The following is a 144,179-nucleotide window of genomic DNA, read 5'->3' on the forward strand; positions in this document are numbered from 1 at the left end:
CTACGAGTACAAACTCAGTTCCAGTGTTACATAACTGCAGGGCAAACAGAGAGCTAGATATGCAGCTGGTGAGAGGCGGAGCGGGAGTTGAGGGATAGCGACCAGATAATGTAGGCAGTGACAGCGCGCACTGGCTGATAGCGCTGTTACAAGTACAAACTCAGTTCCAGTGTTACATAACTGCAGGGCAAACAGAGAGCTGGATATGCAGCTGGTGAGAGGCGGAGCGGGAGTTGAGGGATAGCGACCAGATAATGTAGGCAGTGACAGCGCGCACTGGCTGATAGCGCTGTTACAAGTACAAACTCAGTTCCAGTGTTACATAACTGCAGGGCAAACAGAGAGCTGGATATGCAGCTGGTGAGAGGCGGAGCGGGAGTTGAGGGATAGCGACCAGATAATGTAGGCAGTGACAGCGCGCACTGGCTGATAGCGCTGTTACAAGTACAAACTCAGTTCCAGTGTTACATAACTGCAGGGCAAACAGAGAGCTGGATATGCAGCTGGTGAGAGGCGGAGCGGGAGTTGAGGGATAGCGACCAGATAATGTAGGCAGTGACAGCGCGCATTGACTGATATCGCTGCTACGAGTACAAACTCAGTTCCAGTGTTACATAACTGCAGGGCAAACAGAGAGCTGGATATGCAGCTGGTGAGAGGCGGAGCGGGAGTTGAGGGATAGCGACCAAATAATGTAGGCAGTGACAGCGCGCACTGGCTGATAGCGCTGTTACAAGTACAAACTCAGTTCCAGTGTTACATAACTGCAGGGCAAACAGAGAGCTGGATATGCAGCTGGTGAGAGGCGGAGCGGGAGTTGAGGGATAGCGACCAGATAATGTAGGCAGTGACAGCGCGCATTGACTGATATCGCTGCAACGAGTACAAACTCAGTTCCAGTGTTACATAACTGCAGGGCAAACAGAGAGCTGGATATGCAGCTGGTGAGAGGCGGAGCGGGAGTTGAGGGATAGCGACCAGATAATGTAGGCAGTGACAGCGCGCACTGGCTGATAGCGCTGTTACAAGTACAAACTCAGTTCCAGTGTTACATAACTGCAGGGCAAACAGAGAGCTGGATATGCAGCTGGTGAGAGGCGGAGCGGGAGTTGAGGGATAGCGACCAGATAATGTAGGCAGTGACAGCACGCATTGACTGATATCGCTGCAACGAGTACATTTAAAACAAAGAAAACAAAACAAAGTTTTAATACTTAATAAATACAGAATTAAGTATTATTTATTATTTTATGCTCTATTGTTCAAATTTTAGTTTTTAATTGATTTAGTTGGACTATTACAAGAAATCCTAATGTTGACAAACATAAAGGAATGACAACTACGCATGTTTGTTTGTTGGATGAGAATTCTGATTGGTTATTAACTTATCAAATACATTTGTGCAAAATATATCAGTATTTACTCGTAACTTGTCGACTAGGTGACGCACCTGAATGTGTTATACTTGACAAATCCTACTGTTTGCTTATTAGCTCAAGAACATTTCCATTATTAACCTGCCACACTTCTAAATTTATGGATAAAGTTAATAATTGCTATCTAGTACGGGACTGACAGCTCATATTATTAACTACCCAATACTGAGGATTTATAATATTCACGTGTTGATTGCTTGTACGTATTGTAAATTTATGTTTGCTACCTGTTAAGCTTTAATGTATTGCAGTCATTATTCGTGTCCTGCCGGTCATGTTGTAGTATGACAGGAGTGATGTGTCGATTATTAACATTATGAGTTCCTCTTTCCATCAGTTAACAAACCACATAGTATATAGTTGTTATGGTTATTGTTTGTGTTAGTTATATGCTATGACATATGAGTTATGTTTCGATTTCTGATTTTGTGAATTCCTGGTTCCATTTTTTTAACCATTCACATACTATACTTATGGTTATTTTTTGTGTTAGTTATGTGTTATGACATGTTCTGAATTATGTCGATTACTAACACTGTGAGTCCTTGTTTCTATCAGTTAACCATCCACGTAGTGTAGTTATGGTTATTGTTTGTGTTAGTTACGTGCTAAACCATGTGAGTAATGAGTAGATTTCTGATTTTGTGAAATCCTGTTTCCAGCGATTAACCTTCTACACAGTATATTTATGAGTATTGTTTGTGTTGGTTATATATTATGGCATGTAGTGACTTAGGTGTCGTTTACTGGTATTGTTAATTCCTGTTCCGTATTGTTTAACCATATACATACTGTAATTAGTGTTATTCTGTCCTTCTGTCTTGTGTTCTATTAATACATGCATACGTCACATAACATATACGCCGTTTCTAAGTTATGATTTTCTATTAAAGTCACGAAATAGATCATAGCGTTACAGAATTTATTGGTCTATTTTCCCCTATTGAACAATATCCTAATATGCTTCACCAAATTTTATGAATACCCTGTATATGTCTGTCTACGCAGGATTACCGCATTAATTTGCTGCATTAGTAGAAAAAGCGGTTGATGTTTACAGAAGTCTTGTTTGCTGCTGTAATGATTACCTCTCTCGTGTAACATGTCAGAGTAGTATTTTATACAGCTATTGTAATAATGAAATTAATTATAGCTATTTATTTTCCTATATTTGATAAAAAAATTAGCATTCTAGTTATATCAGTAAAGATTATTTTTCTAAAAAGTCAAGATTTTAACTACTTAATTTTTATTTACTACTAGATTTGTTTTATTACATTCATGTTATTCGTATTCACTTAAAATATTTTATTTGCAATCATTAAATATTCTTTGTTCAAAATGTCATTAACGGTGATATGTGATGTTAAGAAACAACAGGTTTAAGTCAATTTGCTACAGTTTTTGAGGACTATTATCTGCCTTATTCTCTACTATTTTGCGTTCTTAAACTAATTAAAAACAATTAGAAGCCTGAAGAATGGGGGAGATATCAGTTTTTGAAACGTCGTGACGTTTTTGTATAGCAACTCTTTAAGGGCGGTAAAAGACAGATATCCTGTTTTCGCATCCAATGTTTATGTTTGCATGAATAATTATTTACATAATTTAAGGTAATTTTCATGCAAATTAATTTAGTTATTGATTTCTACACTGCAGTATTCTATAACAGAGTAATCGAAGACAAGTAGGCTAGAAGGCAGAATCTGGACAATGTACCCTAAGTAATAAACATTGTAATTTCAGTTATTTATTACTACAGTAAATTATTTTATAAAAGTGTCAATGAAAGCAAGTAGACAGCAAGACTTGAATCTTGACAGTGTTACCAAAGTAATTACCAAGTCATTTCAATTGTGTTTTATATTTTAAAGTATCAGACCTCCGTAATAAGCGTGGCTTCGAGTAGTCAATAGATATTATATACATAGGTTACTGATGTTGGTGAATATTTTCCTGTCTATTGAATCGGAAATATTTCCTTGCTACATTATTGCAATGCAGGGTGAGATGTTCATTGTTGTTTTGTAGACCTTCATAATAACTTATGTCTAAGAATTCAGAAAACAGTATCAACGTGTTTATTGATTCTGGGTGTATTTTTCTAACCGTTCTACCGATGAAGTATTTCGGCTGCGTTATTGCAACTTAGGGTAGGATGGTTATTATGGTTACGTAGTCATTCATAGTAAATTTTCTTCTAAATAGCCAGTAGACCTAGAACTTTAGCATTTGCCAAATTTGTATTTGATGACAATCGTAGTAATGAGCTATTCATATCACTTAATTTACGATAAGTACGCCAGACTGTAGCCAGCCTCCTCTCAGTGACATTGTCACTCTGGTCAACTGTTATGTCACTTTGATTAAGATACATATCGTCTCGACTCACATGAGACGGACAAGATGGAAAGTTTCAAATGTAAATTGAAGGCCCAGGATATATTATAATAATGTTGTCATACCATGTTTACGCATTGATACACTTTTTACAATTTCTTCTGTCCATGGACTACTACGAAAAGCTTTATCTCCAAACATTTCAATACCCTACCTAATAAATATGCCTACGATACATGCAGATTGTAAATACATACATGAGGGTCGTGCTTTCAATATTATAAATTAATACATAGTTTACCCTGAGTCGATTTGTTCTAACACCGGACACAAAACATGCGGTATGAGAGTATTAGGTACTGCCTTCAAATTGTCGAATTCTTTTTACATTTGTAGTCTTCTAAAAATTGGGATATTAGTTTCCGTAGGTTCGTAAAAACCGTCAGACTAAGTGAGATTACTTAAAAAATCTTTAAAACATCAATGAACCTATGAAAAGATACTTTATCTAGGGAAGTTTCTCAGCTGTCAAAATTATTGCACCGTTGTCATTTGTATTCTACATCCATGATTATGTACTTTGGTACAATAAAATGATCAATATGGGATTAAGTTTAAGGTGATTCATTCATAACCTTTAACAAGTTATTATTTTCAGTGTTTTCGATCATTATCCCCCAACCGATTAATTTTTGAATGAGATTCCAAATTGAAGTAAGTGGTGCACGTCAAGAATAGTAATGGTAACTTTACATTCCCTAGCGAACATACTATTGGAGAGATCTGTAATTATTCAACTATTCACTATAACAACTAGTCTACAGTGTTGTGCTCTTGTCTTGATCAATTATCTGTAGTTGCATGCTTATTTAGGTATCCGACTGGTTCAACTAGCTCCTATAATAACAAGTCTAAGTTGTTGAATGGAGATCTCTCGCCTGCTCCAGTATCTGTAGTTACATGCTGATGTAGGTGCCTGTCGAGTTAAAAGCAACTCCTACAATAACAAGTCCAAGTTGTTGAATGGAGATCTCTTGCCTGCTCCAGTGTATGTAATTGCATGTTGATGTTAGGTACCTGTTGTGTTAAAGACAGCTCCTACAATAACAAGTCCAAGTTGCTGAATGGAGATCTCTCGCCTGCTCCAGTATCTGTAATTGCATCCTGATGTAGGTACCTGTTGTGTTAAAGACAGTTCCTATAATAACAAGTTCAAGTTATTGAATGGAGATCTCTCGCCTGCTCCAGTATCTGTAATTACATGTTGATGTAGGCACCTGTTGTGTTAAAGACAGTTCCTATAATAACAAGTTCAAGTTATTGAATGGAGATCTCTCGCCTTCTCCAGTATCTGTAATTGCATCCTGATGTAGGTACCTGTTGTGTTAAAGACAGTTCCTATAATAACAAGTCCAAGTTGTTGAATGGAGATCTCTCGCCTGCTCCAGTATCTGTAATTGCATCCTGATGTAGGTACCTGTTGTGTTAAAGACAGTTCCTATAATAACAAGTCCAAGTTGTTGAATGGAGATCTCTCGCCTGCTCCAGTATCTGCATCTGTAATTAAAAGCAATGATGTAGGTGCATCCTGTTGTGTTAAAGACAGCTCCTACAATAACAAGTCCAAGTTGTTGAATGGAGATCTCTCGCCTGCTCCAGTATCTGTAATTGCATGTTGATGTAGGTACCTGTTGTGTTAAAGACAGCTCCTACAATAACAAGTCCAAGTTGTTGAATGGAGATCTCTCGCCTGCTCCAGTATCTGTAATTGCATGTTGATGTAGGTACCTGTTGTGTTAAAGACAGCTCCTACAATAACAAGTCCAAGTTGTTGAATGGAGATCTCTCGCCTGCTCTAGTATCTGTAATTGCATCCTAATGTAGGTACCTGTTGTGTTAAAGACAGCTCCTACAATAACAAGTCCAAGTTGTTGAATGCAGATCTCTCGCCTGCTCTAGTATCTGTAATTGCATCCTAATGTAGGTACCTGTTGTGTTAAAGACAGCTCCTACAATAACAAGTCCAAGTTGTTGAATGGAGATCTCTCGCCTGCTCCAGTATCTGTAATTGCATCCTAATGTAGGTACCTGTTGTGTTAAAGACAGCTCCTATAATAACAAGTTCAAGTTGTTGAATGCAGATCTCTCGCTTGTTTCAGTATCTGTAGTTGCATGCTGATAGAATGATCTGTCTTTTTACAGCCCTCTACTATAATAACAAGTCTAAGCTGTTGAATGAAATTCTATAGCTTTATCCATTATCAACTGGTGCACGCTGATAAAAGGATCTGACATTTTACAACCATCTGTTATATTGCCAAAGGTGTTGAATGGAATTCTCTCACTTGCCCCAGTATATTTAGTTCCATTCTGACAGAAGAATATGTCATTTTAACTAACCCAATATTACCAATTTTTATAAGTAAGGTGAAGCTATCAATAATGACGAATGAAGAGTGCGAATTTCAATTTTGTAATTACATTATAGTGCATCTTAAAAATGAACATTATTAGTTAGTAAAACATGTTGACCGATGCCTAATTGGGTCGGAACCCATATTAAATCGCAATTCTCTTAATCGGGTACTTATACACTAATGGAGTTTTAGCGGACGGGTTTTCAACATTTGGATAACATCATAGTTAGTGAAGCTTTATAAGTAAGGTGAAGCTATCAATAATGACGAATGAAGAGTGCGAATTTCAATTTTGTAATTACATTATAGTGCATCTTAAAAATGAACATTATTAGTTAGTAAAACATGTTGACCGATGCCTAATTGGGTCGGAACCCATATTAAATTTCGCAATTCTCTTAATCGGGTACTTATACACTAATGGAGTTTTAGCGGACGGGTTTTCAACATTTGGATAACATCATAGTTAGTGAAATAAATCATAAATATAATTGTGAGTTATAAGAAAGTTGAATATTGTTGTTAGTAATACTTGAAATGTTTAATATTTATAATAAATAATGATGTAGTTAACAATTTTAACACAGTGCCGTTACTTTATAGTAACATCTGTTTTTTGGATAATTTTTAACAATTTTTGAGAGAAAATTTCATATTGTCAATAAGTTGTATCAAATGACTGATCTAATATATAATAAAGAATATAATACATTCAGTAACTTACATGAACGCCAGTGATCACATGGACTAGTGTCGCGAGGCGGGACACGGACTAGGTTGTGCGAGCGCGGGAGGTAACTACACACTAGCGCTGCGGCGGACTGTGTCTGTACTGCTGTTGTGTTATCACCCCATTGTTGCGACCACCTCTGACCTCGGCCTGGCCTCTCAGCTGTTGGTATTCCGCCAGCAGCTCTCTCATGGTAAGTGATGGAATTGTATCGATCTCCCCCTGTTATTTGCACACATCAACTTGTTCTGTCTTGCAATTTGATAACTAGATTGCCGGCAAGTTGCACGACATGCACATATAAAACTTGAACCACATCCGGCGACTTGTTCCCTTGACGTTCCTCTGCGCACACCCAGTCATTCATATTTATTGTACATCACCCGTGTGCTTTCTAGATTCTATTTTACCGGACTCTCATTCATCATCTTGAGCCGATACTTTAGCGATTCAATCAACATTTCGTAAAGACAGGATGCAATTTATTTACTAAACACGAAAAATATTCATTTGCGCAAAAAATTTGACAATGAAAATTGGCTATCATTTATGGAAAACAGATTCAGGGGCATTGGTTATCGAGAGACCCGATCTTGTGCGAGAACTTTTTATATGTTTGGTCATTGAAACAGAGTACGAGAAGTAACTCTACACTACCGAATGTTTGTAATAATGAATATATTTATTTACTATAATATTTTAGTGATACGAAGTTACCTCTTAGATTCTCTCTTAAATAGTGGTTAGATTTGTTTTTATACTTTTAGTGTAATACAAACTGCGTAATCTTTGACGAACGACCTATCAAAATATTAATATAAGGAATTTAAATTGAATAGTGAAAGCTGCAATGTTGAGTCATACGTTAGTTAGCATAAAAATGTGTATACAATTAAATTGCTTAATTTCTTCTCCTTATCGTTTAGAAACAATCTTCAGTAACTAAGCGCATAAATCAACTTTCAGAAAAGATGAACAATTATAATTATAAAATCAAATTCAATCCCTAATTTCTAGAAAATGCAATTTTTACCACATTTTTATTTTATTTGCGTAAGTGCTATCTAAAGCGTAAGTACTTGTTGGATTGTTCTTTTATTATCTCTAGAAATTTCTCAGCTAACCTAAGAAACAAAACATAACAATAACTTGTTATTATTTTTGCAACTCATACAGATGAGCAAGGAATCAAACATTTTCATTTAATCTAACGAGTGCTTTCATTTGGTGTTGAGGGCTACACAGTTATATTTTCGACTTTCCCTTCAATTTCAAAGAATCCCGCAATCTCAAGAGAACCACGTGGCAAAGTAAATAGCCGCAGAAATTACAGAAAAAATAATCCTGAGATTTAATTTCGTGCGAGGTCTTAAATGGACAATGGATTTCTTCATATTCAGATCAGATTCTTTGCTACTACTATGTGTATAGTTGTAGCTGGTTTCAGAATTCGGTGCAAGTAACCAAGAAGTTCATTCTTGTGAGATCCCTCGTGTGATAAAGTACTAGCTACGGACATTTGTGGGGAGTTATTGAGTTTGTAACTCGTTATACCTCCAATGTGGATAAGAGGTAAGCCTAGAAATTTGGGAAAGAAGTCCTTAGATTCAATAATGTGAGATCTCTCGGGTGATAAAGTACTATCTACGGACATTTGTGGGGAGTTATTGAGTTTGTAACTCGTTATACCTCCAATGTGGATAAGAGGTAAGCCTAGAAATTTGGGAAAGAAGTCCTTAGATTCAATAATGTGAGATCTCTCGGGTGATAAAGTATTAGCTACGGACATTTGTGGGGAGTTATTGAGTTTGTAACTCGTTATACCTCCAATGTGGATAAGAGGTAAGCCTAGAAATTTGGGAAAGAAGTCCTTAGATTCAATAATGTGAGATCTCTCGGGTGATAAAGTACTATCTACGGACATTTGTGAAGAGTTATTGAGTTTTAAACATCGTAGTAGCTCCAGTAAAGAAAAGAGGCAAGCCAAAAATCATGGTCAAAATAGTCCTGAATTTCATTCTTTTGAGATCTCCCGTGGAATATGGTACGAGCTATGGACTCGTAGAGATTTAATGATCTTTAAACTCCCGATAACTCCAAAATGTGGATAAAAGGCTAGCTAAAGATCTTGGTGAAAATAGTCCTGAATTTCATTTTTGTGATATCTCCCTTGTAATAAAGTACTAGCTACTGACTCGTGAAAAATTATTGAGTTTTAAACTCGTGGTAGCTCCAAAATGTGGATAAGAGGCTAGCCAAAGATCTTGGTGAAAATAGTCCTAAACTTCATCGTGTATTATCTAGTATTAGCCAATTGGATTCAATATTTCCTGAGTTTCTATCTATTTAGTACTCCCATGGTTTATTCTGGCTAATCTCAGAGAATATGGTCTAAATATTCTCAATTTGTGATCTCGTTGCAACTTTTATTAGGAATTTTGTGAAAATTTCTTTTTAGTTTGTTTATAATATTGTAAAATTAAATAATTTAAACGTAAATAATTAATTATGTATGCCACCCTGTAATCACGAAACATTAGTAGTATTACTGTAACTGTAACAAGTTTAAACATAATTGTACACGCAGTTTCTTTGCTGCATCGTATTCTAAAATTGTTAATCATTTGGATTTTAAAATTAATTACTTATGTAGTTATTCAATTTATACAGTACAGTATTGTCACTGTCTACCTAATGCATATGGAATAGCTAGTTATTAACTTTAATTTCTAGGAATACTTAAGTTTTTAATGTTTGTATAACATGTTAGTAATAATAGATTTAAAGCTTAGGATTAAAATTTTAAGGTATTGATTTCAGTTTATTTTTATAAATTTCGCAGGTAACATTTTCGTTACACAGTGCCATACTGAACTATTTAAATGGTCCTATAATATAACATATAATTCAGACGCTATATATTTAGCTTCTACTTTTTGCTGTGCAGTTTAGATTCAAAGTCAGATGTAATATAACAAACTCATTGCAGTAGGTTTGGCCCAACTTCACAGAAAAGCAAAAGGAAATCAGCTACTTAGAAAGTCCAGGTTCACTTTGCAGGGGTAGAATAACTGAAATGTCCATTGCTTAATACTTTTCAATATTACTAATACTATAAGAGATGAATCAGTTTTCAATAAAAACACTATACGTCTTTCATTATACTTAGTCCAGAATTGCCGCTTAATCAGTTCGTTATACGGTTTTTGCTTGGGTTATCGCGGCCAACTTTTTATAACTATTTAATCAAAGCAAGACGTGTTGCGGACGAGTTAGACGTCATCTAGTATAATATTGATTGTTAAATGTTTCTTAAAGTATTCTTTAGCGTATATACGATTACATTCCAAGAGCACGTGATATATTCCAGCTATGCCTTGAAGTGAATTAATTCACGAAGTGTAAACTCGCGAGTGTTTGTCGTTTGTTTGTTTTCATTTCAGTTAGGCTACTATATACCTGTATTAATGATTGCTCATGAACAAACGTCTGTTATTGTTTACTTCCACAACAACTTAGTGGCCAACATTGAAAACAAATTACATGCAAATTGCGTAATATTCCAATAAGAAAATATCAATTCCGCGCTCCTGTTATAAATTCTTTGGTTCAAAGGGTTAGTGCCTCCTGTCTCGAGGTAAGAAAGAAACAGCAGAAATAAGTTATTGTAAGCTATTTATACATTGAAATATAGAACGCATTCAATTGATGTAAAACGTAGTAGATTAAAGTATTCTGATGTTATATCAAACATTTGTTCTTAATTAATTGATTTTATGGAATTAATATACGTCTTTGGTCAACATCTGGACATAAATAGTAACTAAAGAAACAAATAAAACTAAACAAAAATCTTTTTCAAATTGAATTACTGACAGTGGTGGTTAAACTAATCTGTCTTAATTATGAGAGATTAATGCATTATTTTATATCTTCTTCTAAATTTCATGTAGCGACACTCATAGGTTCCTACACAATTCATAGGAGGTTTACAGCTCATTCAGCCACGTGATGGTTGGTTCTAAGCGTACCATATATTAAAGAAAAATATTGGAAGAAATTTAATTTTTCTTAATTCACCTCATTTTACTGCTGCAGCAACCTCTAACATTGTCATTATTCGACCACGTTATTATTCAAAACGTACATTAGATTACGGAAGGATGTTGGGAGAGTTCCCACTTTTCTCAATACATCTCATTCCACTGCAGCAACAGACTTGGAGCAAGCTAAATCCAACAGTGTCATCGTTTAGCCCCGTGATTGTTCCAAGCGTATCTTAGATTAAGGAAGGAGAAATCCCACTTTTCTCAATATATCTCATTCCACTGCAGCAACAGACTTGGAGCAAGCTAAATCCAACAGTGTCATCGTTTAGCCACGAGATTGTTCCAAGCGAATCTTAGATTAAGGAAGGAGAAACCCCACTTTTCTCAATACATCTCATTCCACTGCAGCAACAGACTTGGAGCAAGCTAAATCCAACAGTGTCATCGTTTAGCCACGAGATTGTTCCAAGCGAATCTTAGATTAAGGAAGGAGAAACCCCACTTTTCTCAATACATCTCATTCCACTGCAGCAACAGACCTGGAGCAAGCTAAATACAACAGTGTCATCGTTTAGCCACGAGATTGTTCCAAGCGTATCTTAGATTAAGGAAGGAGAAATCCCACTTTTCTCAATATATCTCATTCCACTGCAGCAACAGACTTGGAGCAAGCTAAATCCAACAGTGTCATCGTTTAGCCACGAGATTGTTCCAAGCGAATCTTAGATTAAGGAAGGAGAAACCCCACTTTTCTCAATACATCTCATTCCACTGCAGCAACAGACTTGGAGCAAGCTAAATCCAACAGTGTCATCGTTTAGCCACGTGATTGTTCCAAGCGTATCTTAGATTAAGGAAGGAGAAATCCCACTTTTCTCAATATATCTCATTCCACTGCAGCAACAGACTCGAAACAAGCTAAATCCAACAGTGTCATCGTTTAGCCACGAGATTATTCCAAGCGAATCTTAGATTAAGGAAGGAGAAATCCCACTTTTCTCAATACATCTCATTCCACTGCAGCAACAGACTTGGAGCAAGCTAAATCCAACAGTGACATCGTTTAGCCACGTGATTGTTCCAAGCGTATCTTAGATTAAGGAAGGAGAAAACCCACTTTTCTCAATACATCTAATTCTACTGTTGGAACAGGCTCGGAACAATCCGATTCCAACAATCATCATTGTTCGGCCACAAGATTGTTCCAATCACACCTTAGATTACGGAAGGATGTTGGGAGAATTCCCACTTTTCTCAATACATCTCATTCCACTGCAGCATTCGGAGCAAGCTAAATCCAACAGTGTCATTGTTCGGCCACGTGACCGTTACAAGCGTACCTTAGATCACAAAATTATTTTGGGGGTAATCCCACTTTTCTCATTTAACCTTCTTCCTAATTATTGACTTATCGAAGAATAAATTGTATAATGAATTTAGATTGAGTTGGTGAAGAAAAACCAAATGAAGTTGTAAAATATATTAGACATACGACTGAAAAAAGAGATAGAATAAAATTATAATTGGAATATTCCTTTAGACGAAAAGGGATATTTCCTTTAGAACTAATGTCAAAGAAACTGATACTTTAAAGAAAACAGATTTAAAAAGCAGAGCCTGTGAATTTGAAAGCAATAAATTTGGTGTTATATAGGAATTTAGAACTACAGATGAGTAAGTTGAGAAAGGAGTTTCGATGGGTAAAAGACAAAATAGAAAAAGTGGTTGTGCCTGGAATTTTAATGTAAACAAAAATATAAGAACGTGAATAGAGAAGAAATTAAAGCGCTCATGGTGAAAACTTCAGTAAAGTATTTTAAAACAATTCCATGAAATCTGGTAATGGCACCAAACAATTTGTTATCACCATACAATAAAGTAAAGCAGACGACTGTGGTAAGTCACGACTTCCACTGTGCTTGTAGTAAAAAAACTTTACTGCGAGACCGTAGTAGATATCGATTACAGATAACTAGATAAATATATTAGGCCTACCTAAGATATCAAATTCATTGTCTTTGTAGAGAGTTCTTGTTTTCTGGTAATGGCATCAGCTCTATGTAACCCTATATTATAAAGTAGGAAACCATATATATGCAGGCGCTAGTTGAATATCACAGCTTCTAATAAGAACTATGGTGGATTTACATATTTGTCACCTAGGGCTAATAAAAATGTACAGTTTTCAACTAATTATACAGTTCAGTTCTAAATATTTTGGTATACTGTCGGTTATTTTTTAACAATCGTATTATTTAGTTGTAAGAATGGCACAGTCAGAATGGTAAATAGATAAACAATATCGAAAACTGTAAACCAGTATAATCGTGCTGGCTATTTTAACTCTATACTTGACAATATATAGTGAGTACGTCACACAACTGTGAATAGACACAGTCAGGATGATCTGTCTAAATGGATACAAGCTATGTAAAGGGTGAACCAGTTACTGTTCTTGCTAGGTATAATGTAGAGAGGACTGCTAATAGGTGAGTTTGAGTGTTTAATAATTCAACTGAATAAATGTTGTTGAAACGTTTCGTTGAGGTTTTAACAGTGGAATAATTAAATTTGGAATAGTCAATTTCCAAATATATAAAGATGAACACTACAAATGTTACACATAAAAACTGAATGAATAGTCATAAATTACGGTTACATGACTAGTATTAGGTTTTGCCGACTTTTAATATAAATTGTATGATTAATTCCGTCGATGGCTTTGCAAATAAATCTCTTACAAGAAAAAGAATACAATACAACAAAATATTATATATTTTACACTTTACCAGTTTAGTATCAAAAACTTCTGACACTCTAGGTATTGAGTTAATATATATTTACATATTATATTATGCAATACAGTTTTAAAATATAAATTATATACAAAATTCAACAAACTATAACAAACCTATTGGCTCACCATAGCGACGTCCACATATTTCCAAAATGAAATTAATTATTTAATTAATGTTTCAGAAGAGGAAAATCTAGTTTGTTGGTAGTTATGAAATTAGCCGCGTAAGTCTGAGACTTAGATAAAAACTATACGAGTCCGTAATTGATGATGAATATAAAGAACTACATAAATTGGCTTAATGTGCCAATTAACTGCAATTGTAAAGAACTCCTTCAATTCTGGTACAGATACCAGCTACATGGAGTCATACAACATAGTGCGGGAAAATCTTGCAGGCGCCTTTGATAAATCACCACTTCCACTGTAGTTGCAGAAAGAATTATAATTAATTCTTTATAATTAATAGGACATAACGATGTTTTATCAAAATTTCCGGTTGTTTTGTAGTCATAAATGTTACAAATATAAAAAAGTAAGTTGGCCTTCCCGTGTTATTATTCGACACTATTATGCATGGTTCAATATAGAATTTAATTAAACCATTTATACAACAGTTTATTATAACTAAAAAGTTTCTGCTGAAGGTTTGAACACCAAAAACTTAACAAGAATAGTACCCTATAGTTTGTTTGTATACGCTACAAATATGTATATGTTGTTGTTAAAATTTTTACTGTATAAGAAAATTCGCCTGAATCAATAAATATTTCATTAAAATTCATTAATAATACTACTTATATTTTACACTAAATATTTTATATAGATATACATTTATATTATGAATGCTTTTCCTACGTATTAAATTATTTATGCGAGTAGTAGGCCTATGCAGAGAAATTGTTATGCAGATTACAAACTTTGAAGCTCTAGTGACCTAAGGATCTACTTTTCTGACTGAAAATCTGTAACCAAAATACGGAATTGACGTGATAAATTCAGTACAAGGTAGTTTTTAGGTCTGGATAGTGTTGTGATCTGTGTTGCAGTCTCTAATCCTTAAGATATCGTGACAAGAGGATCTACTTGTGAGACTGAAAACCTGTAACCAGAATACGTTATGATGCATTAAATCCAGTAATGCATGTAAATGGTAGTTACTAGGTCTGGATCGTGCTGTGATCTGTGTTGCAGTCTCTAATCCTTAAGATATCGTGACAAGAGGATCTACTTGTGAGACTGAAACCTGTAACCAGAATACGGTATGATGCATTAAATCCAGTAATGCATGTAAATGGTAGTTTTTAGGTCTGGATAGTGCTGTGATCTGTGTTGCAGTCTCTAATCCTTAAGATATCGTGACAAGAGGATTTACTTGTGAGACTGAAAATCCTGTAACCAGAATACGGTATGATGCATTAAATCCAGTAATGCATGTAAATGGTAGTTTCTAGGTCTGGATCGTGCTGTGATCTGTGTTGCAGTCTCTAATCCTTAAGATATCGTGACAAGAGGATCTACTTGTGAGACTGAAAACCTGTAACCAGAATACGTTATGATGCATTAAATCCAGTAATGCATGTAAATGGTAGTTTCTAGGTCTGGATCGTGCTGTGAACTGTGTTGCAGTCTCTAATCCTTAAGATATCGTGACAAGAGGATTTACTTGTGAGACTGAATCCTGTAACCCGAATACGGTATGATGCATTAAATCCAGTAATGCATGTAAATGGTAGTTTCTTGGTCTGGATCGTGCTGTGATCTGTGTTGCAGTCTCTAATCCTTAAGATATCGTGACAAGAGGATCTACTTGTGAGACTGAATTCTGTAACCCGAATACGGTATGATGCATTAAATCCAGTAATGCATGTAAATGGTAGTTTCTAGGTCTGGATCCTGCTGTGAACTGTGTTGCAGTCTCTAATCCTTAAGATATCGTGACAAGAGGATTTACTTGTGAGACTGAAACCTGTAACCCGAATACGGTATGATGCATTAAATCCTGTAATGCATGTAAATGGTAGTTTCTTGGTCTGGATAGTGTTGTAATCTGTGTTGCAGTCTCTAATCCTTAAGATATCGTGACAAGAGGATCTAATTGTGAGACTGAATCCTGTAACCCGAATACGGTATGATGCATTAAATCCAGTAATGCATGTAAATGGTAGTTTCTAGGTCTGGATCGTGCTGTGAACTGTGTTGCAGTCTCTAATCCTTAAGATATCGTGACAAGAGGATCTACTTGTGAGACTGAATCCTGTAACCCGAATACGGTATGATGCATTAAATCCAGTAATGCATGTAAATGGTTGTTTCTTGGTCTGGATAGTGTTGTAATCTGTGTTGCAGTCTCTAATCCTTAAGATATCGTGACAAGAGGATTTACTTGTGAGACTGAATCCTGTAAACCGAATACGGTATGATGCATTAAATCCAGTAATGCATGTAAATGGTAGTTTCTTGGTCTGGATAGTGTTGTGATCTGTGTTGCAGTCTCTAATCCTTAAGATATCGTGACAAGAGGATTTACTTGTGAGACTGAAAACCTGTAACCCGAATACGGTATGATGCATTAAATCCAGTAATGCATGTAAATGGTAGTTTCTTGGTCTGGATAGTGCTGTGAACTGTGTTGCAGTCTCTAATCCTTAAGATATCGTGACAAGAGGATTTACTTGTGAGACTGAAAACCTGTAACCCGAATACGGTATGATGCATTAAATCCAGTAATGCATGTAAATGGTAGTTTCTTGGTCTGGATAGTGTTGTGATCTGTGTTGCAGTCTCTAATCCTTAAGATATCGTGACAAGAGGATCTAATTGTGAGACTGAATCCTGTAAACCGAATACGGTATGATGCATTAAATCCAGTAATGCATGTAAATGGTTAGTTTCTTGGTCTGGATAGTGTTGTGATCTGTGTTGCAGTCTCTAATCCTTAAGATATCGTGACAAGAGGATTTACTTGTGAGACTGAAAACCTGTAACCCGAATATGGTATGATGCATTAAATCCAGTAATGCATATAAATGGTAGTTTCTAGGTCTGAATCGTGCTGTGATACCGAGTCTATAGATTCAGTTCTCGCAATCAGTTGATATACTCATCAGTATATAATATATGATATGATAAGATAAGATATTTATTATTGACCATTAAGAAATTACCTACATTACAATGGGTCTCGTCAACAATTATAACAATACTAATCCTAAAAACAGAAGTGGTACACAGTTCATTACATCCAAAAAAGGAAGCAGACAAAATATAACAGTGAATTGGTCCCTGGCAGATCCTCATTGTTCAAGTAGTATTGTAACATGTTAAACTACAATATAAAATAACAACTAAATCTCAAATAACAATAACCAATATGACAACGACAGATATAAAGTTTTGAAAGCCATAACACAGTAACAATTTAAATTAACAGGAAGGCCTTAGATAAAACTAGTTACAGACTGGTTACAAATAACATATAGCAAATAACTAAAGTCAATAATATAAAAATAAAAAATAGGCCAATTAAGTAAAAATAAATTTCGCATTTAAGAACTTAGTCAACAGATTACATAGGATGTAGTTTAAGCCAATTAAACAGTCTGTCAGATAATATTTTATCACATGCAACTGCTACCAGGCTCATTGGTAGCTTATTACACAATTTTACAGTAAGTGTATTGTGATATGTTTATGTCCTTGTCAGTCTGTATCTTGTTATATCAATTTTATTTCTAAACCACCTCTTATTACTGTCCATTATTGTGAACATAACCATTTGACCTGGACTCATAGTTTCAATGAATATCTTTTCTCACAGTCTTAATTATTTCATAAATATACAAATTGACCACTATCAGAATTCATGTTTCCACAAACAAGGGCTTACAGTGTTCTTGTAACATGGAGTTGGTCAAGATTCTCATAGCTTTCTTTTGAAAAATTAAAACATTGCCAATTCCTATACCAATATACTCCACACAATCAAGCATTACCTCAGAGTAATCTAAAAAGCATGATACGCAATTCTGAAATAAATCAAAGGAATAATTTTACTTTAAACTACATTGTAAAAACGTAACCCTAGACAACTTCTTACTCACAAATATGGCATTTCCATGTTAATTTACAATCAATGTAGATACCCTACAAATTTAGATTCTCAGAATATTTAACAGATGGATATGCATTATTCAACGATAAAATCATATTTTTAGTTTTTTCAGCATTTAAAACAGACCATTGTCAGTAAACCTTAACAGCTTTGTCAAAACTCCTCTGAGAGATATGTTCAAGAGGATGAATGTTATTGTGAGAAGAAACCAAAGAGGTATAGTATGCATATAAAATGGAAAAACAATCAACATTGCAAGAAACATCTTTAATTAAAATTAAGAAAAGCACTGGCTAAAATGGAGCCTCCTGGGACACCTTGGTTAACATATCAGAGATAATATTATAAGAGATCTCTTACCATTTACCTCAACCAACTGTGTTCACAATAAAAAAAAATTAAGTCCACTATCTTTGAAATCATAATAATGCACTTCTCCTCCACAGCTAAGTACAATTGTGTCACAAGACTACCCATTATTGTGGGAATGACCCTCTCTGTAGCCAAATGGATTATTATTCAACAAATTAAATTCTTTAAAATAACTACACAACTGTATCTTTATAATTTTTTCTAAACTCTTAGCCATAATAGAAATAAAAGAGATAGGCCGATAATTAGACGGTAACTTAGGATCGCCTTTTTTTTTAATGTGAACAATTATAGAAAACCTTACACAATTATGGAATATCCCCTGAAGACTATACAGATTAATAAAATGAGTTAGGGGGGACTAGAATGGAATAAATAACATAAATAAATAACTTAAAGGTAAGACCATATACGTCTTTACCTTTATTCGTTTTTTTAATAGATTTTTGCTCACAATAGACCTGAGAAAAACTGCAACTAGTATCAGGTTTCTGCCGATTTTTCAATACATTTTACAGCCTCATCAACACTGCCGCTTACCGTAGCACTTATTTCTTTCACAGAAGACAAAAAGTAGTTGTTGTGGCTGTCCGGAGAAGCTTTACCCAGGTTACACTTCGAAGACTTCTCAGATGCGTCATTGATGTGGTCCAGGCCATGCTGCATTTGTTGGACGCTTACTCAATTTTTATAGCATTGAAGGAAAATTTGCTTGCTTGTAGGGCTCTCTTGTATACCTTTCTCTTATCACGCAAGAGTAAGGCGAGGAGTAGGCCTATAAAGGGAGTTTGTTACGCAGATTACAAATTCTGAAGGTCTCTTGACAAGAGCATTTATTCGTTTGACTGAAGACTTGTAACCAGAATACGGTATGATGTGCTAAATTCAGAAATTATAATTTCTATGTCTGGATCGTGCTGTGATACCGTGTCTATAGATTCTTAAGACCTCGTGACAAGAGGCTCTACTCTATTCTACTAGTCTCTATTCTGACTGATGCCTGTAACCAAAATGCAGTAGCGAAGCGCTACCGGTAAATGTTAGTTTCTAGGTCTGGACCTTGCTGTAAACCTAGTAAGACTTCTTAGATAAATATTTTATTTTGCTCATTATGTTCAGTTATCAACTCAAGATAACTCTCTCATCGAGATTTTCATAGTTAGTTTATTGTCTATATGTAAAATCCCAGGATAACGTAAGCAATACAGTGCTAAATGTTACGTGAAATGTGTTAATTATTTTAACCTATATTTGATACTGTAATTTATGGACACTCTGTATATTTATTGCAGGCTTAGACATTTTCAAAGTGAAATAACCGCCCATGTGAGAATTCTGAAAGGGAGTGTGGAAATGATATTTTAGATATAATAATCTCTGATCCCAAGATATTTCGGATCATTTCACAATCCACCGGGCCATTCCGAGATGAAGTGTATAGTGGTTAACATTTGGGATTATAAAATTGAATTAAAATTGACGTAAAATGTTCCGAAATTGTTATTTAGAATATTTCAAAAATGTGATCCGGTAATTTCCTTTTACTGGGAACACAAGTAATGATAACTAGATCTTAAGAAAATGTTGATAGTAAATCATAATATTTAGTTAAATATACTCATTCTCTACCTAACTTAATAGTTTAAAAATAGTCTAATAGCTTAAAATTTTTCTGATTGATGAGGCCAGTTGAGCTGCCCATTTATTCTTGTGAACTCACGGGAAAGTTTCTTTATATCAGGTAGAGGATTTTATGAACTTATTTAGTTGTTTCAAAAAGTTATTCAAACTTTAAAGTCCTGCAATGCATTGGGGGGGGGGGGTGTCAGTTCCTCAAACACTCGGATTCATTCATGATTCAATATATTTTTATGAAATCAAAATCAATCAGATTCCTTGGAAGATACACATAGGTATCAAAAGCACGACACAGTTCGTGTTTGAAATTAAATTTACGTGCACATGTGCAATAGCAAGAACCTTCGTCAGTGTTAGGAATTACGTTAGACGGAGAAAAATCTTTAGGAAAATAAACCTTAATATATAATTTGAGAGGAGATGTATCAAGTTTAAAATACATCACCATTAATGGAAGATACTACTCTAAAATTTAATTTCTCCCCGTTACAGCATTAGCTGTAGTCTGTATAGCCATCTACCAAAGTATGGAGCGTTAAGCATGTAAGAAAAGTAGATGTGTTTCTCTCGTTTCTCACTTAATTGATTTTTTGCGGGTTAAGTAAGAGTGATAACTTAAATAAAGCGGAGTCATATCGTTTTATTTTTTATTTCAGTAGCTCTTAAATTAAGCCTACAAGGTTATTTTTGAGGCGTAATTTAGTGTATTAAATCACTGCGTAGTAAGGTGAGATCAGCCTAACGGAAAGCTGAGTCACTTGTGACGTGCCACTACAGCTGGCTGCTTGGCTGTGGTCAACTCTCGTCTGCGCAACAAGACGGTCACGTCGAGTGAACTGCAGGCTAGACAAATTGGATTTGATTATTTCTCAAATTACTCATCTAGACTCATATAGTCATTCGTTCAAACCTGACATTGGGAGTACTAAAGTCGATGAAAAATAAATTTAAAGCAGTAATACAAATAGTAGCTTTTATTTCTAAAGTTTTGTGTGAAATTAGGAGTAATATGGATGGGACTAAAAATACATGATCAAGGGTAGAATATTGATTAAGAAAACATTGTGAACGTGTTTTTCCCATTTCGACCCACTGTTTGTACATTAGAACTGCATTTCTAAAATTATTCTAAAAACGTTTAAAAATTTCACGTGTTTTTTTTTTTTAAATAAATTTAAATAATTTAGTTAAACTGTGAAGTATGCAAAGCATATTGTAAATAAATCTCCGGTTGGTGTGGGTTGTAAAGTATTGAAAACTATATAGGTATTGATGTAAGTTTTGATACTGAAAATGCGGAGGCACTGAAGGGCCAGTTGACAGGTTTAATGGAGGGGTGCGGGCGCGGTGGCGTGTTATGAGGCTCAGAACATCTGTTTTCCACCAACAATATCGGACTCTTGATTTTGATCTGGACAGTAGAGGTTTTATAATTGATAATTATGGAATTAAAGTTGCGTTCTGGCGCGCATTGTATGTATTCAAGTGCCCGTAAGAACTGCACAGCCGTTGGAAAAGCAGTATCTTTATATCTCACAGTTATTTAAAATGACAATAAGCTTTGGTTAACAGAATCAAGTAATTGTAAACAATAATAAACAATTGAGTTGTGAACAGTGTAAGGAAATTGCTTATTGGAATTGCAATTGAAATTAATTTAAACATCCCACTCTATGAAATCCGAAATTCACATTATGAGAATAATATTTATTATTCAAATTTGAACAAAAAAAGGAATATTTTATGTTCATTACACCTAATATAAAAAGAAATAAACAAAATCAATTTAATTTTTAGATAAAAATAACTTGTGTCTAAATATGGGGTTTCAGCGGGAGTTGTCCAGTAAAGCACGTGGAAAGTAACTGCTCGAGGTAAAACAGGAAATATGATTGAGCTGGTTAGTTATTTCCGTGGCTCGTTTCCTTCGGTTTATTACGGCACCAACATTGATTGATGTCGCGCAATGTGTAGTTGCTATTCCTGGCACCTGCCTAACACAAAACACTATTGTTATGTGTGTATGAAGCACGTTAGGAGTGTTCTGCATAAAACTCATGTTGAAGGTTTTCTAGTGAATCTATGAATGTATCATAACATCTGATACAAGGGATCAATTTTTAGAGAATCTGAAGTTTCAACAACGTTCATGAATAATTATAACTATTTACAATCTAATGGAAACAATATATATGTTTAGTTTTAAAAAGGTCAGTGAAAGTGTGGTAAAACAAATAATGGACAACACCTCAACTGAAACTATTGGAATTACGATAAAATGGGAAAGGGTAGTAAATCCAGATTCCATCGGGGCACAATATTGTAACTCACCTTGTGAACTCCCTGGCACTGTTCCGTTGGCGTGGAAGCAGTGTTGTGGTGCCTATTAAAAAAAAACTCGCCTTCGGCTCGATAAAAAAAAAAACAAAACAAAATCCTGCATCTGTTTGTCAAATGAGGCTTATTTTTATATTGTCAGTGCTATTTAATATTGTATACAAAGTTGTAGCTAACCGTGTGCGTATTTACCAGTTAGAGGCTTTAGAAAGGGTTTCAACATAATTTGGACAGTAATAAACGTTACATATTAATGGTTTGTTCCATATGAATTAGTCTCAATAGTATTTTTGGTACATTTGATTTTGATCAGGCGTTCAATTCTGTGTATCATTATGGAGAAATTGAAGGTATATAAAGCTCAGTAAATAGGTATGAAGTCGTTCTCGTCTTACATAGCTGACAGAAACGACAAGGAAACCCCGTCCGTTGTGCCTCAGAGAAGTTGTTTGGGGTCAATAATATTTATTTAGTATTCATTAGTTTTCCAACGTGTTATCATATTCTTCCAGTTTGTTGTTAGGTTATCCCCTCCCCGGTTAGATGAATTAGTTGAAGAATGAACTCTAGTCTTTCCCAAGCTAAGTGCTGGTCGGAGGATCGCTAGTGTTTACTAAGCAGAACAGGTGAATAAAGGTTAGTTTGAACTAGAGGCGATTAGAATATTCTTAACTTTTATCTAGCCTATGAAAAGTATGCTATTCATAGTTGCTAAGAAAGCGATGTTCATGGCAGTTCGCAAAAGGAAAAGGTATTTTGAACGTAGAATAATATTAGCAATTACAAACAATTAGAAGCTTTGACAATCATAATATTGATTTTTTTGGCTGACGAGCTTGCCTGAGGATGGAATGGAGACTCGAGGAGGGGCACTGTCATCACGACAGAAAATGGGGATTATACTACATTAATTTGCTTGATCCAGGTAAGGCTAAACCCATTTTAACTGTATATGCACCGTTTTGTACTTATATTTATCTTAACGCTGCTCAAATGTTAGTATGTACCGCCCTCTTAACGATACAACAAATACTGTACAACTTATTTATCTTGCTCAAATATACTTATACAAATAACTACTGATAGTAAATTAACAAAAGATAGTTCTTTTCCAGGATTCCAAAGTGGAGTTGCTAATGACGCTGGTGTCCACCGCATCACTGGGACCAAAACTGTACATTATGTAATAAATAAAATAATTGACAAATCCAACAGATGGATAAAGTTTCCTTCCAGTGTAGATGAAATTAACGAAGCTGCTCTTTTATGGCAAACCCATTTACGTTTGCCTAAAGTTGTGGGAGTCCTAGGATGTACACAAATTGAAATAATTATATATTCTATGTTTGGAGACGAGTATGTCAACCGGAAGGTTTATCCTTGCATAAATGTACAATATACTTGCGATTGTTTCTGCCAAACGGTCCGGCAGCGTACAGGATGAAAGAATTTGGAAGAGGAGCCGGTAAAAGGTATTTTATCAAATTATGTCGGTAATTATTGTATATTGGGGGACTTGGGCTATGGGATTTGTCCTTGGTTGATGTCCTTATCCTCAACCGATATAAGAACGTGAAAGATATTTTAACTTAGTCCATGCAAAAGAAAGAGTCAGAGTTGAGTGGGTATTCAGGTATATGAAAAGACGATTTGCAATATTTAGAAATATACATATGTGATTCTTATATCATTAATAGAACTATTTTTGAGACCTTTAAAATAAAATGTTTTGCCTAAACCTAAAAAATTAATAACAAAATAAATTATGAAATAAATTAAAAAAATAAATATACATAGATTATTAACAATAAGTAAATTTAGCTTAAAAAAATGTTCGTTATAGTTGATTATTCACCACAAGCGAATTTAATGTTCAATCTGATGATGACTAGGAGTATAATATCGGCCCTTTTTTAATTTTATACATTAACTATATTTTTAATTTTGTCAAAAATGGTAAGGTCCTGGTATGCTGATGATTTCAAGATATTTCTAGAGGCTTCGAGTAAGTGGTTGTGGACTACTTCAAGATGGTTTGAATCACTGAATTGTTGAAGTTAGTTAAATTGATTTGAATTTAATGCAAAAAAAATTAATTGTAAGATATAGCAGAAAACTCAACATTTTGTTAACTCAAATTTTGTTTGTTAAATATTAAAGATTTGAGTTTAGTTGTTAATAATAAACTTCTCTGTAATTTTATAGCTACACATTCGAAATTTGTAAGACAGCTTATAAACATATAAATGTTTTGAAATAAAAAAGTACTTAGAAATTAAAGATTTTATACGCCTTTTTAGTTAGATTTAGATCGAAACTTGAGTTCAGGTTCATTTATTGGCACCCGTTTGATTAGTATTTAATTGAAATACTTGAACAATCCCAAATTCAGTTTTTTTTTTCAGAATTTGCCGTAGCGTGCGTCGTAGTGTAGGATTCTTAGATTTCTTAAAAAAGCTCTAGTGGGGTGGTCGCATGCAGCATCTCTACTCCGACCATCGTCCACACCTTGAGCCTTGTTTAGCCTTCACTCTAATCTGGCTACGAAGTCCCCTATTAATCTGATGATGCCTCTACACAGCGCTCATCCTCTTTTACCAAAACTATTAAGCAATACTTTGATTCCTAATTAGGCCTTCTCTTAATCTTATTGTATTGATTAGTTAGTTCTTTTTTATTAATTCATTGTTTTTATGTTACTTGAGTTGTGCATTTATTGTACAATTTGTCAAAACACCGACTTCTATCTGGATTTTGTGAAGCCCGCAACAGCATAACATAACGTAAAGTCTATTAAAAAAGTAAAAAAAGGAAAGAATGTCTTATTTTACCAGGCGAAATTAGGGCTAAGAAGCCCTCTCTAACACTTAACCTGGGGACCAACGGCTTAAAGGTGACTTCCGAACCACCACCAATGGCCGGGCAGGCGGGCCGCTTGCAAGGACAGGATCGCTCAGCAGTCACCCATCCAAGCAGCAGCCACGCTCGACGTTGCTTGATCTGGTTATCTTGCGATAACCGCCGTACCCGCTACACTACGCCATTGGCAATATTACGGTGGTGCATGGATGTGTAGTCCAAAAATTTGGAGGTAAGGCTTTAACGCTTTCTTCTCGTTAATCGCTTGAGTCTCGAAATCAACCCTTTAGTACAATGTGAAATATTTTTAGCGGTTTAGTTTATAATATTGCACCATTACTAAACGAGACGGTTTCTGATGTATGGATTCACTCTTAGATTCTATTTTCCCATTGCTTGTATCCAGAGAGTCACAAGAGCTCAATAGTCTTACTAGAGGTAAATTTGAAACTAAAGGTGAAATATTGTTTCGTTATTGTTACCTGTAACGAGATCTTACTTTCATGAGATACAACCTTGTCATTAACCTCTTCTAGTTTTACTAAGGTCAGAAATTTCTTGTAATATCTGGACGGATTGGCAAAGTTTATGGAAAGATTTCTATATTTCAATAAATTTAATGCCACGCATGTATTTCTAATGAAAGAAAACACCTCGAAATATACAGTCGTTGCATATAATATTAAGGTTAATATTACTGATACAGTTGAAAGAATAAAGTTTTCTTAGAACGTAAATATTTTTCTGTATATGTCGGCAACACTGCTTAGATAAGAACAACTGTTTATGGCGGCTTTTATCTCTGAGATATACGAGTACACTTGTATCGTTGTCATTCCTTGAGTTCTCAGAGTTCACCTTATTTTTCTTCATTATTCCGATTGTTTAATATTCTTTAGTTTCCTGCACATTTAAAGAGTGTTTTTAAGATTAAAATAACTAGTCTTAGGAACATTATATTTTTATTTTAAAGTTTATCCTTAAAGAGACCTACAAATTTCCAATGAATAAATGTATAATTTCAAAGCAGTAAGTCTTATGGAAAGATCCCATTTAAATTAAAAGTTTGTTTGTTTAAGGTTTATTCTAACCGTTTTATGCACAAAGTGTCCAAAGCAGTATTTTGTCTGCAGGGATTGTTTCCTCGACTATGTGCTGGATAGCAATTATTTCGTATTTCTTTATTAAAGGATGAAAGGGAATACCCGGCCTAATTAATAAGGTGCTACTCAGAGAACTATTTACGACTACAACACCTTCTACTTACGACCAATGGCTGATCCTCATGAAACATAAAATATTTATAACTTGGAGATAATGGATTGAAACTAAATCAGAAAGAAAGATTTAACAATATATCGCATTGAACGCTTTGAACAGAAGTTGCCGCTTAATAAACAACTTAACATATATTTATTAGACATTCTCTTTTCTTTCTTTACGATATTTATTCCATACAAAATATTAAAATTGTGGTGTTATTATTAATACTGGAACGTGCTTATTCTGTTCATACGGGAATGTCTGTAAACTAAATTATACCTGAACCCATATTTATTTAAAAGTTCAAATTTTGAAGAAGAAATTATAGAGATAAGATCAATATCTATGTTAAACCTAGGTGTAATATGTTTATAAAAATCATTTACATGCATACACATAATCATTACCCTACCAGCAAGACTATCGTGTATTCCAGTTTAAATAATGTAGAAAAATAGCCAACACAATTCAGATCCTGTATTCTTCTTGAGGCCTTGCTTGGGAGATACGATCCTGTCAAGGCACAAATATTTCTTTATCAAGAAATAAATAGTGGACTAAAATATTCTTTAAGTTTTTAAATTTGACGGGTTATGACAATTTTAATGATGGCCTGGACACCTGCCGCTAAAACGAATCTAGAAACTAAGATTCCTATATCTGTCCCAGTGTGAGTTTCCAACATTATATTCTTGTCAAAGACCACACATGAAACTACAAAGATCTTAATTGTAAACATACACTGACATCTGTACAAGTTGGTTTGATTTCTGAGATTCGACCCTGTGTGAAAGTACAACAGTAGATCCTTCTCAAAGTACTAACATCAATCTCAATAGCATAACAAATGCACTGGAAACCCTTAACAAGTTTGTTTAATACACTTTAACTGACGGACTGTCTAATAATATTGCACTCTCAAAGAACATACCTCAATTTACTAACATTTTGCTACTTACTTCATTGCGCTATCTAAAATGAACATTTCCAGTAAAACACAGTAAAGGTTTTGTGGTAGTCATAAATAAATAGTAGTAATAAATTTGCTAGTTTTATATTAAATAAAATTATCGCCTCGTTTATTAAAATATTCTAGAGGAAAAATACAAAATAAATCTCCTATCAATAAGTCTGCGTTACTGGTTTCTTCAAGACATGGGTATCTCGATAGCCTCCAGAAGACTGCAAAAATCCTTCGCACCAAGTCCTTAGATTTTGTTTTTTTACTACTGTTTACTGTTACTTCCTTTTTACGAAATGTTTACAAAAGTTACAAGGAAAAGGAAATTTCAATTCAGCACTTCCAATTTGTTGTAAATTATGATTCGTTGGAACAGATGAGACTCAAGTTATCAAATTACTTAACGATATATTAAGATAACGATATAACGATAACGATATTCAATAACGATATATTTGGAATATTGCCCATCATCCAATTTTTCCCGTTCACACTGCGTGAATAAAATTTCAAAAATTTAAATTCTGAAATATTAACTTCAGTCAGAAAAAAAAGTAAGTTCAAGAGGCGAAAATATAACGTGATTGGCTGAAACTCACTCAACTAACATCTAATGCGACCAATAGGAAAGACATTTGGTGCTCTGTTCAATGTTGAAGATGTTCTCTATTTATTGTTACTAAGACTTCTTTTATTATCCTTAGACAATAATGAGAAATGTTTGATCGTAATTTTGTTTGATCAAACTGTATTGCGTGTTTTATTCGACAACTATTTTCCGTGTCGTGTACTTAATGTATCTGTGTACTACCCATAGGCTCCAGTGATGCCGTGCCCTCATTGAATTCTAGCAGAAGTTAAAATAATATTGAAACCAGGTTGAATGCAGTTTTTGATATTCTGTCTGCTTAAAATAATCCATATTTTCTCATTCATTTCATACGTGTTAGGAAATAGAATGTTTGGACATTTTCCATCAATTTCCGTAACTGTAGACTTTATAAATCTCTGATGTAATTTTGAATAATGCGCTCTTCCCTGCATTCCGGTTATCTTTATCTGATGTGTACTCTGCAGAATTTCCCAATGTATTTAAATACATCAAACACATGCACAAATGTATGCATGGAATACATGGATAGATACTCCGAACTTGTGGCTTGGATGATGATGAGATTGGGTGTTCAGAAGAAAAACTTTGCTGTATGTTGTTTTTCATATATACCAAATGTTGTATGCTCCTGTCTGAATTCTTCGTTGTCATTACGCCTAAAAATGGTAAGCGCCTGTTAGTTTGAATTTTCATGTTAAATTTAATTTTAAGACATATGGGATACTACAGAAAATAACTTAAGATGTCTTAATCGTGAGGCTAAACTGCCGATACATCATTCACATAGCGATTCCCGTACTTCTGCTTCTTCAGCGTTCCGTCCAGTGCGATCTTCTTAAAGTTTTATATATTTATAAGTTTGCCGCTACATGTAACAGTGTTAACTCAGTTTGCTCAGCCCGTGTAGTTGTGGCTCACTTTACATTGGAGAAAATAAACGTTTATTATCTACACGAATAGAGATACGTCAGCCACACGACATGCAGGACAAAAAATCGGTCACAGCGGAACATACTTATAAAACGAATCATGCAATAAAATTATACTAATGAAACGTATTTGAAAGGATTCATTACTATTATCAAAAGATAATAAGAAAAACTATGCTGTCAGACAATAAAATAAAAATAATTAAAAATAACCTAAACCTACCGATATTTTAACATTTATTTACATATCTGAAGGTTGTTTCAATTGTATGAAGTCAAGAAAAATATGATGTGAGAAAAAAATTATCGTTTGAAATTTTTAATTCTGTCGATGTCATCTCATTTAGACTACAGCAAAAAATGGATTTCATTGATTTCCTTCTTAGAGAAACCTCAAATCACAAAGTTGTGTTTCTTCTTTATAAAATGCAAAAAGGTTATCGGTTCCAAGACTGCTAAGTTTGTTGTGATAAAGGAAAACTTTATTGTATTGACATATTTATGTAATTAATTAATGTTTTGTTACAATAGTATCAAAATAAAAGAATTGGAAGATTATTTTTCACTGAGAGCGAATACTGAAAAGCGAAAGAAAAATAATGTATAATAGCTATTTGTGATAAATTTTTTACTGACAACGTTTTGTCTTTTTATTGTCAATGTAAATTGTTATCGAATGTTTTGTAGAGCGCATTAAAACTTGGGAAATGAAATATTTCAGCGCTTGTTAGCTATATAGTCAAGTAGAGTTTTTTATATTTTCAACTTAGAATACAATATATACTTATTTTTTTAGTGAAGGGTGCACTTATATTCCATAATATATTATTTTGAGGTATATAAATAAACATTTCATGGTTAATATAAAATAATTTATTTAAATAAATCATTGAAGAAATCAAAATGAAGGAATTATCTAAAATATGAAATTTTTCTTTAAATTATATACATTTTATATTTACACATACATATATATTAAAATATATTATTAATCAGCTTTATTTGGATTTAATATACAACACCAGTCTATACAACGATTGGCATCCATGTAAATAGAATTAGCTTAATGGAAATATTCCTTGCAAGATAGGAAGTCATAACAAGTAAAAACAAGTTTAGAATTTAAATACGATAAGTGTTAAAATGTGTTAAAATCTTTCCCTGTTTTCAAAAATGTATTAACAAAAAATGGACAAAACTTTTATTTTTACAAAATATTTTACAAGAGAGTTTATAGAACATTTAAATTATGTGTGATAGAAATAAGCGAAAAAGTCTTGAGCTTGAGTTGAATAAATAATAGTACAGAGTATAATACATTGTGTGGTTTAAATTATAAATAAATTTCACTAATTGGAGAAATATATACGTGTACACATATTTCAAATATCAGAACATACACAACATATTTCTCTCTCTCTTTTCCCTTCTCTGTCTCCTTCTATCTCTACTTCCCTATCATTATTCTATTAAATAAATAAACACATGAAAAATATTGAAATTTGTAAATTTATAGTAAGATTTTTGCAACAATTTGATATTATTACGTATAGAAATGGTACAAGTACAAAATATAATACAGAGATTTGAATTTGAATTAATCAAACTAAAATTAAGAATAAAATTAGGAGTAATAATGATACTTGTTAATACAAAAAAGTTAACATAACCGTTATTTGTAGATAAAACAACATCAAAACAATAAATATCAAACAAAACATGTTCTTATAACATAATTTTGGTATCGTGACACGAAAACGAACAATTGGGTCTTATGTGATAACACAGGCATAATGCTAAGAACTCACAACTATGAAATGTAATCAATATGTAGCGATTAACTCGCTAAATGATACTTAACAATAGAAACAAGTGTACGACAAAAAATTCTATACGTAACAGAGTGATTAGGAAAACTACTAATTATATTATGTTTCAGAATTTTTGAAATATACATTGTTCTATTTAACAAACTTTGAGCGTACTAAATCGCCACATATTTATTAGATTTAATTTTTGTGTATGTTTAATCTTATGCCTTAAGGTTTATACACTTGATGGAGATGATAAATTCCAATCTTTAAAGCTGATTTATCTATTTTTGTAATATTAACAACTAAAAATGTCCAAACCTAATATTATTTCATTCCATTGCCAATAATAAAATTTAAACAAAGAAATGGATTTTGACACACTTATGTTAGTTTACAATTTTATTAAACATGGTTAATGTTTAGAAGCAAAAAGTCAAAAAATGAGGTACTAGTTCAACAATACAAGTTTGAGAACAAATATAGCAAATTCGGGTTGGATAGTGTCACTTTCATTATGCTGAAGTACAGTGTACATTAGTTACTCGTTACTGCCAGTCCTATGGCACGTTATACGCCTCTCGTGAACGCTTACTTGTCGATGGTCTCAATAACAGGGCAGAATGTGACAGTAGATCGCTTCCTCTCAGCTGCTTGCCCAGGTTGTCGAGGTTCCGGAGGAGGCTTGGGGTGACCACCGGGAACTGTAGGGTCTTCCAATTCCTCATCTTCTTTTTTATCATGGTGTTTGTAGCTCAGCAGCTTGTCAGGGTCTGGAAGCAGGTCACCTCGCACTGGTTGAGATCTCTTCCTGTAATACTAAAACGTGTGAGAATCGTATAGCATAAAACTGCCTCCTTTAACTATGACGGAAGCCTAGGATGTTCCCCGGGCACTGTAGAGTCTACTATATCTTCCTCCTACTAGTTGTCGTGGTGTTTGTAGCTCAGCAGCTTGTCAGGGTCTGGAAGCAGGTCACCTCGCACTGGTTGAGATCTCTTCCTGTAATACTAAAAAGTGTGATAATCGTGTAGCAGACAGCTGCCCCGTTTAACTATGACTAGAGCCTAGAATGTTCCCGAGCACTGTAGAGTCTACTATATCTTCCTCCTACTAGTTGTCTTGGTGTTTGCAGCTCAGCAGCTTGTCAGGGTCTGGAAGCAGCTAACCTCGCACTGGTTGAGATCTCTTCCTGTAATACTAAAAAGTGTGATAATCGTGTAGCAGACAGCTGCCCCGTTTAACTATGACTGAAGCCTAGAATGTTCCCGAGCACTGTAGAGTCTACTATATCTTCCTCCTACTAGTTGTCGTGGTGTTTGTAACTCAGCAGCTTGTCAGGGTCTGGAAGCAGCTAACCTCGCACTGGTTGAGATCTCTTCCTGTAATACTAAAAAGTGTGATAATCGTGTAGCAGACAGCTGCCCCGTTTAACTATGACTGAAGCCTAGGATGTTCCCCGGGCACTGTAGAGTCTACTATATCTTCCTCCTACTAGTTGTCTTGGTGTTTGTAGCTCAGCAGCTTGTCAGGGTCTGGAAGCAGGTCACCTCGCACTGGTTGAGATCTCTTCCTGTAATACTATAAAGTGTGATAATCGTGTAGCAGACAGCTGCCCCGTTTAACTATGACTGAAGCCTAGAATGTTCCCGAGCACTGTAGAGTCTACTATATCTTCCTTCTACTAGTTGTCGTGGTGTTTGTAGCTCAGCAGCTTGTCAGGGTCTGGAAGCAGGTCACCTCGCACTGGTTGAGATCTCTTCCTGTAATACTAAAAAGTGTGATAATCGTGTAGCAGACAGCTGCCTCGTTTAACTATGACTGAAGCCTAGAATGTATCCAATGTTCCCGGAAACTGTAGAATTCTCCTCCTACTTTCGTAGTATTTGTAGCTCCACCAGCTTGTCAGTATCTAGGACCAGTTTTTTCTGGCTAGAGATGAATATTTCTACGATAGTTTACTCCCAGCAAAATAAGGATAACTCCTCAGATCGCTGATGTGCAAAAAAAAAAAAAAGTTTAGTAACTATAAATATCAACTTCTACAAATTTCAACTGAAACAAGAGATGACTTTTAAAATTTTTAAATAATATGCACTATTCAACCGATCCTAAAGACAATGTCATTTACTTCGCTATTATCGCTTATGCGCATAAGATACGAAATGTTTCTAATAATCATCGTTTCTAAACCAAAAGTCTCCAGGCACGTAAGCACATTGATCTAGATCCACCTAATAATAAACAAGAATATTTACAATACCTAGTTTTTGATGAATGCTAAAGTCAAAGTTGTGCCTCGTATAAAAATAATGACATAGTTCAGCGCAAAAAGCGCATGGTCATACTGTTGGTTGGTTGGTCTCTTCCGGTGTCTTAAATGTGAGTCCAATCATGAAACTAGTGGTTTTACTAAGAATAACATTATTTCTCCTGAATATACACTGTGTATGGGGGGAGGGCATTCCATAATCGTTGTACTATTTATAAACATTTTAAGGTCAGAGCTTTACCATCTTTGCATATAATGAGAACTGTCCTAACAGTAATCCCCTGAGTAAGCCAACATTATCCCCCCTCCTCCCACTCATCACTACACTTTTCAATATTCATTTGCATGAATTAGGACATTACTCATCTACAATTTAATAATTTTTTTGGAACATCGGTTCATTCCTGATGGAGACTGTAATGCTAAACACCAGATGTGGGACTCAACAATGCTGAAGTCGGCATCAGCTACAAACGATTAATGCTTTTAATATTGATACCAGCCTAGCATATTTACAAACTTTAATATGAATAAAACCTACTGTACTAGTGATCCGCAATAAAGTCCAAATATTTTTTACATTTATATCATAAAAGATAGCAGTGAACAACTGATTGATAATAAAGTCTTCCCTTGATTTACACTCTGATAATTAAGCTATTATTTTAACAGGCTTTTCTGCAGTCTAGAAAGAAACGCCCTCAAACCCTCTGCAACAATTCCACCAATTGGGACATATTTCGAGACATGTTTGACCAAATAGTAAAAACTTAATATTTTTCGAAAACACTACAAATAGCGATGACACCATTGAGACATTTATTTTATTCCTTCAAGAAGCAGCTTGGAAATAAACATCCAGTGTTACGCAGAAACCAAAAACCAATATATGACCACGGTGTGCTGATCTTTAAGAAAGTGACTGCAAAACGTCATCTGCATACATTTTTGCATAATATCAGACATGAAATTGATACAACGAATCTAAAGAGACTCTTTAAACAAATCTAAGTGTTGTTAACATTAATTTATTAAAAATTATAGGCTTCAGGAATATTGTTATTTACATAGTCTTTTTCAAGGCAGTAACTACTACTTACAGGACTACTTATAAAAGCTACCTATACGAGAAAGTAGCTTAAAATATAAAACGGCCAAAACCCCATTCAGTACTAACTGTATTGAAGTACTTAAAATGGATGGCTCCCGTGCTAAAACCAATCAAGAAAAGACTGCAGTTTTAGCAGAACACAATCGTAATGATTTTTAATTCATATTTGAGATTGGAATATTACCCTTTTTAATGGAAAGTGGAGAATATAGTTATATTCCAGAACCTGGCAAGTCTGCTCATGAAATTAAATCTTACCGATGAAACAGTCTTCTTCCTATTACGTATACAGTATTTGAGAAACTTATAAAAACCCGAATAAAACACGAGTTAATTGAAAATTATCTTATCCCACATCACTCAACTTTAGAACTTATCCATAGGATAGTTGATATCATAAGTTGGGGCTGTGAATCTGTAAAATCCTATTCTGCCACTTTTCTTGATGTAAGCTGTTTTTAATCAAGTATGGAATCATGCCTTCTTTTTAAGATAGAACCTTCAGTATAACATTTGAACTGTAACCACCACATCAAATCTTATCTACAAAACAGTATTCACAGCTTTGCTCGCCTATCATGAACATCTAATCGTTGTATGTCAAATTTTTTAATCAAGCATAAATAAACTATGCGCTTGGTTGACTAAAGGGAAAATTAAATTAAATCAAACCAAGTTATTACACATTAATAACTCGCACCCTAAGAATATGGACATGCCTTCCAGCCTCATTTGATAATGTACAATTGCACCAAGTTACAGAATTAAAATATCTAGGACTGGTAGAATATTTCATTATGTTGATATGGTGTCAACTTATATTGTAAATAAGGCTTCGGTTTAATACTAAATATTGAAAATCGGTATGGTTATTGTGTGGTAAATCACATCTGTACGGAAACAAATTCTCCTTTACTATACCATTGTAAAATACGTTTGAGCTTTTCTACCACTTTTCTTGATGTAAAACTGTTGTAACATTTGAACTGTAACCACCACATCAAATCTTATCTACAAAACAGTATTCACAGCTTTGCTCGCCTGTCATGAACTTACATCGGTGTCAACTTATATTGTAAATAAGGCTTCGGTTTAATACTAAATATTGAAAATCGGTATGGTTTATTGTGTGGTAAATCACATCTGTACGGAAACAAATTCTCCTTTACTATACCATTGTAAAATACGTTTGAGCTTTTCTACCACTTTTCTTGATGTAAGCTGTTTTTAATCAAGTATGGAGTCATGCCTTCTTTTTAAGATAGAATCTTCAGTATAACATTTGAACTGTAACCACCACATCAAATCTTATCTACAAAACAGTATTCACAGCTTTGCTCGCCTGCCATGAACTTACATGGTGTCAACTTTATATTGTAAATAAGGCTTCGGTTTAATACTAAATATTGAAAATCGGTATGGTTATTGTGTGGTAAATCACATCTGTACGGAAACAAATTCTCCTTTACTATACCATTGTAAAATACGTTTGAGCTTTTCTACCACTTTTCTTGATGTAAGCTGTTTTTAATCAAGTATGGAGTCATGCCTTCTTTTTAAGATAGAATCTTCAGTATAACATTTGAACTGTAACCACCACATCAAATCTTATCTACAAAACAGTATTCACAGCTTTGCTCGCCTGCCATGAACTTACATGGTGTCAACTTATATTGTAAATAAGGCTTCGGTTTAATACTAAATATTGAAAATTGATATGGTTATTGTGTGGTAAATCACATCTATACGGAAACAAATTCTCCTTTACTATACCATTGTAAAATACGTTTGAGCTTTTCTACCACTTTTCTTGATGTAAACTGTTGTAACATTTGAACTGTAACCACCACATCAAATCTTATCTACAAAACAGTATTCACAGCTTTGCTCGCCTGTCATGAACTTACATGGTGTCAACTTATATTGTAAATAAGGCTTCTCACTCTTAGAATTCTCACTCTGGGGAAGTAGCTCAACTAGCATAAATATCATCCAAAGACTTTTGTTGAAAATCTTATAGACAACACATCACGCTCCTTTGTAATTGAATAACAATGTCATCCATCAGGACTGAAATATCCCATTTGACAAGAACGATATAACCAATTTCAATACCAGATGTATACAACAAGTTAACAACTACCCTAACCTTGCCCTGAACATACTTGACAATAGTGACAGTGTTTACAGACTAAATAGACACAGTGTACAAGATTTACCACTAAGATTTGAGTGTTTGCTGAGCACTGTTTGTGTTACTTGCGTCATAGGACCGCTGCTAACTCATGATTTTGTAAAATCTCATAATTACTTATTTTTCACTTGTAATGAATAAAATTTAAATATTACAAGGAAAAATGAAACGTTAGATGTCTTACTTATAGCTAATCTCGAGAACGGCTAGACTAAATTGGCACATAAAATATTCGTCCAAGAGAGATTTTTATGAAGAGGACATTTAAAAAGTTTCCCGGAATATTCCAAAATTTGAAAAAATTATAATATTTACGAAACATAAGCCAAATTTCTGTTATGACAGTAACCAGCTTTTGAAATTATTTAGCTAAAGTTAGCCAAAAAGGCAGAATCATTTGTTTAGATTTTAACTTCAGAAAATATGAAATAATCAGCGCTTGATCAGTTATGCGCTTTGATGGTAATGCATATTTCAAAGGTGTATATTTTTACTGCAGGTGTAGGTTTTTACTACGGATTGTATTAGTGATGAAACTAAACCATCTAATGTATTGTAAATACTATTTAACCGCTGTTATTTGTAACTTGTACGGAACAAAGCTATGAATATTTGCTCAAGGTCCTCAAAACTGATTGGCTCCCTTGACATTGTGTATGAAATTTGTGCTGTGGCCAAAGTGAAAACAGGGGATAGACAGAAATATGGCTTAACGAGCCATTCTTTCTTGGACTAAAGTTCAAAAACAGCAATACTTTTATCACGAAAAACGTATTAAACACGATTTTTATGAATGAATTGGTGAATTAATTTAGTTTCAAGGATTTTTCATTCTTCCCTTTGTACCAGAAGTAATTATTCTCTTTAATTTTACGTATCTACTGTATCTATTTTCTCGACGGAGCTGGTTATACAAAAACAATTTGCACTGTAAATAAAGTTTAACAGTCTCCGATATATATTGTTCATCGGGACAAGGCAAACTCAACTTATGTCACTGTATATCTTGTAAAGCTTAGACCCAAAATGAATGTAAATGAGCCGTATACAGTAGACACTTTTAGATAATTTGACGATAAAAAACATACAACTAAGTTTTTACATATATTTTCTACATCTGGGCAACAAGGCAAACTCAACTTTAGACAAGGGCGTGAAGTAAATGCTTTTTGATTGAAGATAAGTTACCAAGAACTGTATGTGTAAATAAATATTTTCTTTATTGGAGCATCAATACAACAAACTAAACTATGGCGTCTTAAATGTTTCAAAATAGAATTACTCACGCAAAAACTAAACATAAAAAGGGTAAGAATTGCATTTAAATTTTCAATCTATTAACGTATTTCAATCTATCTCGTATATATGGTACTTAACCAAGTGTTTTTGAAAAGCTGAGCATATGTACCATTAGGAATGGAATCTTTCTAAAGGAGCCGGCTATGAGACTTCTTGAATTTGTTTTTCTCATCCAAAAATGGCCACCTACGTCACATAACCTATAAAGCGCTTAACATTCATTTTCCGAGAATAGATCCTTGCAATTGCCATAAATAACTTTGCCGTGTTGTGGGTTAGAAACTGACTGAAATGACCTATAAAAGTAAACTACAAGGATTTATTTGAGCAGCAAACTGACACCTTAATCGTTCTACACCTTTGTTACCTGTATGTGTATAAATATAATTACGACTATGAAGTCACCCACCGCCTGTTGGGCACCAACACTAACACATCTGAGGAATGAATAATATTAGCAAGATGTACTGACAAAGAAAGCAGCCTTCACAGAAAGGAAATTGGATTTTTCCTGTATAATATAAACCGATTGGATCTGATAAAAATAATGGAGAGAAGTGAATGATACTTTATACAAGAAGTTTGCCTTTCATCCTTAATGTGAAAGGGATAAAGTAGAGATGGTAGCGAGGGGTGGAGGGGAGGGGTGGACTGCGGGCGGGAGACAGAGGATATGAGTTTGTTGGAGACGAACATTTGTCAAAAGTGTGTTGAACTTATTGCGTCCCGTCAAAACAGTGCCTCATATCAGATGAGATTGCTTTCGTTCAAAGTTATAACAGATCAGTATCAACTATAAATAAGGAACAATACTAGGTATTCTATTCTTCGCTGTTATTCATGTAACTTTCTGCATGAAAACTTGAAAATAAGATGCTTATACTGAAGTACACTGAACTAATTATATTTTCATATTCTATATAAATAAAAAAATGTAAGTAGAGTAGAATTTCCCCTTTTTATGTTTTTTAAAGCTATGAAGTAAATAAAAATAGTTCATGAGTATTTTTACAGATAACGTATTATAAGGTAAAATGCATTATTTCAAAAAGTACGTATCCCATAACTATAAGCCAGTCGAATTATCAATACGTTCAAGAGAAACTGTCCATTTGCTGATGAATGTCTTATTATGACCAGACCACTAAGAAAATCTCGAGTTATCTAAGCTAAGTTCAGACATATGCCATATGATTACAAAGTGACAGTAGAGGAACGATCTATCTGATGGAAACCTTCTGATGGAAAGTTCTGTTTACTTCTTCAGCGGTTCTTTAGTTGATCTTTTTAAATCTAGTGTATCTAGATTCTTAAAATGAATTATTAAACTTATTTAAAATTTTTGTCTTTGTTGGATATTTTGTTATGTTTATTGATCATAATAATGAACATTAAGCCATTAAGGTTTAGAACTTCACGAGGAGACTCATGAGTATGGTAGACGTAGACTTTGTAAATGAATTGTTCAACAAATAGTTTCATATAATGTATTGATTTTAGGTTGTACGTCATTTCTCCCTTCTCAACTACAAAAACAATGCAGAGATACTTAGATAAATGAAATTTAAATTCTAAAATTGTAACGTAATTTAATACAATTTCAATTATATTAAGTATATTGAAATTTGTGTACATACCCTGTATAAAACAGTATATAAAACTTACACGTATATAAAGCAGATAATGTTTAGACGTGTGGCAATAAAATCAAGGGAACGTCTTACGATAACCTCTCATTCTTATCAGGCGAATGCTGATATTTAACTTCTGCTAATTATAAACACCCATCACTTTAGTGTTATGATAACAATAATGACAACTTTTTGCAGCAGTTAATTCCAACTTCAAATTTTATCTAATAATGCCGTACATTCCACATACTCAAGTAGAGAGTATGGTAGACCTTGAAATCTTCAGATACAGTAACCATGTTTCAGTCTTAAGAAGAAAATTAATACTTACTATGCATTGAATAAAAATTAATGTTTTCGTTTTAAAATTTATATATTTTTAATAACAGTTATTTCTGTACTTGCTGATAAGAAATACCACATTGAAGTTATCACTTTACAGGTTAAACATTTATCAGTAAAGAAAAACTTATATTTGAATCATTACAATATGGTATAGTTGATTGATAACGACATTGATGTATCTTGTCATTATATTCGTACTTGTCATTAAATAGTAATTTTAATGAATAAGTAATTCTAACTAATAGATTTTACTCTTTGTAGAACGAAAAAGTAAGATTAGATCTGGAACGGTCGTGAACGAAAATACGGCCATGAATAGAAAACTTGCAGTAAAGGAACCCCAAATGACAGATGTAACACGCGAGATGAAAAAATAATATTGTTGGCTAAAGTAGTATAGGATTCAATATAATTTTACATACCACATATTTGCCAGGAATTGTTCGGCCCGTAGAAACACTTCACGTATAGCTTTATAAAACACATTGAATAGATCCATCTATCTTTCTACGCAGAAAGTCGGGAAAGTACTGGTGTCTGTTCTGTAGTCTAGAGACAGCGTGCACAGCTGTGGGCGAGCAGCGTACATGACAGTGTCGACTGTTAACGCGAGTTGTTCAATTATTGTAGTGAGAGGATGGCATAATCAACAGTCATGTGTCGCTCATTCATGGTAATTACATGCCAGCTGTCTTTAGTTTCTGTGCTATATAAACAACAGTTTGACAATCTTAAGTTGGGTAATTATTGATACCACCGTATTTCTTGTTCTAATAATAAAACTAACTGATACAATGTTATCAAAGTGTCAGGCTACACATTTATGGGGTGCTCAAATAGTACGAAAGTGGTTCTGTAAGATTTATTGCTAATATAGAATAACTACTATTAAATTTAAGTTTGGGGCTTAGATGCAATCGATCATGAGCATAACCTTACCCAACCATACAAAAACCTAATTAGGACATAGTGCTATATGTAGCTAATTAAAACTTGTATGACCAATTGATTAGTAGCCAAAATGAATGAATTAGAGAACATTAGAGAAGAAATCAATCCTTAATATGTACTGTAATAATAATAGTGTTTTTTTTACATTTCTTTATATAATACAAAATTCATTTCTGTATTTGCTGATTTTTATCACAAAAACACTTGAATGTTTTTAATTATTTTTGATTGAGCGTAGTGACGCCTTATGGCATGCAGAGAACGTATTCAACGCACGTCAGCCTATCTATAAACACTTTGTCTGATAACGGTCGAACATTATGTTCGATTGGTACGTTTCCTCTTTAGTTCGAATCCAAAATTGTATATAAATTGTTATTTATTACATTTCGATTCAAGGGAGCATAGGGCATTCATAAAAAACATACTCGGCAATTGTACTTTTACTTATACATATTCTGTTGTGATACGCAAGCGACCTTAACGGAATTTTACACAGTGACTAAAAACTTTACGAGTCTTGACAATTCATAAATTTTTCAAGACTCCATTTCAATCAAAGGCAAAGTCCTTGGATGGAAACAGTGAAGCGGTACATGCGACAAATGGAACCAAGGTGAAACTAATAATTATAAACAACAATACTCTGGAATCTTTGTTACTGAAGAACCCTGTTTCAAAAAATCGACATGCTGATAATCTTGGCCTGATACTAAATTCAAAGCTCGATTTCAATAAAATACCGCCTAATAGAGACAAGGCCTAGGATGGAAGGGGTGAGTTAAGCGGTGACTAGATGTCTTATTTTTGAACGTATCTTGAACATGTTTATAGCATGAATATTTTAACGCTTATTTCTTTGTCCAGGAGTTAAAATTAATTACGTTTAGAACTAAGGGGACTAGCGCCCAGAGAAAAATGTTTTTAACAACACTTTTTACTGATTTTAATTATTGAAGTATGTTACACAAAAATGTACTATTTCATGAATGGATCCCAAGATCAAGGCCCGATGTCATTCAGCTACGACTAGAGGGGAAGTAGCTCTTATAGTGAAAACAACTATATACAGTTGGATATTGAACGTTTGTACGTAAATAAACCCTAAGCGGTGAATAAAGTGTCTGGTTTGGGGCCTAACCGTTCAAACAAACATCATTCGAAGCAAAAACGAAGATTTTCTCTAATCCACAGTTTTGTATAAACAAGAGGAAACTTTATTCCCTAGTCAGACCTAATACTTGGAGAGCTTCCTTTGATATTTGTTATAGCATATTGGAACTGGAGCAGTACTTACATCAATACTACTTTATTCTTTAGTCAGGCTTCATATTCAGAGAGCTTTCTCAGATATTTTCAACTCATGAATTGTTTGATCACAGAATAATAGAACTGGAATAGAACCTCAATCAATACTACTCTATTCTTTAGTCAGGTATTATATTCAGAGAGCTTTGTCAGATATTTTCAACTCAAGAATTGTTTGATCACAGAATAATAGAACTGGAATAGAACCTCAATCAATACTACTTTATTCTTTAGTCAGGTATTATATTCAGAGAGCTTTCTCAGATATTTTCAACTCAAGAATTGTTTGATCACAGAATAATAGAACTGGAATAGAACCTCAATCAATACTACTTTATTCTTTAGTCAGGTATTATATTCAGAGAGCTTTCTCAGATATTTTCAACTCAAGAATTGTTTGATCACAGAATAATAGAACTGGAATAGAACCTCAATCAATACTACTTTATTCTTTAGTCAGGTATTATATTCAGAGAGCTTTCTCAGATATTTTCAACTCAAGAATTGTTTGATCATATAATAATAGAACTGGAACAGAACCTCAATCAATACTACTTTATTCTTTAGTCAGGCATTATATTCAGAGAGCTTTCTCAGATATTTTCAACTCAAGAATTGTTTGATCACAGAATAATAGAACTGGAATAGAACCTCAATTAATACTACTTTATTCTTTAGTCAGGCTTCATATTCTGAGAGTTACTTCATATGCGTTTTATTCCCAGAATCGTTTAGTTATGGAATAGTGCATTAATATTACTGTATTTCTTAGTTATGTCTCATGTTCAGAAAGCTTCCTTAGATGCTTGCTCATAAAACATTAAAACTGTAACAGTACCGGTACTACTTCATTCACTATTCAGGCATAATATTCTGAGAGCTTCATCGGTCGTTTACGTCTCATCTGTCCTAATTATAGAACAGGAGCGCCAAATTAAACGTATTTCATTTCATTGTGACACATTATGTCGTTAAATGGTTTTGATTGTAAGTTGTAGTTACTTTTTGGAAACCATATCGATTCTCTAGTTTACAAAAGTTTTTATGTTAATCAAAATAATCTATATATGGATTAAATATTGTCTCTACTTTTAACAAAAAGAAGAACAATGCTTTCACGAAATGTGTGATAACTACTCAGATTTCACTCTCAAATGCATAAATTCAGCACGTTGAATTCACCAAAGCCAAATCTCACCACAGAATAATAACGGTTAGAAGCAAAATCCATACGCACTACAGAACATAGGCGGGCTACACAACATAGGCTCACTACACAAGACAGGTTCCACTCCCACAGACCTAGTAAAAACCTCATGAAAAGGCTGGAATTGTAGTTTGCGAAATATAGTGTAGCACAAAACTGAGGCGAACTCCTATTAGCATATTAAATAGCCAATAATGAATGAATGAGCTAAACACTAGACATCTATTCCTCCTCATGTTTGGGAATGAAATATAAGTTTTTATTTTTTATATTTAGAAATCATTAGTATTTTCTTTAATTACAGAGTATTTAATCCGTATATCTTAATTCATATAGAACTGTTGGAATGAACCTATTCGATGTCCCACCTTTAATTTATTTTTTTGTTAAACAAGTGTAACAAAGTTTTTCTTTAAAGCAAAATTCAATTAGATGCTGCGACAGCTACACAACTTTGTGCAGTGTTCGCCTTGTATCGGTTTAATGAGTGCTAATGACAGAGATTACATTAACACTCTGAACACGACTGCGATTTCATTAAACACGCAGCGTTGTTGACTCATATTACCTCAACACTGAACTCAGTCGATCTAATCCTCTGTACAATGTTCGCCTCGTGTCGGTTAAATGAAAACTAATGACAGGAATCACATTAACACTCAGAACACGATTGTGATATCATTAACACGCAGCGTTGAGTTGACTTATATTACCTCAACACTGAACTCAGTCGATCTAATCCTTTGTACAATGTTCGCCTCGTGTCGGTTAAATGAAAACTAATGACAGGAATCACATTAACACTCAGAACACGATTGTGATATCATTAACACGCAGCGTTGAGTTGACTTATATTACCTCAACACTGAACTCAGTCGATCTAATCCTTTGTACAATGTTCGCCTCGTGTCGGTTAAATGAAAACTAATGACAGGAATCACATTAACACTCAGAACACAATTGTGATATCATTAACACGCAGCGTTGTTGACTTATATTACTTCTACACTGAACTCAGTCGATCTAATCCTTTGTACAATGTTCGCCTCGTGTCGGTTAAATGAAAACTAATGACAGGAATCACATTAACACTCAGAACACGATTGTGATATCATTAACACGCAGCGTTGAGTTGACTTATATTACCTCAACACTGAACTCAGTCGATCTAATCCTTTGTACAATGTTCGCCTCGTGTCGGTTAAATGAAAAACTAATGACAGGAATCACATTAACACTCAGAACACGATTGTGATATCATTAACACGCAGCGTTGAGTTGACTTATATTACCTAAACACTGAACTCAGTCGATCTAATCCTTTGTACAATGTTCGCCTCGTGTCGGTTTAAATGAAAACTAATGACATAGATCACATTAACACTCAGAACACGATTGTGATTTCATTAAACACGCTTAGTTGTTGACTCATATTACTTCTACACTGAACTCAGTCGATCTAATCCTTTGTACAATGTTTGACTCGTGTCGGTTAAATGAAAACTAATGACAGAGATCACATTAACGTTCTGAACACGATTGTGATTTCATTAAACACGCTGAGTTGTTGACTCATATTACTTCTACACTGAACTCAGTCGATCTAATCCTTTGTACAATGTTCGCCTCGTGTCGGTTAAATGAAAACTAATGACAGAGATCACATTAACACTCAGAACACGATTGTGATTTCATTAAACACGCTTAGTTGTTGACTCATATTACTTCTACACTGAACTCAGTCGATCTAATCCTTTGTACAATGTTCGCCTCGTGTCGGTTAAATGAAAACTAATGACAGAGATCACATTAACACTCAGAACACGATTGTGATTTCATTAAACACGCTTAGTTGTTGACTCATATTACTTCTACACTGAACTCAGTCGATCTAATCCTTTGTACAATGTTTGACTCGTGTCGGTTAAATGAAAACTAATGACAGAGATCACATTAACGTTCTGAACACGATTGTGATTTCATTAAACACGCTGAGTTGTTGACTCATATTACTTCTACACTGAACTCAGTCGATCTAATCCTTTGTACAATGTTCGCCTCGTGTCGGTTAAATGAAAACTAATGACAGAGATCACATTAACACTCAGAACACGATTGTGATTTCATTAAACACGCTTAGTTGTTGACTCATATTACTTCTACACTGAACTCAGTCGATCTAATCCTTTGTACAATGTTTGACTCGTGTCGGTTAAATGAAAACTAATGACAGAGATCACATTAACACTCAGAACACGATTGTGATTTCATTAAACACGCTTAGTTGTTGACTCATATTACTTCTACACTGAACTCAGTCGATCTAATCCTTTGTACAATGTTTGACTCGTGTCGGTTAAATGAAAACTAATGACAGAGATCACATTAACGTTCTGAACACGATTGTGATTTCATTAAACACGCTTAGTTGTTGACTCATATTACTTCTACACTGAACTCAGTCGATCTAATCCTTTGTACAATGTTTGACTCGTGTCGGTTAAATGAAAACTAATGACAGAGATCACATTAACGTTCTGAACACGATTGTGATTTCATTAAACACGCTTAGTTGTTGACTCATATTACTTCTACACTGAACTCAGTCGATCTAATCCTTTGTACAATGTTCGCCTCGTGTCGGTTAAATGAAAACTAATGACAGAGATCACATTAACACTGTGAACTCGGTTACGATTTCATTAAACACGCAGTTTGGTTGACTCATATTACTTCAACTAGTGCATTTTTAAATATGAAAAATATGAATATTTGAAATAATAATTGAATATTTATTTATACCTATATATTTTACGGACAATTCAGTCGTATATATACCGAAATTAGAAAATCATTACTACGACATAGAAGAGAGGGTCGATGTCAAGAGCACTTGTAAATAATTAGCCTTTAATCATTTTTTTGGCCAAATGTACAAATGTACCAAATGTGTTTAGGCTACAGAGTATCTCTATAGTTTGGAAAATAAACACATGCAATTTATCACCCGAATTATCATCCAATAATTGATTTGTGCAATTTCGAAATAAATAATTTAATAATCAGTAATTTTGTTATGTAGCCTAAATGTTTTACTATTAAAGTTTTTAAGTTTTAAGATTCACTCCGCGTCCGGATTCACTACAAAATCAACATATTTCGCTGTTTTTGCCTCTTTGTCAGATACAACCGTCAGTTAAACCAGAACATGCATGGACAGTATTGCATATCTAAACCAAATTTTTATGTTCCGTCCTTTAAAAAGCGTCTCAAAAACCAGTCGCTTATTTTACTATTGCAGCTTAGCAACGTTCATTACTGTCAGGTTTGTACCCACCAGCGGAACATCAAAAACATAAATTGTCACTCATGTCTCTAGGCAAACCAACTGATGTCTAAGAGTGACACGTTAAAGAAATAACTTGATCTTTACGATTAGTCTAATTTCTCTGGAAAGGATCCTTTCGTCGATTATGTGGAGTTTCGTCAGTGTTAAAGAGTTTAGCCAGCCTTAATGTGAAGTAGAGTCCTTCATTACCCGTTTTGGCTGGTACATAACCTACCTTCCTCCATGGCTATTGTACCCATTTTCCCTCCGCGTAACCGCCAGCCTCCGCTAAATTTTTAGCCGTATTAGAAAATTTATGAATTTTGTAAGCAGCTCCAAATAAAAACTGAAGAAAACCTGTGACATTTTTCATCATATACAAGAGTTATCGTTTCAAGCAGTGATACGTTTTATGTTTATAAGCAAATTTGAGCTTTTTAAGAAAAGAAATTTAAATCCTGTTAATTTAGTACAACTGACTTTATCATAAAATATAATTTACTTGAGTTATAAATGAATAAAACATCCACAAATTGCCTAAATTTCCTTAAATAAATAGCCGCGATTTCATCAAGTGTATTCAAAGAATTTCTTTTCTTTTCGGTTTTCAGGAAGGTATCTTAAAGAGCTGTTCGTTTAACAAAAGATTTTCCAAACCCAATATAGATGGGATGAAATTAAACTAATATGTTTAAGAATAATAAGATTAACAGTAAGTTATTGACGTATTTGAAATTGGTTAGGGATAATTTCATATGCACTGAAGACAAAATGTCTCATATTTATAATAATTATATGATAAAATATAAAATTACGTTGATTTTAGCACAGAATTTCAATAATTAGAACATTTGTATACGGGGCATGGAATGTAACATTAAAGATATTAACAGGATCCCTTTTTGGATTTTGTCGAAAAGAGATTTTATTGGGTTTTCCTGTGATAGATGGAATGATAAGTTGTGTACTTTATTCCAAACGAATTGGGTAGACAACACAAATAGACATAAATCTGAGCATTTTTGTGACATACTTTTATGGAAACGTCTTTATTCCCATACTTAACTATTTTATGAAGCTTGATACCTTACTCAAAAAGTATGTAGGACATACAGAGGAACAACGGATGGTATTTAAAACTAGTTGGTATATTTGATAGAAGTATGAATATTAATTTAACTAAATTTAGGTGACTTTGCAAACAGTTACATTAGAACCATACACAATTTTCTTTGCGGATGTGTTATTTTGGTTTCATTACTTCATCACATAAAAAATGAAACACATTTGTACGGAGTGAAGTTAAAATGAACTTCTCAAGAACAGTTAAAGAACAGTTTCTCATGGTCGATGTGTATGATTCAGCGTCCAATAATATTTACTTACCTCTGCCTGGGCGCAACCCCGCTGGCCGGGGACTTCTTGCGATCTCTGGTGGGGGTGAGGACTAGAGATGGAGCAGGAGTAATTGTGTCCTCCGTGACGTCACTCACGGTAATCATGGGGGAAGGCACCCGTGGAGGTTGTGACACTGAGCTAGACGAACAGCCGGGCTCCCTGAGAGATACAACAAGTATTTAAAACAATCTTCAATAGAAAACCATGTACAAGCAGGTTATTACCGAGCCTTACTTATATTTGAACAATCGTATGTAAACAAGCGTGGGAGGTGCTACTACCTACTAGGAGGGTGGTACTCCCAGCGAAAAATCTCATTTAAATAATTCTAAACTGTCATAAACATAACAATTACTTAAAGTTATATTAAATGTATCATTGATCCTAAATTAATGTTTTGCCAAAGTTTGGGTGTTTTTAAATGTTTATTGTTAAAAAACCAGTGGAGATTAATATTAGTACATGATATAAATTTTAAATACGACAAACGATTGAGATCGTAAAGCTCATTAAAATAAAAACTAATAATATCATGTCATTTTTAACAAAAAACGAACAAACACAATTTTAATAGCTGTTTTTATATATATATATATATATATATATATATATATATATATATATATATATATATTTTATATAAAAATCCAAATGGTCAAACTTACGATTCACTATGTGTTGCCATCTTTTCATCGGTTAAAGGGGTTTCTTGATTGCCACTTAATGCCGTTGTTGTACAGCTGCAACAAAACAGAGAAGACTCAGATTCACACTACAATATACAGCACACACAAAATAATTGTACAAATGAAAAATAGTAGTTTGATTTAGATGTGAACATTATTAATTGTCTAAACATATATTATAGCGATTAGTTAAAATAGCTCTATTGCGTAGTCTACGTAATTGGCTGAGCGTTAGCTAAGCCTAGTACTTGAGGTGCAGGAACAGTTCGATTTCTGTCCTGTGATATTTCAAAACGAACTGCCGTTTACACTTGAATAGTTTATGAAGCCTCATTTATATATACAGGAAGCGCTCAGTGCGATGATAGTTCATATCACTACATAGACCTTTGAGGAGCATTAGTAAACATTGTTACATTGGTCTTATGGGTAAACATCATGGGAACTTAGCACAATAAATACATTTTTTAAACAAATATTGTACACTCATGTGAGGTTTTATCTTGTGACATATTAAAACATGTAGTCTAATTATCTAAAAACATACATCATCTTTAGGTGACTTTTCGTGTGGACTTTTATTCATAGAGGAAAAATAAATAATACTACAGGGGAAGTCAATGTTGAAAGTTGGTGACAAGATATGATTTCAGAGCATTCTGGTGTTGTGTTAACCTCCCTAGCTCACTAGAATTTTGTTATTCAAACACTGGCATGAAATCTAATTTAGTGAACAATAATGTGAATGTATGGAAAGATCTCAGGAGAAAAATTTTACCAGTAATGTTTAATTTTTGCACGAAACTTGTTCAACCATTGAATTTGGCAAAGCTTCATTCAAGCCTATTACGAAGTAACTTGACAAAATTTGTCTTTGGTCAGCCGGGGAGTGTAATAATTTCCTTCCTGCGTGAGGAGTGGGTATCAGAGTGCCACTTAATGTCCTCATAAACCTTGTTACGTAGCACGCCAAATGTTCTATTGTGCGAACTGTTAGCCCAACAGGAGTACAGTATTTAGCTGCGGAGAAGACCAGAGACGAAGGTGACACACGCAGGACTTGTGCGTTGGTAGTCCTGATGACCAAACTAGAATTCTAGATTTTGTATTGCAGATTATTGTTGTCTAATTTAAGTTCACACACACACAATTCTTTTCGATTCCTCCTTCAAATTCTTCTTTTAGCTTGCTGTTGACAGGATTACCTTAACGAAACAACCATAGTTCTTTACTGTAGAAGAATTAAAAAGATATTATGCTTGAGTTTTGAAGAAATTAACTGTCAGTCCACCTTGCTGAAAATCCATCTTGGCATCGGAAATGATCGGACCAAAGGAATATGTATTCCAACCGAAATTACAAGTCTATGCTTTGAGTATAGAAAAACAACATCAATCTGTCTTGAATCATTGGCATCAAAGATTGCTCACGCTAAAAAGAGCACGTCAGAGGAGTAACCTAACTAAGTTGTTATCTTCAGTTCAATTCATGATTTGTATCATTGTTATCGTCAGAAATCAATTGTATTAGCTGTCGGTCCATCAAGTCCTCAACACTGATGGTAGATTGTGTGAATGATGGAAGCATAGTAGTTGGCCATTTGGCGGCTCGTAAACGTTTACTATCCATATTTGAGAATGTATAATGGTCAGTATAAAGTTATTGTTAGCCCAGCACTTGTGGATTATTGCCATTCGTCAATATCCTGTCGTACATATGTCGCTATCCTATAAACCCTATGTCACATACCTTTACATGTCAGAATCCGAGAATATTGCCTCTTGTGTTTTTCTCCCTATATATAATATAAGTTTTTTGGAGAGTAAAGATATGAACCTCTTGCTATCAAATTAATTTACTTTGGACATAGACTTGAAACTACACACACTCGCCATCGATGTTACGATTGCATTCGTTATAGATAAATTCGATACTCATGGAGTGAATTTGGCCCTTAGAAGAGCCAATGGGTTTGGTTGTGGTAATTGAATTTGACCACTTGGTGGAGGCCGCTAGCTTTAGATCAACGTTTCCCACGGTACACCCAAAAATGGAACTAATAATGGTATTTATTTAACATACCGCTTTATAGCTTTTAGTTTAGTAGTTTTCGGAGAGACTCCTTCGTCTCCCCAGAATAATTATATAAAATATATGCCTATATATACGTTTAGATTAACAATGTAACATACATAACTTACTGGTGTATGTTATGTAACTTAATTTAGTCAACTGCGACTGGAGAATGTACTCTGTGTTAGTAAACGATGAGATTTATGTTTCCTCAATAGCATATTGTAGCTTGTATTACCAAACAAGCTCACAGAAGCAGACCTGTTTAACTCCACATATGCAATAAACACTGGATTTAACAGCTTTTCAAACTTGTATCAAGTTTCCACGTGGTGACCTACTCAATATTATACTGCGAGTGTACACGACCTGGAGGTAAATTATGCCAAACACGGTTTTATTAACAAAGTAGAGTACACTACACCAAGTGTCGCGTAACAAGTTTCGCTGAGGTCATATGGGTAATTTCAACTCTGTAGCTCATTTCATTTTCGAGATGTCCAGCGGACAGATTAACAGACAGATAATCACGTAAAAGAGGATTTTATTACATCCCCCGGCTAATAATAGTAAAATTTTGTCACCCTACTTCAATGATGCTTAGCCAAATTTAATGGTTGGACATGCAACAAATATATTCTTGTCTATGTAAAAATTAAGTTTTATGTAAAATAGAAACTTTAGAAATAATGTCAAGAAATATTGCTACACGACAAATTCACATTTTTCTCATTAAGCTAGCTTTTATATCAGTGATTATATAACGAAAATTTACACACCAAGACTTCACAAGATTATGTGTGTGTTGGAATGCTTTACAAAACGTCATATGATTTACCCATTTTGTTATAAAATTCATTTATTATACTATCTTATCGTTGCCATTATGGTTACCGTAAGACCAATTTTAAAATGTTCGTTACACTCAGCCAAAAGGATTCACATTCATTGCATTCAGTGTCGCCTATGTAGAAGCTTCTTGCAAAATTTAAGGTCTTTATCTCAGTTCGTTTTTTATATACCGTGCAGAGAGATAGACATACAGAAATTTTGTTTTTACAGTCCTTTGAGTGATAGGCTTCGGTAACACGCAGCAACATTCGTCGATTTATCCAAAACAATTGAATACCAATTAAATTTTCTGCAGGAATCTTCAAACCAGTAACTTTCCTAGATATTTTGATAGAGGTTCAAATGTGTTTGAAGACAGTAGTCTATGAGTTAATAAAACATTTGCTGATTTAGGAGCATAGCACCTCAATGGACACATTTACTCGACGTTAGAAAAAAAAGGTCGCCAGCCTTAACAAACTGAATACCATACTTATTTTCAAACTTGCTAGATTAGCAGACACGTTCTGATTATTCTCTTCGTACAAATTTCACGTTGAAATTGCATTGATTGTTTTCAATGATTGCACTTTATCTCCTATGGACTGACATATAATTTGTGCATATTTACTTTTACAATGTTTTATTCTATAACGTCTAGAAATATTATACTATGTTAATACAGATACGTTTTTTACAAATCAAACACGAAGTGGTCTTGTTTTCAACCAAAAAGTAGTTAAATATTTATAATTAAACACATGGCACTCATTATAAACGTTACTATTTTTGCAAAAATACATAACTGAATTCAGTATTTAAGACACTAACAAATGAAACACAGAAAATTGCAGAAGCGACATTCAATCATCCTCAGCAATGACGCGGAAACCGTCACTGAAAATGCGAAAATAAAGTTAGGTTAGGCTATTGGAGTTTGTTTGGCACCAAAAACTTACTCGTACTTACAGCCCGAGCAATAAACTTCACACCTTGGTTAGCGCATGCGTACTAGCTACTCTTCCCTCTCCAATCCACATGAGAGAATGTAGTATCAGTCGATTCTGTATTTTTCACTGACACTTGACTGCGGAGCAGACTATACTCGATTAAGCCGTGAGAGAGAGGCTATTTGTGGGAGGTCGCGGGCCGTGTTATAGACTGTCAGGCAAGGTGTCCGCTGTGAGCATTCCAGCCCAACCATGCGCGGCCCGGAGTTTTTTGGGACTTAAATATATCAGTGTATGTAATAAAATTGACACCCGCCAATTGCCACCGGCACCACTTCGGTCCGGTCCGAGGAGACTAGGCTAACCCAGCACCGGCAGTCATCCCGAATAAGGCCGGACCGGGATACGTTCAATCTTCTTTATTTTATAAAAGTACATAAATACATATAATTTACCCCCTAGTGAACATTAAGCGGTGCGTGTGGGAGTTCAGTTAAACAATATTTCACAATTATTTTTAGTGTCATTGTCCAATTTATATTCTTATATTGTCTTCACTTAATCCAAATTTACAAACCAGCAACAAGCAGTTTAAATCTAATAAATAATATACCAGGAGATTTATGTACAGGGCTGGGACGTCCATTTCAGTGCACGCATTTTGACATACCGAAATAGTCCAGGAAGGGGGTGATTTTAGGGGAATTGGATAGATATGCTGTACACTTTATTTGTGTACTTTCTTCTAGACCGTTTGACATTTGCCACTGTCCGAACTAATAATTTCAGTGTAATTCAGTTATTTTATGGTTCACATTAATATGTCTAATTAATTAATGTACATTCTGACGAAAAACTTATAGAAACGTAAGTGCCTCCAATTAAATGTACATCAGCAATTAAGAAAAAGTAACTATTTCAAAAGAGAGAATTTAGTTCAAAACATACTTTGATAAACACTTGAATGCAAAAGTTAAAATTGAAAGTTTCTAATTATCTATGTTTGCTAGTCCAAATATACTAAATTAGTATAATAATGTGCTGAAACTATTTTATTAATAAAAGCAATTTTTTAAATTTTCGTAAGGAGATTTTTAGGAATCTTAAACTATTATTTTATATAGATCATTAGTTATAATCGAAAGGTCTGACACGCTAGACGTGGTTTTAATGGTTTTGAAATATATTCTACTATAGGGCTCTGCTCCATTGGCTTCAAAGTTTCTAATATTAATATCATACGAATAATTTTTTGCTTAGTTCAAAATATCTCATCACTAAAATACACGTATTACTCAGGCAATCATTCTCAATTTACTAACCGTCAATATCAGCTGACTGGTTATAATACTCTCTTATCACCTGTTTGGTTATCACCTGATTTCTTTTACGATGGTTTACACTAGTTTTTGATTGTTACGCAACATTTACTTTGGGATCAAAGCATTTAGATAACCGATTTGAAAGTTAGCTACAAACTAACCAAGTCGAGACACAATGAGGATTAAAATTTAAATTCAGCTTGTTTATTGTTCCGTTTACGCATATATATATATATATATATATATATATATATATATATATATATATATATATATATATATATGCCGAGTTAAGAATTCTCAAAATTGCAGTTTTGTTTTAATAGCCCCAAAACCGGTACCCGTTTTACATTTCAGTTACGGGTACCGGGTTTGGGGCTATTAAAACAAAACTGCAATTTTGAGAATTCTTAACTCGGAAATGTGTGATCAATTTTAATGATAAATCGTTAAAAGTGTAATGGTTTTAGTATACAATTATAGAACTATATAAAAAGTTGCTAATGAATTACTACATATACTTGTATTCTTGACCGAGCGGTTAAAACAATTCAGCTTTGCTCTACTCATTATTTTGGTTGAGTAACTTTATAAACTGCTAATCAAAACTTCTGTAACTAATTTTTGACACAGATTTAATTTATCATGTTTATTAGTTTATCGCGGGACTTCGCCTGCTCATCATCACTCAAACCGCGCGATCTCCCAGGGCGATCTACCGCTATCACAGACTTTAGAATTTAATTCAATCAGAGCACTACTTTCTTTCCCTTTCAATGGCTGGGAGCTCAATTTCTCACTATATCGTTGTGAACAAAATAACTGCCAAAAATAGAATGAGAAACTAACTGTAATGTTCCATTTAAAGTTTACTAACGGACATTTTCAAGATATATTGTAAATACTTAGGTTACGTATGTTACCATGCCGCATGTCAAATTCTAAAATGTCACATGATTGTTACAAATTTGCTTGTTCTGTGATTTTCTCGTTGCTATCTTCATGATTACCCATAAGACTGATGTACACATATTCGCTAACACTGAGACAAATCCTATGGAAGGACATGCTATTATCGAAATCAGTGTTGCCCATTATAGGAATGAATCTTAATGCAAAAATTTAAGTCTATGGTGTGAGGCGTCGTGTGGACAGGCAGACAAACAAAAGAAAAATAGAAATATTTTGTTATCGCCATGAGTTATAAGTTTAGCCAACCCTCACCCAATAGAAACTTATATGATAAATACTATTAGAAATATTATTTATAGATAGTATGTAACTAATACTTAAGTCAAACTAGCTGGCGCAAATAGCCAGAGTATTGAAATCCACCGCTGCTTCGATACTGACAAGAATACTTATCTGACTGGCCGCGGGCCAACTGCAGTGTCCTGTAACGTTTAGCAGTATGTTATCACTTTCAGTATCTAGTTGTGTTTCATATCTGTCCATATTTCATGGTGTCTATATATTTCCCAAAGCTTGTAGTGTATTTTAACGTGTAGTGTCTCGTAGTACCTGTAGCATTTGCTTCATTGGCAAAGTAAAATTTAATTAGTAATCAATTATGGTTGAAAATATATGTGAACATATTTTAAAATGTAAGTACATCTGTAAAACATTAGGTAAAATTAAAAATCCGCGAATGTAGATATGGTAAAGATAGACAGCGGTTTATGTGGAAGCCAAATACCATAACTGGTTGCAATAGGGGTAGAACAGTTGACAGTTTAATTATCTAACCTTGTGAATGAATAGCCAGAGCCGAACTAAGGACTTCGTTGATGAGGTAGTTTTTGTCAAGGATGGGGTCGGTATAAAAACTCCAACTCGCAAATCTCTGCGTTCTTTCAGTGTTCGGCGTATACTTTTCGTGGCGCACCAAATTTTTCCCTCCTTCAAATTAATTCTGCGTGGGATTTTGCGAAAGTATAAATGTTAAAGACGAATTACGATTTTCGTATGGTCAATTTGTTGTCAACTAATGTAAAATCTATTTTACAGGGACTATTGTATCTATTATCTACTATTTATTTTGCATCCATATAATAATATGGATACAAAAGAATTAAGAAAGAAGTAAAGTACTGAATTATTAATGCAACATTGCAAGATAATACAAGTTATAGCAAGATTTGTTCAAGTAAAGTTTTTAACTTTAATTTTAGTTAAAGGTTGTTTGCAATAGAAATTTAATATTCAACAGTCAGAATAAATTTAATACATCAAGATACCAAGTTTGTAAATAACTTTTGAAGCAATATAGTTTAATTACAGTTTTCACTTAGATTCTGTGCCAACTGTAACAGGAAGTGATACACGTGGGACGAAGAAGTTTCAGGGCATTTTTAATTCAGTTGTATTTAGCTTTGCTTGTAATAGAGATAAGTACGTTTTATTATGTATTAATTTATAAAAATTCAATTTTTTAAAATAATTAAATTTTATTTTTATTTTGAATGAAGAAGAATATGTTATATTTGATTTTAAAAATGAATACCTGTTGCGAAAATTTTACAAGACAAGTTCTGTAAGCAATTGGAGATTACATCTAAATATTTGCAATATTATTTTATTGAATATTAATTTGAATGTTTGAAGTTTTAATGAACTGTTGTTTAATAAACCAATTCTAATGTAGTTCAAGAAAGTATTCTCTTGCCTATCTAAACCGTAACCATAATACCAATAACTAGTAAATAAGTGTAAAACTAGAAACACAAGTGCAGATAAAATGATTAAAAATTATGTAAAGTTTTTTGGGTTGTGCGGATCTCTCTACAGGACCTGTTATCACATTCATTATCTCTTTGTGTCCCATAACATCCAATGAAGTTTAATGGTGTCTGTAGATTCCCATAGCTTTTTGATTTACATAGACTTTAATATGTTCATAATTTTATTTCTACATATACAATAATGATGCCAAATAATGTAATTTGTGAAGGAAATAGGATTGTTTTTTTCCGGATGTGTTACTGATTTTTTTAATTACTGAACGGAGGCAAAAGTCTAGAAAATATTTTTTTTCCTTCAGAATTCTTCCATTGTCCAAAACAAACTTTAAACAAAGAATGGAATTTTGTTCAGAGTCATTTAGTAGGCTGGCACAATTTCCTTTTGTAGTCTGCTGGGGATGGGATGTAAAAATATGTTTACTGTATGGTTGTCTTCTTGTTTATTTGTCCATAGACAACACGAGAATAAAATACAGGTAGTCATAGACTTGAAATTTTACTTTAAATCTCAGTGAGGCCTGTTACGCGACACGCGGTGTGGTACAATTCATAAAGTATTTTCTTTAACTTTTTGTAACTTTTTGAGTGTAAATTATTATATATTACCTATATTGCCAGTGACCGGGAAGTTGGAAGCTGTAAGAGGCCGGGATATTTCAAAGGTCGGTCGAGAGCTACCAGAGGCCAGGAACTCCCAGAAACAAGAAATTGCTTGAGCCCATCTACTGACTCAGTCCATGAACAGCCAAACGTTCGCAGCTACCAAAAAGTGGAACGTACGAGAAGTTGGAACATGCCAGAGGTCGGCACCTACTTTGTGTAGTCCCTCAGGATCCGGATGCTCCCAAAGATAGTTGGCAGACACCGAAAGCCCTTAAGGGCTGAGATCTACCCAAAGGCCGAGTGTTTCTAGAGCTTCATGGCTTCCAGATTGTAGAAGCTATTATTGTCCAGTAATCATCAGATGTTCGGAGCTACCGAGGATAGAAGATCTCGAAAGTTTCAGAGCAATACTGGTTTAGTAAATCGAAAAGACCGAGAGTTGGGACCTGCCAGAGGTCAGAGACTCCTAGACTACAGTAGATGATAGAAGACGGAAGCAGCCAGAAGCTGGGAACTCCTAGAGATTGAGGAGCCGGTAGCTTCTCGCCGTAGTACCTGTTATCACATTTAATATCTTGTTGTGTCTCTTATATCTGTTAGTGTTTCATGGTGTCTTTAGATTCCCATGGTTTGTAGTGTATCTTAATGTGTACATTGAATGAATATTTGGTAACGCTTAGCCAAATGCCATATATTGATATGAACCATCATTGAACTCACTGTTTCGAATATACAAATAAAAAGCTTCACCGAAAATTTAGTCTATCCATCAGATCATTTTTTCAGATATCTTGTAGACAGATACACAGACACACAAACAGAAAGATATACAGAAATAATATTTTTTACTCCCATGAATGATATACCTCGCTAACGCTGAGGCAATTAAATGTGAAAATAGTATTACATTAACTATAATACTTTTATGAAATGTTTTAATATTCAAGTTTTGTGTTATGCCAATTCCAATTTTGGTTAAAATCCATTCAACCAGAAGATGCCTATACTATCTGTGTGAGATTTGATTCTAGGGCTCTACCCACTACGATCCGATTGGACTCAAAACGAGTTAGAACTTTTCATTTAATTGTAGAACGTCTATACAAAGTTCCGTAAAGATCCATTAAAAACTTCAGCCGTAATCGTGACATATATATAGACAATTAGACATATCTATATTTGATACAGATGTGATTCAATCTACAAACGTAATAGATGGATTAGAAATCTACCAAATAGGATCATGAATTATTAAGATACTGATTTTGTATTGTCATGTATAGAGGAATTTACTTATATTTTATTTTTAATAAAAATGTGACACTTTGTGGTACTGCGAGACACTGACCACATTAGATACACTACAAGCCGGGGGGGGGGGGGGGGGGGATTCTTCTACAGACACCATGAAACACCAACAGATATTATAAGCACAAACAATCAAAATAAGAACACATTTTATATAAAATGTCTTGTATATTTTGAGATAAGTTATATTATGGGGTTTAATAGCTTATTTTATATGTTCCTGTATAGTCTGCCATAATGTCTACATTGCTGGTAATGTCTTATAATGTATGACATTTAATTTGTGGACTTAACGTGTTGTCTGGAGTCTCGTGTCTGCAATGCCTCGTAGAACGCGGGCTTTAGCGTCTCGTAGTGTCTGCAATATCTCGTATTATTTGGTCTGAGTGGGATAAAGTAGTTACATTCATGTGTAGCGTGTAAAGTTTACAGTATCTGCAGTGTAAAGAATGAGAAGTACGGAGATGTCAGGGACGTTGAAGAAGCTATGAAGTGATCAAGAGCATGGCAGTGTTACTCTACATAAAATTAGCATTAATAATTACTGGTTATTGTCAGTAACTTAGACGTTAAGCGCTTCCCGTCCTAAACCCCCTTACCCTCCTCCACCTCCTTGTCTCTCATCCTATCCTCACTATTGACTCGCTTTCTCTTGTCAATCATCTCTAAGAGCTGCTAAACATAAAAGGCTTTGTGTTACTTAGCAACTATGGGATCTGTACAAGTTGAATTATTACTGCAAAACATCTACGTAGAATGTGTAATTCTTGTTATAAAAACCCATACAGTTGATTACAAACTAATATGCCCTCGTGGTGTCTAAACCAGTTAAATTTCCCCCGTAATTTTTTTTTTTTATTTTACGAATACTTGTCACATGATGTGGGTTTGATTAACCACAATAGCCCAATTTACCTTTATATTAATAGTTGACGACTGTTGTCTTGAAACCATATTTTAAACTTTTACCATAATCTTGTACTAAGAAGTTATTTGATATTGAGATGGAAGTAAATTGAACAGCATAAACCTTTAATTTCTTGAAAGATATTTTGTTTCTAATGTGTCACTCCCGATTTAATCAATGTGCATGCTCATTTTATTAAATAAAAGGAGTCTAAACAATTCGATTTGTAAGTACAATCGTTAATGGTAACAGATCTTTTATTGATAAACATCTAAGATCGAGTCATTTTGCTGGTACAGTTGCAATATACTTGAATTATCAAGCACTCTTAAAATGTGGTCCTTACTAAAAAAACTCTGTTTAATTAAACAAATAAAGATTGCACTTATCAATAGTTTACATTGTAAAGAAGCCAAAGTGGAATTTAGAAGATCTTATTTACTGAAATGTTGACAGAATTAAACAAGGCAATGCCATCAATGTATATAATCGTTGATAATATACGAGTATTAAATTCACAAACTATATTTGTAAAATATTAATTCGCTTTTCAAATGAACATGAGAAAGAGAAAGAACATCTTAAATCATATACCTAAGTGTATAGTTCATTTAAAGATTATTTCGTTGGAAGGACTGAAAAAACAGGATTATTTTCGGACATTTATTTACCTTTGTACAATTACACAGAAAGTCAGTAATACTAAGTTTCGAGTGCGATCTGATCTCTTCCTCAGGTGGATAAATAACCAAACACATACCGGTAGCTAAAATCTAGGTTAAAACAAACACATCATACCAGAGCGTTATAGCACGCGTATGTCAGGAATCACTGCTAACGCGTTATGTGTAAACTAAATGCACACTATGCATAAAACTTACATTTAATAAACTTAAAACACGAATTATTTAAACTAAACTAAAGAATATGGGTCACATCACGTCTGCACTAAACGACCAACCACTGAGCACCGACCAGAGTGTAGTAGTAAATAGCAATCGTCACGGCAGAAACAAGATGGCGGGAAATCATGAAATAGGTTTCCTTGTGAGTTTATTTATTGGAATTGGCTTACAAAATAACCTAATTCGACTGAGGGCTGACTGATTGTTTGATTCGCTAATCTAATGTATAAAGTCCTGATTTAATTCCTTTTTTAAGAAATGAGGTTCCCGGTGTTCGCTTCCATAATGTTGGCTTCATCTCAATTCATATGTTGATCTTCAAACTAATAATGATGTACAATTTTTGAAGTGAAACTTCTTTAGGCGCGTTGAGCGTTTTGGTAGAGGGTAAAATCCTCGGTTCGCGTCACCGACATGCTAAAGTGGTTTCCATGGAAACGTTAAGAATCTTTGGAAAATTTATTTATTCTATTTTAGTCACTTTGTGCTATTTATGATATATTAAACGCCTAATACTAAATCTACGCAATGTAATATGCTAATGATAATAGTATATCTATAGCTATGGAGAGCCAGACTAGCGCACGCGCAGTAGCCTGTGTACACGTATACACTAATACATCGACTATTTCTGACTGTATTATGTGCGCGTTGGACGCTTTTTGGATAAGTATAATTTTGTGAGTCACGTCAACAATACGTTATAGTAGCAGTACATCTGTAATTGTAAATGTGACGCGTTGTACATTAAGTATTAGAGTGTAGAATACATAAGTAAAGTTAAATTGACCACGTGGGAAGTTCAACTTGTGTGTACTGGATTTTGTTTATTTAAGTGAATTTTTAATTTGACTATTATTGTAATTATTTAATTGAAGGATTACTGTTTATTTATTGAATTTAAATTCATTGACTTCAGTATAAAAGTGAGTATGAAACATATTAATATTTTTATACAGATAAATGAATAATGAAAACAACGAATATATTTTTAAACATTGATATTAAGCGGAGACTTTAATATTAACTTCGCAGATGACAAAAATTTGTCATTAATTGAATTTTTGAATGAAACATTAGGTTTGACTATGTCTAATGATCGAAAAGTCAGTACAACAAAGTATAAAACGACTATCGATGCTGTTTTTTTTATACGATATTTAGATAAATTTCAATCAAACATTTTTATTTCTTATTTCAGTTACCATAAACCTATTGTATCTTTTTTAGAATACAATGAAATGATTGAACGAACAGATAATTTTTCATTTCTCCGTTAGCTCCTTTCTCGATTTTCTTTGTGTTCTGCTAACATTTAATGATCTTTTGCCTTACCTAATTATTCCCTATTACAAGTAAATTACATACTGAAAACCAAATTATAGCAATTCTTCATCCAAAATTTTGGTTTTTGCTTTACGAGACTTTGTATAAGAGTGTTGTTTGTTATGAACGTGAGTCTAATTGAGTATTTTCTACCTTCTCTCATGGAAATCCACAACTGTGAATATGACGAATAATGAGAATTTGTAAACCTTTATGATAACTTTTACTCGTTTTCTTTTTTCTTTCTGTGCTGGGAAACTAAAGACAATATAGTAACGTATTTTCTATATCAAAATATTAAAACAAATAATAATATTCAATTATATTGGCACTATGATTCACAGTGGGTAGTTACACGATATATAATTGTAATAAATAAGATTAAAAGTACGTTGAATACGAAATACATTTCTTTAAACCAAATATAAATTAACTCTTAAGTAGCGTTAAATTTATTTAAGAAATACACCAATTATTAGCATATGACACTATGTACAAAAAACAGAACCAAAATTTAAATTTATTCTGCCAGAATGTTTCACCAGGCATTTTGATTTTTCAACTTAATAAATTCAAAAAGTGTTGAGGCATCGAGTACATTAAACACTGAAGTAAAAGAGAAAGTCTTCAAGACAAATGGAACAATTTAGACGAGAGCTGGTTGAGAGTCAGACTCGTGACATTCTACGAGTTCCGCCACTGTAATAGCGGCCATTTGTTTGGTTAACTGGGACACTTTGACTCAACCAACAACCCAGATTGTACTTGGTGATACTCCTACAGTGGTGACAAGACATTCTTGTACTTTTACTACAACATTTTCGGGCATTTCTTTGGTTAACTGGGACACTTTGACTCAAACCACAACCCAGATTGTACTTGGTGATTACAAAGGAGCGACTCTTATAGTAATGACAAGAAACATTTTGTTACTTATACTACAATATTTGCGGCCATTTGTTTTGTTAACTGGGATACTTTGACTCAACCAACAATCCAGATTGTACTTGTTGATACTCTTACAGTCGTGACAAGAAACATTCTGGTACGTACTCATAATACAATATATGCGACCATTTGTTTGGTTAACTGGGACACTTTTAGCGCAACGCACAAAATAAACCGTACTTGGTAATATTATATACAGCAGTACTGATAAAAAATACTCAGAACGAAGTAAATTACAACGGCCATAAATATACACTTCTCGACGAATTTTCTTGATCATGGTAACAAGGCAAACTCAACATTGGCGTCGAAAATAGAATTCACTCCAACCAGCAGTGGTCATACACGTGCAAAACCTACTAAATTGCATACAAAAGAACGGGTAACTGCTAATAGTGCAGATATAAAAAACAAAGCGGTCACCTTTTACTATACATTAAAGACTGTTATGAAACCTATCTTAGTTGTCTTTTGACAGAATTAGGCTTTTCAGAGCTGTGTGTGTGTATATATTTTCTTGATAGGAAAAAGGCAAAATCAACTATGGAAGAAAAATACTAAGGCCAGAGTTAATTACAATGACCATAAATATACGCTTTTTGACAAATTTTCTTGATCGTAGCAAGAGGCAAACTCAACATAGGCGTCAGAAATATAATTCACTAGAACCAGCAGTGATTATTCACGTGGAAATCCTACGGAATTGCGTGCGAAGCCGCGGTAACTGCTTGTATTCCAGATAACAGTCCTGATAAAATAGATTCTGGTAATTTCACTACAGTATTTGTGTCCATTCTTTTTGTTAACTGGGATACTTTGACTCAAACCACAACCTATATTGTACTTGGTGATACTCTAGATGATAAGAGACATTCCGGTACTTTTTCTAAAAGTTTTACGGTTATTTGTTTGGTTAACGGGAACACTTTGACTTAACCCACAACCTAGATTGTACTTGGTGATACACCTCTTCATCTTTATTACAACTTGATTTGTAGTCTAGGTGTCTTTGATGTCGGAACGATACGATGAGCTCCTTTTGAGCTTCTTCATCACCGAATTTTGTTCTTGGAGGTGGAATACAGATTCCAGGAGTCAAAGCTTGTGACATTCCGGTAATTTTAGTACAAATTTTGCGGCTATTTTTTGGTTAACTGGAACACTTTGACTCAACCCACAACCTAGATTGTACTTTGTGATACTCTATACAGTGGTGATAACAGACAATCTGTCTTTAGTAAGTCATCAGAAAGTACTGTTTAGTCATCTTGCAAACCGACCTGTACTTGTTGTTACACTACAATCTGCCACTAATGTGGCATGTGTGCATTTCCCCTTCAATAATTGCAGCCATTTTTAAATCAACTTGATTAAACAAAATCCGATGATGAGGTATGAGAGGGTATGAGAAACTGTAGCCATTAAGTCAACTGGTTTTACATCCTAACCAGCATCGCAACTATAATGGTGCTTGATGTTAGAGTGTTTGGCACTTTTCACCATCTTGATTGAAATATTTCATCGGTTTAAGTTTGAATCAGCTTTTATGGGTGTGCAAACTCTATCCCTATACCAAGTATAATTTTTATGTAATACAAATGACAGAAATTATTCTACTTCATTCTATTTCCCTTATGGTTTTGTGTACTCGTTAAACATTCAAACTCCACTATCTTGAAACCTAACGAGATATACAGGATTCTTTTAAAAGAGCATCTTATTAAATTACGTAAGATTTCTAAAACATCTTTCTTTCGACACATAATGTAGTATGGTTGTAGTGGTTGTTTGATTCAATGCAAATGTTGAGTTCAGCTCCATTTCACCTTCCGCTTACTGAAGCATCTGAGATTTAACGCTGTCACAGATTCAAGACGGAGTCAAATCTGTAGGCCTTGTCAATCTAAAAAAATCCAATAAACTACGGACACACCTCTTCATCTTTATTAAACTTGATTTGTAGTCTAGGTGTCTTTGATGTCGGAACGATACGATGAGCTCCTTTTGAGCTTCTTCATCACCGAATTTTGTTCTTGGAGGTGGAATACAGATTCTAGGAGTCAAAGCTTGTGACAGCGTCAGATTTCAGACGCTGCAAAAAGCGAAAGGTGAAATGGAGCTGCACTTAAAATTCGCATACACCCCTCAGTTCTATGATTCTTAAAGAATGAAATTATTTCTTTTTCAAACTTACAGAACGCCCACGAACTAAAACCTAATGAAAAAAATATGCGGGACCAAAAGTTTATTAAAATTATCTAATATGTTGGGTCTATGTTGGGCATTAAATGCGATAAAAACTTTGCACGAATGATATTGTCTGAGATTCTGACAGATTTTATATGTACATAAATGTTTAGGTTACGTTATTTTCGGTTCGAAAAGGCCATGATCGGTGAAAATGCAAAACATATGTCGGGAATTCCGATATGAGGATGATTTCAAATATGAGGTTTTCTATAAAATATTTATTGTAACTAATGTAACTATTGTAAATATGTATGTAATTAAAATGTGTATTTTTATTTAAGCACCTTTAAGTATTTAAACAAATATTTATTATGTTCATCAATATTTTAACGTAGCTTTATTATTCATGAAAACCCGAAATAAAAATATATACGTAAATAAAGACGTGAATAAAGTATTACAGACGTTTGACTTATTTATCACTACTACAAATTCTTACTCAATTTATTAAGAAATCTTAGGCCATAAACCTATCTGTATAGTTTTATAACGAAAATTATAAAAGGATGCCTAAATTAACACAATATTAATAATGTTGAAGACAAATATTCAATAACTCACCTGCTGGTGTTCGTGTGCTCCATGGTAACAAGGATAGTTAGTGCCTGCAACATACACTCAGTGATAACAGGTCTCAGCTAGAGATATCTTATCGCGGGTTTAGCAGAAGTCATGCTCCTCAAACACAACCAGCGGCGAAGAGCTCAGCGTCGGTCAAGGTAAGTGATAACCGGCCTGAAATAGACAACATTTGTACAAGAATAACAGTAAATGGTTTCATCTTGGCAGTGCATGTTTAATTTTCACTGCTTTTCCATATTTAGCTTGGTATTATTGTTATATAACTGAACACGGTTAGTAGTAGTGTCAGATCCATACTTAGCTTGATGCTCGTAGCTTAGTAGGTGTGATGCAAGACACAGTGAATTGCATATATAGTAATAATTATAATAATATCCTTTATTGCATAAAGAATCATACAATTGCATTGCATGGGTACATTTATATTACTCTGAATAATATCCTTTATGCTAATCCAATAGTAAGATTTGGATGTCACTTCGATATCAGAACTGAGTTTTACATTGACTATAAATTATAAATTTCAGGTATTTTCCTAGCGGCGCACTATGATATTTTCAACGGATTAAAATGAATTTGAGTCCAGGAGGTGTTTAATCGATATTTTAATTTTTCGGGATTATTTTTAGATGTTTAACACTCTCAATATTGGGCCTATTGAATAGTTTCACGCCAATTTGAGACGGCAAGCGATGACGCCCTGACGCTCTACGTTGGTCATTGCTAAAGCTGTTCCTGCGTCTCGTTTCGTATTGGTGGATGTTTCAGATTGTTTTATATTTTAAATCGATAGTACAGGGCGAACTCGAGAATACAGAGACAGGATAGAGTTTACACTTGAAGCTCCCTGAAGTCATCTTTGCTCGACTCTTTGGAGTTTGATATTAAAAGAATTCTGGCAGCTTTATTTTGTGCTCTAATTAATACTCTTTCAAGTTTGTATTTGAAACAGCTGCCCCAAAACCATTAGATAAATGTGGATGAATTAAGCCATAACAGAACGTTTTTAATACATCCATGGAACAAAATTTTGCAAGTTTTTCGCAGGTCATAAATACCGGAAGAAACGTTCGAGCAGACGCTTTCGATATAAATTGTCCATGTCAATCTTTTATATCCAAGGAACATTTGGATTCGGCTTCTTCCAAGAAAACGTCATCAACCATTTCCGCAGGTATAATACTCTTGCTCCAGTAGCCTTAGTCAGAAATCCATCACATCTGATTTTAAACTGTTGGTTTTCAAGCGTATTCTTAAAAAATGCTGAATGCATAAATTCGGTTGAACGAATGACATCACTTTAAGATCCTGTTTTGATTTTTTTATTAATTAGAGCGAGTGGTGTCGTCTCGATATTTAACCACCTTTCCATTCTAGATAGAATAACCTGTTGATATGAACGAGGTCCCAATACTGATCCCTGATGGACACCATGGGGCATTGCCACTGTGTCTGTCAATGCACTCGTAATTTGCACGCATTGTCTGTAAGATAATATGGGAGCCAATCATGCGGCAAGTGGAATACCACTTGTCCACAACTGGTGCAACACTATCGCATGATGCACACAGTCAACAGCTTTAGAAAGGTCGAGAAATATACTTAGGAAATGTTCTCTCCTTCCCAGGTCATCGACAAAATTGTGAATAAGATCTGATCAATAGCATTGATAGTAGATTTATGTTTCCTAAACCTAAAATGTTCAGGAAATACAGTATCTGAAGTCGACTCCGACTATTTAATCCATGTCCCAGATTGTTCCTGCCCAAGAGCCCATCTGTTCCCTGCATGTCTCAGACCATTCCTGCCCCAGAGCCCATCTGTTCACTGCATGTCTCAGATCATTCCTGCCCTAGAGCCCATCTGTTCACTGCATGTCTCAGATCATTCCTGCCCCAGAGCCCATCTGTTCACTGCATGTCTCAGATCAATCCTGCCCCAGAGCCCATCTGTTCACTGCATGTCTCAGACCACTCCTGTCCCAGAGCCCATCTGTTTACTGCATGTCTCAGACCATTCCTGCCCAGAGCCCCAGTTCACTACATGCATGTCTCAGATCATTCCTGCCCCAGAGCCCGGCAGTTCACTACATGTCTCAGATCATTCCTGCCCAGAGCCCATCTGTTTACTGCATGTCTCAGACCACTCCTGCCCCAGAGCCCATCTGTTCATTGCATGTCTCAGATCATTCCTGCCCCAGAGCCCATCTGTTCACTGCATGTCTCAGACCATTCCTGCCCCAGAGCCCCATCTGTTCACTACATGTCTCAGACCACTCCTGCCCCAGAGCCCATCTGTTCACTGCATGTCTCAGATCATTCCTGCCCCAGAGCCTGGTAGTTCACTACACGTCTCAGATCATTCCTGCCCCAGAGCCCGGTAGTTCACTACATGTCTCAGATCATTCCTGCCCCAGAGCCCGGCAGTTCACTACATGTCTCAGACCATTCCTGCCCTAGAGCCCGGCAGTTCACTACATGTCTCAGATCATTCCTGCCCCAGAGCCCGGTAGTTCACTACATGTCTCAGATCATTCCTGCCCAAGAGCCCATCTGTTCACTGCATGTCTTAGATCATTCCTGCCCCAGAGCCCATCTGTTCATTGCATGTCCCAGACCACTCCTGCCTCAGAGCCCGGCTGTTTACTACATTTCTCAGACCATTCCTACCCCAGAGCCCATCTGTTCACTGTATGTTTCGGATTGTACTTGCCCCAAAGCCTGACTTTTTCTCTGCTTGTCTCAGATTGTTCCAGACCGAAAGGCAGACTATGCACTCTACGTCTTAGATTTCCCAATACCCACAGCCAGCCTCTTAGATTGTTCTTGGCCCAGACCCCGACTGTTCCCTACATGTCTCAGATTGTTCCTGTGCGGGTGAGGGCCCTAGTTAGCAGGACAATGCGGGACAGCCAGCAACAGCGACACCGCGCCGTGGTCTGTATGCCAAGGACAAACATGTCTGCCGTATTGTGGTCACGTGGATAGTACTGAAAATATTATAATCTTCAGAAACATAATATATTATAGTATTATTTCATATCAAGGTTTAAAAATGCCTTTAATTACGGAATTTTATTTTTCTTAAACACAACAACATATTGATGGAAGGCAGTTTGGCTGGGAGGAACGTTATATTTTGCAATGAATTAAAATATTAAAACGCTTTAATCAATCATAAGCTTTTATTATTTATACAAAGGTAGCTCTTCATATGAGATCATTATTGAACTTTTAAACAGCCACCATTTTTTCAATCAGAAAACAGAACACTTTGAGTACGTACTCAAAATGACTGTTCAGCTGTCTCTTATTAGAGTGACAATCGTTCGAAATTACAGAGGCGTAATCTCAACATGTATGAGGCATTTTGAGGGTTAATCTCAATATGTTTTCGAATTTATTTAACAGGTCATTACAGTGCTTGTATTGTCGATGAATAATTCGGCAAGTCACTAGGTCGTGGTTTAAACTTGTTTAATCAGGAAGTAAGATTGATAAATGTACAGCCTGCGTCAGTCTATCACGCGACGGGTCTCACAATGAGCACATTAAGCGCATCGTTCAGGCTCCGGAAGTGAGTGAGCTGTGTGACCAGTGTCACAAGTGAGACTCACGAGTGATGTACATTTCACCTCAGCGCAAGCCCGAAGTAGTACTAATATAATTCGTTGGTTCATTATTTTACATGCTTTTACCCTCGCAAAGTAAATACTTGTCAGCGGGGAATGGATATATACAGTGAGCGAACCACGATAAAAATATTATTAATTAATTACAAGGTAGGAGTGCGCCACATCACGTGTCGCGTAAACAGGCTTCGCCGATGTTGCTTAATAAGTTTAAAGCATACAGCCTATTTCATTTCCAAGATGACCTACGCTCAGATATACAATAAACATCATACAGAAAATAATCTTTTACATCCTCCGGCAGACAAGAAAGAAACTGTGTCATCCAACTGAGTGATAGGCTTCAGTGGCGCTCAGCTATATTCCAGGGTTGGACATCATAGAAATCATTCTTTTCTGTGTATAAAGATGTTTCATGTTCTTTGTCGATCTATCTTGTCACATTATACATTTGTTCATTGAGTTACCGTAATAGTAGTTTTAAAATAATGAAAGTTCTGGTGGGTTCTGGGTGAGCGCTGGAATCAAACCTTGCAGCCAACTTTTAAACATTAAATTTCACAGTATTCTTTTACTGCATGAATAATTTACATGTGTTAATATGTCGCGGTTAAAATCTCATTTCAGTGTACTCAGCTTGTTTACAATTTTATTTATTTTGTGATTTCTCACTGTCATCATGGTTATCCACAAGAACAATGTACAAAATATGTTCTAATGCTCATCCAACGTGATGGAAAGTTTGTGTTAGAAGAGAAATTGTGTTAGCCTACCGAGTTATATGCATCAATGAGGCTCAGCCAAATTCCATGGTTGGACATGTACCACCATAAAACTCATCCTTGTCTATGTGGAAACGAAGTTTCATGCAAATTGTACAGATAAAATCTTTCTTGAGATATCTTGCATGATAATTCATTCACATTTTTGTTCATTGAGTTAGTTTTATGGCACTGTCCAAATTAAAGTTCCGGAAAGCAAGCAAGGATAGTAAAAAGTAAGAGTGCGCTGAAATTAAATAATGCCACCGACTTCTAATACTGAATCCAGTATATTATATTTTATTTTTACTTTATGAATTTATTCTGCCACTTGTTAAAAGCACATATTATGTATTAAGATCTTAAACAGTATTTTACAAATTAATTTATTCAGCTAATATTCGCTACCGCTCAGCCAAACCCAATGAAATATCATGTGGATGATACGCCATAGATACCATCATAGAACGCAGTGTTCCTCATATATCATGCAAAATTTCAGATGTAAGTTCTTTTTTGAGTTATCGTGCGGATAGACAGACAGACAAACGGACAGACAGACAGAAATGAAATTCTTCCGGCCCTAAGAGTGATAGTTTTCGCTGAAGCTCAGCAAATTATAGGTAGCTATTTCGATATTATAAAATACTTATAATTTAAAAATACGCTACACCATGTAAGACGCTTCGCTGAGGTTCAATGTAAAATTTCAAGACTATAGTACATTTCATTATTGAGACATATTGAGAGAAAGAAAGACAATCATTCGGTAAAGAAATTCTGCATACCCCGGCAAACAGAAATCGAGTGATGTATGGTATTTCTAGTGACGAAACTACTGATGAAACTTTTCTAGAGATATTTTACCACATGATGCATTCACATTTGTATTCCTTAAATCAGATTTTACATCAGCGTTTACATAATATTAGAAATCACTACAACTGATCAGTCAGTCAGAACCACCAAATACCACCAAGATACCATAGAATGATGTTGTATGAGTTGGGATAGTTAGGCTACATGTGTTAGTATGTCGCATGTTAAAATATCTTATGAGTATATTCAGCTTGTTTGCAAAATTATTTATTCTGCTATTTTCTCGTTGTCATTATGGTTACCCCTCACATCAATGTAAAAGTATTTGCTGACGCTCAGCCAAATTCTATGGATTAACATGCACCATCATGTAACTCAGTGTCTCTTATACATAAATGTAGCTTACTGCATAATTTTAGTTTTATAGGTCAGTTTGTTTTTGAGATATCGCGCTGACAGACAGATAAATAAACAGAATAAAATAAATTTGTCCAGCCCTTCGAGTGATAGGCTTCGCTAACACTCAGCCAATCACCCATTGTGTATAACTCTGCAGTAACATCTGATATCAAACTGAGACGTTAGCAATAAGACTTTAAAAGAAGAATTTCATTTAAACTAATCAAACAATATCTACAGTACCTTAGGATACACACCAGTCGTATAAACTCAATCATTTGTCCACTTAGACTAGCTACTAAAATTACACGTATAATATTAACCTAGATAAACCAAGATATCAAACATTAAAAGACTATTCAGCATAAACCAGTCATACAGCAGAACTTTAAACTTATTTAAAATTTTCTCATATATATACAGGGTGAGTGGCTCTTGGTGTGACAAAACTTTTTGGGTTATAATGCAATGTAAATGTGATAATATGGTGGTTATAAAAAAATTTAACTACAAAAATTACGCCTGAAATTAATTATTTTCAGTTTTTCTAAAAAAACCCGTGTTTTGTAAGTAAATCTGATATTTCTCAGCAACGTATAGATATATATATGAGCACACTACATCATTTTTAGATTCTCCGTTAAATTTTCAATTTGAAAAAGTTAACTGTTCAAACGGTAAGATAAGAAAACTAAGCTTCAGATCGATTCAAATAGCAAAGTTGCTAAGTTTCAGAAAAACTGAAATATCATTGAACCCCATCTTTTTACCACACCTTGTACACAAGAATGTGTCAAATGATATTAAAAACTTTTCCATTTAATAGGCTTTAAAATGGTATACCACATGACCATAGTTAAGTATTCGGTTACGTACTTTTATCGGTTTGAATATTAAAAAACATGCAAGCTACAAAAAGATTAAAACAGTATAATAACAACTGTACTCAATTTTTATGTTTTATAAAACTGCCTCATAAAACAAGGAATTGAAGATTACAAAAAAGTAAAGCAGTCACACCAAGAGCCACTCACCCTCATGTATATATATATATATGGTTGGAGGCAAGACATTGTACAAGATGGCTACATTATAATCAGCTAATATTTCATGAAACATAGTTTCAATATGCAGTATATAAGTCTTAATGTGTTCCTCAGTTTTTACATTCTTATCTTATTTTCGTAAAAATAGAGAAAGTTCAGTAGTAGCCTTTCAGCATTAGTGAAATTGCTCTTATATATTTTTAACTTTTTTATATTGTTGGATACTTTTTTTATACAAATATTGAACTAAACTGACACCAAATTACTTGTCTGAGATACTCCAACGTTGCATTCTTGTTTTTGCTATAAATATTAACTATTTTAACCTTGAAAGGTTCACATATTAAATAACCAGCTCATTGGCAACCCTGTAATACCGTAGTTCTCAAATGAATTCACTTACTCTGCTCAATATACTATCAGAGAATTTACTTCAATCTACGAAGAGAGCCAATATATAGCATACGTTCTAAACTTTTTCGATAAATTGTGTATACGTTTTTTTTTGAAGGTAAACCGACTTTTTTATACACATACATATATTTCAAACATTTTTCGATAGGTGGGCAGTACAAAACTGGACTACAATTTTCTTAATTCACTTTTGATCATTTTTCACAAATAATTCCAACAACAGATTCTTTTAAACAACAAGGAAAAATATCATATTTCAATTATAGGTTTCTAGGTTTTACCAACAAAGGCGTAAGTTCTTTAGACATCAGATTGATGACTTTGAAAGTAATTAAATCAACCCGATCCTTTATTAATATTACAAAAACTATGATTTTATGTATAACTTTTTCTATAATCCGTGGTATATAAACTTCTTGTACTTTAGTACCTTTAATACCGCCCTTATAAGAACACATATGTTTTAACTGTAATACTCCATTTTCAAATTGCTCAGCAGTTATCTAAAAAATGTGTATCTGCCTCTTACAGGGTGATTCAGTTTATTTACACCTTTCTAAGATTTCCTGAAATCTTCGTTCATTTTTCTGAAATGTTTTTATGTGCCCATCTATTTTTTTATTTCTATTACTAACTCGGTTTTACTAAATATTTCAGTGTAATGTACATTTTTCATTTTTGGTTCAGATTTATACAAATCCTTCACACCGAACACTATCTTTTGTCACGTCTCTTACCTTGTATAATAGTTTTAAAATATTTACTGTATTGCCGTATACAAATTCAAAAGCCGGTATCAAATATAATAAATATGTATTTAAGTTATTCCCTCAGACCATATACAGTTTCAATATTTTTAGCCAATATTAGAATCACAACTCAAATGATATTGTCATACAACAAAAACCACTGTTTATAACCTCAACTATTTCCTTCAAGAATGATATCACGCTATATATGTGCTCTGGAGTAGAAGGTTTACATAGGATACAGTAATACAATTTGAGTGTGTAATATGTACTGTACATGTAATATGTACAGTAACAATGTACTGGTTGGATTATATGATTATAAACATTCAGAGAAGCAAGTATTTGCATTAAATAACTTCATTGCCATTGTAAAATAAAACTAGCTCTGACTTCCCTGCCTATCTGCCTCTCCTAACTTTCGAAGAGGCATCGGGTACTAACACTTTCAAATTCATATTTCAACACCTATACAATATTATTACACAATTCGGCTCAAAATAAAAACAATTATTAATACCATAAATAAATGTAGTGGTGAGAGAATAAAATAGGATTGAATATGTTTCGCCTTGTGTAGCTTTCCAGATAAAAACGATCCTTGTAATTGTTATATGAAAAGAAAACTGTCTTAATCAAACGATCTCTTCTATATTAATAATTAATGTTGATACCAGTCTGTAATCACCCAGCTCGTGGAAACTGGTTTGAAAGACAAACATCAACGGTAGTTAGGTGAGTGTTTATTAGAAATACGAGATTATAGACTATCTATCTCCCCTCATCTCAGAACCAAGTCTCATCTCTCCTATGATAACATTTACTGGGAGTTTTTAACGAAACCACTGATCCGCATCTCACTGTATATTGCCCGGGCTGCAAGTCTCATCTCTCCTGTGATACTATTGTACAATTGGCTGGGAGCAGTGATGAGATCACCGAAGTGGCGAGCTTATCATATTTCGTTCTGACCAGTCAGAGAGCAATTATATAAGCACAAAAAACACAATAGTGACATATTATCACCCGTCTATGCAAACAATGTGACATGTCCGCATCTCACTATATACTGCCCGGTCTGTACGTTCGTTTCTTGCTAGTTACACGTAACTGTAGCCAACTTATATCTACTGTACTCACAGCAAAGTCTCATCTCTCCTGTGATACTATTGTACAATTGGCTGGGAGCAGTGATGAGATCACTGAAGTGGCGAGCGTATCATATTTCTTTCTGACCAGTTAGAGGTCAATTATATAATCACAAGAAACACAATAGTAACAGATTATCACCCGTCTATGCAAACAATGTGACATGTCCGCATCTCACTTCATACTGCCGGGACTGCACGTCCGTTTCTTGCTAGTTATACGGTACTGCAGCCAACTTACAGTATATAGTGTACTATACAGTCAAGTCTCATCTCACCCGTAATATTATTATATAATTGGCTGTGGCTAGATCACCGAGATGGGGTAATCATCGTATTACGTTCTGATCAGTCAGAGAGCAATTATATAAGCTCAAGAAGTATTTAGTTATAAGTAATCTGATGAATACTTAATGATGAATAGTCTTGTTTATATATCCCTATGTATAAAAGTGATGTTTATAATATAGTAGTGAAGTATTCTAATTTTTAAGGATTTAGTAAATATTACATTCAAATAAAATTATCTGTAACCCTTAAAATATGTGTAATAGATATTGGCGGGGATGGTTGTTGTTTATATGTTTATAACACATTACAGTTATTTTCAATTAATCGTTTTAGGATTAAATAATGATCGAAGTTATACATTCAAAAAGTCTACATATAATTCAATTCGTTTTCAAAACATCCAGTGAAGGAAAAACAGATAAGAGGAATGTTGCCGCTTTCAACTGTATATAAAAATGAAAAAATTTTGTTGTCAAAATATAGTGCTGATAATTCGGCTTTACTATCGCTCAACAAAATCCCTTGAAGAGCCTCTCACTGCAAATGATGTTGAGTATAAGAATTAGAAAGGAAGCTTCGTGGAAATGTTCAACTCTATAGAATAATTTTTATTTGAGATATTGTGCAAATCGATGGTTTCACAAATCGTTTTGGAAAGAACAGAAGTGACACGGATTGTACTTGCTCTAATCATCACGTACACTGATATAAATGTGTTTTTTTAACGTACAATTTATTGTAAAGTTAGTCATGACTTTGATTGAGTTCATAGCCACATGTTGATCAGTTTTAATTTTTATATGCCTAGCCTTATGCCTTAAGTTTTTCACACCTGAATAAGTGGATGGATTCCGATTCTTCAAACTCAGTGTTCTGTTTTTGAAATACTAACTATGACAAATATCCGTAAACTTGTTTTTCATCATCTATCGTTAACAGTAAACATTAAACAAGGTACTTCAGAAAATGATACTCATCTCTCTTGTGTCCACTATTATAAACTGTCATTGGCTAGGAGCCGTGACAGGACCACCGAGGGGGTCAGCTGATTGGACTGATTGTTGAGTAGACACACGACAGTCGCTGAATATTGCCTAGTTATACAATATAATGACACAGGACAACGCTCTATACTAGTGGACAACCGCATGCTGCAGGGAACTTATATCCCAGTAGCGGTTCAAAAAACATTTTTTGAATACACACTACATTCTGAGACTTCTTTTAAATTTAATGCACATTGTATATTTTTAAATGTAAAGTGACACATACAGAACTGCTTAAATAATATATTGATTTAAATCTTAACAGCCCACCATTTAAAATGAAAACCCTACATTGTGTATAAATACCGCACGTTCAACTATGTCTTTATGGCTACACTAGGCTGTTATGGATTACAGATCTGTTTAGTACTACACGTACAAAAAATTCGGCTGTAGTTTTAGAACGTTTTCGTCACCGACTGGCTTTGTGGGTGTTCTTGATTGGCTTCCTATCTGAGTACCCTGGTGATGCTAATACGTGTTCAAGGATACCGAAATCCTGGCAGTACTAAACAGTAATGCCAAGGTCCTCTAATATCTCGGTCATGCTCCATCCCTTCAGACTTACGAGGAGACCAGTTTTAAGGAGTCGTTACGAGAGTGCAGTATACACAAAATTACCATTGAATCAACTTTTTCCACCATAATTATTACGTGTAAATGCTAAAAAGTCCAAAGTTCAGTCTCTGCTTTTGGTGCTATCTCTCAACCACATTCAGATAGTAAATAGTGGTATTTGGAATAAATTGTTTAATGTTAAACCATTGAGCAGAATACATCCAAGCAATGATTGGTGCTATTTGTTACTACATCGCAATCACATGGCTATTTTGCTGTTGTCATTTTGTTAGATATACTACACATATAACTCTTTGGTTTGGTGACTTATGCTGTATAGACATAATATTAGTAACAACTTAATGACAACCAATACTAACGGATTGATCACCCTGTAATTAATTGTTCTTTCAGGAAATGTTCTTTTTATAACAAAGCTCTAAGAAAAATCGTAAAATTAGTACTCTTTGGAGGATTTGAAATTCATCATATTTATTTATCATAAACCATGATCATCTGTCTATGATCGTAAACCACATTCACCTCGTGGATTCACATTTACCTCTGAAACTATTGTAGATTAACTAGCGGTTACCTGTTGTAACAGGATCGTTAATTGCATAAACTTCTTAATTCGCATAATAAACACTCCTAAAATAAGTATTTGTAACGTAATATTAAAAGCTCGAGGGAAGATATTTATTGCCAATAATTAGACACAGTGTTTGGCACCCTGAAGTCTGAGAGTGAATAAGTTTTATAAGTTACAATAAAATAACTCAAATGTCTCTGCAAGTCTGCATAGTATCTGAGTGAACAACTCCAACAGCTTCTGTTGCACTTGAACTATTTTAGGCTATTATTGGGAAGGAATCCAATAGTCCGTAGTTTTCTTATGGAAATTACTTATGAGTAAGGATCAGGCATATTAAAGATGCTAATATTTCCATTTTCATGCTTAAATATTCAAAACTCCTTTTGAATGAACAAAATTTAGGACACTATAGTAAGGTTTACCCTGCTACTATGTCATAAAGTTTACACATAATCTACTTCTAGTCTAAGGTGTTTCCGGTGCCATAATAGAGCTTGCATTTCTTTCTCCGGCCATTACCAAATTACTTTTGCTGTAAGGTATTTACGATACCGCATTAACGTTTTTTTTTTTTTTGCTATAAAGATCAAGAAAATACGACCATCCCTAGGTCCAAAAGGTCTACTTCGGTCAAAAAGTGCATGCATATACTTTAGATATCGTCACAATTTCTTCAACATTTTAACGTAATCATAAATTATTTACAAATATAAAATTATAATTTACCAATAAAATAAGCCTTTTTTGGTTTAAAGCCTTTTAAAATATAGGAAAATTATATATTTTTTTTAAAAGTAAAATTTGTCTATGGTTGAACTTGGGTTATGGAAGTCACATGTTCCAAAATTTACCCAAAAGGTCATCTGGATTTTGAAAACTAATATACAGGTCATCTACAAACTATAAAGGGTGTATATTATGTCTGGAAACACCCAAATATATCCTTTAATAATTTAAATATAAATTTGAAACCTCTTACAATCGTGATAGAGATTGGGGCATCTACTTTTTGGAACAATGTTTTGTTATGTCACACCAACGGGGACGTCCTGCCGAGGGTATCGTGAATATTCTTATGGAAGCCTATACCTTGTGATACATAATTTTAAGGTAATAGCTTACTGATTGAATGCCACAAACCGCATCTCAAGGGAATTATTCTATCAGAAAATAGAGCATTTTTAGTATTGAAAATTTACTGATGTTCAACAATGTAATTTTAACATGGTTTCTTGCCACAAAATGTGTTACACTAATTTTTTAGCATTTTTTTTAAATGTTCAATTAAATAAAACCAAAATTTCATTTTAAGCTGGTTCTATTAGCACAAATTTGCCAGTTTTTTATTACAGTACAATTATGGAAATACTTATGTTATTGATTTCTTATTACAAATAAAAAATAATGTATGCTGTTAGAAAAGTCTTACAACAAACGTTTTACCTGCATTTGGTGTCAAAGCAATTGTTCGAACTGTGTTCCTTCTACGGTTTGACAATGAGCCAATCTTGTGTAAAATGATTCGACAGAGTTGCCTAACATTTCTTCAGTTATCAAAGCAATCTCCTCTATAATTCTGTTTCTTAGGTCTTCCAAATTATGAGGCTTTCTTCTATAAACATTGGATTTTAAATGACCCCATAGGAAATAATCGATTGGTGACAAATCCGGAGATCTTGGAGGCCATTCGATTTCTCCTCTTCGGCCAATCCATTTTATGAGGAAACCTTAAATCCAAATACTCTCTTACCTGTCTCCCATAATGGGGTGGAGCACCATCCTGCTGAAACCATACATTATCAAAGTATTCTCCTGATGCAATTTGAATAGCTGGGATTATTTCATTTTGGAGCATATTGTAGTAAAGTTCGGCATTTAAATTTCCATTGATGAAAAAAGGGTCCAACAATTTTGTTACCTAAAATTCCACACCATACGTTCAGTTTTTGTGGTTGCTGTGAATGGGACTCAGTAATCCAATGTGGGTTTTCACTAGCCCAGTAACGGCAAATTGTGCCTGTTAACATTGCCATTTTAGGAAAAAAGTTGCCTCATCAGAAAATAGTATGTTGGTCAGAAAATCCTCTATTGTCATCACATTTGCGCATCACAAGTTCACAAAACTCAACTCTTCTGTCGTAATCATCCTCACTTAACTGTTGGACTAAATGAACTTTAAATGGTTTGTATTTATTAATTTTCAAAATCTTACTCACAGACATAGGGTGCATATCATGTTGCTGTTGCAGCTTTTCTGAGTGATGTATGTGGGTCTTCAATAAATGTTTGCAAAACATCTAGTGCATGTTCTTCATCTGTTGCAGATTGTATCCTACCCGACTTTGGCCGATTACGTACACTCCCTGTCATTTCAAAACGCTCAATAGTTTTTGATATTGTTGAAACACTTATGGGATTCCTTTCTGGGAAAGTGTCATTAAACAAATTACAAACTTCCCGATATAGATCTTTGACGATCGCCATATCCTCGCATCATCAACAGAGTAATTCGTTCTCTTTCAGACAATTCCATTAAAATGCCAAATAAAAACTGAACTACTGTAATTAGATAACTTTGTTGACAGCAATGCTTCAGAGACACTGATTAACTCGACAGGAATGATATGACCTTTGTCCATTTGTAATTCCCAAGCTTAGACCTGTCTAGTGAAAGCTCCATGCTCAACAAACTGAAACCTGTAGACCAGATGATTAATAACACAATAATGTTTCTCATAGGCTAGTGACCTTTGTCTCTTTAAACCTTCCTGCTGACTGGAAAACACCAAGTACAAGATTCATAAGTAATCAGAGAAAGTGACTCATAAGTTTTATTCATTGTAATAAAAAAACTGGTAAATTTGTACTAATGAAACCAGCTTAAAAATAAATTGTTTATTTTATTTTAATTGAACATTTAAAAAATGCTAAAAAATTAGTGTAACACATTTTGTGGCAAGAACCATGTTAAAATTACATTGTTGAACATCAGTAAATTTTCAATACTAAAAATGCTCTATTTTCTGATAGAATAATTCCTTTGAGATGCGGTTTGTGGCATTCAATTCAGTAAGCTATTACCTTTAAAAATTATGTATCACAAGGTATAGGCTTCCATTAAGAATATTCACGATACCCTCGGCAGGACGTCCCCCGTTGGTGTGACATAACAAAACATTGTTCCAAAAAGTAGATGCCCAATCTCTATCACGATTGTAAGAGGTTTCAAATTTATATTTAAATTATTAAAAGGATATATTTGGGTGTTTCCAGACATAATATACACCCTGTATATCTAGGAGATGCATCCCCATTTCAACCCTAATGGATGTTTGTACTAGAAAATATTTTCTTTTTTTGATGAGAGCTTAGCGTGTACCAACTGTTATAGTTGTAGGAAACCGGAAAATTGAAAAATAAAAATATGGTTCTTCCATAGGTTACAAACTCATTTCAACCTTACGGTTAGATGATCTTTATTTTAAATTATGAGTTTAAAAAGATTAGTGTCAAATATCATCTTTGTAGGACACCTGAAAGTTAAAAATCCAAACATATGACTTTCTAGGGGTTACAAACCCCTTTTCAACCCATATAAGAAGTTGACCTTCATGAAAATTCTTTTAAATATCTATGTAAGTCACGAGGCTCGTGTACCTGAAGGTTCATCTTTCTATGATATCGCTATAGCATTGTGTTACATTATTTATTTAATATTAAATAATTTTCTAAATTTCAATTTTACAAAATATTGTTAACACCCATATTATACCCACGAGAAAATATTTGAATGTTGCAGAAAGTTCTATAACGGTAAGTTAGAAGTGTATATACAGGTTTAAAATATGTTATGCTATTACTACAACAAGGATCGGAGTTTACGTCGAGAGCGATGTTTAAACAAAATGCAGTTTACGAACACCGAACCGGCATCCACGACATTGAATTAGGCTGAACGTTCCGTCTCAATCTTGTATTTTACTTTGATACTTCAAGAATTGCCATACGTGAGAGTATTTTGACTAAAAGATTGAATACTGGACCATTCAGAGAGTTCAAAAATTACGTGTTCTGGAAGGGATTTAAAGGAGGGGATTTTATCGTCATGGATATCGGCATGGAGGATCGGCTCGGTCAATTTGGTCTGTGTATTCAAGGGTGCAAGTTATATAGAATGAATATGGAAATATCAAGGACAGCGAAGGAATTTTTATAAGAATAAATTATGTGGCCTTTTGCTACTTTACGATTAGGGTTCTCTTGATCATCCAATTCGCTATTTTACAGAGGCTTACTTCAATAATCCAAATAGATATAATTCAGTTGAAAAATGAGCGAAGTTGAATTGTAATTTTAAACTTTTTGTATAACTCTAGATTAACTTGATTAAAAGTAAATAATCGAAAGAAACTTGCAATGCTAAATTTCATGTTGTAACTGGAATGTGACAAGTATTCTGAATAACTGAAGATTAAACTTAATTTATTTTAGCTGCTAGTATCTTTACATAGACTGGTTTTAAATAATATAAATTTAAAAATATTTAGTAATTATAGTGACGTACAGTGGATATACATAGACTTGTATTGACTGCGATAAACATTTTAATCAAGAGAAATTTTAGTTAAAAAAAATGATATTTTTACTTTAAAAGTAAACTCAAAAAAGTTTTTAATTTAAGCGAATTTTTGACGTGACAACGTCTTAAATTAGGTTGCGGCTCGGAGTCACTCATGCCCGGTAACGTTACGATGCCCGTCCAGTGGGTCCGCCGCACGGGATCCGCACGGGATAAAGCAGATAACTGTGGGTCCGCCCCACGGGATAAGGCAGATAACTATGTTTATTCGTGAAAATGTGGAGTGCTTAGATTCGTCATTTACAACAACTACAACAATAAAGGTAAATAATTGTACACTGATATTTCATTATCGTAAACTATGATTGATTGATTAATTGTTAGATTGACACAAAAGTGGAGAAACTGAGTTTATAGGTTATGTCATACTATTGACAAATGTTGATAGTGTTAAGTAAATTATTAGTTTAAATCACTCTGCAATCAATCGTAATACAGTCGATTGAGAAGAAACAGCGCGTATTGTTAGTCAAACATTTAAAATAACAAATTATAACCTCTAACCTGTCATAACAGTGCGACCAAACAAACGAACTAAACCGACCAATCACCACGCGCGGAGTAAGAATTTAACTGTGTTTAGCAAGAATTTCAAATTCCAATTTTAGTAAATGTTTTATTCAACTTTACCATTTACAATAACAAATTTTAATTAATTTCAAATTATGTACAATGTTTTAGTAAACAAAATATATTTCTATAGTTAAAATTTGTGCAATTCTTATTTTCATTCAATTCCTTGTTCCTATTGTGCAATTTAATAATATTCATATCAATAAATATTCTACCGAGAAAAAGACGTTGTCACGTAAAATCTTCGCCCGTAAAACCGACTTTACAGGCAACCATAATTTTTTTCTATTTATTTTGAAATTTTCAATAAACTAAACTTTGAATGGATTTTGAAATTTGATATTAATTTTTTAACGAAGGAAAGTCTTAATAATATTGATCATTTTATAATAGTACCCATGGGAACCTTTTATAAAAGTTGGTAGATATGTAACCGTTGTTTGCATTACATAAACATAAATCTTATAAAAAATGGAATGCTGAATTGCAAATTATAACTTGAATTAAAATTTGCAAGAAATTATAGTAAAGTTATCATAAATTATAATAACTTTATTAAATAAACAATGATTACACAAAATATTCATATTTTACTGCATATTTTCCCATTATTTCTAAATTGTAGTAGTAAGTGAATTATCAGCAAGATTAACGAATAGAACCCAAATAGACTTAACAAAAAATAAAGATATTGTTATACAAGGACATTATAATTTGTCTGCTGTGTGTGTCAAATTTCATCTTTTGTAGACATAGGGAAGTTTATAACACAGCAGTTCTTTTAGGGGCTGCAATCCAAAAACCCCCAATATTTTTCGATCTTCATGAGCAAGCTCATCTTAAGAAGCTCCAGGATAAACGGCAGTACAAGGGCAAAGGAAAAAACTGTGTATTATGATATATAGCGGTCACGTCACACTGTGAGTAAACACGAGTCTTATCAATGAGCAACTAAGTCCTGAAAAAACAGATAAACGGCAGTACAAGGTCATAGGAAAAACTGTGTATTATGATAAGTAGCAGTCACGTCACAGTGTGAGTAAATACGAGTCATCAATGAGCAACTAATCTCCAGAAGTACACGGATAAACAGTAGTACAATGTCATAGGAAAAACTATATCATGATACGTAGCAGTTAGTCACGTCACAGTGTGAGCAAATAAGAGTCTAACCAAAGATCAACTTATTTTCAAAAGCTAATGGATAAACGGAAAATGATAAAGCGTACATGTCCATGGTGCAAACTGTATATCATGATGTGTACCATTCAGTCACGTCACACTGTGAGCTAATATGAGTTATATCAAAGTTCAACTCATGTTTATAAGAAGCTCACGAATAACTGGCAGATGAGATATCAGTACAAGGCCATAGGAAAAACTGTCTATTATGATATGTAGCAGTCACGTCACACCGTGAGTAAATACGAGTCTTATGAATGATCACCTCATCTTCCGAAGCTCACTGATATACGGCAAGTTATAAAGGCGCACAAGGCCATAGAATAAACAGTATATCATGATATTGAATAATTAATGACGTCATACATTAATCACATACATCTCTTGTTTTATCAAGTCATCTTTAGAAATATGCTGATAAACGGCAATGATAAAGCGTATAAGGTTGCAGGATTAGTCACAAACAGTACATTAGGATGTCTTTCAGTACTAATGTCACGTCTTTTTTTTAGTTCGTCTTGATAACTTGTGGATATATTCAGCAGATCACAGAGCCTATATGTCATGGAAATTAGGCACAAATAGAGTATTATGGAACGTTTAACAGTTAACAGTTTAAAGTTTGTTGTTGACGATGGTAGGTTTGAAAGGATCACAGGATTTCGGACATTTTCCATCGTTACATGTAACATGTAACGCCTCTTTAATAAAGGCATTTCATTCATTTTTTTTCATACATGTAACAAAAGGTATAACTTCTGAAAGGTATAACACTACGTTTCGAGGATTGCGAAGTATCCTGTTCGTCAGGTGGGGGGGGAGACTTAATAAATACATAAATAAAGAGCATAACTTAGTAAAGAAGGGAAAGAATAGGGTTCGGACATACTTGAAAGCTGCTTGGCTTTGCTTGGTTGCCACCAACCAGACGTTGTCACAGCACAGGATTCAAGTACCGAACACAAGTTACGAGTACGAGAATTCTAAAGCACAATCACACGTCACACTAGAACAGACGAAAGTGGAAACATTATCCTCCGAAGGTTGTGTTATATCTTTCTAACATGTAATGGTGGCAAATGTTCGAAATTCTGTGATCCTTTCAAACCTACCATCGTCAATATCAAACGTTAAACAAATAATTTAACAGTTACCTGTCACATCACGTCAGCTCGTTTTCAGAGACGTGCTGATAAATTACAAGGTTCCTGAATTTCCTTTTAAATAACAAGTTCTAATTAATCAAATAGAACGGGAACAAACATAACAATGATCTCCGGGGGGATTGCTTTATAGACCCAGTACTTTATACACATATTAACTTGCAATACGAGTATATCATAATATATTGTGAAAGGCTGAACAGAAGCATTAATCAATCTCCTGAGTAATCGGAGAGTTACCCAACAACCACAACTGTTTTATAACATCGCATGCGGGTACACGTACCATCACACTCTTCGACCTGACCGCCGCGCCGCGCCGCGCAGTAGCCTCGGGATGTAGACGTGCCTCTATAAAGTTGATATGACATGCAACGTAATTTAACCTTAGTTACCTCATTCGAAACACATTGCACTCTCTTTATGATTAAGTTATTTATGTATTATCTTTAGATAAAGTTTACCGGGGTGGTATAGTGTACAAACTATTATATTCACTGCCTTGGAAAGCCGAGATATCCTAGGGTGTAATGATCTGGAACGGCGGCGCCGCTCGATCCTATAATCCCCTACCGCATTGTGGAAAATCGCTGAAACTGCAAAAATATTAAAATTCATGTATTATTTTATACATGTATGAAAATGTGTGGAAACATGAATTTATTAACAGAGAAACTACCTGAAAATTTAGAGAGATTTCCTTTAGCCTTGTATTATTTTGTATTTCTTTGTCATCATTATCCCGCGGACCGTCAACCAAAAGCGATCTTTCATCACACTAAAACATAAATTATGCGGTTCATTCATCGGGTTTGATACGCATTTAAAAATATTTTTATGGTTTATTTGCATGTAGCTTCCTGCATCTGCTAATTAAAGTGTTCGTATCATAATTCTAAAAACGTTTACGTAAAATTCCATCCTAGTAGTAGTACTGGTGTACAATTTTGTCTCTTGGAGAAATGTCCAAGCCTCCCTTTGTTTGAGACCTCCTGTCCTTCTGCCATTGTCTCAATACGCAGTAATAAAGTAACATCACCACAGAAGACACTTTTTCAATGTAATTTAAATATGAGATTAAATACTAGATCTAATAGAATAGCTTTGTTTGAATTCATCACAAAATCATCGATTTTCTTTTCTTTGTGTTTAAATATTTCAAGTCAATTATGATGCTGTCTCCTACAACACGTATTAAGGTAAACTATCTCATCCAATTTAGTTTATTCAATCACTATTTTGGGCTCATTAACTAAAACCCAAAATGATAACAATTAATGATAACACAAAATTTATTCCGACAAGACATCATGAAAGATACACTTTCATATTATGGATCGTAATTATGTGTTATTTAAGTTGTTCCTGATTGGTTCTTGAAGGGTTTTAATGCAAATTATCTTGGAACAAAATTTAAATCGGCATAACACAGATGAATCCCATTTTTAAACTAGTTATAGAATAAGACTGGCTTATTAAACGTATCCAAGCTATGTTCAACCATTAACAAGTAGTTTAATAACCAAGTGTAATTTGAATCGGTTAGAAATTATTTTTCATTTACCACAATTCCCGCATGGTTACTGGAAACTAATCAAAATTGTATGGCCGTTATCAGAAAATCTTACGAGATAAAAAAAAATACTTAAAATAATGAAACCTTTATATAGTAGTGAAAATTTCTTTAAATCAAGCTAGCAACTGCCAGAGGCTACATTTAACAGATTGATTTTAGTATGTTTATTTATTTAAATGTAATATTAGAATGAGTCATACAAATACATCTTATTTTAAAATCTTAAAACTATTGGATATTTTTTGAACATTTTATATACAAAACATGTTTGCTCTGTATTTACCTGAAATTGTATGTGTGTGGTGCTTTAGCATAGGGTCTTTTAACAATTTTTAATGAGAGAGTTTTTTGTTTACTTAAGTTTTGGGAAATAATATGATTTATTTGGATTTACGAAGGAATTATAATAGAAAAATATTTGAAAGACATTTTATATGTTTTGGCACTCTCTGTAGATAAGGTAAATCATAATAAAAAAACGTGTGCAAAATAATGATAAAAATAAATAACTTTCTAAATTATTTGTCCTCAATATGTATCACTAATACAATGACTTTAAATTTGAAAATAATCTGGATTGGAACGTTTTAGACCGAGATTCTACACAGAAAATTACTTTTACAAATTTTCCACAACTAAATCCATCCCCCCAAAGTGTTATTTTGGGCATGTAACTGACCCGAAATGACAATTCCCTAAGTCGTTTGGGGGAGCAATGAGGATTTAAAGTTAGAACAAAGATTATATTTAACTTTTGTTTAGTTAATACAGGGAATGGTCCAGTGGTCCAGGTGGTTCTTTTACATCCTGTATTTACTTATACGAAAACCGGAATCGTAGCTGTAGTCTGAGACCGCTTAATAAATTATTGGAAGGTGTAGCCTAGGACCGCTTGGTAGGTAGATTATTGGAAGTTGTAGCCTTGGTAAATTTATTAGTTCTAGACTAGGTTGATTGTTTGGTGTTTACACTTTATTTACACTTATTCTGAGCGCGGATACTGTGGTGAGCTAGAAAAGCTCGGGTACTGGGCTGAGCTAGACAAGCTCGGGTACTGGGATTAGCTAAACGAGTTCGGTTTCTGAGGTGAGCCAAACGAGCTAGGGTACTGGGGCGAGGTAGACGAGTTTGGTTACTGGGGTAAGCTAAAAGAGCTAGGGTACTGGGGTGAGCTATACGAGCTCGGGCACTAAGGTGAGCTGGACGACTTTGGTTACTGGGATGAGCTGAACGAGCTAGAGCAGTGGTATGAGCTAGACGAGTTCGGTTACTGGGGTGAACTAAACGAACTGAGTACTGGGATGAACTAGACGAGCTCGGGTACAGGGGTGAACTAAACGAGCTCGGATGAGCTAGACGAACCAGTGTACTGGGATAAGCTAGACGATCTCGGGTACTAAGGCGATCTAAACAAGCTCGGTTACTGAGGTGAGCCAACGAGTTAGGGTACTGGGGCGAGGTAGAGGAGTTTGGTTACTGGGGTAAGCTAAAGAGCTAGGGTACTGGGGTGAGCTATACGAGCTCGAGCACTAAGGTGAGCTGGACGACTTTGGTTACTGGGATGAGCTGAACGAGCTAGAGCAGTGGTATGAGCTAGACGAGTTCGGTTACTGGGGTGAACTAAACGAACCAGAGTACTGGGATGAACTAAACGAGCTCGGGTACAGGGGTGAACTAAACGAGCTCGGATGAGCTAGACGAACCAGTGTACTGGGATAAGCTAGACAAGCTCGGGTACTAAGGTGAGCTAAACAAGCTCGGTTACTGGGGCGAGCTAGAAGAGCTAGGGTACTGGAGTGAGCTAAACGATGCCCACACTGATACATGTTATGTTCTGAATAAAAATAACTTGATAAGTTAACCATCTGAGTTAGCTAGCAGTAACGAACGATAGCTGTTTATTTTGTTTCCCAGATGTTGACCTGAGAGTCGCCTAATGTAAACACTCAGCCCGCGCAATCTGTGAAAGTGGTTTTAAAGTGAACTTTACCAGATAGTATACTGTAATCGCCTAGGAGTTACACAAATGTTGTATGTACCTTCTTTAGTTTAGACCATGTAATAATGCAGCATTTAGGAAGTTTTATTTTTCGAAATACTTCAGAAAATAGCAATACTACCATTTCGCTATAGATTTAAAAAACCCTGGCCTGAAGTTTATATTGTTAGATTAATGTTTTATAAAACAAGAGAATTGTTCTTATTAAATCAGTTTTGTTGTCCTAGATAAGATACATCAATAAGAATAAGCTCAAGAATATATTTCTGAGCCGATAAATATGGAGTCAATTTTATGAAAAACTTTTAATATTAAATTAAAATTATAATTTTTATTCAGCTCTTAAAAGTATATTTGAAACCAAATAAAAAGATTAAAAGCTCATATAATTAAAATAAACATTAGTACAAACTCTTACAGGTCAAATTGGTCATACATATAATATATAAAAATCAGATACAGTTACTGTTCATTAACAGTTGTATGACTTTAAAAAAGTGTTAAATATGTTTTCTAATAATATATGAAATACAGATAAAGTTATTTAATCCTGCACATGTTTAACTTTCATATCTAATATCTACTTCTAGTTCACAATAAACATAAAACTTCTTAATATACCATATACCTTATAATTGTTATGCAAAAACAATTCTGCAGTTTGGATTGGTTTACTGTCAAACGAAAACCTGTTTTCCTCCAAACGTATTCTCGATGTATCTTTCCCAAATACCGTTAGTCCTAACGGAGAACCAAACACATAAGGGAGTCACTCTGGGTTAGCCAGTATTGAGTTTTGTAATAGTACACAGAGCGTATAGTACACATACAGCATGTGTTACGACAATGTATTAATATATGAATAATACTAAATATCAGCAAATTAAGTAGGAGCACCCGACGTGTCCGCTTTCCTGTATTTATATATGTACTGACTAACTACACTGTCTGTACTGTTCTTATTTCGATGTTTTGTTTTATATGTATGGTGTTTAAGCAAGTATTAACAAAGGTGAGAACTAAAACATTCAAATCTTATTGAAAAGCAAAAGTATACCATAGGAAGTATAAGTTTAATATATTTTTATTTCTTTTTAATTAAATACAATCAGAGAAACAAGTAGTATCATTCTGTCTATATTATATTCTGACTAACTGTCCGATTTATTAGTTATGATTTACAGTTAACTCAAACATTTTACCACAAATATATTTTCATAAATTAAAAGCTCTTTCCTTGTACCCACTCTTGGCACTTTAGGTAGGCAAGCCTTCGACGCAACGGAGCAAACTATAACGTAAACGTAAAACGCATTCTAATTTAAAATATTAAAACTAACAAATTTTTTGAACTAAACTTAAAAGAACGGAAAGTAAGAAAGGAATAGAAAATGAGATATTTAAATTTCGACGAACAATGCTCTAATCTTAATTGCTTCAAGATTAACATCCGGCCACAACGCATGCCAATGCATAGATAATACGTCAAAGCGGTAAAATTACCATAAACAAACAATGGAGAGTTTCTATTTGGTTTAACTTTTGTCATAATTATTCTCTTACACGTTCGTCAGAGACTTATTATCACATATCAGAGATTGTCATACCACTAATCGGTTTAAAATAGTCCTTACGGCTTAGTCCGAATAAATAGGTACATTTTGTCACAACTGGAGTATTATTAACTTATTCCTATGGGATTTACGTGTAGCCAATATCTTAAAAGAATTTCAAGATACAAAAGCGTGCTTATAAGAAAAAGTTTAGGAAATTTTATAAGCATTCTAGAATTTTTTTAGTTTTTTCTCTGGTTTTATAAATAACGGAGTTGTATTTTTTAAGTTTGAATAGACGCCATATTGTGACGAATTGGAGTAACAATTTGGCCAATGTAAATAGTTGAGATAATGACAAGATAAATTATGTAGCAAGTTTAAACTTCCTATCGCCATGTTTTAATGACCGAAAACTTCATATGGGATATACATTTAATCTATATTTTCAAACCCGTTCAAGGTACAAACAACTAAAAACAAAAAATGTTTTTGTAGTTAACAAGCGTTCCAGAACTTTTTTTGTTTTTGTAGGTTCATAAAAACGGAGTTGTAATTTTTTAAATCAACGGTATATAAAAGGGTCTAAAATAATGTTTCTGGATCAAAATGGATAAGAAGATTGGGATATCTTCCAGTGACCCATCACTTATCGCTTTACAACTATTATAAGGAACTTCATTAGCTAAAAAAGGAACTTCAATAAAACTTTCCTAGCTAAGAATATCTTATAGACTGCAACTTTACTATCTCCTCATGGATAAAAGCGGATAGTCTGTCCGTGATTTCAACGTCTCGCGTTTATTCGTACAACTCACGAGAGACACATCTCGTGAGGCATAAATAATTCCGCAAGCTGGAGTCCCATCTGGAACTTCCACATTTTGAGATGAGGAAGTAACAGAAATGCCCAACGAATATCTTACAGTTATAACTTCGGGGATTTCTGTCCAGACCGGGAAAATAGCATTTTGGACTCTTACAAGTACATCAGTATGGATGCCGACACATGTCCAGCACCCGCAGATCATCAAACGTCCTCAGCTTCCTTGCCGGTCGTGTTCCAGCGGTTCTCTTGCTTACTAGAGAGGGGGTTTCTACGTAATCTGAGACTTAGATACACTCTTCAATGTTAAAACGGAATGTTCCCTTCAAAACATTACACTCCGTTACCAATTAGTTTGCTGTTAAAACATAGTGAGTATCACCCACTTCCTATGCAACTTCACCTCCCTTAGGAAATCTGGGTTTAGCTTCGCCTCCCCCACCCCCCCCCCCCCCCACCCCCCCCCCCCCCCACCCCCCCCCCCCCCCACCCCCCCCCCCCCCCACCCCCCCCCCCCCCCACCCCCCCCCCCCCAGTAAGGAGGGGAAAATGTTTGTGTAAATTAGTTTAGAAAATATAGTGGCATAACTAGTTTGGTATAATCGCGTTCGTTAAAGATCAGATTTTTGATGTCTTAGATCTTAACACGCCTTAACACTGTTCAAAATGGAAAATAAATCAAGTAATGCAGGCAATACGGTGCTCTGTGTCAATGCAACGACTGGGAACTAAATACAAAGTCATGTATACAACTAAAACCGTGAACGCAGTTTTTCAGTGACAGCGACCTAAAAACAAATCATTACAAATTGAATTACCTAAATTGTTATTACGATATTTTAATAGTGACGATCTGTCAATAGTAATGCTGGATGGCTTAATAGTTTGATTGTAACCGGTTCTTGAGAAGATATGTCATGTTCGATCTGAATCGACCAGGTCGACAGCATTTGTTCTAAGGTTACGTCGGTATAGTATTTCATATTCTTTCCCAATTTAACAGAGTTTCTTTTAGAGCGCTTGGTTAGCTGCATTTACCGTGCCTCTGCATACTTGAGGCAGCAATTTGCTGCTGCTTTGGACTTAGGGCACACATACTTACAGCCAAGTACGACAGCTGGGTACAAGATTCGCGTCCATAAGCATATAAACCTGCATGTGAGTGCTTTCCAACTTAATATCTAGCTCCCTGAGGCAATTAAAATAATTAAAAATCCAAACATATTCAGAATCCAGGTAAAACACTATTTAATGTCACAAGTGTCCTATTCTGTTTGGAAATGCATGACAAACCGATACATTACTAAACTATTATGATGGCAGCACCTGCCACAGGATGGCCATAGATGTGGAGAACTGATATGGGGATATGTATACAAATATGATTGGGTACGTGTAATAAAAATGAGTTAATGAGTTAAAATTATTTTAGCAATAAATTATTTACAACTGCAATGAAAATTGTTTCATTTCAAACAGCATTTGAAGTAAATAGAATATCATGCAATTAACAATTTGAAATATTTTGTTGCCAACAAACTTTAAGAGATTCTGAAACTATTTTGCAAGAGATTGTTAGAAAGAGATACTTTGATTAGTTATTAAATCACATGAAAGGAATTATTCCTTTGAAGGCGATGAAGAGGAATTGTATTAAAGTTTGATGTTGAGTTAAATCCAGACTTAAAACATTTCTGAAGAATGAGACGCGTTGCCGTGAAATCCGACAATGGAGTTCCTAGAACTTGTAATCCATATCTATACTAGGCACTTCTCGTAACTCGGGTGTGGCGTCAAATGCATTAAGAATTAAGTAACGCCTGTTGTATGTATGAGCGAGTAAAGTAATATACAATCCGATACCAAGAATATACATTACTAAAATTTGTGTAGTTATTTGGCAAAACATAAGTAATATATAAATGTAATAACTGATAACCTACAAATTAATTGTAATAAAAAATTATTTAAGCTTTTGGAAATTAATAAACAAAATAGTTAAATGATGGGACCAACTCAATTACTTTTCTAATTGACTTGAAAAGCAGCATGTTAAAAGCAATTTTGAAAGATTTTATTAAAAATCCATATTCTTATAATATAAAACAATTTAGAAGCAAACACTTCTGTATTGTAACAAATAAAGCAATTATATTTATAGGATTAACTCGTATTGCAACATGAGGTATATGATTTTTATCAGGTTAGGTATGTGCTTTTTAAGGAGTTTATCTCGCACCTGTACAATTTCGGGTTGTTTCAAATTCCTTGGCCGAATAACTCACAGCTGAGGTCGTTTCAGAGTTCGATTTGATAGATTTTTGTAGTGGCTAAGAATTTAAAGTGGAGTATCATTGCGAAATGCTCAGTCTTTAACGTTGTTCATCAAAGCCGCCCGATTTCGATCAGAATAAATCGCAGGCTGTAGTTTCTGCTATACCGCTTCCCAAAGTATGAAGTGACTTATTACTACTAAAACTCGCCAGATAAGAAACGTAGCACAAGTGAAAAAGGGAGTAGTATACAACTAACGGATACTCAATGGTACCAACCTTTAACCGAAACAAAATACTTACAATAATTATGAATTAGGGCAAAGGAAAACTCTGCTACTATTTAAGGTATAGAAATGCTCCACAAATTAAAATTTATACGCCGTGGCAGAGGACTTATCTGCTTAGTAATACATTTAATGGAGTAACGCTCCATAAACTAAAACTAATATCTGCGAAATGGCAGATATGGTCAGCTTGAGAACTAATCAGCTTGGTAATCAATTAGGACGAGTAATGCTCCACAAACTAACAATAAAATCTACGCAGCGCCAAAGCAGTCCTCTGCTTAGTAATTAATTAGGTGAAGTAGGCTCGGTCAGCAACTGATTCCTGGTCCACGTTCCCCTCTCCATCGCCGTGACAAGCGAATCGATAAGGTGGCGATTCCTGAATGAAATTCAAATTTTGAAACTAAATTATTTTTTATGAATAAACTCCTTTTATATATATATATATATATATATGTATAAAATATGTATGTATATATATATATATATGTATATATGTATGTATATATATATATATATATATATATATATATATATACATTCATTAAATTTGTATAAATGGCAATAGCCGAATAATTTATTTCAATAAACAAGTACTTGCTCCGCCGGGACTCGAACCCGGATCTCTCACTTGCCGGGTGAATGTGCTACCATTACAACACAGAGCCCTCACTTTTTACGATTCAATTATTTTGTATTTGGCCGTTTGTTTCACATATGTGTTTAAATAACCAAACTAACATATGATCGGAAGACCAAAAACTTGTCAAATGACTTCTATTTACATTCATTAAATTTGTATAAATGGCAATAGCCGAATAATTTATTTCAATAAACATTGAATCGCAAAAAGTACTTGCTCCGCCGGGACTCGAACCCGGATCTCTCACTTGCCGGGTGAATGTGCTACCATTACACCACAGAGCCCTCACTTTTTACGATTCAATTATTTTGTATTTGGCCGTTTCTTTTTTTACATATTTGTTTAAATAACCAAACTAACATAATTAATCCTATATATATATATATATATATATATATATATATATATATATATATAGGAATAATTAAATAAATATTTTCAAATTTATCAAAATGTTTAATTGTACAAATATTCAATTAATGAACATATTTGCAAACAATAAAGGCAAGAACGAATGTTTATACCATGCTTTTGTGTACAAACAAAAATGATTGAGGTTTTTGGTATCAATCTATTTCTACGATCATTGGTGACCAAAACCTGCATTAGAAAAAAGAATCTTTCAGATAGGACTGAAATGGCAAGTAAACAATTTTTTCTTTAAGGTACCATGGGTATGATATGTGTTTAGGAGGTACAAAAAGGCAAAAGATTTTCCTACCTTTTAAGGCAGGCCAAATCCCAAATAACCAAGAAACAATGAATTACGGGAAGGAAGTAAGACGAGTCTAGACTTGTCTGTTAGAAATATTAACGCAAAGTATTCGAATAGAAGTATTCAAATACATATTCGAATACAAGGGTGCTTTTGAATTCAGCGTGCTTCTCGCCTGTTTTGCTCTTTCCTACTTATTCTTAGTAACTAACCTTATTTTCTTGTAGGAAAGTAGGAAACGGAATAATAGATAAAAAAACAGTTTCTTAAATTTACCCCTTACAGCTTTAAACATTTGTATAGTCTGTTCGTTACTGAAAAATATAAATATGTTAGAAGCAATGGGAATTCCCTCTCACAATTGTAAAGACCACTACAGGAAACATTCCTATTTCACGTTGCCATATTCTTCGATTATGGTAAAGAGGAAAAGTTAAACCAATATTATTTCTTTACTTAATTTTTTAGTTTTAAAGAGCAGTGTTTTGTGGACCTGGTTTGGGAGAGTGTAACATTTTTTATTTGTGCCAATGAAATAAACCGAATATCTCTGCAAAATTCATACCATTTGATTGAATAGCTCCAACAATATCAGTAACACTTATTTTAGTATTCAGAACCTATTTTAGCCCAGGATAGTAGAATACCGAATTCGGAATTCTTAACACTCAGTGAAAGCTCGCTATCACGCAGTAGCGTTAACACAGTTGCTCTGATCAAGAAAATACATAAATATGTAACAGTATTTCATATATTTCCCGTCATTGTATTTTATTGATAATAAACACTACAGAATTTGTATTTGAGGAAAGTATAGTCATTTAATATTATTATAATTATACTTTTTCACTGTTTCGGAGTTACATCAATATTGAAAAAAATTCAAATGTATAAGTCAGTACTTCATCTGTCTGTATTCTTTCTTTCTTTTCTTTTATTGTATTTTGACAATAAGACATTGCATTTCAAAAGTCAGGTTTATATTATTAGTTAAAATCGCTACTATACACATTCATACTTATAATACTCATTTACACATACGTCTCTTGCCCATTCATTCAACATGAGACTCGGGGCTCTAACTAATTAATTTGTATTTAAATTTTGATTCTACTTCTCCCAGCAGCCAGCCATGAACTTTTCGACAGAATAAAACGCATTCGACACCAGTAGAAGCTTCAGAAGGGCTTTACACTGGTTTGAATTATCCGACTGTATTCTACTATAATCTGTAAATGTCAGGTACCATATTTAAAGAAAATGTTTCCGCATGTTAACCCCAGTTATTACTACAATCTTAAATGTTAGAGTATATTCCATCATTAGATGATGCTATTGAATTAAGTGTATATTTCTCAAAGACCAAACAAACTCAGAAAATAGCAAAACATGTATAAACCATCTGGTACATCCACTGATTTCTCTTATATCTCGCATATACGTTTCAAACAACCACAGTCAATAGGCAACAAGTTAACGCTAAACAGTCCATTCCAACTGTTTTTAACGTATTTTGGTCTATGGTGCCACTGGATCAATCCTGGTGCTTGCAATCCGGTTGAAGTGTAAGTCCGGCCTGTTATTCATTTCATTCAATTCTATGTGTAAGCATGTGCACCTGGAAAAATATTACCTTAATAAATTAAGTATTGAAGTTATAATGTTTCTCCAACTTGCAAAATATCCAACTATAAATATATATGAAAATGTATTTAAAATCTCCGTTAATTATATGACAGCACTTAGAATGGTAAAAGAAATAAGAAACACTAGGTTTCATGTTGTTCACCTCATTTCTATTTTTAATTATTATTTTGTAAACTTCTAGACAAATTTAATAATAAACCGTAGATACTAATATAGAATACTGTAGTCATATATATGTTACTTCTAAATAATTAAAAAAGTTGAATTTGTACTCAGGTATACTTTCAAAGACAAATCCTAGTGTTGTAAAACTGTTTTATTATCCACGGTTCCCTATAAAAATAATATGTCAACGTTATCTACTAATTAGTAATTAGTTAACACGTTAATGTTTATACATATAAGTTCTAATATGATTTTATTACATTAAAAATTAAACTTAATGTCCAAAGACTACGTCCTGTACCGTCAGGGCAGGATGTAGGTCGTAGTCTAAAATAGGATTGATTGGCAGGAGAAACAACAAAAGGCTCTCGTGGTGCCCCGCAGTGCACCAGTTCTCCTGTACCAGGGCTATACGAGTGAGTAGCCAAGCCATATCACTAATCACACATATGTTATATCACAACATATTAGCAAATATTACAGTACGTATGGTCTGTATTATGTGAAAACACTTTAGGAGCACAGAACAGAAAGTGTCGTGTACCTGGAACACACGAGTGAGTAACCCAAGCCATATCACTAATCACACATCTGTTATATCACAACAGGTTAGAAAATATTATAGTACGTACTGTCTCTAATATGTGAAAACACTTTAGGACTATAGACAGTGTCGTGTACCAGGAACATAAAGTGAGTAACCCAAGCCATATCAATAATCACACATACGTTATATCACAACAGATTAGCAAATACTACAATACTTATTGTCTCTTATATGTGAAAATACTTCAGGAGCATAGAGTTGTGTAAATTAAATAAACTTGTATTGTGTCATTACGTATTCCAATTAGTGAAAACTCTGTAGGAACGTGGACAGACTCTATGTAGATGGGATATACATGTAAGTATTATATAGCAATAGTTTTTAATTTTATTTATACAGAAACGAAAAATCTTCCATTGTATACACTCTTTTACTATCTCCGAAAACTATACAAACCTGATAATTAATAACCTGTGTTTGCTTACGAGAAATTAAAACTAAAGCTGATATTTTTATATCAAGAAAGTTACTTACCATAACAAATGGACTTTGGCTTGATACTGAACAGGTTCACAAAATTTCGCTGTTGGTTCTGGCTTATCCAGGTATTACATAATCAGAATGTTAGCCATTGATACTTAAATTCAACAGTAAGTTTGGCCAGCTAGAACTGGCTTTGGCCGCACTGTGCGGTATTGGTACCAGCCACAACCACACAACGGTACCAGCCAAAGCACACAGCAATCACCGGTCGGAGGCTCTGCGGTTATCACTATAGCCAACAGGTCGGCGCTAGGTTTACAAAATCCCTTCACTGTCGATGTTTCTATCATACATTTCACCAGCGCAGCCTCGTATGGCTGTCACCAATTATACAAAACCACATTCTTAAACGGAAATGAAATATTCTGTTTTCGCCCATCTTTCAATTAGGAATTTAAGAGTTTCGAATGTTGTTTTTGGGGACAGGATACCGCTACAGTAAGAATGATTAAAACGATGCTACTTTTTGTTCTAGTTTGTCCCTTTTTGTTTTTTTTATTACCATTCTCTACTATTTTTATTTGCGACAGTTACAAAGCGATGGTCACCGTTTTCAAGTTCCGCGTCTTCGGTTTCCAATGATCTGAAGCAGTTTTTTGAGGAACCTGGAGCCGACTGTGCCACCATCTCTGGCCTAACGTTTGCCTGTTCTTTACAAGTAGTGTGTTTCAGTTCTGTGCACTTCACATTAGGGTCTCAGTAGAGGATTTTTTCATTTCTTTATTTAATTTGGAATGTTCAGAACACATTGTTTCATTTGCTGTATTTCCTTTATTGCAGCCTCTTCATAAGACAGAGACTCATCATAATTCCTTTTTAAAATTAGGTTTTCCAATGTCAATATCTTTTTATTGTGTTATTCTCTAAGCATCTATTAGATGATCGGTTTAAGTCTTCGTTACCTTTTACCAAAACACCCAATCGATTTAAGATTGATGTCATCTCAGGAATTTAATCTAAAATGACATCAATCTGTTAGGAATTGCACGTATGTTATGAATATTTATTGCATGGTCTTTTACCTCTTTGTGTATTGGTTTTTGTAAGGTGTTTAAGAATTTAACTTTTGCCATTAATTTGTATTTGCTTCGAGTATTACTTGTTATAAGTTTTAGAAATAATTTAAATCAGATAAATATAACGAAAATAATATGGCAATAAGATTTATTAGTGAGCATAAAGCTGTGTCTGACAATTTTCTACTGCATTACTCAGCGTTTGTCTAGGGAAATCCTAACTAAAAGAATTTTTATGAATTCCTTGCTTTCATATACTACTTACTTATACATCAGTTAATTGGGCTATATGTGACTCCTTTCTTGGACACAAGGGGTGGTCCAGACAGAACTGCGTCATCTCACAGGTATTCGACATAGTTAGCTGGGCCATAACTACCAACCATCAATAAAAATGACTATGTTGTACTGCCTATACGCCGATATCTCGAGCTTATTGTGACTTGAGTAGTTGTGGTGGCGGGGGCAGAGATGAAGCTTATCAGTTGTCCAGAATTATAAAGCTGACCATGTTGTACTTTCCACACACCGATATTTCGGGCTTACTGTGATTTGAGTAGGTGAGGTAGCGGGGGCAGAGATGAAGCTTATCAGTTGTCCAGATCTATAAAGCTGACCATGTTGTACTGCCCACACACTGATATCTCGGGCTTACTGTGACTTGAGTAGGTGTGGTGGCGGGGGCAGAGATGAAGCTTATCAGTTGTCCAGAAACTATAAAGCTGACCATGTTGTACTGCCCACACACTGATATCTCGGGCTTACTGTGACTTGAGTAGGTGTGGTGGCGGGGGCAGAGATGAAGCTTATCAGTTGTCCAGATCTATGAAGCTGACCATGTTGTACTGCCCACACACACGATATCTCGGGCTTACTGTGACTTGAGTAGGTGTGGTGGCGGGGGCAGAGATGAACCTTATCAGTTGTCCAGAACTATAAAGCTGACCATGTTGTACTGCCCACACACTGATATCTCGGGCTTACTGTGACTTGAGTAGGTGTGGTGGCGGGGGGCAGAGATGAAGCTATCAGTTGTCCAGGTCTATAAAGCTGACCATGCTGTACTGCCTACACCACTGATATCTCGGGCTTACTGTGTCTTGAGCAGGTGTGGTGGTGGGGGCAGAGATGAAGCTTATCAGTTGTCCAGAAACTATAAAGCTGACCATGTTGTACTATCCACTCACCGATATCTCGTTCTTTACTGTGTCTTCAGTAGGTGTGGTGGGCGGGGCAGAGATGAACCTTATCAGTTGTCCAGATCTATGAAGCTGACCATGTTGTACTGCCCACACCACCGATATCTCGGGCTTACTGTGACTTGAGTAGGTGTGGTGGCGGGGGCAGAGATGAACCTTATCAGTTGTCCAGAACTATAAAGTGACCATGTTGTACTGCCCACACACTGATATCTCGGGCTTACTGTGACTTGAGTAGGTGTGTGGTAGCGGGGGCAGAGATGAAGCTTATCAGTTGTCCAGGTCTATAAAGCTGACCATGCTGTACTGCCTACACACTGATATCTCGGGCTTACTGTGTCTTGAGCAGGTGTGGTGGGTGGGGGCAGAGATGAAGCTTATCAGTTGTCCAGAACTATAAAGCTAACCATGTTGTACTATCCACTCACCGATATCTCGTTCTTACTGTGTCTTCAGCAGGTGTGGTGGCGGGGGCAGAGATGAACCTTATCAGTTGTCCAGAACTATAAAGCTGACCATGTTGTACTGCCCACACACTGATATCTCGGGCTTACTGTGACTTGAGTAGGTGTGGTGGCGGGGGCAGAGATGAAGCTTATCAGTTGTCCAGGTCTATAAAGCTGACCATGCTGTACTGCCTACACACTGATATCTCGGGCTTACTGTGTCTTGAGCAGGTGTGGTGGTGGGGGGCAGAGATGAAGCTTATCAGTTGTCCCAGAACTATAAAGCTAACCATGTTGTACTATCCACTCACCGATATCTCGTTCTTTACTGTGTCTTCAGCAGGTGTGGTGGCGGGGGCAGAGATGAACCTTATCAGTTGTCCAGATCTATGAAGCTGACCATGTTGTACTGCCACCACACCCATATCTCGGGCTTACTGTGTCTTCAGCAGGTGTGGTGGCGGGGGCAGAGATGAACCTTATCAGTTGTCCAGAACTATAAAGCTGACCATGTTGTACTGCCCACACACTGATATCTCGGGCTTACTGTGACTTGAGTAGGTGTGGTGGCGGGGGCAGAGATGAAGCTTATCAGTTGTCCAGGTCTATAAAGCTGACCATGCTGTACTGCCTACACACTGATATCTCGGGCTTACTGTGTCTTGAGCAGGTTGTGGTGGTGGGGGCAGAGATGAAGCTTATCAGTTGTCCAGAACTATAAAGCTGACCATGTTGTACTATCCTACTCACCGATATCTCGTTCTTACTGTGTCTTTCAGCAGGTGTGTGTGGCGGTGGGCAGAGATGAACCTTATCAGTTGTCCAGATCTATGAAAGCTGACCATGTTGTACTGCCCTACACACCGATATCTCGGGCTTACTGTGACTTGAGTAGGTGTGGTGGCGGGGGCAGAGATGAACCTTATCAGTTGTCCAGAACTATAAAAGCTGACCATGTTGTACTGCCTACACACCGATATCTCGGGCTTACTGTGACTTGAGTAGGTGTGGTGGCGGGGGCAGAGATGAAACTTATCAGTTGTCCAGAACTTATAAAGCTGACCATGTTGTACTGCCCACACACTGATATCTCGGGCTTACTGTGACTTGAGTAGGTGTGGTGGCGGGGGCAGAGATGAAGCTTATCAGTTGTCCAGGTCTATAAAGCTGACCATGCTGTACTATCCACTCCACCGATATCTCGTTCTTACTGGGATCTTCAGAAGGTGTGGTGGCGGGGGCAGAGATGAACCTTATCAGTTGTCCAGAACTATAAAGCTGACCATGTTGTACTGCCCACACACTGATATCTCGGGCTTACTGTGACTTGAGTAGGTGTGGTGGCGGGGGCAGAGATGAAGCTTATCAGTTAATCCGTAAATGTGTTCGTCTCGCTACAGGAGGATTTGTGGCAAGTGCGCTGTGAAGATACCACGTTCCAGCTTAGCTCTGCTCATGCCTTGCCTTGCTACGAACAATAGATATACTACATACTCCAACTGTCACTATTTCTGGAAAAATGTCTAGTGAGATGTACTAACAGTAATCAATAAATATTTCAACATATCTATATAAAATGTATTATATTTTTTAATAACAACTTTTTGGTATTTAAAACGGTTTTCAACAAACTGTTTACGTGTAAAGCCCATAATAATAGTAATACTGAAAAAAGAACATACTTTTCAAAACGATTTAATTTTTTAAATGGCTTACGTTCATTGGTTAATGTGGTATTCCATTTCGTTATAGTGGCCTTTTAAACGTTAAATACATACACAACTCTGTTATTTATGGACCTATAAAATAAATAAAAACTGTTCTAGAATGATTATAAAATTTCCTTAACTTTTTGATACAAATGTGTTTTTTTTACCTAGAACCGTTTCGAGGTAATAAGTACATTTAGATCTCTTAAAATAATTTAATATGATTTAAGCTGTCAAGAAACTACCTACTTTCTTTAGACAACCCAAAGGACTATTTATTAGTAGAATTTATTAGTCATAAACATATTTTAATACAAATCTTTTATTCTTGTATAGTATTCAGTTTTCTCTGGGAATTCTCTGTCAAAGAAAAATCTGAAGATGATCCTATAAATGATAGAGACTTGTACTACAAAAGAATTATATAAGGATATTTAGAATACAATTAAAATTACTGGTAATTAAAATTATTACTATACCGCAAAGTACTATTCTTTGATAGCCCTGCCGTAATGAGCAGGAAGTAAGTCTTCGAGCAACAGAACATTAAACACAAGTGTCATGTAAATGTGTTCAACAACATTGACTACGAACAATACAAAGTGGTAATATTGTTTTACCATTCCATATACTTGAGAGTAATTTTTCTCGGAAAGACTTCGGTCCATTGAATATTACAGTAATAGTGTTTTGTAAGAGTAACGAAGTTAACAATAAAGGTAATAAAGTGTTAATTAAAACATATACGATACAACACTTCTGAAATTCAAGAGTTATGCAGGATAACTTAAATACTGCAGAGTAAAGCTAGCCAATTAAAACCTACACAATATTCGACATTTTTAACGAGCGCCCTCTTCCGTTGTATTCGACCCTTTCGAAATAAGCATACCTAAAAATGAACATTTGAAAATAAATTTTCCTGTATTTATAGTAATGTGCGCAACATTGACTTTAATATTGTATTATTTATAAATTGTATAAAGCAGTGAGTAATACCATTCAGCAAGGTTTTGGAACAGTGAACATTACGTAAGAAAATCATTTAAGAATTAGCAATTTATAAGAAAAAGGCTACAATATCTTCGTTATATTTTACTTATGTAACTGTGTTACTGGCACGTCATACAAACATAAAACGTTTAATGCCAATATACTTGGTTTACTGTTTCCCTAGCATGTTGGGGAAACCGACATTGCTGAGTGCTCTGATGGTACGAACCCTGGCAGCGCTAACGCTCGTGCCCAGTGACGCTGATATTTGTGACATCACGGCTTGTGACGCTCTTAGACGCATGCGAGAAGAAATTGCTGGCGGCAGTCTGCTGGACCCAGGTAAGCCACCCGTGTACGAGGAGTCCCAGGAGGATCGCATCAACAAGATAGAGCGGCGGCTGCGCTCCGTGGAACAACCCTGTGAGTATAGAGCGTACAATAGCCGGCGTACTCGGAATATATGTTGTTTCCATTAAGTACAAAGGGTTCACTCGCATTTCTACGAACTTTGAGTAAAATCATTTCAGACAAAGGCCTAAAAGGAGTTTGTTTAAAATATGTAAACATATGTGGTCTTAGTCTAGACTAGCCACTTAGAAATGTTAGGAACTTAGAAAATATCTCAAAATATAAACCAGTTCTTAAAAAAAGGAAAGAGCACATTTTCTATTGATACTCTGTATTTTTAGACAAAAGTGATTAACCAGACCACAAAAATGGTGTATGATGTGAGTAATATATAAATCCATATTCTGAATGTTTGAAGGCCTTGAATAACTTAGCTATTCCTGAAAACATTTATCCACTTCGCCGAGTTCTCGGTATTGTTTTTCACTGTACACAGTTCATTCCTACATTTCCAGAAAAGGTACAATACTTTACCTAAAGCTCTTTCCCGCTAAATCAACAATCACAAACATTGTTTGTTTATTTATAATCTGACATTCAGAAAGCTGTTCTTTCATTAACATATACCGAATTTATAATAATCGTTTAAACAAGTAATTCAGGTTATGCTGCTGGAGTCATCCTACAGCAGATAATACACCAGTTTATTTCTACTCACGGACACTGAATTGTTCAGAAATTCACAATTCATCTGTTGACAAAGAATTTTACGGCATCAGTTTATGAATCTATAATAAAATGGAGACACTATCTCTTGAGGAGAATATTTTTGGTTTATAACTTAGTATCTTTCGTAGTTAAATCTGAAAACTTATTGAAAAACATGTTATACATTCACAAACTTAAATAATTACTTATAAATCTTAATATAATGCGTGTTCAAAAGAAAGAATGTTTAAATTGTTTCATGGATTAATTTTTCAATAATAAATTTTGAAATTGTGGAAATAATCTTAAACATTTGTGTCCTGCATTTGTAGACAGAAGTATATATCTTAGACATACGAGTACTTCCAACTTCCAATCCTTATTTGCGAGAATGGGGTTCATATAAATAATTCTCAGTGCAGGATTAAGATAATTGTACACTTTTATTTTTCTTATAATATTTTATTAACTCTTGGATTTTAAATAATTATCCCTGCAGTAATAGGTCCACTATGGTACAACAATATTTTTAAACAGTAACAACAATAAACTGTGACGAAGGATCAGGAATACAACAAGATCTTCTAACAACGTAAAATAAGTGGTTCCACACAATTCTGAGAGCTCATTTTGCCATTACATTCCATACAAACCGGCTGGAATAAGCGGTCTAAGACTTCAATTAAGTCTGAACAGCCAGTGTAAGCGTGTGCTCCAATAAGCAGCCAGTACATTAAAGTAACAAAGCGGAGCCCTAACATTAGATTCCTTGACAGTCCGTGAAACATTTTATTATCATTCCGATGCTTTTGCATTAATATTTGCGTAATGTTTTATTGAAGTAGTAGTGCCACTGTTGCTTGAACAAACTTTTACAAATTTACAATTATGGTAAAAAAGACCATAGAAATTCTTAATTACATAATATTGATTCTTCTATATTTCTAATACTTAATATAAACGTGCTCAATATTATTATTATTTAGATAAACGTGTTATAAAATGTATAATAGAGGTAAAAAAACTATGTTTATATTTGTTTAAAACTAAAAAAACTAATTATTTGAGATTTTTTATATTTAAAAAGTGACATTTACTAATTGTCTTTATAAACAATACATGACACGAAAATATCCATAATTGTATAATAATGGTACGTAAACTTCCTGACTTGAACCGATAGATAATTTAAAACTTGAGTGGTTAGTTCGTTGAGTTCGAATTATACTAAGGCTTTCTGCATATTTGGATACTTTTACATTACCAAACTGTTTACTGTCATCATTCATCACAAGACTCTCATTCAAAATATAATTAACGTTAGATGATGATTGAGTTGAGCGATCTACTTTAGTACGTAGTGTCTTAGGCATAAATAAGAACCCTTTATTATGATTATTCAATCTGAATAGTAATAGAATTTGTAACATCGGGATTAATTCTGAATATAATTAACATTAGAGGTTGATTGAGTAGGGTGATCTACTTTAGTACTTGCTTTCTTAGGCATAAGTAACAACTCTTTATTGTGATTATTCAATATTAATAGTAACATGATTTGTAACATATTCATTTATCATGAATATAATTAACAATAGAGGTTGATTTACTGTACATGGTCACTATGGCATAAGTAACAAGAATTTATTGTGACTAGTCAATCTTGTGTAGTAACAAGATTTGAAACATTCTTATAGGTACATCCTAAATATAATTAATGTTACACGTTGATTAAGTGGGGTGTTCTGCTTTAGTGTACGTGGTTACTGGGGCATAAGTAACAAGACTTTATTGTGATTAGTCGTCTTGTTTTAGTAACAAGGTTTTAAACATCCTAATTAATTTTAAATATATATTTAACATTAGAGGTTGATTGAATTGGGTGTTCTATTTAGTGCGAGTGGTTACTGGGGCATAAGTAACAAGACTTTATTGTGGTTAGTAAATCTTGTTTAGTAACTAGGTTTGAAACATCCTGATTTATTCTAAATATATATTTTACATTAGAGGTTGATTTAATGGGGTGTTTTATTTAGTGTAAAAAGGTTTCTGGGGTATAAGGAACAAGACTTTTTTGTGATCAGTCAATCTTACATAGTAATGAGGTTTATAATATCCTGATTCATACTAAATATAATTAACATTATAGGTTGATTCAATATGGGGGTGTTTTACTTTAGTGTACATGGGTTAGTGGGAATAAGTAACAACCCTTTATTGGTATTATAGTCTAGTTAAGATTTAATATTATAATATTAAATAGTAACTAGACTTCCTGGCACTAGCCATTACTCATTTTATATTACATCTAATTCACAAAACAGGTGCGTTAGTTCTTTCAGTAGAGGCTGAAATCAAGCTTTTTCCTATATTAAATGGTTTTGTTTTCTTTTTGTATAATTATAATTTTAGTTAATGAATTTTATCGAAATGCCAGGAAATATCATGATCCATAAGGTTTTGAAGTGAACAGATGGCCTGTATTATAATAACTTGTTCAGAGCATAGAAATGTAAAAAGTTAATTGTAATATCTTTACATGTCTAAAATTTCTGTTTTATATTTATTGTGTGTGTTTTATAAAAAAGAATATTTTTTTAATGTATTAGCTAAAGCTAAATTAGGTACACGTATTATGGTTTTCCATAATTATATATAATAGTAAACAAATAAAATATAAAGCCACGTACAGTTTTAAAATAGCGACAGTTTAAAATTTTATAAACCCATTTTATGACAACTAAAGGGATTACTAATGTACTAAAAATAAAATATCTGCAAAATAATCAATAAATTAAGGTTTATAAATTTGTAAAAGCCTTTCAATGATTAATTGAATTTATTTTGCATTTATCTACGGACAAACAATTTTACAATTTACAATAATATGAAATTCATTACTTCATTTGTTTTAAATAATCTTATTAAGATATTTAAATATCAGTTGGCTTAATTATATTTCAAGTGTTACTAACAGTGAAACAAAAAAGCACCGTCACGAAAAATGCCGAACACAGTGAATTAATTACTTAACTATTTTGATTATTACTACAATAATAATACAATTATAATTTATTACTACTTTAGATTATTATTTTATTAAGGTATTACATTTTTTACCACGTTTAAAGCCTCTAATTTATTCATTTGCACAGTTTTATTTACACGTTTAATATATCAACAGTAAAAGTAAATGAAAGTATGTTGATTTAAAAGATTAACACTGCACAGCGATGTATGAGGTAATTTCGCCACAAATAGAGCTATTATATTTATTCACAGAGTTGGAAAGAGATGGCTTTAAGTGAGAGTAAAGTAAACCTGACAGTGATATTCTTTCACCCCCATTCCATTCACACTTCTTTCAACAGTCTAATAAAATGTCTGCATTCTTTTTCATTTCTGTAAAACCCTTTTTCTTAATGTGAGTCTGTTCTATTAATAATGTAAGCATCCTCCATTCTGCAGTTTCTTGAAGTTTTCTCTCATTGAAAAGAGTCTTACTAAAACTGTTGCCCTCCTCATACTGAAATGTCTTGAGTTTTCCCTCTCCTGCGGTTCCAGTGTGGCGCAAGAACGTCGAGGAAGACCGGTGGTACCGGTGCTGTGAGGGCCCGTGTCGTTGTCGTCCGGAGACCTTCGCCCTCAGCTGTTGGAGACAGGAGCTTGACGAGCTGCCCTCCAATCAATACGTCCCTAACGACATTCGAGTCATGTGAGTCTGCAACAACGAAGACATTCTGCAGTATTGTACACGAAAGCTTATTAAAACACGAATGGTTCTGTTTCGTAATGGGTGTTCTGATTTGTTTGTTGTAGAGATCTAGGCATCAACCAAATTACATCACTAAACAGAGATGCTTTTAAAGGTCTTCATAGATTAGTTGAACTGTGAGTATAGTCATAGTAAAAATGTATGACCAGTATCAGTTGTAGTTTTTATAATACTTTATACTCACAATATTGTTTAAGCCTGTTTTTAAATGGTAATCCCAGCTTTTTGTTTCAGTGATATGTTTGACAACCGAATAGACTTCCTACCCTCTGTGATTTTTGACAACCTGGACAGTCTCGCTCATTTGTAAGTAATATTGTAATTTTTCTTAAATATACATCTAAGTGGGTGTTGGAATTCTAGAAGTAACTTATAGTACAATCAATTACAAAAATTCTGCACAGTCAATTGAACAAAGAGTATTTCAGTAGTAAATCACGACTTACCGTATTGATAGGTGGTTCAAGGTAGAAATGCTCTTTTCAGAATCCTTTGCTAAATTTACATTTATCCAAACAAAACAAAAAAGTCGTAGCATTTTTTCATATTTTGATATTTTTAAATTTCTGTATTTTTGGGCTACTTTCAACGAAGATACTCGTAAGAGTACTAGAGCATATTGATGATGAAAATAAGTAACCTTAGTGCTAAATTTTTGTTTCACCAATACCATTAACGCGGAGTGGTGCAAAAAGGATACAAATAGTGAAGTACAGCCATTTTAAAAACATTTTCAATACATGCTTAATATATAATCAAACACTATATATATAAGCATTTAGTTTCCAATAAGAAGAAGCTGGTAAAATGTATTTTCAATACACTTAAAAATCACAAAAAGTACTAGCACTGCCGGGACAAGTATTCTTGTACATACATTCATACATACAAGAATAAAAGAAAAGTACTTATTACAATTCTTTATTAATTCATCATAATGTTAACTTAATACCTCAAAAGAGGATATAAGAAATAGTAGACAGTAAAAATGTATATATTCTTAAAATAGGGAACTATTGACAAGAATTAAGTAAAGAGAGGACACAGGAAGAGAGGGAGGGAGAAGTACGTTTTACTAATATGAAATACAGTAGAATCAGGCGAACAAACACCATCGTGTCTCCAACCTTTTGGTCATGGCGAGTTACTCGACTCGTCTGCTCGGCTCACTGCATTTTAAACGAGCTATAAATAATACAATTGCTTAATCGAATTTTAACATGGAACCAAATCCTAGTTATAAAACTGTCTTTCTACTTTAATACCTTTAATAAAGAAATCCTACCCAAGTTATTACGGCGTTACACTCTACAAACGGTACAGAGTTTGGACAAAGTGAACAGGAGTAGATTATTAGATGTTTATAGTTGTAGATGTTATTTTTTATTTTCCTAAGAGTATTGTATGGGTGTTCTATTGCATGCGAATCTGCCACAAATATTGCCTTGCTTCTTACATGACCAAACCTAACACTGTGTAGTGCTCTTTCACACCTATATACTCAGACAACTTGTCTGATGTTTGTTATTTCTGACTCTCATACCTTTTGAAGCACGGTTTTAGGAAAAGCTACTCTGGCATGATGCTGATTGGGTCGAAATAGATGAATTTCTAACGATAAAACTGTCCCACCGTATAGAACATGAAATATATATGAGAGAGAGAGAGAGAGGGGGGGGGCCTTTAACAGATCCTGGAGAAGCACTGCATAAGTAAGTATAAGCTCCATCAACTCAGGTTCAGAATCCTCACAGTCCACAGCATTCCATAGGAAAAGTTTTAATACGTATCTGAGTAAGATACCATGTGTTAATTGGCCAACAAGTGAGCCTCAATGCTTCCTACTATTAATGCAAGGAGAAACTTTTGTTCCCGAGTAAAAGATTGAGACAACGTGTGTTGGCTGACCATAAATGCAGGTAGAACATTCTTCCTATCCCGTTATTACACTTCTGCGTATTTTCACATCCATATTTGAAGAGTAACGCAGGTCACTTAATTTTAATATCAATGATAAATTTCACCATATTTACGTAAAATTGTATCATTCAATGTGGTTAACAGTCAATATAGTTCGTAAATAAATAGCATTGTCCAGTGCACCTCTCGGCTTTAAAACAACATCTAAACCGTTTGCATTACTTTACTTTGATTCAGTGTATTACTTATAATTATTAACTTTTAGTGTTTATTGATAAACATTCTTTTTACCAATTTCAAATGATTTAGTTTATTAAACATAAACTGTTGTAGGAGACTTCACAGGAATCGTTTGGAAGATCTGCACGGAAAGCTGTTTCACAAACTCGCAAATCTTGAAACCCTGTAAGTACTGTTAAGTTAATCTTGGATGTTCATACAACTTTCTCAAAAATGCACGATTAAATATGTCGCCACATCCGTAAATATTCACGAGATTGTAAAGATTAATGTATTATTATTTATACATAAAACAAGACAAATGATAAAGAGGAATGTTTACTGTACAAATTATACAGTTAGTGATTTTGTTTTTGTGTATTGCTACTTTAATTATGAAAGTTACTGCCATAATAATATAAAACATGTAAAATATACATATTTGTATGTGTCGAAAAGTAAATGATTACACTTTTGACCTTATCGAAGAAGGTGGTGTCTTATTTAATTTTTCACTTTTAGGAACGTATATACATAAAGCTGCAATTTCTTGTACTTCTTAATTCCTGAGTTCTTCAGTTCTAATACGAGTATACGCTTTTATTTACACTCTTTAGTATGTTACTAGATAGTGTAGCGTATTGAGCCCCACTAGATCATGTTTTGGAAGCAGGGTAAGTTATTTTTTCTTAAATCAATAAAGTATAAAAATCTGAAATGAGTAAGTTTAGGATATTAAAACTAAAAGTGTTATTAATAACTCTAGTACTTAAAAAACTCGCAGAACTTTGCCACTGCATACATGGTTTAGGGTATGGTACAGGAATATGAAGTATGAATTAGTTAATTTAAATAAGATGATATTGTATTATTTATGCATGTAATATTATTATTATTTTAGGTTGTTTTATTTGTTATCACCGTTTAAATTATAAAGAAGTGATTTAAATAGCATATAATCTAAATTTGTTTTTATTTAAAGAAGTATAAGTTATGAAATTTATACTTGATATTGTTGACTGTCTTGAGTACGTCAGTAACATTTTTTTCTAAGAACATAGAATATTTTCTTAAAATTTATCTCTACACCAGTAATTTGTTCTTCAGAGACTTGTCCACCAACTCGATACGGCGGCTAGCAGCCACGCTTTTCCGAGGCACTCCCCGCCTGGTGGTGCTACATCTCGCCAGTAACGCCCTGGAAGACCTCCCAGAGAGCGTGTTCCGTGGTCTGGTCAGGCTGGAAGAGCTAGATCTCTCCTCAAACGTTTTCTTGGAGTTCCCCATCGGCATCTTCAAAGGTCTTACGAATCTCAAGCGACTCAAGCTTCACGACAACAGACTCAAACAGCTACCTCCGGGTAGGTTTGGGTTCTCAATATATGTATAAGCTGTCACATTGCAAACGTTTGGAAGTAATATATTGATCTTGTTTTAGGAGTGTTCAGCGATCTGCACTTCCTGGATTTGCTGAGTTTAAGGAGAAACAGGTTGACGTTTATACGACCTGGGCTGTTCGACAACCAGCGTTACCTGACACACCTTGAACTTACAGGCAACTGGATATCAACGGTATTGTACGGCAACCCTGTGACCCCGTTTAAAGATATTTGAGATACCTTACAATTTCATATCTAAGGGTGTTTCATGAGATCACAATATACTTTAAAACGTGATTACTTACACACAAATAATTATTAAAAAAATATTAAAGCTTGCTTTCTAGAGTATTTTGGTTTTGATGTGTCTGTCTGTATATTTGTGCGTTTAAACACCCATAGCCCAGCAATATTTAAAGAGCATTGTTACTGAACCAATTACTGGATGGAGGTTCCTATTAATAAAACGATATGCGTTGTATTTTTATTTACAAAAAGAGTTTTAAAGGAGTATTGTAGTTGTTATGTAAATATTTATTAAGTACTTAAATTGTGAATCCAAGTATTATTTAACGATGTTAGATGTAATGTGAATGAATGTAAGGAGCGTGGAATAAGGAAAGTTTTGAACAGGATTACGAACTTCGTTGTCTCCTCGGCAAACTGTCCTATATTTTTAAAAGAGGAAACACAGTACAAGACGATACGCTAAACATGGCACACACAAAAAAAACACACTGGCGTGGAAATTAACTACGGGCTAAAGTTGTGAATACACCGAAAATTGCCAACCAATTGTTACTAATTTTTGCAAGAAGTTAACAACAAACGTTGACAGGAAATGATGGTGACTATAGAAAATGTTTTGTTTGTTGACTAAATTTTAAAAACTTTTTGACGCGTTTCGTCATTTATTTACAAGATGTCAATAACAGAGGAGCTTGCGTTGGCAACAGTACCTTGTATTATTATAGGGAAAAAAGACGACCTAGGAGATTTTTGGTTAGGCCTTCTGGAAGAGCTAAATTATTGTACAGTGGCAGCGATTTATTATAACCGATTTGAAATGACGATTATACAGTTCCATCATTAGGAGAGCCAAGGTGTGACCAAGTACCAGTCGTGACACGAGACATGAGTCACAGTGAACACCGGTACCGATTAAAAATGTTGGCAACATTCTTTGATCTTTTCCGACTACAGGTGGGTACACAGAAACTTGTACAGGAAAGAGATAGTGACCTCTGGTTCTCACCATTCTTGAAGTTTTAGAATTCTCTTTAAAATAATGGATCACTCGAAAATGGTTTACATTTAAAATTTTTGAGTGGCCCCCCAAAATCCCTCATTTTTGGGAGACACAAACATTTTTAAAAGACCAAAAGAAACTTCCTTTCCACATTGCACAACTACCCAATGAATATCTCCTTATATAAACATTAGAACGAAATAGAAGGGGGGGATCCTGAATATTTATTCATCCTGTATATATAAATTCCGACGTAATGTTTTTTGAAGTACCATTATGTTGGCTTAACTACATTATTGTTGTATTTTTACTTTTATAAATTTTAAATTTCCTAGGGTAATTAGAGTGAAACATTTTTCAACAACTTTAGCAACAACCAATTATGTTGCACAGCTTTCACAGACACGCATCTATTGAATTTCGTTGTCAAACGTCGCGTCGCGTCGCGTCGGTACGATGACTGTTTATTCTACGTCTGAATGATGTAGAACAACTGATTACGTCATTATATAGTATTATTAGCTATTACTTATATTTTGTTACCTTTAATAATTTCCTTATTAATTTGTCACCACCTTTACTGTATATTTCTTTGTCAGAGTGACTTGGATGATGTTTATGTATGAAATGAATCTGAATGGTTCTCTGTATGTCATGTGGAGTGAAGGAACGACACGTGAATGCATTTGTGCGTGTATAGTGATGTTGAAATGGAATTGAGTATAAGTAGTGAGTTTACACTTCCAACACAAGGTTTGATTGTGTTTATATGAGTTGAGAGGATGTTGGTAATTGTGAGTAAGGAAATATGGGAGAAGGGTGTCTTGTCCTTTAGTCGGTGACCAGTTCCATCCCAAACTGCATCCTGTCGAGCAGAGTGACATCTGCAATATATTATGGATGTTGCACTCCAATGTTTAAATTTAATATATATTAATTTAATACCCTATTAAACGTATATATGACGTCTAATTGATATGGGTATATTATTATTTATAGCCATATAATTAATCTGTTTATAAGTATAACTATTTAAAATGATTATGATTTTATTTTTATAATAAATAAATTACTGCAAAAGTTTAACTTTTTTTAGTTAGCGATACCCGGAACCGTCAAGGACGGTAGAGAGGGGGCTACTGTACACATTCCTAATCTACATTATAAGTCGATTGTATTTTTATTCGATAAAGAATTTGGTAGTTTCCGTAAATTATCTTTGAATGGATTTCCTTAATTACTTTTTTGTATCACCTTTAAAACACTATTGTGGTATTAGCTTTGAATAAAATTCTCAGAATAAGAGAGTTTTTTGTTACTAACACTGTTACACGGTACTAATAACTATGTATTTTATTTTTATACTAAACTATTTTTTACATTGTAATGCCAAATGCTTTGGGTCTTGTGGTTAGATGTGCAGGTGAAGATGTTCACTAAATAGCACGAGACATTTACTGTCTCCGATTAGTAAACTACCAAGAATAACCAGCTAAGAAATTATGACAATTATCATGTAAAAAATAAATTAGTTGGAATCCAGGAATAATTAGCCCTCACAATTAATAATACCCTCACTTACCTTTGATTTGTTACCAATTGTAACATAGAATCGTTATTTATTATATACTTTGCTTGTTTATTGTTATGTATATTTATATTACAATCCAGTTTTTATATGCATAGCTTAATTAATTGTTTGATTTCAACTGGACAAGTATTTAATTTATAAACTTATGTCATTTGGTTGCAATTTACGCATATTAAATAATTGTGCATTTCATTTTATATATAGATTACAACATCCATAACATTTACAGGTACTTTACATTATTGCTTTATTACTGTTAAAATGCATTTTAATGATATCCACAGTAACAAAATTAAAGTCTAAGTTTGCGCTGCTGCCAACGTGAGCGCACTAAATTACGTTACCGTCCTGTGCTTACTGAGTGCTTTTGACTGTTCGCCCAGGAAATATTTATGTATTAATCTCCTGTTAGTCGTAAAGCCGTTCTGGACTATCAGACTAAGCTTCAGTATCACTCGCAACTTTCATCCCGATTAGATTTGAGGCTGGACTACCCAATATTTGTCCAGACGTACTAATCTTGACTATACGTGTGCTCAGAAGTTCTGTGAGTTGTTACACGTATGGGTGATGTTATTGTTTCTTCAACCTGGCCAGTTGGAGGTTCATATCTCGCCGGTCGTCTAGTCGACCATTGGTGTGAGTGATTCATCAGTGACACTGGGACATATTGGGTCTGTGCACTATCAGCTGGGTTGACACGTTGAAAGATGACTGAATGGTGACGTCATCCGCACGTAGTTTTGATTACTATTAGACTGAGACTACCAGTTCCTGTACTTAAGTGACAATATGGGCGTTTTCTGAAATAATTGTTTCATAAAAGTAAAAGTTTGTGAGCTTAGACAGAATAAATCGGTTAGCTGTGGTCTGGTGAGTATACGATCTTTTTGCTTAAGTTGTTAGTTCTTATGAATAATTATTTAGCTTTTTATATTTTAAAAATTGAATATTGATAAGTTCTAATGTCAATTGGAGATAATTTTGCGTTTAAACTGCGATATTGAGATTTTATTGCACACGGTTGTTTCACATCTACTCTTATAGTAGTTAGCATGGTTAAAGCAAGATTCTGTTAACTCATGTATGACAACATTAAATCATTTGTAAAAGTATTTTCTTTGTGTTCTTTTATGTAATTTATTATTCTAGCTTTGAGCCTAAGTAATTTGTTACTGTTAATTCTATGAATGTCATATTATATTTTATCTTTGTCTTGCTATTTATATTTTCTTAGTACCTTGTATATACTGATATTTTGAAAACTAGTTTGTTTATTCATATGTCTGATTTCTTTCTCGATGTTTTTAAGCAATTAGGTTCTAGCTAATGATTGTTAGTTAGTCATAATTTCCCTAGAACATTATTTTCCGTTTATCCTGCTTTGTCAAAGGTTTCCATATGTTAATCTCTTGGTATGTAAGTTTATTATTATGTAAGTTTATCTAAGGCTACAATTCCTCATGCTGACCTTAACCTGTGTCTGTTTGCCTGCTTTCAGATTTATTCATAATTAGTTTTATTATATATGTAGCTGGTAACTGTTGCCATGCAATGATTTGCATTTCCCATTAATGCTTGGGTGATTTGTTACAGATACTCGCGAAATGCCCGTATGTATATATCTTATGTGTTATTCAGCCTTTTGAAGGACAAATTAATTGTATACAAAACGTACATATGCTTGCTTCTTGCTTTTGAGTAAGCATGTTATGGACACACCATAATAAAATAGTACTCAATTATTTAGTCTATAATTATTTTTTACCTGGACCACAGCCTCCGCCACTCTATTCAACGGTGTGAAAATTATTTTTTTATTTTCTTGGGGTGCAGCATTTTTATAATTTTTGTGACAATCTGGCCTAGTCTCCGAAATTCCTGACATTAATTTATATTAATTATGAATTAAGGTTGCAAAATAATTTAAACCCAAAACTGGTATAACTTACCGAAATTCCAGACAAAAGAAAAAACAATTCATCATATTATCCAGCAACGGGTCCCTGTAATATAAATGCATTGTAACAATATTCTGATTCATTTGAATTTGTGTAGTTAGGTGATCCTGAAATTTTCGATTCTGCAGGAACGGAATACAACCAGAATTATTTCTAAAAATGTGGTTTTTTTAATATTTATGCCAAAATCTGTTACAGTTGTCTGGTCAGGAGTTTTTGAAGTTACCTTCCCTCAGAGAATTACATATGGGCCAAAACTATCTAGAATATATTCCTGAGGGAACATTCCGGGAATCGGGACAACTAGAGAAACTGTTCCTTTTCTCCAACAACTTAGTTAACTTGGACTCCGGGACTTTTACTGGTCTCGCCAATCTCACTGTTCTGTTACTCAACAACAACTTGCTGCGACTTATGAGTGAGAACATCTTCGAGCCTCTCGTCAGCCTCAAGAAGTTGTACGTAAATCTTAATAGTGTTAATAGTGTTCTGTACAAATGTTATGTAATTTTCAATAATTTATCTCTTAATATTCCAGACAAGTGGACAGCAACAAGTTTCAGTACCTGCCGACGGACTGTTTGGAGTTCGTCCCGAACCTATTATCTCTTAAGTTGTCGAAGAACCCTTGGCACTGCGACTGCGCAATACTGTACCTTGCCACGTAAGTGTTTGTTACACATTAATTAACAGTATTCCAGACAGGTGGATAAACACAAGTTTCTGTACCTCCCCGTGGACTGTTTGGAGTTCGTCCCAAACCTATTATCTCTTAAGTTGTCCAAGAACCCTTGGCACTGTGACTGCGCAATACTGTACCTTGCCACGTAAGTGTTTATTACACATTAATTAACAGTATTCCAGACAGGTGGACAAACACAAGTTTCTGTACCTCCCCGCGGACTGTTTGGAGTTCGTCCCAAACCTATTATCTCTTAAGTTGTCGAAGAACCCTTGGCACTGTGACTGCGCAATACTTTACCTTGCCACGTAAGTGTTTATTACACATTAATTAACAGTATTCCAGACAGGTGGACAAACACAAGTTTCTGTACCTCCCGGCGGACTGTTTGGAGTTCGTCCCAAACCTATTATCTCTTAAGTTGTCGAAGAACCCTTGGCACTGCGACTGCGCAATACTGTACCTTGCCACGTAAGTGTTTATTACACATTAATTAACAGTATTCCAGACAGGTGGACAAACACAAGTTTCGGTACCTCCCGGCGGACTTGTTTGGAGTTCGTCCCAAACCTATTATCTCTTAAGTTGTCGAAGAACCCTTGGCACTGCGACTGCGCAATACTGTACCTTGCCACGTAAGTGTTTATTACACATTAATTAACAGTATTCCAGACAGGTGGACAAACACAAGTTTCGGTACCTCCCGGCGGACTTGTTTGGAGTTCGTCCCAAACCTATTATCTCTTAAGTTGTCGAAGAACCCTTGGCACTGCGACTGCGCAATACTGTACCTTGCCACGTAAGTGTTTATTACACATTAATTAACAGTATTCCAGACAGGTGGACAAACACAAGTTTCTGTACCTCCCGACGGACTGTTTGGAGTTCGTCCCAAACCTATTATCTCTTAAGTTGTCGAAGAACCCTTGGCACTGCGACTGCGCAATACTGTACCTTGCCACGTAAGTGTTTATTACACATTAATTAACAGTATTCCAGACAGGTAGACAAACACAAGTTTCTGTACCTCCCGGCGGACTGTTTGGAGTTCGTCCCAAACCTATTATCTCTTAAGTTGTCGAAGAACTCTTGGCACTGTGACTGCGCAATACTGTACCTTGCCACGTAAGTTTTTATTACCCATTAATTACCAGTATTCCAGACAGGTGGACAATGCATCCGTATCTGCCGACGGACTGTATGATTCATCCATAACCTATTACCACTTAATTTGTGGAAGAATCCTTGGCACTATGATTGCGCAATACTCTACCCCGCATCACTTGTTTTAGGTGTCTACATGTACGTGTATATTCTTTACACAATTAGATAAATATTAAAACGCCTCATAAATAACTATACCGGTACAGTGCGAGGTATTATTATAGAAATTTAGTTTATTTTATCGATTATCATTTAGCTATCCTGGTATTGCAATACGATTCATTAATTATATTACCTAATATTGTATCTACTTCAAGTATTGTTATTTTCCCTTTAGTATTATTATAATTTATCCTGAAATAAATGAATAGCTACTAAGTATTAAAATGGAATCCTATACTTTCTCATAGTTATACTTAATCATTTAATTTTGCTGTAGTAAATTTACATATCTAAACGTGCATTTAATGAGATGTACAGAGCCGTCATTTGAACATAAGAATAAAACGTTAATATAAGACGTTACAGTCTGTTAGTAATAGAAAGTGTTGGTATAAATCTAATCGCTATTCCATATTTGCATTAAATTGGTAATTATCCATTATTATGCTAAAAACACGAGAGTTTAAGGATTTCCCACAGGTTCACTTCTTAAGGAGCTACAAACAAACGAAGATACTTGTTGCTGAATATTTCAAACTCAAACATCACATGAAAACAATTTTATCCCTTTACCTACAACAAAACATAGATAGAAACATTTCCTACATCACAAAATATTACGCTCACACAAAATCAAGGAAATCCTGCAACAACTAAAAATATAAAGGTTAGAGTTAAATTGATCAATAATTGAAAATGCTTATCTATTGTGGAGTAAATTTTGACCTTATAAATGGCCCATTCTTACATTTACTATAAATATTAATTCAAAAATATATTTGGCCAAAACTAAAAGTAAAAGAATTGCTTTAAAGAATAATAATAATAATGACCTCTAAATGTACAAATAATTTTTTATTTGATTACAAACGTAGCTGTGAATAATATTACTAACCTAACTTTTTAAATATTAACAAATTATAAATATAAATATTTTTATGTTTCATGGTACATTGGAGAAGAAGTCACCTTTCCTAAATTTTTTTTCGTAACTATGCGTTAAGACCTAAAGGGTAATATTTAGAAATTCGATGTGAAATTGTAGCTCTAATACTTTTAATTAGGTACTTGCGTATTGAAAACAATAAACATCGAACCATTGGGAGTCTCTCCTTGCTTTCTAGGGTTAAGGTGCTGGCCCGAGTACTAGCGTGCATTACCCTCATTTACCTCATCTGGATGAATCTCATGCCTCTGTCATTTATTCACTGTGTGTTATTTATTTATATTTATAAGACTCCCTATCCTTATTCTAGATAGCGACTTATATTCAACTGGTGGTCGAGTTAACGGATTTGCTAGTTGTATAAAAGATTACTAGTGCCATCTAATCAGTGTAGGTTTTGTAGGTGGTTACGTGCAAATCGGCGAAAAGTCTGGGACTCCAGCCCCACGTGCCGGGGACCCGGAGACCTGGGGGGCCGTCTGGTGGAGGAGATGACGTTCGACGACCTCTGTGATGGCCAATGGGCGAGCATGGTCAAGCTGACCCCCAGGGTGCCCATCAAATAGTTTGCGCTGAAAATAATTGCTCAAATGTTGCCGTTGGTATGAGTTGACAGCACTGGACCGACCTATAATTGTGATTGTATTAGTGAGTGTATATTATAATGGACATGAAAATACAGCTATTTACACTAATTATGACTAATAAAACAATCAAAGTAAAATGAAGTACTTTGTAAGAAACTTGTCACGACGCAGAGTCTCATGAATGAGCTGTGTTTAAACACCAACTCAATTAGTCCCGGTTCAATGAATAAGTGATTATGAATAAAACGTTCTGTCAACTGTGACATGTCAGAAACAAGCGTACTCAATAATTAATCGTGTGTTTCAATATAACCCGTGGTTCCGATTAAATGTAATTTAAATTTATTTGCCACCATAAAATAACCAATAGTCTAGTTTACAAAGAATCATATATGGGTGAACTAAATCATTCTTACTTATTTGTTTTTCGGTGGATGATTAAATGTACAAATTGTTTTTAGAGCCGTCTGAACGTACTGTATTTATAATTTGAAATGTATACTACTACTGTTAAACGGTAATAGCCTATAGTTTAGCCGCATAGGCACTGTAGTGCGTACAGTGCTTACTTAGAGAATGGTACTCTTAGTCGAAAATTGTGGGCCTCTATGGGTTAAACTGACTAGTATATTAATGGTTTGAATTGAATACTATGTATTTTGTTTATATTTTACGTAATATATTGTACAGCCAGTAATATAAGCCTCACAACTACAATATCCGATATGTTATTATTAAATCACGAATATGGATTGAATTCCTAATATCCTTTTTCAACCGAATTTGATGGTCTGAAAGTCGCCTCCATGTGGCACGACGGTCCTATGTTAACGGATGGATGGTTACATTAAATGTTAGAGGCTGCTCCATCAACATATGCATTCTGTTAAATATTACACTGCATAATTCGCCTTCTAGGTTTTTGTAAATATTTACCGTTATCCAAATTACTTTGGGTTAACCTTATTTCACTTAAGTTTCTTTTAGAGTTATGTTGGCAGCCTACAGACTATAATTTTACCCGATACTTTCTAAAAAATCTGCCTAATGTGTTTCTGTTCTTGCAACATCCTCAAATAACCTGTCCTGAGATGAAGTAAAATGAAATAAAGTTCCAACTGGTAGCAATATATCAGACTTAAACTTGATTTTATGAAACCTGCTGAATTACAGTCGTCTAAAAACACAATAGACAATTTAGCATAGTTGGCCATCAACAATGTTATATAATGGCAAAATGAATGTTTATCTCTTTAATTCTGTATTGATAAAACAAACCAGTCAATAAACGATAATATATTCTCGATACATTGCCTCAAGTTAACATTGAAGGAAGTTTATTACAATTCTTTCAAAGTGCAACGCCAGTTGAAACTTTTCTATTTCAAAATGTCAATGCAAGTTCGTTATAGATTATTTATATTCTTGCAGGTTATGAAATTTATATAAATATAATTGATAACTAATAATTTATAATACATATAGTATTATTGAATTTATGTTATCATTAAACTGGCAATTATATGTAGAATCATGGAGCATTGGAAAAAAGGGTTTATCGTACTATCACTAGTATAAACAAATTTGAAGTGCCTGATGATGGAATCTTTGATTCAGAAAGGCCTTGCACAGAATAAAAATTATATATTGGAAAATGTTGAATTTGTTTATACTAGTGATGGCAATTATATGTTTATTGAACGCTAAAAGCCTGCTCATAAAATAATAATCTCAAGATGTTCGCGATTAAAACGCTCGTATACATATAAGATAAAATTTACTGATGCTAAAAATCTGTTATAGACTGAGTATACGCTTAAATTACGCAAACAAATATGAAAACATTTAAGAACACAAAAAAACTGTTATAAAAATGAGGGACACAACAGTAAACTAAATTAGTGCAAAGTAGAACTTGTTTGGTGAATTGTGAATTTTGCTGATTACATTATACCACCCTGTAGCATATATTTCTTGCCTCAAACCATAAAGAAAAATAGCCTTAAGAATTCTAGAGTTATGGTCTATGAGTTTGTTGGTACTAAGTTATGATTATCGATCCCAATGAAATTATTTGTCAAACTATATTATGGCTTATGAAAAATTCTTCATTATACTAATTTATTCTCTTGTTTATTTAGGTCAATGGTTTTAAGTTCAACAAACTAAGCTAACTTTGAAAACAAAAGATGTTGAGTTGACAGTATACTTAAATGACGAAATATGGGAAAGATCTCTCCTGATTCAAATAATTCAAATCAAGTGATCTGACCTTCTTGTAGTATGTTTATTTTAAATGTTTTTGTTTCAAATTTCTTCCCCAACATGGAATTCCATAATATGTGCCTAGAATTTTCTAAATCACAAAATACTTATTTTATTGCAAATGTTATCAAAAAAATAAATCTTTCTTATGCTGGATCGTAAACTGTTTCTAAATTATTTTAAATGTTTCTCCAGGAAAACGCCACCTAAAATAATACAAAAGTACCTACAATGACTTACTTTTCAAAAGGAAACCGTTACAAATGTGGTTTAAACTGAATTTTTTATCTCTGTATCAAACTACACCCTTTATAATCAAAATTTAAGTTTTGTTTCATTTGAATTTACTTTTATTTATTTCATAAAGCACCTTGTTAGTACAATTTTAAAATGTTGTAAATGTCCTAATTTTAGTGAACTAAATATTTTCTAAATAAGTTCTTCGGATGACAAAAGACGTTGACAAAACTTTGTCGAAGTTAATTGGTTAAAAAAATGTAAAACAAAGTTGCTGACAAAGCTGAGTCTTGTATCAATTCCAACCTCAAAACAAGAAGATAAATCAATTCATTTTGTATTCTGCTTTGTTTTTCTGCTTATTTAAACCCCTTAAATTAGTTTAGTGTAGTTCTAGTATTTATAGCATCTAAATTTAGATAACAGAACCGAATGGTCTAGTAGCTTGATGCCTACAATACATAGTTCAGATGTCTTAGTTCATTTAATAATACTACAATAATATCATGTTTGTTACTTTGACTGAAACACCGTCTGTAGAATAGCCTGCTTAAAAACAAATGAGTTTTCAAAATAACTCAAAAGACGCAATTTCTTTTATTAAATACAGAATATAAATGGCCCCTTACCTGTAAAATTTTGATCTCTTCCCTCTTGGTTGTTACGTAAATGATTTAATCTACGAGACAAAGTAATAAACGTTTTGTCGCTGCAGCAGTAGAAGTGGAGGAAACCCTCAATTGGTTCTAAATACTGGACTTTCAATATTATAAATATCTTGGCTTTGAATGTCTTTTTGTGATTATTGTCACTTACTTTATTTGTTTTAATTATGATGTCCTTGCTTTCTTTGAAAATAAGCAATACATTATATTATGTTTATGTAACTTGTAGGCCCCTTCACAATGTATAAATCGACACGAAATCATAAAAACCATTCCTACAACAAATTGCTAAACGTTCTCTTAATCGGAATAGTGGCGACCCCAAGTTTACTGGCGAAATATGTTTATATTTCAAACCTTAATCGGCCCTGAAAGAACGATAATTATCAGTTCTATCATAATCATCCCGTATACCGGTATATAAATACCGGTTGTATGTATATTTATTTATATTTACGGTAAATTCCGATACTCCATTATGACTGGACATAGGACTTCCACAGCCAAGGTGATAGTATTTAATCTGATGGAGTGACCTGAACGGATTTTGGCAGAAAGATATTGACCTTGAAAGAACACAACTTTATACGATAGAAGGAGGTAACTGTGAGTATTGTGCGGTACAGTGTTGAGAAGAAGGAATAATAAAAATATAAAATAAATATTTAAAATATTGGAAGAAGAAGAAGAATTACAGAAAAGAAACACTGATTATCTCGTCAGGAATCAGATTAATGGGAGGAGACCAGGTACGGTCGAGGAAATCAAATATGTAGCAGTCTACGACCTACATACCACTGGCTGACGGTGTTTATCTATTACTTACGTATCTGAAACTAAGTGTATCAAGCTTAAAAATATACGATGCGAGAAAGAAATTATTGCTTGATATTTTCAAATCTTTGTAACCCTTTCATTTCCACTCCGACCAGGCCTAGCCCGACTGTCGATCGATTTCTTTCTTAGAAGAAATGTCTATCTAATTCACATCAACTAATTTGTGTACCACTTATACAGTGTAAAATTTACCTTTGCCTCATAAACTATATAAGCTACATTAGGGCCTAAGAGTCTTGTCTTTTATTGATCTTTGTCTGTAGCTAGAGATATTTCTTCCTTATTTCACGACGTTGACTTAACTTACCCTGTGCAATGTGTAAGGTTGAGTGTTGACTGGATTTTGAACAGTTTTAAAAGAGCATTATTAGTAACATACCTTTAATAAATATTTATGTATGTATGCCACAATATTTAATTATAGGCTTTGCTGATTTTATCCATATATGATAAATATACCGTTATTGCTGATTAAGATAGTTACAGGACATTTTACTAAAACAACTATGGTACTCATAGAATTGGAGCTAACTCCATAATTCATTATTCCTCACGTATATTTAAATTTACGTCATAATTTTACATAAAAAACATCAATCGATTCTAATATTTAATGTAACTCTTATATTATATGTTTTACAGTTTTAATAATTAATCAAGATGCGAAAGTAACTTTGCCACATCGTATTATCTGAGTTCAAAAGATACAAAACAGGGGTTATATTAAAGGGTAGCTGACCCTTAAACAACAAACACTCTCCACCCTCCCTAAACTTGGATATGGTTATCGGCCCGATCATGAAAGCGCTCTGAGACCCGTGTTTATACTTACATACTTTTCTACTGAAGATTCTATATGTATGCTTTTCTTTTACCAGTAAATCGATTTTGTAAAACAAAATGTCTATAAATTATTTAATTGTCTACTTTTAAAACCGAATGAATACTCGTATTTTATTGAAGCAATTTAAAATTACATCATAAATTTATACTGTATACGATATAATAGAAGCACATTAATAACTCAATTATTATCAAATAAAATCGTAAAAAATTTAATATTATAAACTATGTAACATTAATAATTTAATATAATAAGGAATAAAATTTAAAAGTGTTCAGATTGAACACGTTGTATTGAATGTACCAAAACATATGTAGAATCAGTATTTTAGGAACTATTGTGCAGGCTTGGGGAATGACTATAAAATATATAAAAACTATAGCCTGCCTTCGTGTACGGATTAAGGATTAGTTTTGTGAATTAAGAAGATAGCAAAGCCAAGCAATGCATTTTATTTATTTGCAATTTTAATCCAGCATATTAAACAGACCATAACTAAGGCTTAGCCACTAGGGGTGTTCCATCTGCATTGGTAAAAACATTTCGATAACTTAATGACGTGAAATGTATGCTATTAATTGAGATAAATAAAATACAGAAATTAAATACCAATTTTGTCATATCCAATTCTGAAAACTATTTCCTATTCGTTGATAGTAAGGTATTTATTAACTAAAACATATTGGTAAATTATTTAAGAACGCTTAAGTGGTCATTTATTTGAAAAATTTTATATTTTATTGCAGTTATTTCGATATTTTGTAGACTATTTATGATATAAAAATAAAAATGTTTATTTGTTTTCACGCGTAAACTACTTAACGGATTGTACTGAAATTTTACATGGACATTCTTACGGTTCCTGGGATGAATATAGGCCTATTATTATTTCGAAAATCCCTCCAGGCTACGCCCTACTGGACTTTAAAGTAGCGAAAGTCCCATCTTGGTATCTAAAGTTCATTCATTCAAGTTCATTCAAGTTGGTATTCATTGAATGAGCCTGTCAAATGTAATCAACTGTTCTCTAAAACATTGTTTATTATTTTCAAATTTTTACATTTATAGCAAGTGAGAATGTGTAAGGAATAACTATTCTTTTCGTTACTTTCTAAGTTCATTGATTAGGTAAGTACTCATCAATCTTACAAAAGTTCCTTAAACATAAGATGGTCTGAGTTTAACACCGAAGACTCTCTTTAAAAAAGTCGGCAAAAGCAATGCTTGATGAAAGTTTGCTTGACGTGCTTTTGAACTAATGTACTAATTCCAGCTCTAAATGTTCTAAATTCTAACAATATGCTTAAGTTTATAAGGAAAACCCCGAGTTGTTTGTAAATGTAGCTTTAAATGTACATTTTTATCAAATTTATCTATTAGATCTAAAAGACAATTTTACTATCTAACATTTACTAAAAATGTAAAGATTGATATAAAACCCATCTTAGTTGACTTTTGACAGAAGTAGGCTTCCTTGATCTGCAATATATATTTTCTTGATCGGGAACAAGGCAAAATCGTGTATGGAACAAAATATACTAAAAACAAAATAAATTACAATTTTGGTGTAAATATGAACTTTTTGATGTATTTTCTTGATCTTTGTAACATGGAAAACTCAACATTGGCGTAGGATATGTAATTCACTCAAACCAGAAGTGCTGATACAGATGCAAAACTTTGAAATTTCGTGCGAAGCCGCGGGTAAATGCTCGTACAAAATAATCTAACATATAGCTGTCTGTTCATCACGTAACTCCTGAACCACTGCAGTAAATTACTATGGATTCCCTAGGCTTCAAGCTTGTGTATGAGATGACCTGTCGATGACGAATTTTCTTTGTAGATCTACCACCGCAGAAGCCACACTGCTCATTTGTGATGGGATTTTTCAAAGCAAAAGACAACACGTCCAACACGATGCACTCAAATATTTTGGCAATACATGATTGAATGACCACTGGTCTATAGTTCCAAACACCAGACTTATGAATAGGTGTTATAAAGCCCACCCTCAGATCTCCCTCTCAATCAGGAGATTGATCAAAATTGTTAACTGTGTTGAAATTACACTTGAGCAATACTCAATCATTTTGGGAGGAATCGAGTCAGGACCGGACCCTTATTAGGATCCAGAGTCTCCGGCTTTTTCTCCATCTCCACACAGCCAACAGAACATGAAGATAAGTTTAGTTGAAAAGAGGAACATATGGACAGGGAAGTCCTCCCGGTAGCCTGTAGACCGAAGCGAAGAGGCGGAAAAATAATTCACACATTTTTTGAGTTCATATGCGAATGATCCATTAAGTTTCATTCTTTAAAGAAATCTAGGATTTTTATTTGGTTGTTTACATTACCTCAGAAAACTGTAGTATTAACTGGTATAGTTGCATCTAGGTGACTGATTTAATTTATGTGGCACTATCTCCCAAGCTCCTTACACCTTCTTCTCAATCCGCAGAACATCCAGTAGTCTTCTTCTTTTTGGGTGGTCTATACAGAATCTTCTTATTTATAACTAACTGTTTTAACTCCTTGGATAACCATGCGAGCTGTATATCTTAGCTGTGAGTTTCACGATCACGACTTCCCCTAGGCGATGACAAAAATCTGCAAATGCTCGAACAACATATTCATCCATCATTGGGTACAGACTATTCTGAATCCATTTGAATACTACCATTAATTTTTTGTAACTCTCAAGTTTACACCGATTCAAGTGACTATGCCATCTTTCGTTTTCCACCACATTACTAGAAGAAAGACACCAGGTTTCCTCTAAGGCAGGATGGTGTCTGATAGAACAATATGTTCATGGCCGGCTTTACCGGTGCACTATGAATTAAGGAAAGAACAAGGTCCAACATGATTCCTGGCTCATTCGAGAGTGAGTTTACACTGCTTAAGATCCAAGGCACTAGACAGATCAAAAATGTATTGAGAACTCAAACTAAACTCATTATTTCACACCATACCCAACGAGTCCGTATAATTTCAGTTAAAACACCGCTCCACTATTGTTGTTTAGCCAGTCTAGAGTCTTGTGCAAGTACCAGCAGGCTATATGTAGGTCTTATGTAACAATACAGCATATAAATTAAACATAGTAATATGCCATATTAATTAATGGAGTTCATGAAACATGTTTCCTTTGATTTGTCAAAACCAGAACTTTTTAAAATGTCTTTAAAGATAAGACGCAGAATACTGAGAAACAGACTTTGGAGTCAAGAAGATCTAAGATGATATTAAGATTGAATCAGCAAGACAAATGTGAAGTAATGGAAGTTATAAGTTACCCATCTGGAACTTATTAAAAATATAGACACGGAGGTTTGATTTATTTATTTTTATTTTTAACTTTGACTGTGATTTATTTGTTTTTGTTTTTTGTACAATATATCAAAAATAATTGAAGATTTCTAATCCAAATGTTCACAGCACTGTTACCTATAGCGTAAAGTAAATTTTCTTTAATACCACTATTTTTTTCAGAAGTAATTTTAAAAATTAAATATTTTTAGATTAACTCAGATTTAATTTTTTTACCATTATGTGTTTTTTTACATATATTATACTTTATATACCATAGCACAAATTCTAGTAAACAAAATTTATATATTAGTTTGATATGCCTAAATTTTCTCATTTTGAGAAAATATTGTTTAAATAATAATAATAATAAATTATAATAATAATAATAATAATAAATTATTTATTGCGTAGAACATAAAAACAATGTTATAGCAATCGTCACGTATATCGAGCTAAATTTTCCACTCGTTCTACCATCGAAGTCCCTTCCATACATACAATTTTTGCGTTCACTCTCTCTCACTCATTCGAATTGATCCACCACTTCCCCGGTTCAGTCAGCCAATTTGAGAGGTCTCCCAATTGTGTGCCATAAACTCGTCTATACTGTAGAACGCATGTGTAATCAATGTTGTTTTTAGACGAGCTTTGAATGCCTTCAGCATGGGGACACATTTAATCGAGTTCGGCAAGTTGTTGACAATTCGAAACTCCTGCCTGAGAAGGCAAACGCTCGTGAGCTACCGTCCTGTGTCTTCCAGTTCGGTAGTCATCCCTGCCTCTAGTTTGCATAAGAGTGTAAATCACTACCTCTTGTGTGTTCGCATTTGGGATTTGAAAAAAAGACACGTTTCCAAGACGTAGAGGCAAGGTAATGTCAACAATTTTTTGATTTTTGAAAGCTGGCCTGCACGACTCTCTCCATTGCAGTTTTGCAATTGTTCGAACTGGCTTTTTTTTGAAGGATGAAAATTCTGGAAAAGTTTGCGGTTGTGCAAACCTCCCCACAATGCCAATCCGTAAGAAAAGGTGTGGGTAGATCAGTCCATTAATATGCCGTCATCAGTACCTGCGTTGGGCAGTATTCGGGACAGTTTCCTCAAGACATAAATGCCTGAGGATAACTTTGAACAAACATAGTTCTACATGACAAACCCAAGTCAAACCTCGATCTAGGCGTATTCCAAGGAATTTCATTGAGTACACTTCAGTGATTTCAGATTCGTCTAACATGACTGTAGAACTACAATCTGAATCTGTTTGTCCGCAAACTAAATTGAATGAAATTTTGATTTCAAAGGATTTGTTTTGAGATTGAGCTCATTGAAATGTTGAACTGCACTGTTGAGCTCAATGAACGTAATTTTTTCAAGTTCTTCTTGTGATTTTTGAGTTGAGACAGAGAGTCGTGTCATCTGCGTACAGGACGAGTCGCCCTTGTTGTACCGATGAAACCAACATCATTTACGTAGATCAAGAAGAGTAAAGGGCTAAGTATGGAGCCCCTGAGGAACACCATAGCTCAGACCCTCCTCTCCCGATTTGACGCCTGAAATGCCTACAAATTGTGTTCGATCACTGAGATACGATTTGAGCCACTTGAGCGACACTCCTCGCATCCCGTTAATACTCCAGTTTGCGAATGAGGATTGATGGTCGACACAGTCAAACGCTTTTGATAAGCCAAGGAAAATACTTAAAGTATCTCCTCGACCTTCAATTCCCTCTACTATCGCATCGACTAGAACGCACGACTGCGTCTACCGTCGATCTACCACTTCGGAATCCGAACTGGTTTACAGACAGCAGATGGTGTTTGTCCAGAAAATTCACACAACGGGAAAAGAAAGAGCTTCTCAAAGATTTTGCTGAAGGCCGGCAATATCGATATGGGGCGGTAATTTTGAGTTGAAAGAGGGTCACCCTTCTTAAAAATTGGAGTGACTTTAGCGATTTTGAGAGAGGAATGAAACGCTCCCGAGTGAAAAAGAGAGGTTTGATACGGTGTTCGAGCGGGTCCAATAAATGCTTAGAGCAATTGCTTTAGGAGCCACGTTGACACATAATTTGAGTCATTAGACCGTTTTGATGGGAAGCCTCGTATCACTCTAGCAATTCCTCCTCTGATACCGGGACCAGAGCCAATGAAGCTATTGGACTCGGCACTGACATGTGAACCGGCTGGCTATATGGAGGACGATGTCCTAGTTCAGCTCCAACCGAGGAAAAGAATTTATTTAACTCCTCAGCTACCCTTAAAGGATCATTGATGAGCTTATCTTTGATCTGTAGTTCAATCGGTTTATATCAATTAATACATTTTTATTGTTGATGAAGGCCCATGCAGTTTTTGATACGTTTTTCGACGTGAGCAACGCTTTGTTTACATCATAGGCTTTCGCAGCTTTGATGACTTTTTCTATAAATTTGTTTGTACTTGTGCTTGTTTATTTCCGAGAAAAATAAAAAATTTTTTCTCTAGAAACCAGGATACCTTTGGTAAGACATGTGCACTTTCGTTTCTTAGGTCTTTGTTTGGTTTTTCCTTAGAGGACAGCTCACGTCTAGATGAAAAATTGAATGTTTGTTCAAATTTTTGAAATTGCAACTCAAGAGGATCCCTAGAATTCAGAAAGTTCCAACTTTCTTTTGCCAGCTGAAAGTTGAGCAATGCTATGTTTTGTGGGCCTTGTATCTCTGAATGTTTTCTCTGAGATGGGACCACCTTGGTGCCTCGTGACCATTGATGATGGCCTGTTGGCCATAGTGGTCTGAAATGGCTGTGTCGACCACCAAGACCTCAACGTCTGTCAAATCTGTGATGACGTTGTCAATCGCGGTCGCTGAGTTGGCCGTCACTCTTGTTGGAGAGTTTAACTGACCAGTTCAGGCCAAACGACCCCAGCAAGTCAGCTAATCTCCTTGTCATGGGACTATCGACATCTAAGACGTCAATGTTTGAAGTCTCCCATGACTATGAAACCGCGAGTTTTATTTGCAACGTCAGTCAAGATTTGATCGAATTTTGAAAAAAACAATTCCTCGTTTCCGTTGGGAGACCTATATAGACCAATCACATCAATATGAGAGTGTTTGGTTTTGAGTTTTACACCTGTATGTTCACAGTGTTTGTCTGTAGGTTTGAAAAGAGTGAGAGGGGTAAAGGAGAGCTCATTTTTCAGAAATATTGCTACATCCTCCTCCTTTGAAGGAGTTGCGGCAGTAAAAATTTGCCAATTGGTAATTTGGAATTATAAAAGTGTTCGATATTGTTGTTGTTAAAACCGTGTTCGGTCACAACTAACAAGTCTGGATTAATTGCGGGATGTCAAAAATATTAATTTAATTAAAATAAATAAAAAAGTAATAAATAAAAATATATTTCAAAATAAAACTATGACATAGGGTTAAAATACCATGCAAATTGTAATTAAGGTAAAAGGTTAAACAGGATTTACACATAGCGGTGTATTATCCCCCTTAAATACATATTCAGTCATTTTACAATATCAATACCATCATTACTTTGCATTTTATATTCTATAAGTGGCATAAATAATTTGAATTATTATTTAGAGAACAGGTTCAAGTAAGAGCGCGCGATATTTCGTTATTTAAGGTGTATTATTTCAGTTATTTTACACTTGGTTTCACACACCAACCATATTTTATTCAATTGATAGAAATTTATTTAAAAGTAGTAATCCTTTTAAAATATTAGTTAAATTCTTATGTTTTGAGTAATTTTAAGTCAAACTTTTAAAATGGTCGCCAGCATGAAATTATAATGGTAAAATTTCATTCTAACTTTTGTAAAATATTAGTTAAATTCTTATGTTTTGAGTAATTTTAAGTCAAACTTTTAAAATGGTCGCCAGCATGAAATTATAAAGGTAAAATTTCATTCTAATTTTGGTAATATTCTAACTACTTATAAAGAACATTATTAATTTTAACATGCATGGAAGCTTTTGGTAATGTATATGTGTAAGACTTCTAGAGAAAGAGCGATTTAAATTTAAAACATATATACATTCAGAAATCAGAATACCATAGACTTAAAATCAAACTACAGTTACAATAAATTTATATATATTATTTATTACTGTTAGGACGTGAGTCCTGAAACACCCTGTATATAGTTATCAATCTAGTCTGTTGTATATAAAGTTCTTTTAAGTCCTGTTTTTTATCATTTAAGTATAAGCTTTATAATTATATTTTACGATAATGCAATTATTCATGGTAAAGATAAAGTTTTTTGTTTTATTTTTAAAGGACTATAAACTGTACAGCGGTATATACGTGGACTGTGATAATATATACCCTAATACATTTCCCCTTTACTCGGTCTGTCCCGTTCACATGATTTAGTGCCGTTCTCCTCGCCCTATTTCCTCTTTATTTTACAGCAATTGCGATGAAAAAAGCCCAAAAAGTTATTGTTATGGTAGTTCTCATTTCTAAAGTAATAAGGTTCCTACATGCCTCAACGTGATAGCTTTAATATCAGAACAATACTACTATATACGTAATCATAAGGTAGGGTTGGAAATAATTATAAAGTTTAAATAATATTAATTTTTCTTTTAATCAACTGTGTATGTATTTGTACTGACAAAAATCATATAATGTAGGCCTGTGTTTTAAAATAATTGAAGAATGCAGGATAACAACAAATGCATCCAGCTTGTGTTGCCTACAACGGGCTTGGTGATATTCCAAATCAATCAAAACTAAGCGCAATTAAACCGATAGGAATATAAAGGAATGTGTACATGTAGGGAATTGTCGATGCTGGGGCAACACCACTAGGAAGGTTTAGTAGTGGCCTAAACTACTGAAGAAGAAGAATATCAAAATGTTAGTATTACACAGTCAGTCCATGTTATTCTTATCGACATTACATTTCATATTTAGACCAAACAATATGGAATTATGTATTCTCTAAACTAAATTTTTATTGTTAACTGTGATCGTAACCGTTCTTATCTCATTTATAAAGTACAATATTTTATAGTAATATCAACGGAATGAGAATTTATTTTCCCAATTATGTTTCAACTCTGTAACCGGTCGCCTTCCTCCACGAACTTGGCTAGCTAGAGAAGGATACAATATCATTTTATATAAAAAGAAGAAAGATATAACCCGTTTTCTGGTAATATTAGAGGAAGATCTTCACACACGTATTCTATTCAAGTGACATGTACAAAAATCAAATTGTACTTTTAAAACTTTATAAAAACATTTGGTTTATTTATGTGACTAATTTTCAAAGTTATTACTGCACATACGTATTAATTGTATAATAAATATTAGCTTGAATATTTATTTTTTCCATTATTATATGCGTAATATAAAAATCCATTATTTTTCATAATAATGTGACACTAATATTAAAATTGTACGGACTCACCCTAAGGCAGTGGTTAGTAATAGCGAGTTGTCGCATAATACCTGTATTTGTATAGTTCGGTTTATAATGTGTATGGTTTTTATTAGTTGGTTTTTAGAGTGCATGTTTTAGAAATAAGGGTATGGATTTGGCCACAAAGTGTCTGTTGTGATTCCTGACTTATGCGTGTCACAATACTTAATACAAGTATATTTTGATAATTTTAATCTGGCTTAGAACTATTTGTCCACATAAAGGAAGAAATCTGATTACATAACTCGAAATGTAATTACTTATGATGTTACTGTTGTTAAACGTAGTGTAATTTCTTAAATAACTGAACGATATAAAATACGCTATTACCTTCATTATTGAGCGATCACATTTTCTTCCATTGCATATAAAGAGGCTTGCCCTGTAAAGAAGATAGTACGTACAGAAGAACATAAACTTAAAAGATTGGCTATATGTTTTATGCCTTCTGGGTAAGTAAAGGTTTATTTGTCAAGCCTAGAGTGGGTTTATTGGCCAATGCAAAGACTGTGGGTTGGTTACTCACGCTAATTATGTCATTCAAACACGACGAGTTTACAGGAGCACTAAGCATTCCTGTATCCTTGTTTTCTCTTCTGTGTAAGTAAAGGTTTATTTGTCAAGCCTACAGTGGATTTATTGGCCAATGCAACGACTGTGGGTTGTTTAAAATACTTATCCTGTTGTTGAATAGATTGTACAGCTCGTGATCGACAGTCCAGTTCAACAATCAGCAAAATTTTAGGGATAAAACTTATTAACGCGTTGTTAACTTATAGGAAAGAAAATAATTCATACTTATTTGGTTGGAATGAAACATGTACAAGAGGGGTATTATGTAGTTTCATAATATTATTAGCGGGTATTATTAGAAACCAGCGGATCATAGTACAGAAAAGTTTTCAAAATAAGAATATTCTTATATTCATCCCAGGGACTGTAAGAATAAATACTGCTATTATTTTTCCATGTAAAATTTCAGTACATTCGGTTGAATAGTTTACGAGTGAAACAAAACAAACAAACAAAGGCACATTCGTATTTATAATATTATTAGGACATGTAGAAAATAAGTTTAAACATATTTAGGTATTCCTAAAAATGGAACTGACATTCTGTATTTTATGGTATAAGGGTTTCCGAATTTTCTTAACGAGTGAGTGATCTTTGACATTTTGTGACAGCATTCGTTAGGAAAATAGTTTGTTAAGGTGCTATATAATATGAAACAATTAAAGCGTAATAATACAAAATTTACCTTTAACTCCATTATTTAGTGTTCAGCGAGTTGTAGGTTGGTTGTGTACAAAGTACAAACACCTACATTACTGTAATAATAGATAGAATAACATTTTTATTTACGTATATTGTATGTGTTTACAGTAAATACATTGTTTTAAATACCGATTATGTAGGCCAAAGGAGAAGTACAACTCCCATATTATCTTGCTAAGTGTTAAACTTACTAACTACAGTAGCTCTGTAGCAAAGAAGGGAGGTGAAATATGTCAGGTGTCAAAGCCTGTGAACCCTTCACTTGCTAGATAGATGCTACCGCAGACGTCTTGTCGATACGATGCTTTTAGGTAAACATTCTTCCATTCATAGACGGACCATCGTTGTTCTGCGTAACAGAAAATGCTTATCGAAAAGCACTCTCCAATATATATTAAAATGTTAATGCTTATGAAAAGTAGAACTCGTTTTTCAATTTTGTTTGGAAAGTATAGCTAATAAAGAAGTGACATAGTTTTAGTATACATATAACCGTTTACACGTCTAGACTACTTCCAGCTGTTCTTGATATTTGTTAAATTTAATATTAAAAGTTGATCTCTGGGCTTTTAAATATTTGTGATTCTACGTCTAATTTTTAACACCATTAGTGTGAAGAGCACAAAAATTTTTATCTATTCTTTCTTCTAGCGCTTTTTGTATTCCGATGTGATATTCCGTATTTTATTTATGTTCGGCCGCATAGGTGGCATGGACCAAGACACAATTAAAGCAATATACCTCCTTAGTCCTTCACTTAGTCGGTTCACTCCTTATTATAAAAACTTTCAAAAGCGTTGGTCGGGTACTCTGCTGTCGAATGATGTTTCACTGTGGTTCGTGTCACCGAACGACTGATCTCTAGCCATTTCCGGTACATTTATAGTATCTTTAGCGTCTTGTTTAACGAGTCTGCCACTTCATTTTCTGATATTATCTCTATGCCTGTTCATCAATTTCAATATGATAAAATATACAAGCTTAAACAGTGTATTCTAAAAGAAGAAATTTGACTATAATTTACTGTTATACAGTACCTTATGATTAGTCGCACTTTGGATCGTTATATAATATGATGAACTTATGAAATAATGAAATTTATTCCTTTAAAAGTACGCATACAAAAACAACTTAATCATAGGAATATAAGTTGACCACAGTATCCAGTAATTGTGGCCAACGATAATTAATTTAAGAAAATTACAATATAAACAATTAATTTCTGAGTCCAGCAACAAATTGAAAACTCGCACTCCGTGGCGCCTGTGCTAAATTGAGGAACTAAAGATTATAATATTACATTATATGACAAAAGAAAAATTACAAATTTCTTACTTTAATAACTAATAACTAACTAATATAGGTCTACATGCTTGTACCGTACATTATAAGACTCATTCCAAAGTACATATAAAAACAACTTAAGTGAGCAGATAGTATATTTAGAATATACATAGATGTAATTAATTATACAAGAGTAGCATTATACTAATATTAGCAGGACAAAATTCTTAGCCTACAGGAGAGCTCACCAAAAAAATTAAGGTGCAGCAGTATTTGCATTTTATTTGGACTCTTAGCAATTAATTTGAATAATGTCGATTGCCTAATAGTTATAAACAGTTAAGTATATCTTTGGCACGCATAGGATATAAAAGTGAAAACTGTATATATAGTTGTATATATACTATATGTATATATACTCTTCGAAGTACTTTATACTGTACACAAAAAACAGAAACAAACATTCAGTGCTCATGTTTAATTTTCGAGTTGACACAACCCTTCATCAGAACACACTGAATTAAAACATATAAACAGAACTCAAACCAAAAACAAAAGACATAACCAAAATATATATACATACATATACATATATATATATATATATATATATATATATATATATATATATATATATAGATATATGTATATATCCTTGTAGAACTCTGCAACACTGAGACGTTGAATAGAAATAAATGATGTACAATTGTAACTTTTTGTTGAAAATTAGAGGAGATGCTTTCCTTGAATTTAAATTCCACAACACACACTGCTAATTTAGAAATCCATTGATATCCCACAGTACAACATTGGAAAAACTAGAGTATAATTATATGAGCAAGACTCCACTACTCGTCTTTGACAGACGCAACCTCATTAAGAATAGTGTATGTGGTTATTAGTACTTGTTTTATTTAAACAAAATCCAAATTTGGAATCGTGAAGTGGTAAAATTCTTAAAAAGAAACGAGCCAGATTGAGGAATAATAAACTGTTTTAATACGCATTCGTTTAATGTTCTACTGGATGAATTAAGAACATCATTTAAAAACTCGTGTCTTAATTTGCAAATTAAGATATTAATTGACTATTAATGACTATAGTTTTATTTTTTATACAGAAGGGCCACTTATAACGCCAAACTGTTTTAAAAAGACAAATTTCCATCGTTTATTGCTTATACATGTACGTAAAACTTCAGTTATTCCTATAGATCTGTAAAGAATACATAGAATAAATATAAGAGTTGTGCGTTGTAGTAATTATATTTCAATGATTGGGGTGAGAAAAACAATTTACGTTCAACTTAGTAATCTGAGGAATTGAGTCCCTAAAAGAGTGGTTCACTTCTGCCCAGTTTAACTCTATCAGTTGACCTACACTTGATATACATGATAGTGCCACTTATATCTGATTAGCTTGTGGATAGTGCATTTCCTCAATCAAATCCAAATTTTAGTTATTTTAAATTTTATCCTAAAGTATATACAGATTGTAAACACAAAAACGAAATAAAAGATACTCAAAATATTTTAGTAAAGTACACTGAAATTGTCACAGAGTATTGCCTAGTCGTGAGTTTATTATATTACTGAACAACACAGTCAGTGACATTAAGTGAATTGATGCGATGGAAAACGGCAGGTGCCGGGCTCTTAAGTCGATATACGTACATTTTGTTTTTATGGTTCTGAACTCGTACGCTTAGAATAAATTAGCTCATTACTTTATAAATGTATAAGGTTTTACAGTGTCAGTTTACAATCTGATTTCCTTCATTACATAAATTTGCAGGTATTACCTACAACAAATTTTTCTAAATGTTAAATAATTCTGGAATAATTAAAGTTGGTAGTTACTTGTGAGACAAGTGTCGGCTGTTTTAAGTTGGAAAACTTTGGCTTCCTTCAAAAGAGATGGAAGAAGGCCCGTTTCATAGTTAACACCTATTTTAGTTTGTAATGATCCTCGAAGTAGAAATAAAGTCTTACTAATTCCAACTGTAAGGCAAGCCTTACATGGGAATCAGTGACATTGTATTGTAAAGGACTATTTATATCTTTGGGTAGTACTTACTAAACATTATAACTTTGACTACGCAACTAAGATAATCGGTTTTAACTCATAAATTCGTATGCAGTCTACATCCAAGCTGGTTGTTAAGTGTCAAACTGATGTTAATGCACATTGAAACAAGGTATTAAGGTTAATTAAGTTCAATACAACAACCAGGTCAAGTGGAAGGTTCCGTGTACAGCGTGTATGAGGACTTTAGACTAGAAAGCTGGGACAAACTATAGAATAATACGAACAAGGACTTCAGTTCATAAAGCTGAGCCATAAACTCGAATGTAGTAAGTAAGACGATTAAATGTAATCCCTGAGAAACAACATTAGACACAGTATTATACGAGCATTTAATTTAAAAAGCTGATCAGCAAAGTCTGGCTAAGATAATAAATTACTAGGTAAATTGAATTGTTGATTACTAATGAAATTTATATATTGCTATATATACAAGATGGCTTAATTTTCTTCGTGATATAAAACGTTAGGTAAATAATTAAATTTACCACACAAATTAATCTCATCGTGTACAGGCAAATCAAAGTTTCTCAAACTATTCTCCATCACTGGAGCTTGGAGAATTCCACAAAACTTTCTTCATTATTTGTCTAGAGAAAATCAGGAAGCACAATTGTAATTGCTCATTATCCAGTAAATAAATGTTGTATTTGCACATCACAAAAAAACACATTAAAAAGGCCAGCGTTAAACTAGTTATTATATCAATTACTTAGTAAACAGATAGTACGACAGTACATCTTAAATCTCCCTATACATTACTCAGTGAACTTACTAGTTTCTTTACTAGGACTACTTTATCTTTTACGTATACGATATTTAAATATTTAATTTTTAAGTCTTCATTCATCTCAGCTAGACAAAAAAGGGCATAAGCTCGCGATGAAAACTATGTTCAACAATTCCATGGTTCTCAATATTGAAACAATATTAAAGAACTTTATCAGTCATTTTATAGATTCATTTCTAAAACAAGGTCAGATATCATTGTAAGGAGCAAAACATTTGAGTGGAAGCAGTGAATCAAGTAACTGATTAGGATATCTTATTTTTTAACTGATACTATTCAAATTTGGCATGAAAGTTTCATAAATAAGTTTTAAGGATAAATATACCGGAAAATTTACTCGATGAATATCAAATCCTCTGTGGTGAATTTTATTTTCCCGTTTTTCTTAATTTTTAACTGATTTTAATTTTCAAAACTGAATTGCATACTGGATAGTCATAAAATGTTGTGTATGGAATGAGAATTGTTTTTTATCTCTAATAAGAAGATTAATGCACATAATGTGTATCATACACATAAAAATTAATCAATAAATGTGTAGCTAGGCGCTAATCTCGTAAACGGCTCGATCAGCATAGCTATTTACTTTTTTTAACATTCGTAGAAATCCGAAGATGGTTCCCATGAAGAGAAAAATTGGAATGTGTACAATGTCACTTTTTTCATCAACTCTTGAAACAAACTTTATCTGAAGTAAATAGTGGACTAATTGGACTTGAAAAAGTTAAATAAAGTAGGCGATCTGAGATACAAAGAAATAAGAGAAAAAATAAGCACGAAAATGTAAATTTAGAGAAAATAAAAGACAATTTCGGTTTTACAATAATGACGAAATTAGAAGACTGCAAAGTGCACCTGACGAACAGAATTGTTACTGTCAGGCGTCAAAAAAATGAAAGAGATGAACAAAATAGATCATTTCCACTTAGTTTTCACTGAAAAAAAAATAAAAGATATAGAATGTGTTACTATCAATTTTGTAGAATAACATCATCCTCATTTGTTTTACGAGGATGATCAGTCTTTTCCAACCAGTTTTTCATTAATATCTTATCTATTTTTCATCAATTTTTCTAAGATATAACAAGATTTTTCAGTAAAATAACTTAGAATCACCCAGCTTAGATATTCTGATTTATGGTACTTAATATTTTACATGACAAACAGAATTTATATATATTTACAGTTGGCTCCAAAAGTAGTCTAGGAATTCCATTAAGCTGTTATCAAAATATTCACGATTGCTACTGAGTTAATATCTATCACTTTAGAGTCACCACTAATCTTCAACTTTGTACAGGTAAAGTCTCAATAACTATACACAAGAGATTGTCACAATATAGATTTCACCGACAGCAATACTATGTGTAAATATTAAATTGCGTAGTGATAAAAACAGATCAACGAATGTAAAAAACCTCGTAGATAAAGATGTTTTATATTTTTTAATCTAGCGTTATTATTGCATTGGATTGTTTGTCTTTGACCCTTACTATAGATGTACCATATTCTTAATAGGAGACAGTTACAGATGGAGGATTTAGCTGCGCGCACGGAATCCAAATACTATCCTTTTACCAAATAAACGCTATCTGTTTTGCGGGTAGCGTTTACATGATAGCCGCTGAGATGAGGGCGCAACAATCTCTTTAACGTCAGTTTAAATGCGTAATTTCGATTTACCGATTAGAATCAACAAATAAGTCATTTTGAAAACACGCTAAAAGACACAATATAAAATTCTTTAATTGTTTAATTTTTAATCAATTCAATAATATTTAGTTAATTAAAAGGCTGAAATAAATACAATTTTTTAATAACAATTGTAACTTACTATGTGATTGTTTATTTTTTGGATTACTTCAATCCCACTCAAATGGTCCTCTTATGGGTCACTGCTGTCTGAATCCGAATCATCTGCAACTAATATAGTAAAGGATTCTATAACATTATCAATCTGAGGTTCTGCTGCTGCATAGTCCTTTTCAATTTTCTCCACGTGCTTGCACTTTACTGATCACCCTTCTGCGCCCATACTTGATATATTGTCTTCACAGATAGCTTTAGCTTGAGACATAGTACAGGATGTATTCCTCTTAGCTACATAACCTTTGACTTCGACCCAAATTACCTCAATGGGATTGAGGTCTGGGTGGTAGGGCCCAAGTCTTAAGATGTCATGACCCTCTAGTTGAACAGGTTCGTCCAAGGCGTATCTTGGTTTATGTAGCTGCACAAGTGTGAATAGTTCAGGTATATCATCGCTGAATGTTATTCCGTGTTTTGAAAGTCACGCTTTCATATCTTGCTTCCGACATTTTGAAGTGGGAGACTTTTCAGTTTCTATGTTATGGTTCCTAATTTAATAACACTTTTTCCTTCATCCACTTCAAAAATGTGTCTCTATTTACGTTGTCGTGGTATATCCACTGTGGTTGCTTGTCTTCCAACAGGTAAAATCATTATACAGGGTGGAAAAAAAGTATGGAAACGCTTTTCACTAATTTTTTATGGCTTCACTTATACAAATTAAATTTTGTACATCACCACTTGTATTAAGAACCTAGTTTTTGAGACCAGTGGGGACATTTTTATCTTTTCAGGGGGACGGCCCGTGAGGAGTCGGACGAAAATCTTAAATGTAAGCATAGGCCAAGTTTGGTATCAAATTAAAGGTCTAGTAAAGAGAATCTCATTACCACAAACCGCACTTAAAAAGGTTGACCCTATCCAGAGTACGGGCCGTTTGAATTTCATAAGTAACGTTTGATTAATTATTATTTCTTCCGCAATTTCACAGTCTCAAGTAAACTGTTTCTGACTGAAAATGATACTTTATGGAACACAAATTATCCAAAAGAATTTAATTAAAAAATTATCTATGTTTACAAAAAATAAACATACCTTTTAAATGAGGTGCTCAAACTGCTCTCCGAACACTTGTTGGCAATGAGCTAGTCTATTATAAAAACCTTCTGCAGTCACATTTTGAAGCATCTCGGGTGTAATTCTTCCTTGCTTCTTCTAATAAACCGATTTGTCAGCTCCTCAATGTTGGCTGGTTTAGTTTTATACACATTATCTTTTAAGAAACCCCACAAAAATAAATCTAGTGGATTAAGATCCGGTGACCTAGCCGGCCACTCCAACGGTACCCTGCGACCAATCCAACGGTTAGGAAACACTTCATCTAACAGAATTGCGCACCCGCAAATAGTAATGGGGTGGTGCTCCATCTTGCTGAAACCATACTGCATTAAAATTTGCCCCAAGAAGAGCACGCACTGCTGGCAAAATGTTATTTGTCAACATATTGAAATAAATTTTGCCTGTTAGATTTCCATCTATCACAAACGGTCCTACAATGTTATTGTTTATTATTCCAGCCCACATATTCACTTTCTGAGGCCTTTGTGTGTGGCCTTCTATCATCCAGTGTGGATTATGGTCGGCCCAGTAACGGCAATTATGCCTATTAACTTGTCCATCTAACAAAGAATGTAGCTTCATCTGAAAACAATATCGAACTTAAAAAAATTTGAATTTCGTTTACACTTTCTCATCATTATTTCGCAAAATTCAGTCCTTCGATCAAAATCATCCTCTGCAAGTTCTTTGGTTAGGGTTACTTTAAAAGGGTGATACTTGTTTTTGTGTAAAACATTCAACACTGAGGTATGGCTCATATCAAGATCTTCTGCAGCCACTCTGGCCGAGGTGCTGGGATTTTCAACAAATGTTTGGAGTACATCCAAAGATTTTTGTTCATTTGTTGCCGATATAGGCCTGCCACTTCTTTCGCGATTTTTGACTGTTCTAGTTTCTTCAAATCTTTTTACTGTCTTAAACACTGTTGACTTACTAATTGGGAGTCTATCAAGAAAAGTGTCATTAAACAAATGCGCTGTTTCTTCATAGGGACGAAAACTAGATATCCATACCCACGCATCATAAGCAGCGTGATTCTCTCAAACTCACTAAGTGACATTGCTTTTAAAACTAGTAGGAATAAAATGTAAACACTTAAGTAAAAAAATTTATAACTATCGCAGTACCTTCTAGTGAAGTCTTTCAACTTTATCTTACGTGGACGAAATTATAACGTAGACTAAAAAACCAAGCTGATATTAAAAATACAAAACTGTGGAGTTTTGCTGTGACAGTACTGTTTGTATTGCCTAAACCAGTTTATGTTTGCCTGAGATAAAAGGGCTGGAGGGACTGGACCTTGACCTCATGTTGATAAGGAGTTACGGTGGTATTATTGAATACTCTCAGTTTTCAAGACAAGACAGGAAAACCCCTATTTACTGTTATCCAACAAATTTAGAGGTAAAAAAAAAAATAATTTTTTGTAAAATAACCGACATAAAATATACTACTGAATTTCAATTAGTTACTTCACAAGACAAAATTACAAAATTTCTTTGTCATGAAATTCATACGGCCCGTACTCTGGATAGGGTCAACCTTTTTAAGTGCGGTTTGCGGTAATGAGTTTTCTCTTTACTAGACCTTTAATTTGATACCAAACTTGGCCTATGCTTACATTTAAGATTTTCGTCCAACTCCTCACGGGCCGTCCCCCCTGAAAAGATAAAATGTGTGGCCCCACTGGTCTCAAAAACTAGGTTCTTAATACAAGTGGTGATGTACAAAATTTAATTTGTATAAGTGAAGCCATACAAAATTAGTGAAAGCGTTTCCATACTTTTTTTTCCACCCTGTATATATAGTTACGGGCCCTTTCTCTCCACCCGCATGAATAAATATTATTAGTCTCTCGCCCTTGGAAATCGACTCGTGGAACCTTTTATTTGAGCCATCCGACCAAGTTTGGTTAAATACGCGAGATGATAGTAAGATTCGTCTAATTACTAGAGTAATTAGATTCTAATTACTAGTTTAATTTAGAGTAATTAAAGTCTACTCTAATTGAAACCAGCCAAATATTAATCGCTTTAATATTGTGGAAAGTATGGCTGGCTATATAAGAGCTAGATTAGCACAATAAAATATATAATCTCACAACTAAAGATTATTTTACAAATAAAATTAAGGCCTTACGTTATTACTGTTTCTTGTTCAGTACAACAGTTGGTGATTGTTCATCATAATGATGAAAATTGCAAAAACCATAAGAAAATTATTGTTTAAGAAGCTACTACCAAGCTATTTTTAAAATTGTCCCTCAGAAATATAACTTTTTTTAATTCAGATATTTATTACTGATTTTATACACTTTAGTTAATACGAGTAAAAAGTGAGCTAATTGTTTTTTTAATTTAAGATTTTTTGAAAATTTTTACAAATACAACAGAAAGCATATCAGCATTATTTCGATGGTGCTCCGAGGTAGCTCCATTTGTATGATTATGGTATGATTTGCCTAAATCATATCATATTTAAAAACAAATTTTAATAAATTTAAGACAGCAAAATAAAAAATATCAATTTCTTAAGTAGTATTGTGAACTCATAGGTATAAAATATTGTTTGTCTTCGTGATTCCTCAATGAAGGTTACTGCCTTAAACATTTGATTTGCATGGAGACTGTAACTTGAGGGGAAAGGTGGGTGTTAGGGTTCATGGAAGTTGATTGTCTTACACCTACACATAATGCTTAGGGGTGTTTACGAGTTCTATTTCGAGCTAAGATTAGTTAATGCTGGAAGCCAACTGTACTTAAGACTAGTGATTCAAGGAGGTTATTGGAAGGGGGTAGTATACAAACCTAGCTCCAGTAATTACGGCTTCCTTGTTCTAGTTCAGAGCATTGGTATTAAGCGTTTGAGTGTGTAGATTGCTTCAAGATTAAAACAAGTCTACGCAAGAATTTTTGTAAGTAGGCAAACAGAGTTTTTACGAGAGTTTTCCGTATGATACAAAAATAGAATCCGTAAAAGTAAGTTTTGAATTTCAAGGGATGTATGAGGTAAGTACATAAATTAGCTGCCCAAATTAAGAGAGGAATTTTACTATAACTCGAAAATTCGAGTAATATTAATAATTTATTGTTATAATATTATAGTTTTATTAAATAAATATTATTTATAAATTTTGTTTAATCAGTGTTTATTTTCAAGATCAATTTTAAATTAAAAAAGAAGTGTGTTTTACAATAAAAACTTTAACCAATTCAATACAATTTTAACGCCGT

At 34.1% G+C, this 144,179-nt stretch overlaps 2 protein-coding genes across 8 annotated transcripts; one reads left to right on the forward strand and one right to left on the reverse strand.

The window, feature by feature from the left end:
- Window positions 1-30,109: 30,109 nt before the first annotated feature.
- On the reverse strand, window positions 30,110-65,283 carry LOC124357192. Of its 2 annotated transcripts, none has more exons than XM_046808721.1 (4): window positions 65,122-65,277; window positions 48,376-48,450; window positions 47,699-47,869; window positions 30,110-31,477 (listed from the first exon to the last, which is right to left on the reverse strand). In XM_046808721.1, exons 1-4 carry the CDS (start codon window positions 65,172-65,174, stop codon window positions 31,258-31,260), a joined length of 519 nt encoding a protein of 172 aa, XP_046664677.1. In that variant the 5' UTR covers window positions 65,175-65,277; the 3' UTR covers window positions 30,110-31,257. The 2 variants fall into 2 exon arrangements, with proteins under 2 accessions (XP_046664677.1, XP_046664678.1); XM_046808722.1 differs by lacking the exon at window positions 30,110-31,477 and adding an exon at window positions 32,333-32,429 and having other exon boundaries at window positions 65,122-65,283.
- Window positions 65,172-119,707, forward strand: LOC124357191 (carboxypeptidase N subunit 2-like). Of its 6 annotated transcripts, none has more exons than XM_046808720.1 (11): window positions 65,172-65,279; window positions 102,481-102,638; window positions 106,920-107,070; window positions 107,175-107,246; window positions 107,365-107,436; window positions 109,384-109,455; window positions 110,377-110,630; window positions 110,708-110,841; window positions 115,648-115,907; window positions 115,988-116,113; window positions 118,807-119,707. In XM_046808720.1, exons 1-11 carry the CDS (start codon window positions 65,233-65,235, stop codon window positions 118,967-118,969), a joined length of 1,509 nt encoding a protein of 502 aa, XP_046664676.1. In that variant the 5' UTR covers window positions 65,172-65,232; the 3' UTR covers window positions 118,970-119,707. The 6 variants fall into 6 exon arrangements, with proteins under 6 accessions (XP_046664676.1, XP_046664670.1, XP_046664674.1 ...); XM_046808714.1 differs by having other exon boundaries at window positions 65,179-65,279; window positions 102,481-102,719; XM_046808718.1 differs by lacking the exon at window positions 65,172-65,279 and adding an exon at window positions 96,208-96,259 and having other exon boundaries at window positions 102,481-102,719.
- Window positions 119,708-144,179: the final 24,472 nt, after the last annotated feature.

Source organism: Homalodisca vitripennis, chromosome 3 (genome assembly GCF_021130785.1).
Source record: "Homalodisca vitripennis isolate AUS2020 chromosome 3, UT_GWSS_2.1, whole genome shotgun sequence".
In the NCBI taxonomy this organism is placed as follows: Eukaryota; Metazoa; Arthropoda; class Insecta; order Hemiptera; family Cicadellidae; genus Homalodisca; species Homalodisca vitripennis.

Coding starts and splice junctions, on each gene's coding strand:
- LOC124357192 (XM_046808721.1), bottom strand. CDS start 65,174: ATGTTGCAGGCACTAACTATCCTTGTTACCATGGAGCACACGAACACC. Junction 47,870..48,375: donor ATGGCAACACATAGTGAATC/GTAAGTTTGACC, acceptor TGTATCTCTCAG/GGAGCCCGGCTGTTCGTCTA. Junction 31,478..47,698: donor GGGGTTGCGCCCAGGCAGAG/GTAAGTAAATAT, acceptor TTAGTATTACAG/GAAGAGATCTCAACCAGTGC.
- LOC124357191 (XM_046808714.1), top strand. CDS start 65,233: ATGCTCCTCAAACACAACCAGCGGCGAAGAGCTCAGCGTCGGTCAAG. Junction 107,071..107,174: donor CCTAACGACATTCGAGTCAT/GTGAGTCTGCAA, acceptor TGTTTGTTGTAG/AGATCTAGGCATCAACCAAA. Junction 116,114..118,806: donor GCAATACTGTACCTTGCCAC/GTAAGTGTTTGT, acceptor TAGGTTTTGTAG/GTGGTTACGTGCAAATCGGC.